The sequence below is a fragment of the Thamnophis elegans genome, chromosome 6, assembly GCF_009769535.1.
Source record: "Thamnophis elegans isolate rThaEle1 chromosome 6, rThaEle1.pri, whole genome shotgun sequence".
Taxonomy (NCBI): Eukaryota; Metazoa; Chordata; class Lepidosauria; order Squamata; family Colubridae; genus Thamnophis; species Thamnophis elegans.
In genome coordinates, this window is record NC_045546.1 from 56224904 (window position 1) to 56356885 (window position 131982).

Below are 131982 nucleotides of genomic sequence, written 5' to 3' on the forward strand. Positions count from 1 at the left end.
TCTTATACTACGATTTCACCAGTTTGTACCCTTTTGTGAATAAGACCAAGGAGTATCCAATTGGGCACCCTCAAATCATCTATCAAAACTTTGGGGACATAAAGCAATATTTTGGGCTAGTCAAAGTCAAAGTGTACCCGCCAAGGAATCTCTATTTCCCAGTCCTACCTCACAAATCAGGGGGCAAATTAATGTTTAGTTTGTGCGCACCCTGCACAGAAAAACTGCAAACCTCCCCCTGTAAACACAGTGATGAGGAAAGAGCTCTGACCGGTACATGGTGTACTGTTGAATTGAATGTAGCCTTAGAAAAAGGTTACAGAATTGTTGAAATCTATGAGATCTGGCATTTTGAAAAAACTTCAAATGAGCTATTTTCAGGATATATGAACCTGCATCTCAGACAGAAACAGGAGGCCAGTGGTTACCCTGAATGGTGCAAAACAGATCAGGATAAAGAGCAATATATTCAGGATTACGAAAAGATGGAAGGGGTCCATTTACGACGTGACCTCATTGAAGTAAATCCTGCCAAAAGACAGATTGCCAAACTCTTTTTAAATTCATTGTGGGGCAAGTTTGGGCAGAGCACCAATCACCTGACCACATCAGTGGTGACAAACCCTGAGGAATTATTCAAATATCTTTTTGTACCCTATTATGATGTTTCTTCATGTGAGTTTGTGGATACAGAGACAGCTGTCGTGACGTGGAAAACTGCCAAGAACCAACCCACCAAGTCCTCATGCACTAATGTATTCATTGCCAGCTTTACGACCGCTTATGCACGGCTAGAATTATACAGACTACTGGAGGGGCTGGGCGATAGGTGTCTGTACCATGACACCGATTCAGTCATCTTTGTAAGTAGAGAGGGGGCGTGGACACCCCCTTTGGGTGATTATTTAGGACAACTGACAAGCGAAATTCCACCAAACACTACGATAACAGAGTTTGTTGCGGCCGGCCCCAAAACGTATGCTTATGCTTTATCCAACGGTGAAGCAGTGGTAAAAGTGAAGGGTATCACGCTAAATTGTGGTAATAGCAGTAAAGTTAACTTTGACAGTTTGAAAGATTTGGTAGATGATTATTGTCTGCCTGATGCAAAGAGAAAAAAGGAGATCAGTGTAGAACAGTTGGGAATTGTCAGGGTTAAGAAACAGTGGACCTTAGAAACGAGGGTCCTCTGAAAAACTTTAAAAGTTGTGTATAATAAAAGGTTATTAAATAGTGAGGATTACTGTACACTGCCTTACGGTTATTAAGGGGAATGGAAAACATTGCACAATTTGTACACCCTTTTTCCTGTATTATAAGTGGTCCGTCCAATTCTGGTAAATCTTTTTTTATCAAACAAATGTTAGAACATGGTGATGGGGTATTGTCTCAAACTCCTCAAAATATTGTATGGTTTTATAGCTGTTGGCAACCTCTGTACAAAGAACTGCTTAATAAATTCCCTTATATTAAGTTTGTGGAAGGTCTTCCGTCTTCTTTTGAAGATGATGTTTTGTTTCCGCCAAATCAAGTAACTCTAGCTGTGATAGATGATCTCATGGCATCTGTCGGTGACAGCGACCAAATAGAGAAGGCTTTTACACAGTACGTTCATCACAGAAACCTGAGCATTATTCTCATACTACAAAACCTGTTTTTTCAAGGTAAGAAAATGAGGACAATAGCTCTGAATTCCAAATATTTGGTTTTATTCAGAAGCCCCCGTGATCAAATGCAAATTGTCACACTGGCCAGGCAGATGTATCCCACTAACACAAAGTATTTTTTAGAAGTATTCCAAGATGCCACTCACAAACCATACGGGTACCTGTTAGTAGATTTGTCAGCCAGCACTCCAGAATCCTATAGGCTAAGAACGGGGCTCTTCCCCCCTGATTGGCCTACTGTTTACACGATGAAAAAGAAGAGTAAAAAGTTGTAACCCAGTTATCTTAGCACTAGTTCATTTAAGATGTCAGAGAGGTTACGTAGAAATTGGGGGCTTTTAAAAATCTTAGTAAAGTCCGGACCAAGACAGAGAAAAGCCATTTTATGCAATGCTAATAATGACCTGGTGGGGTCAATAGCAGAAATAGCACTGAACACCCTAAAAGGAAATCTTCCTCTGAAACCTTCACAATTCCGGTCTCTAAAGAGTAAGAAGGGTATCATTAAAAAGCTGAGCGATAGAAAGGTTTCACTCAAAAAGAAGAAACAGATCATACTTCAGTCGGGCGGCTTTATAGGTCCCTTGCTAGGGGCTGCTATTCCTCTGTTGACTAGCCTGTTAGCAGGGTAAACCATGGACCATGCAGAGAAAATGTATCTGGTGTCGCGTCATCAGATGGAGCAGCTACAGGGCAGGATGCCTACTATGGGTACTACAGCCACTAACTGTTTGGATGATGAGATGCGCAACATACTTCAGAGGCATGATTTGAGTGAGGATGACAAGATTAAGCTCTACAATTCTGTACTGCAGAGGTATCTAAGACTGACCAGGCAAAATGAGTCTGAAAAGGACAAACTGAATCTCATTTATCCACCGGGGGAGCCTCAACCACCTCCAACATTACCAGAGCAGCCACCACAAACAACTCCACAGACCACCGGTATGGATGATATCCTAAGCGGTGTGAGCACTCGTTATAGGAAAAATGCAGAACTTTTGCTGAACAAAATGAAACAGCACCAGGACATCTCAACCTGGGATGAACGGGGTACCTTTTTATACAAAGGTGTACCTATTCCCGGTACTAATATTTTAGACTTGGTGAAAGGCGCCTCGCAACACCGAGCCCCTACGGAGAAGCGGAAACCTAAAGGATGGGATGATTTTATGAATGCTATGGCCGAAGTGAATGTTCCAACTTCTGTGTTGGGTTCTACTGCCGTTAAAGAGCAAATAGAAAAGTTGAAAGATACTCTGGCTGTTAAGGATGAAACTGCTGCTAGTCCCGACTCTGTTATGACAGCCCCTTTTGGGGCTCAGAAGACTATGTTTACAGGAACACCCTCTAGCCCTTGGACAATAAAACCTAGAAGCCAGCTCAGGTTTGGTGACTGGCTCAATTTTTAAAATGAATAAAAACACAGTGATCATTAAACATTTAAGTCTTTTTCTTTATTTTACAGTAAGGCATGCATGCCTGTATGCACTGGTGACGGTTACAGGGTCCAAGCCCCCTCCCCACCTTTATAGTTTTTACAAACAGCTTTACCATTTAATCATTTTTAGTATCTACATTGGAGTACATCTTTAAAATCTTTTCATAGGTTACTCCTTTAGTACGGTTCAGCAGAAAAAATGCACAGTGTTGTCCGCAGGTCACAGCACTGGGGTGTTGCAATTGGCGTTGGTGAAATGTGTACTTCTCAGCTTGCTGCTCCAAAAACATCACTATGGTATCAGGAAAGTCATGGCTATCCGGAGGTCTTCCATAAGAATCAAAAAATTCACCATATCCTGGAGATGGAAAGTAGAGGGCCAGCCAGTGCTCCCCAGGAAGAGTGTGAGGATGGGTATTTATGATTAATCCAAAAGGTCTTTTGGTGATCTGTCTCTGTGGTAACAGGTCACAAGGGTAGACCCCTAGAAAGGCCTTATTTCCGGAGAGCAAGTGGAGGAGCTGCTGTGTGTCCATACTCACATATAATCAAAAAGTACATTCCGTGTGTGACTTATTTCAATAAGGTTTTCAAAGATTGCATAGAGTATCATATTAACGGTGTTGGGGAGGGGCTGTGCAAATCTAATTTCGGCTCTGAGGTTGCCATTCCTGATCAATGAATAGTGCTCAGAGCAGCCCTGATCAGGACTCAAGTCAAAACAATACAAAGTATACCCTCGGTTAAACTCTTCCCGGCTGATTAACAACGGTCTGTCTTTCATGCCTTTGCCTGTTGCTTGCACCATCTGCATGTACTCTCTCACAAAAAGACCATGCTCATAATCGGGCTGAAGAGGCTTTGCGGGGATCTGTTCACCATCACAATGCAGGGCGCAGAAATTGACATTGCAGTGTTGAAAATTGAATGGATTTCTTTCATAATCCCCACTAAAAGCGGCATTGTCCACAAACCCAATCACTAATTGTTTAGGCAGTTGACCCAGAAATAGATTTTCCTGATTACACACAAGACTACCTGCGGGAATGCTGTAAACCTTCATCCCCACTCGATCAATGGGGTATTTGGCATTGGCGGTTAGCAAAGCTTCTGCATGGCCAAGGCGCACTCCCGGGGATATTTTCACACGTTTTACAAAGAGAGAAGCTGCCAGGAGTTGCACTTTGTAATTCTCATTGCCATCCTTCATCACACAAAATTCATTTCTGCTTCTTGTGAGTTTGACTTTCACATCTATGCCATTAATTAGCAGTCTGTCTTGAAAAAACAGATCGCTATGCAGAGGCCCAAGCAGGTCCCATTTTCGACTACCGCTCGTGTGTCTCGCTCTCGCTTTGAAACCGGAGTTCCCAGCCGCTGTCAGTAGAGTACTCTCCATGAGATCTGAGTCATCTTTGTAAAATCCACCAGAAGTAAATTGGGTGCCCAATGCATCACCACCAAAGTTGAGAATCAGTTCAGTTATGGCCCTATACGAATAGCAATGATGGCTCTGGGTAATGAGTCGATCTCCCAAGGTAACATCCAGCTGGTTAAACAGAGATGCTATGGGGTAGTTGACCAGGGCCACCCTTGCCCCGTCATCAATATCCGACCCGTCCGCTTTTACAATCTTGCAACTCACATACAGGAGGGTATTGTTTAAATCTGTGTAATGCTCACCATGCCCCGTGATGAAAAATTCCAGGGGTCCGTTGGGCGTTAGCGCTGATAAAGGGGGGATCTCGATATAGGTACTGTTTTCAATACTGGTCTGTGTAGGCGCCAGTTGAAAAAGATCCAGTTCGGATTTGACACATTCCTCTGAAGCAGAATGAATAAATGACATAATGTATTAGAATATGTCTTCCTTGTCACAGGGTTTCCTCTTCTGCACACGTCTCCTCTTGGTATGACGGGGCTTTTTCACAAGCCTTCTCTTTTTAAACGGAATAGGTGGGCCCAACGCGTAATTCTTCCTGGCTATGGCCAGACCTGATCCATCCTGCCCGTTCTCAACAACACGCGATACAAGATGTCCCGCAACATCTCTGGCGATGTTTTTGGCAGCAGATTTCACATGCGGTTTTATGATTTCTAATCCACGCCTCAAAAAAGGCATTGCTTTTCGAAAAAGTCCACGGAACAACCCTCCTAAACCGGTCCCGTACATAATGGGGGCTCCTCGGAAGCCCGGAAGGCCGCCCCCAGCTTGTGCCCTGTAGTAAGCCACATAGTCTTGAGGTCTCCCGTGCTCCTTGTTTACAACCATCCTTCACTTTTCCGAGGCCTAAAATGAAGCTTGACAATCACCTTCCCGTGATAAAAAGGCACGTTTTTGTCCTGGTCGGTTTTGATTTCTATAGTAACGGTATCGATGTGATGTTTGCTGACCGGCACATAATGTGGACGGTCATAGGTCACAGTTATGAAATCATTGTCTTGCCCCTGCACAGGTACACAGCGTAGTAACGGCACATAGAAGTCACCTACTATCTGGAGCTCTACAATGTCTGTGTAAACATATAAGGTATTGAATCCAGGGAACATACCTAACAGATGTCCAAGTTCACCGCTAACTAGAATGGTATGAGGTTCATCTCCTTTAAGATTAATTTTCCGACCCACTGAATCATAATGTAGGGTTGTCTTAGGTCCATCCTTGGCATTTGATATAAGTTTATTCATATTTTCTAACAGATGTCGGATGCTATTATAGTACCCGCTTCTCAAAGAAAAATGCTATTTCTTTCTCTCATTAGTAATTTCAAAATATCCAGGAGATGTTAATGTATGCCAGCTATGTGGATATTGTATCTCTGCTAGACCTACTTCCCATGGCCCTGAAAGATCCAAAGATCTCGCTAATTGAATAGTAAAATTAGAATTTTTGTTTTGGGGAAAAATTGCTGCTGATGCATTGCTGGGGAGGGTGATGTAAAAATCTGACATTTCAAAGATGTTGTACTTCAGTAGCCTTAACCCAACTGTTGAACTTCTCTGGCCATCCATTCCATTTGACTAGAAACTCTCTGTGTCTCCCCCGCCCTCTTTTTTGGATAATTTTCTCTATTCTGTATATACGCTGTTGGTCAGCTGGAACTTTTTGGAGCTCCTCAAAGTAAAAAGCCCCCTCTACCGGGTCCCCCGCGTAATCATTTAATCTATACACCACTCTTTCCCCGCTTGTCCCCAGTTCTTTGACAATGAATATCTCATCCGTATAGGTTTGCTGATACCCCTTTTCAAATTTACCCTTCAGTCTAGATACCCTGACATGATCCCCCACCTTAAGACATTTTTCCTTTCTTTTACTTTTTAAAGTTACCCCATAAAGTCTCAGCCACACATCCCTTTTGTTAGACAAATTTACGGTTTTAGGAGCAGTCCCAATGCTACGATGGTAAGTGCTATTGTACCCCTGAAGAATGTCTGCCAAAATGTCCACATACCGATGGGTGTTTCTAGCTGTGAAATATCTCCAGAGTTTGTTTTTTAGGGTTCTATTAAACCTCTCTATAACTGCTGCTTTAGTTTCACTATGTGTAACAAAATGATGAATGCCATAACGTGCTAAAAGTTGCTTCAGCACCGTATTCAAGAACTCTTTACCTGCATCTGTCTGTATTTTTCGGGGTGCACGTCCTGTTTTAAAGATATTCTGGAAGGCGGATGTAACTTCCCTCCCTGTTTTATCAGATAAAGGGGAGGCCCAGGCATATTTAGATAACACATCAATAACTGCTAAGATGTATTTTTTTCCATGGTTTTCTTTAGAAATTTTGGAGACATCTACGAGGTCGGCCTGCCATTGATGATCTAAGCCGGACACCACTGTTTTATTTCTAGGAAAATTAATTCTTGCAGGCTTATGGAGCGTGTAAGCATCTTGCCCTGACAGCCACGTCTTGACTTGCTTCATGGTCAGGTTTTTATCATGTTTTCTAGCTTCCTGGAAAAGGGTATTTACTCCTCCATAACTCCCTACACATCCTGGAGTATAATAAAATATGGCTTAGAACTTTTTCATGCTTCATTATATTGAAAGAACACTGACAAATGGGGCAAGCATTGACATTAACACAATCTTTTATTGGCTATACAGAGTTCAGAGGATTATGTCCCCTCCATCAGAAAAATATCCCTCATCATCACTATCAGAAGCAGAATATAGAGGTGCATAACATGCTATTTTACAATTCGTTGAGTCTGTATTCCACAATTCATGTCCGCAGTCACAAGCAAAACAGTCTTTACACAGATTGCAACTTTTTAACTCACTGTTTAGATAGCATGGTCTCTGGGATAGCTCAGAACCCCAGTTATAGTCTATATCATAAAAATCTGCAGAAGCTTTATGACCGCTGCAAATAGTACTGGAATATAAAATCGGTGTGTCTTGAAGAGTTTGCTGTCTAGGAGTTATTATTTTGGAGTCTGCAAAATATAAATCGCATCTTGTTAGTGAGTTATCCACTCCAGTGTCATTTACAACGTTATAAATAAAAAAACATTACTTACCATTGCAGGGCGATAATGAAGCATCATTCGCTGTTTCACATACTGTCCGGTAAGTACTCTGCACATCATCGTTAAAATTACAACACTCCATGCTGCAGCTGTGCAAAACAGGTCTGAATAAAAAACTTTCTTTATCATAATCCTTGCAACAGGGTTTGTTGCATTCTGGTGGCAGGGGTCTTGTGTCAGAGCATTCGATGCTGGCTTTTGCTGTTGTTTTAAAAACATCTTTGGAATCAGAGGTTGCCATCTTCAAGAGACTGCTGAAATTAAGTCAAACTAACCAGCTCTTCTAATGACAAGTGCGCCTCGCGCATGCGCGGAATAACAGGGGAGGGGCGGGGTGGGGCAGGTAAGACGTGTCTGGGCCTGTCCCACACATGTCTCTTACGCATGCCTGGAATCACAGAGGAGTGGGGTGGGTGGGCGAGTAAGGCCTGTCAGGGCTTATCCCTGGCATGAATGAACAGGCTTATCCACTGCATGCAACCTGGCGGGGTTGCCTATTGTGAACATTTTAATTCCTGTTAATATTCCTTGTCTTTTCCTGTTGGCGGGCTTCAACCTACCTAGAAGTAAATACCTTTTAGAGAAAAAAATGGTTAAATGCAGACCCATGTCCCAACAAAAATTAAAACCAACATTGCCTAGAAATAAATTCTTTCTAGGATAAAAAGTGGGCTTAAATGCAGCCCATACCTTTTAGAGAAAATGGTTAAATGCAGACCCCCATGTCTCAACAAAAATTAAAACCAACATTGCTTAGAAATAAATTCCTTCTAGGGAAAAAAGTGGGTTTAAATGCAGCCATTAGGAGATTGATTACAAATAAAAAACATTTTTTTTATTTCACAACCCCACTCCCCCCACCCTTGAATGTCCATAGAATTAATCTAGGGTTAAACTAATCATGTACACAGAGTCTTGGCATCTTTCTTGATGGGATAAGTTTCAACCCTATATGATGGGGTTAGGCCATTACACATATCCAGCTAGGGCTGCTTAGGCCTTTACAAATATTCAGCTAGGGCTGCTTAGGCCTTTACAAATATTCAGCTAGGGTTATGATCTTATGAAATCTTGCACCACGTGGGTCAATTATGCACACCCCAGCCGGGGAGGAGGGGTATCCACGTCACATCCGGAGGGTGGGGGCTGTGCACGTCACTTCCGCTTAGGGGGCATGATCTGGTGACGTAATCAGCACGTGGGTTTGTTTACTTTGATGACGTCACTGATCAAAAGTACTGATAATTTTCATTAAAAAAAGGTATGAACTATATCTACTTACAACCATAGGATGAAAAGTTGCTTGAGAGGAAAAATGTTAAGTCTGTAATACTGAAAAGGATAAATATTCTATTTCAGCAGCAGCTGTGTTTCTCCCTGCAGAAAAAAGAGCTTATTATGATTGGCTTAAAAGAATATCCTTTAGTTCATTTCCTGATATGCTTATCACAATGCAGCAAGGATTTTATTAGACATAGTGTTTATCTACAGCATCCGCACACCCTGGTTTTGTTAGTGAAGACCAACAAACCTTTATGAAACTGAATTACACATCAAGATATGTATGCCAATAAAGTAATATGGTTTAATAGGTTTCTTGGTTTTGTTTAATCTCCATTGTCTTTTGCTTAAAAAAGAGGAACCTATTTTATTATCTCTCCCATTTTGATCCTTAACTAACCATGCTAACTATCTGACTTCCATTTGTTCCAATTATATTGCCATATCTCATTTACTTTGCATTCATTCTGTTCAATGATAATTGATTTCAAGGCTCAGTGGCCCAGCCTATTTCAGAAGTTCATTCTAAGTTCATTAGACCACACTGATTGCATTCTGAAACATTAGCAGATGGTATTTTGCCAGACTAAGTCTTTTTTTTTCCCCTGACAGGGCTTCTTGCCAGTTTACTTTTTTTTCCCTGCCTGCGACTTCAGTAAGATCTGGGTCTGATTTATTCAAACAGCAATAACACTTTTGTTTTGTTTTACAACTGCAGTTCCACAGGAGCTACAAAACCTGTTGCTGTAATTACGAGAATATCAACCATTTTACCTCAATTAGTTTGTACAGGAAAAAAATATGATAGAAATAGCTATAGCCTCAGAAATTTGATTATCCCAAAAGGTGACAATAAATGGATCAAAAATAAAGTCATCTTGTCCAAAATGTTGTTGCTACATGGAGTATAAGTATAGATCTTTATTATGGTCGAAGACCAGCAATACACATTACTTTTTACAATACGTTAAAAAGTACTGACATTAAGATATAATTTAAAAGTATTGACGTTAAAAGTGGAAAATAACATACATGTTCTCAAATTGTTCAGGTCACTCCCTGGTTTACCTGGGTGCAAAGCCATTAAGTATGGGAGTAAATACAATGGTCCAGAAATTGTTAGCGATATGTCCAAATAATTGGTACAAGATGACAAATATACTTCTGTAACCAATTTTTTTCTTGTGGTCATTGCATCAGCACAGAACTTTGCCACTGCATACGTGGTAGACGGGTTTGTGTCCTGGAGGAGAAAGCCTAGATAAAAATTGTCTTCTCTCTCTGGCAATCTCTCTAATAAGGGTCTCCCCTTATATGTGCAGAGCTACAAGCTCTGTATAGCTCACAGTGTAATAGAACATGTGAGATATCTTCCACTTCTCCTTTACCACATATACAAACCCGTTCTGCTATAGGGGTTCTCTTATACCTGTCCTGGAGGAGTGCTGAATGAAGAATGTTAAATCTGGCTCTGAAGAAAGCTATTCTTTGTTTTGAGAAGATCAGGTCATTTAGATATCTTGCTGATTCCCACGTACCCTGTTTGATTCTGTCCCTATTGTGGAAAGGCAACCTATTTAGTTCTTCTTGGAACTCCATGTCCTTCATTCTACTGATTACTACTTGCTTTGCTTGATCAAAGCTTAGGGACATTAAGAATACCAGTGAGAACCCATAAGAGCCCAGCTTGTGATCAATTGCCTGTTTCCAGGGGGAGGGGAAGTTGTCAATCAACACTAGTGGGGACAGTCCCTCTGGAAAGAAATGCATTTTAATCTAATGAATGATCATCATCTTCCAGGCTCTTACCCGAATTTGAGGCATGCCTGTCTCGATTCTTAACACGGCATTTGGAGTTCCATTGAGTGCAGCTAAGATGGCTCGCAGGAATTTGGTTTGCATGGTTCCTAGCAAATATTTCTTTGCTACATATGAGCCGAGGTGGCACAGTGGTTAGGGTGCAGTACTGCAGGCCACTTCAGCTGTTATCTGCAGTTCAGCGGTTCTAATCTCACCGGCTCAAGGTTGACTCAGCCTTCCATCCTTCCGAGGTGGGTGAAATGAGGACCCAGACTGTGGGGGCGATATGCTGACTCTGTAAACTGCTTAGAGAGGGTTGAAAGCCCTATGAAACGATATATAAGTCTAACTGCTATTGCTATGTTCTAGAAAAGAATGTGAAATAAAGATATCTGTAGCACTGTTTCATGATTTTAGCCCTAGGGGGCACTAAATTGAAATGTATCTGTAACTTTCTATTCTTATTCAACTTTCCCAGTGAACATTATTTGGTAAGAGTGAACCTGCTGAAAATAGAACTTGGAAGTTGGTCGTATCCTATGATTCTAAATCACTCCCCCCCTTTCCTATAAACATTACATTTTTTAAACCTTTCTTAGAACCTATCATTTTGACTGCTTCTGTGGTCCTTGCTCATTTGTTATATCCAGTTTATAAACACGTGCATATAGAATGTCAAGATGCCAAATCCAGAGTTGCGGAATTGTCATATGATTAATCAATCAGCTTTATTTATCCTTGCTAATTTGTTACATCCAGTGTGTGTGTGTGTGTGTGTGTGTGTGTGCGCATACATACATACAGAGAGAATAAACACACACGAATTATGTTACTCAGAACATTCATATGAATAATGAATTCACTTTATTGTTTGGCTAAGTTCAGAAGTTACATCAAATAATTATTTCTTTTAACTGTATACACTGCAGATAAGAATTACTATGGCATGTGAATCTTTTTACTTTTTAACCTGCCTTTGACATCAAATAAAAGTTCTGGAAATGCTATCTATTGTATTCCTCTACACTGGAATACATTGTATTTGATGACCACTCATCACAATGAGAATTTTATAAACACTTTGGCTAGAAGCGTGTTTCTAAACAGAAAACACAATAAAGACTTCAGAAAAATAAATGGAAAAGAAACCAGATCATGCTTGGTTTGAAACAAAAATCAGACAATAGGCTAAAATTGCCATTACAAGCTCTTTCTTCTGGTTATGTCTTCACTAATTCTCTTTTCTTTGGCAGGTGACTTTCAGCAAGTATTGCAACTCTAAAGATCTTATGGAGCTCTTCTGCATTGCTACAGGATTACCAAGGTAAAAATATTTTCCGAGCATTCTTTACGTGAACTACTAAAATTAAAATTCTCCTATCCATGATTATAAAGAACATAGAAAAAATATTGTCTATCATTATGAAATATGGAAAATATCATGTAAGCATATTTATGTATTTTAAACAATGCAAATATTGCTTTTTCATTCTTTATTAAAATTTTGACTTTAACATACTGTAAAAATTACTTAAAGAAAATGAGAGGCCACCAGATTTCATCACTAATGTTGCTTTAAAAAATCCAGAATTCTAAGTTTCTATGGTATTGAACTAAAATCCTTACAACTCTGTAAAGTAAATCAACATTTACATCCTCCTTTTTTACATATGGGACTAAGTTTGAAAGAAATGAGAACTGAGTATTTATGGATTCATATTATTTAGCTTCTGTGGTGCATTAGCTCAAATAAACATGGAACCTCAGGTCAAACTCCTCCCAAAATTGGCAGGCAGATTCAGAGAGAAGCACTTATCTTAGCTCCAGGCTGTTTAGTGTTTTAAACATAACCAGCATTTGTAACATGAATGTTCTGCACTATGTAGTATACTGACAGAATTGGTTCTTTTTAAAAGCTGGTAGAAAACTAAACTGCCATTTCATCTTGTAGAATGAAATCTGAATATATTACAATATTTCTCCTACAGTGATATTAGAAGTACTGTAAGTGAAGATAGTTTATCACTTATATATCTTGCTTTACGGAGGTCCTTTAAGGAGGTCCTTAACATCATTATGTTAAAAATTGAAAGAAAGGTTATAAAACTTCTTTATTGATATTTGAATTCTCCCTTAGGCTTTATTCACATATGAAAGGCATAAAGAACTCATAAATATTCACTGTATTGAAAATTAATATAAAGCCAAATTGTGTAACCATCTTGCACTTTGCACATTGTCTATGTAGCTTCAGTCCCCTGATGATTGTTGCAGCTGTCAGCCAGGGCATTCACCTCTGCAGAGTTTTCCTGATGGCTGATTTTGAGGTTTGGTTACCTAGCTAAAATTGAATTATAATTTAGATTAAAGATTCACTTCAGATGTTTATTTTAATCTTTCGTTATTTTCATAAGTGGCATATAATATTGAAAAAGTTAGCTAGCGAAAGATTGTTTTTCTAATGGTGCTCTTAAGACCTATACTATTCACATTTGCAACAGGCACCTGTCTCATTTCATCTACATGTAATTCAGTGGTGGGTTTCCATTATTTTTACTACTGGTTAACTTGTGCTGCTGTCCCCCCCCCTTACCGGTTCGACCAATCCAGGCTGAACCAGGCACAACCTATCTCTGATGTAATTGCTATCCTATTGATACATGTACTTCATAAACTTCTGCAGTACCCTTAAGCTAACATTTTTTTCTTCTTGGTGCTCTCTATGACTGCTCGTTTTCCCTTAAAGTAGATCAAAGAACACCAACAGTCTGGACTACTGAAGCTTGCTGTTTTATAGCCACATAGGTTTGATTTAATCCAAACAATTAATACATGGCTGATAAATGCACCTTTCTCAACACCATTGCCCTCACCACCCCAAAAAATTAACTTGCTTAGTTTTCAGGTCAGAAATAAAGCTTTAAGCCTGCCCTGAAAAATAATATTTCTGGCATACATGTGCATTTGCAGAGAAATTACCAGAAATGCTTCAACAGAATAACAGAGTTGGAAGGGACTTTGAAGGTCTTCTAGTCTAACACCCTGCTCAGGCAGGAAACCCTATACCATTCCAGACAAGTGGCTGTTCAAGATGCACCTCTTCATTTAAAATAATGTAGGGAAATTATAATAAAAGCACACAAAAGCCATTATCTCAATATAATATACGGTAGGTACCCAAAACTAACTGAAAATATCTGGGAAAGAAAAGTCTTTTCTTCTAACTGAGAAAGATTCTTGATTTTTATGCTTCTTTTGCTGGTATTACATGTCAACTAAAAAGCAGGGCTTTTATAAGTGTCTAACAAAGACATGTAACCATCTTACAACATTGCAAACTTTAAAATATCATCATTAAATGTAATGCAAACCCATGCATTTCTTTAGATCTTAGAGGAAAAACCTTTCATATTTTACCATTTGGACTGCTTTCAAAGGAAAGTAAACAGATTCATGCAGAGGTATATCAACCATAGCAATTGCTTCAGAACATTAGCAGAATGGCACTCATTTCCTTCTTGAGAGAGCAGTAAGAATACAGATCTGTTTCATAATGTTATAATTGAACTATCTGAATATAAAGAAGTGAATTATCTGACTATTACTCACAGCTAAGAGATGAAAAAGCAAGTGCGTTGTTGTATAATATTTGAACCAAATCATCATTTTCATTTGTATGAATAGCAGGGTTCCACTTAACAGTGAGATAATGCATGCAATGAGTAGGTGATACAATACAAGGATTATGTCTGAAGTCATGTCAGGTGCAGAAAATGCAATTCAGTCTACATTTATTAGGAAATAGCTTGTCCATTTTAGATAGATACACACCCACGTGGCAGTAGCATATGTGTCCAAAAAATAAGATTGCAGCTGTACTTTCTTTTTATTCTCCCACAGATGGTCCTGCAAAAATCCTAGGCCATTTCTCTATTTGTGCAGCTGAAATCTATATGCATGCATCTGTATATTCACTTTCTACTGAATGGTCAGAGGATATACTAACAATAGTGGGGGGTACCCCAAAATTATGATCACACTTTCCACTTCAACATAAGGTATTTGTTTAAATATGCCAGCCTTTCCTAACCTGGAATTTAACAATCATATTCTGCTGTTTTTGTTTTGGCACTCTTCTTCCCTTAAATAATTGTAGTTCTTTGTCTCTTTAAGGTGGCATCAACTTTTTTAACTACCTGTCAAACTTCCCATTAAAAACATGAGATTGCAGTGCAAAGCCTGGGTTCTAACCTGATTAAATAAACCTAGGTTTAAACTTTGTCTTCCAGGAATACAACCATTTCACTCCTCACAGCTGATGACTGCATGGTATCCATTGATCCCACTATACTAGCCAACTCCGAAAGGCAGGTATATCTTGTTACGGTTGAAGGTAGCTTCGCAGAATTGAGTTTTTCACTCATCAGTTGTCCTTTTGTACTCCTGGTTAATGGAATTCAGCATAAATTACTATTACAACTCTAAAGACCCATTTACAACTAAAATGTATTTTAGTTTTAAGTATTAAAACTAATACTTTATTATTAAAGTATGTGGAGTTTTAGGGGGGGGTGAACCATGCCACAAAGAATTAGCTTATATAAAAACAAAACATCTGAGTTTCTCTGAGGCTTACATTGAGATTACAGGCATTGATGGTCCTTTACTAGAAGAAAAAAACAAAATCATTCTGAATGCAGGGAGTTTGGGACATGTGTATTAATTAGTGGTCAAAAAGCCTAAAGCTGTCCTATTCCTAAAGCTTCTCTTCTTTTCCCAGAACTTCTCTGTTTCTGCTATAATTTCCCATCACAGCTGTTTACACTGAAAGTCAATCTTATCCTTCACACTGTAATCCTCCCAACCTGAGGCAGACATACACTATTATGTTCCATTAAAGTTAGCAGAATTATATATGTGATTAGCATGGTCTAATCATAGTCAAGACCTCCTGACTTTATTGAAGGTGAGCAGGTAAAATGTTTTTTACTTAAATAATCTCTTCTAGCAATTCTTTGTTTTGTAACATATTATTTAAGTTGGCTACTAAATGTAGATCTGCCTTTTCTTCAGGAGACCAGGGGATGTGCATAACACTCCTTTTTCCTCACAATAGTGTTAATCGTTTGAAAAAAGAACATGCTGTGAGTTTTTCCCCCCCTTCTTGTAGGACTCCTTACAAAGTAATACCTATGACCACTGGACAGCAAACAGGTAAATTATATTTTGAACTGAAATAATTTTATAACTTTTTTCAAGGTTGAAAACCTGTATTGAAATATTTGAATTGCACTAATACAATACTTAAGTCAGAATTGAAAATAAATTTACTGGGCATCTATGGAGATTCTTAGTCATCCAGGTCATGGTTGTCCCAAAGGTGGTTTTTCAAAAGGCAACTGGACTTTCTGATTTTTCTTTTAAGACATTTCGCTTCTTGGATGCCTGGGCATTTTAAGCTCACTAATTTTTATAAGATAGACCCACTCTTAAAGTAGCGCAACTGTCCCATAGGAGATATCATTTTACAGTTTCAGTATTATTTTCATCTATTTGATATACTTGTTTGCCAACACTTAAATTCTAATGTACTTACATCTGGTATGATCATACATTAAAGCAAGCCCATTATTCTGTTAAAACCTGAAAAAGTACAAATTACTTGCAAAGTGAATCAATAATAAGTAACTTATTGTTTACATTCTTGTTCATTTTACAACTGCCTACAAGGTTCAGCTACTTATGACATATCTACCAGTAGAATAAATTCTCTCTATTCTCTGTAGCTTTCTGCGTCTCTCCAAAATTTATTGCAGTCTGTTACTGGAGTTTGAGATGAATCAGTGAGTCTTCCCATGGGAATGACAGAAAAAAGAGACATTATATGAACAGAAATTAGTTGTCACTCTATATTTTGAAACCAAGTATGAAATACTTGTTTGAAAATTCAAAGAAAGGAGAAATTCTCAAATAATTGCTCACAAAAACAGTCAGCCAGTAACGCTGCTGCTGCTGCTATAATTTCTTGGGAAGAGGAGTTCCTTCATTTTGCCTTTCCTTGGAATTTCTGGAAAACCAGAAAAATGTAGGCTGCTGAAGAGATTAATACAATTTATTACACAATAAGAGATTATTACAAGGAATACATAAAAATATGATTTTCTCACAACATTTGCATCTCTTCCAAAAGGTTTGTTGGAAAAAATATTTTTATATAAAACTGAAAGTGAACCGACTAAAAAAGGATTAAGAATTCTAACTGGAATAAAAGTGCCCATTCAATAGCAAAATACACTTGTAGATATCAGACTTACTGTCTCATTATTTGCTTTTTCTACATCTGATCAGCTCAAAAGTATAGACTGATTCTTTCTCCTTAGGCAAATGTTTAAACACTCATGATACAAGGTAGTTAGAGATGGATGTAAAGTTCTCAAGTTACTGTCAGAAACAAAACAAAAGACAAGTGATCTCCAGGGACATGACTAAGAATGTTCAATCAGCACAGATTATACAGCTGCCCTAGGATGAAGTTCATATAAGATATAAGCCAATTTATCCAGTTGGTAAATACCACTTCAGAAGAATCCCAAGGGGTTTGCTGAATATTAAGGCTATGTCCTATCACTTTTATGCCAAATTTATAATGTGCCACCAAGACTATGTTGTTTAATTATATAGTGACATAGTTCTTAGTTTTTTTTTTAAAAAGTGTTATTCTGGCAGCAAACCCTTTTTCCTAATGCTTTGGCCTAGAAAGGCCTGAGTGTAATCACAGCTGTGCTGCTGGGGGGGGGGGGGTATATCAAGAATTGTTTCCTGGCTTATTTCCTGATTGTTGCTGTAAAATTGACACTGATAGGAATCCTTTATTCTTAATTAAACTTTTGTTGATTGCTGTCTGGGCAAATCACCTTGCCATATTGCCTTTTGCTGGATGGCTAAGTCATCTAATTATGTGATTCTTCCCCATGACTTCTACTGATGGACCTTGGGGCCATTGCTTGCTTCCAGATTTAAATTACTCTTTTGTTCCCAGATGTTTTGGGGCCAAAAGAGGGCTTTTGAATTTTTAGATATCTAGTGCTGAGATATTATGCTTTCCTGGGACAATTTATTATAACAATATAGCTACCCACGGAGCACTACTTATATGACTATCAACACCCTTAGTGAAGAGAGAGCTCTTGAGAGAATAGATGAGGGTTTCCCCCCCTAGAATTCATGAAAAATAAGTACTTGAGCCAGTTCCAAGATTAGTTGAGATTAGTTCAGCCAGCACTTCAGGAAGGTTTCAAGCAAATATTGTTAATGTGCAGTTCTCTAACTGGAGGAAAAGATTCAAATGTTCCAGCATGTCCTTGGTTCAGTTTCCTTTGAAGGGACATCATGGGATACTAATTGTGTCTTATTTATAAACATTCATGCTGACAATAGCTGAAGTTGTATATCTAAATAACTTCTAAATGCCCTAAGCTTTTTGTGGCTCCACATTCAGTATCAGTGTTCTGAATCTGGCTCTGTCTTTCAAATGATAAGCATTTTACATGTGGGTGGGAACATCTGAATTATCTCACTTCCTTGGGAAGGGAGAAGGAGAAGTGGAAGAAGATAAAGTATTGCTGACTTCTAGTCCTGCTGCTACCCAATACTTACCACATGCCTGCTGCTAATTGTCAAAGATGAAACAATCGCTTTGGGCTAGACTTCAACAGGTCAGTGAAAATATCTACTTATCTGATTATCTTTACCTTTTCACCTTCTTTTCAAACAATTGCTTTGTTTGATTTGAGCTCTGACACAGATATCTAGAAATTAGTCCGAGGCCCTTATGAAATTAAACAGCCCTAAGACTGCAAATTTCTGCTTGAGAAATTGTTTTAAAAAGGGCATTTCAGCAGCAGTTGTCTTATTTTTGCAAAAGATAACACTTGGCAAGATTTCCTTTCCAAACACTATAAAAGAAAAACAAAAAATCCAAACCCCGACTGATCTTACTCTCTAGCCGATCACCCTTAGCACAGGAATCTACCACTACAGGGCATAAATATGGAAAATGAAATAGGGACATATATTTTTTTCTTTCTGATATTTATCCAGAACACTGTCCTATTGACTCATGTAAGACAATTCAAGAATACAATGATTTTTCATGATATATTTCCTTTGTTGTGACCTTTCCTGGCATTTTGGCATGACAAATTTGGGTGCAGAGGGAGGAGACCACGGCAAGTTATCTAACAAGATATTTTCTGCCTTAAGTGCTCCCCCCCCCCCCAAAAGTAATTTCACTTAACCTTTTAAAACAAATTAAATGCAGGGAATTAAAACGTGCTATAAGAGGCAGGAATAAATTCTCATGTTTTTATATAGCTCCTGTTCTGATTGTAACAGCCTGCATTCATGAACAGCACGATAGACTTTAGTTTGTTGCATTCGCATCCACTGGTTTCCTGGCCAAATCTGAGGGTTGAGATAATATGACTTAAGCAAAAGAGGTCAAATGAACTTCTTTGTTCCCACACTGCAGGTGTTGCATCCACAGCATGAGCCCCTGTGGAATATCATGTATTCATCCTGGAAAGGGCTCCCATTGTCGTCAGGCTAGGGACCTTGCAGAGTGCACAGCAAACAGATCAAGAGTGACTAAATCCAAGGCAGCCAGAAGGAAAACCTGGGTTTTACCCTGCAGCTGTTACCTATAAGTAATTTCTGTATTTTTCTCAAGGATATTGAAGGGTGAGGGGAAGAATCCGGTTTCCATCCCCAGGTTTGAAAACAACTACAACAAAAAACAATCCCTCAACCAACTCACATACCCACACAACAAGCACTTCACCTAATGATCCTCACCTGACATGATCTCCCAATCACAAGACCCTCGCCTGACGTGACCCTCGCCTGACATGACCCTACACCTGATGTGACTTCCCCATCACAAGACCTACTGACCTTATAAGCAGAAGAACACTAACATTGACATCCCCTAAATTCTGCTGAATATGTTACCTAGACCGGTAACAAAACATTCAGAAACCAACCCACAAGCTCAGAGAACAAATCTCCACACTCATCCCACACCTGAGCTATGGATATTTGCCACTATTACAAACAAAAGTACATTACTTTTGAATTACTTAAATCTTGATATTTTATGGGGAGAAAAAAACCTACAACTGTGGTCCCCCAACCATGGGGAAGTCATGGGTGCATGTTTGAGTGAGCAGAAATAGAGAAAAGGTTTGCATGGAAGCTATGTGTTGTTTGTCATCTCCTTCAGGACATAGTGAATGGGATAGTCCAAAGAATGGCCTAAAGTTATTTTGGCACAGTATGTTACTTTTGTACAAGGGACTGCCTAACAAGATCATTGCTTGTTCTCTCTAATAATGCTTTGAACACTATCATAGTTGGTCATAAATTCTCACTGAACCAAAAGGTCATAAAAACATCCACTTTCCCTAGTGGAAATTATACATGGAAAATTACTGTTTGCTGCCAGTGGATTGTTATTAGGAAAGTTAGTAAGTGCAACAAGATTACCAAAGATATTTTCACATCTACATATATAAGAATACCTTAATCACTCTAAGGAAGATTTGTAGTCAGGCACTCTATGGGTTGTCTTTGGAAAAGTCTAGTGAAAATTCAGAATATAGCAGGCAGTTTTATATCCTTTGCAGCAGATGCACTGACTTTCAGTACATTTTAAAGCTAATTTTTCCTACAAAGTTAACCGACACCTTTATCAGAGGTGGGTTCCTACCAGTTCGCACCGGTTTGGGCGAGTTGGTAGTGGAAATTGGCCCTGGGTCACCAAACCGGTAGGGACAGCAGACTGGCCATGACCCCAAACCCAGTTGCCACTCACTCACCCCGCCCACCCACCTTGCCCAGTCACTCCTCACCTCCTGGAGCTGCTTGCCTGCCTAAGCTGCCTTCCCAGTTCTCACATGGTGCTTGCCCTGTGCCCCAACTGAGCTGCCTAAGTTGCATGAGCCCCCCCCTCCCTGGAGCTTGCTGTGCCCCCCACCACCACCATGAGTCCCCACACATCCCGTTTTGGCTCCCGGGGGGCTTCAGGGAGGCCTGCTGGGCCCAAAACATGGGGAGTGCCTAGCTAGTCTCCCTGCAGCCCCCTGGGAGCAAAACCACGCTGCAGGGGGCCTTCAAGGGAGAGAAAGAAAGAAATCCTCACTGTTTGGGGATCCCCAAGTGCACTGAGCTTGAGTTGAGAGCTTATTGAAAGTGCTGCTAGCTATCCTTGCACAGGCTAACTTAATCAATAGTGGAGCTCTAAGAATGCCAGATGATCAACGGGCATGTTCTCCATTTCAAAAATCTGACTTTCTTCCTCCTACCAAAGACCTTCTGGGATTCGTCACAGGAAGGGAGGGAGGGAAGGGAGAAAATGAAAGAAAGAAAGAGAAAAAGAGAAAAAGAAAGAAAGGAGAGAAAGAAAGAAGGAGGAAGGGAAGGGAGAAAGATGGAAGGAAGGAAGAAAGAAAGAAAGCGAAGGAAGGGAGACAGAAAAAGAAAGAAAGAAAAAGAGGGATGGAAGGGAGAAAGAAAGGAAGGAGAGAGAGAAAGAAGGAAGGAAGGAAGAAAGAAAGAAAGAAAGAGTGAGAAAGAGGGAAGGGAAGGAAAAATGAATGAGATATGGAGGGAGGGAGGAAAGGAAAAAGGAGAAAAAGGACCACAAACCTGGCACTAGACACAGCTTCAGAGGATGCTTTGAAATAGCACAGCAATCCAGGGCTGGAAGGGACCTCAGTGGTCAACTGGTCCAACCCTGCTCCAGCAGGAAACCTTATATCATCTTGGCTATTTTGATGCCTCTAACACAGAGGACAAATTCCCAAAAATCCCCAGGCATTGCCAACCTCTCCCCACTAGTGAAAAAAAACCTAGAGCAAAAACTTCATCCAGTATTAAAAAGAATAGAAATGGGAGCTGCTGTGTATTGTTCAATGGACTGCTAAATTGGCTACGCCCACCCAGTCACTTGACAACCTGGCCATGCCCAACCAGTCATATGACAACCTGGCCATGCCCAACCAGTCACATGACTACATAGCCATGCTCCCCAAGCCACGCCCACAGAACCAGTAGTAAACAACCCACCACTGACCTTTATGAAAGGACAATTACTTTATGCTTATACCTAGAATCTTTTTATCTAGAGAAAATTATTTTTCGTGCTGATATATTTTCAGTAAAGACAGATCCATCCATCCTTCCTTCCTTCCTTCCTTCCTTTCTTCAAAAATGAATTCACTGTTCAATTTTTTTCCAGAGAATAGAATTCACATATTTGTTGGAAATTCCCAACACATCTAGAAGTCACCAACTGAGGGAGACTGACATTGTTTTTCTGAACCCGTCTCCAAAATTCCTAAGGATCACAATGACTTTTCTTAAAATAACATGAGGAAATGCCTCTGCTTGGAATTTTTGAAGTACTGTAATGCATCTCACCATCCCAATTTTATTCATACAGGATATGGTACATGTTCACCTACTTTCTGATCATGCTGTTATCTGGAAATATATTAGTTGATGGATTAATTATGTTCCATCAAGCTGACTCTAGAATAAAAGCATTATCTAGAAACACAATACAGTGAATATCCTCTATCCACTATCCTTGCGATATATGCTTTTCTAAATGTTCACAGTTACATAAGCCCTTCTGGAGAGAACTGCAACACTCTTCCTTATTAATGAGTCCCAGACATCAGTATCTCCCATTTGTAACCACCTCAATATTTCCCACCATTGCTTCTATACAGGTAGTTATATTCGGGTAGTCCTATATAGAACTCAACCACAATTGAGCCCAAAATTTATGTTGTTAAGTGAGACATTTGCTTTCCCCATTTTACAATCTTTCTTGCCCACAGTTATTAAGTGAATCACTGCAGTTGATAAATTAGTAACCCGGTTGTTAAGTGAATCTGGCTTCCCAAATGACTTTGCTTGTCAGAAGGTCACAAAAAGTGTTTACATGACCTTGGGACACAGCAGTGGTCATAAATATGAACCAGTTGCCAAACATCTGAATTTTGATCATATCATAGGGATGCTGCAAAGATCGTAACTGTGAAAAATGATCATAAATCAGTGCCATTGTAACTTTGAATGGTCACTAAACAAACTGTCAAGGACTACCTGTATTTTGTCTTTACAATTTAATAACACCACAGAGAAAAAGGTAGGGCCACTGTACAATATTTGTGATACAGGAGCTTGATAAAACATAGAAGCAACTTTTTTTCTTCCCTCCCTCCACTGCCACAACATTGATATACAGAAAATCAAGTCAAACAATGTTCAAGGGGGAGGGGGATTATGTACGTGGACTGGTGTGCTTATATGGAAACACATTAATACCAAGGTATTGCAAAAATCCGATCAGCCACTAGATGACTTGATCTCTGCTTCTCAAAAAAGTAATGAGCAAGAAAAGATTGAATTTTCCCCTTTTTAATTTTAACCTGCCCCCAATAGAGAGGAGCCTCTAAACATATATCAAATGGATGGAATCACTGTAGCAATTAAAATTCTGACATTCTTACAGATTGAAAAGCAGAGTAAATCAAAGCATCAAACAAACTGCACAGCCTACAGTTGTTTGGCTATTGGCTGGAAAGTATGGTAAAAAAGTAGAGGCCTTTCTTCCTCTCCTCAACTTCTTACGGCATCTTTTACAGCATGAAAAATAACATGAAGGTGGAGAGGTGGAATAGGAAAAATACAAGCATATTGACCTGAATTTCGACATTCTGGATTTCAATCATATGTCTCCTACTATGGGTTTTTTTTAATAAATCACAGCAAATTTTCCAGCTTTGAGTTGGGAGAAAAATGATACCTTCCTTTATTTAAGTTGCCAACTTTTTATGGCAAAGGTTCTGTAAGTTTAATAGGAGACTTACAATGGTGAAATCACAGCAGGCAGTAATGAGGAAATCTTCACCTACTGAATTCTTCTTGAAGGTTACATGGGAACTCCACATGGGAAAAAGAAGAGAAAAGCTTGGTAGTACCTAGAAGTCTTCAAACAGTTGTGGACAAGTTTGTAAAACACCTTGAAAATTTCAGTAGTTGAAATTGTTCCCTGTTTCATAGTTACTGATATAAGACCCTGGAATTACATAAATAGTTAATGTGGATTCAGGAAAAGAGACCTTTGTCTCTTTAAGGCAAGAGGAACTGCTAGCTGTATATCTTTACTATGCTGTTGGGTTATAAAAACATACGTCTTCACTGTTTTATTACATCTATAAACATCAGTCTGCAGTTGACTGTTCCCTGCATTAGAATGTCCTAGGACTAAGGCTACATATATTTACCTAGGAGTAACTCTCATTTAATTCAATGTATGTAGCCTGTGGATAAATAACTTTAAACTTTGCACGTAAATTTAGAAAATGAGGGATGGAAAGTACAATATCTAGGGCAAGGATTCCCCCTCCCTTTTTAAAAAAACTGGATTGTTTTTATAGGACTTTGTCATGCTCATGTAAGCATCAGCTAGTGCCAAATATTGGGAGGCAGAGAATGTGGGATACACAATTTATTCTTGGTCTGGTCTTTTATATTGTCTGGTGGACGGTAAGCAGAAAGAAATTTTTTATGCTACTTTTAATTGAAAACACTTCTTGTTCTGTTTTCGTTCTTGGATTTCTAACAAAAGACAGAACTGCTTTCTTTCTTTTTGAATAGATGAAAGCTATTTGCTTGGCTAATTGTGCTGCTTATAATTTTGTTTGCTTTATTGAAATGCAGTAAATAACAAATCTCTTCCACAGGATGAATCTGTTTTGAAGCTTTGCTTTAGCTTAAAACTTTGTATGATTATTCACATCCATCAACACAGATGAATCTTTTCAAAAATAGGATAATAATATACTATATTTTATATATGCAGTATATATATCAGAAAATCCGTTTGAATGAAACACATGTTTTAAAGCACATAATCTTGAATGTGTTTTCAATAAGTTTAACTCCTCATGGAAGCATTTCGTTATTTATTAATTTTAAAAAATTCTGCATAATAATATTTCTTGCTTCATGATAGTAAGTCTAAATATTATAGTCATTTAAAATAGTAACTTTTTAAAATACGTTACTAAAGATAATTTGTGTATATCAGTACTGATCCATAATTTGATTAATCTGAAGGTGTTATGTTTTAAGGGCTTTCAACTTGCAGAAATTCTAAAACACATATATTTATGAAATACACAAATGGATGGCTATTCATTTTGTCTTTATTTAAGGACCTTGTATTCAATTCTAGCATTTAAAAGCAATGCTCATATAATTTTGTCTTTACATTAAATTCATGCACTATGACTGTTAACATTACAGATTGAATTGTTTTATAGCATATGCCACATTTTCATTAAAAAGAAAAAGAAAAAACAATTAGAATTACAGAGCTGTAGGCTAGATTAGGAAACTGGAGAGAAGATTGTTTAAAATGGCAGTGATAAATCATGAATGTGTCTATTAAATCACCAGGAAGTGAGTTTAACTTGAGGGAGTGTTTATTCATCTGTGAACAATATGTAGAAACCAGATTTTATTTTTACCACTAAATAATTGACCAGCAATTTCTGTTAGTTTCCCAGATCATCTGGCAAGCCACTATTGAGAGACAGTTTATTAACACCTTTGGTCTATGACTTTTCTTGATTTCTCAAACCCTGATAAATGAGAGAATGTATAAAAGATTCTGAAATATCACTTCAACATGCAACAATTAAATAAAGTTCAGTTTGTATTATTGCAGGGTTCAGAAATACTCTGAACTTTTGTATACCGTAGTATATCAGAAACCAAGTATACTGCTTTTCTCCACTTTAGGAATAAACCTGGATTTTATGTAGTTTCAACTAATGCTGGGTAGATAAATAGAGCCAGATTGTCTTTTGGGCAGATTTCAATAAATTTATTTTGTGTATTTATTTAGGTATTTAAAATATTTGTATAGCCACCCATCTTAAACATAACTCCGAGCAGTTCACAACAATAAAATTAAGTATAAAATCATAATTCGTAAAACTATTTTTAAAAAAGCAGCACCTCAATTGGAGGTCCCATCACCATCTCCAGATACCCTCATTCTATCTAAATATATATATACTTCTTTTAAAGGATTTATATAGGTTAAAATGCTGCATCAAACTCTTTTAGCCATATAACTTTTTAAGGTAGTTACACAAAAGTAGCTGTATTGGAAATTTTTAACACTATCAGCCAGGGACGTGCAGTCAGGTGAGGCAGGGGAGGCAGGGCCTCACCATTGTCATCATGAAAAAGAAAAAGAAATTTAAAAGGAAAAAGGCTGAGGTAGTTGCTGCCAGAGTCACAGTGGATGACTCAGCTTAGTGCTTAACTGCAGGAGGAGGCAAGAGAACCATGTGTCTCCTTTACTCTATCTTTATGATCACTTGAGCAGAGTTAAGCAAGGGTTAAAAGGTGAAAAATTCCTTATGCAAAGGAGGCACGTGGTTCTCTCGCCTCCTCCTGCAGAGGGCACTTTTTTAGAGGCTTTTTTTTAAACAGTTAAGCAGAGTCATCCATTGGAGGCTCTGGCAGCAGCAGCTTTTGCCTTTTTCTTTTTACATTTTTACATTTTCGTCATGGCAGACAAGAGGAGAGTTGAAATCCTCTGTGACACAGCTGGAAAAGGTATGTGGGTCCTAGGTCGGAGGGAGGAATTCAAAATTATTGTAATTTGTAAGTAATTGTAATTTCTAATTTGCATTATTATAAGTAATTTGTGTGTATGTGTGTGTGTGTGTGTGTGTTTTACCCGCCTCTGCTGGCGCACGGGCTGGCACTTTATTTTTTATTTTTTAAAGCCATGCCGCCACACCGCGCCATAGAGCGGGACACACCGGCTCCCGGCCATACAGCTGGTCCGCCTGTATGGCCAGTGTGGCGGCATGCACTTTAAAGTGCTGCCACGCCTTCTGGCCATAAAGCAGGACATGTCAGGGCTTCAGGGGCGGACAGGCGCGCCGGCACTTTAAAGTGCCTGCCGCCGTACTGGCCATACAGCGGGACGTGTCGGGGCTTCGGGGGCGGCTGGTGCTGGTAGACATAGGGAGGCTTTTGCCCGCTTGCCTCACCGGCTGTGAACCTCACCGCACATCACTGCTACCAGCAAAATCTGTGTATTTGAACATTGTGGCAATAACTTCAAAAACCTAAACAGTGATAGTTGCATTGGGCTTCATTGTGTTCCTTGCAATTTCTATCACATAAAGATAAATAGATGAAATATCATTTTCAAGATTGTTTAAGGAATAAGAGGGCCCACACAACAACAGATATGGAATCATCCTTCCATATCAGTTCTAGAGTAATATTCCAATTAGATTCTACAAAATGAGATGTAAGAGGAAGAGTCAATCGTCTTTAGAAGAAATAACTTTTTCTACTGATGATCTACAGGAACAGAACAGACTCACTTACCATGTAGTAAATCGTGCATAGGAGAATAACTTTATTGGCTATACTGTCTTTGTAAAGAACAGAGTCAATCCCCTATCAAATAATGGGTTAAATCCTGCTGTCGGGGAGGGTGAATTGTCAGTGTCAGATTTGGAATGGTGGACAAGACAGAATGACTGCTAACTTCTAATGCAATTATATTTTGCAAACTTAAAATCAAGCGGAGGGAATGTATACAATAAATTGCCAGTGTGGGCATAATTATATTGGGCGAACTGGAGAATATCAGCATCCTGGCATATTAGAGCAGATTTTTCTCCAGAATTATCAGAGGGTCATGGTATAACCATCCAAAATAATTAATAGCAGAATAACAGAGTTGGAAGGGACCTTGGAGGTCTTCTACTCAAGCAGAAGACCTATACCATTCCAGACAAGTGGCTGTCCAGTCTCTTCTTAAAAGCTTCCAGTGATGGAGCAACCACAATTTCTGAAGGAATACATAGGATAACTATTATAAGCTATAATTTACAAGGTAGTTATGATTACTTGATAGTGTTTTGCTCCGTTGAATTCAGGCAATATATAAGGATATAACAACTTGTTCCAAGTTCAGTTTTATTTCTCCTATGGAAAAAAACAGTTAAATGACTAGTAAAAATCAGTTCTATCATTTCACTAATAAATAGCAGCCATGAAATAGCAACCTATACTCTATGAATAATATTATTTATTAAAAATGTCAAAATCCAAGTGGAATATAATTATTTTGCTAAAGGGAATACATGCAGGCTTACTGCAGAGAAAACAAGTGGAAAAGAGGTATCATGACAAATTGTTGGCTTTGAAAATAATCTGATGGTGAAGATATAGTCTTGAGAAAGCCGCTGTCATAAGAGAAGAAATAAGCAACAGAAGAGGTTTGGAATACAGTACTTTGAGTAAAAATATAGAATTAACATTGTAACCATAGTCTTGAACCTATTTAGCATTACATAGGAGGTGGGAGCATATATAGGCAGTCTTCAACTTACAACAGTTCATTTAGTGGAAAAAGTGACTTATAACTGTAAAAAGTGACTTATAACTGTTTTTCACACTTGACTTTTGGAGCATCCTCATGGTCACATGGTCAAAATTCAGATGCTTGGCAACTAGCTCATATTTATGACTGTTGCAGTGTCCCAGGGGTCATATGATCATCTTTCGCAACCTTCTGACAAGCAAAGTCAATGAGGAAGCCAGATTCGCTTAACTGTATTACTAACTTAAGAACTTCTGTGTATCAACTATGGCAAGAAAGGTCATAAAATGGGGCAAAACTTACTTAGCAAATGTATCACTTAACAACAGAAATTTTGGGCTCAATTGTAGTTGTAACTTAAAGACTACCTGTAAGGGATCTTGGCTGATTTTGAAAAAGTAAGCATGGTCAGACATGAGAAAACCACTAGGAAAATCTCAGAAACTAGGAGTTGGAGATGCATCCCAGAAGGTAATAAGAAAACAAAGTTTTTGCACTCTGCAGACCTCTCAAAAACGGCCCGTTCCCCCCCCCAAAAAAGGGCGTGAATAGCCTTTAGGAGGCTTCTAGAGTGCTGGGGGGGGGGCCAAAATGAGCAAAAAATGGCCCATTTTTGTCCAAAAAAGGGGCATGTATACCCTTTAGGAGGCTTAGAGAGTGTTCCAGGGGGCTGGGAGAGGCAAAATTGAGCAAAAAACAACCTTTTTTCGCTCAGTTCTGCCCTTCCCAGCCCCCAGGAGCACTCTGAAAGCCTCCTAAAGGCTATTCATGGCCATTTTGGTGAAGGGGCAGGGTTTCAGGAGCAAAAAAGTGCTTTATTCAGACGCACCCAGATTTTCAGCCTCTTTTTTGAGGGAAAAAGGTACATCTTATACTCTGAAAAATATGGTTACAGAACTAGAGTGCAATACTGTAAGGGTGACACAGTCTGCTTCAGGCAACATTGAAGGGGAAGAGCTGAGGTGGCGCAGTGGTTAGGTTGCAGTACTGAAGGCCACTACAGCTGACTGTTATCTGCAGTTCGGCGGTTCAAATCTCACCGGCTCAAGGTTGACTCAGCCTTCCATCCTTCTGAGGTGGGTGAAACGAGGACCCAGACTGTGGGGGTGATATGCTGACTCTGTAAACCGCTTAGAGAGGGCTGAAAGCCCTATGAAGTGGTATATAAGTCTAACTGCTATTGCTATTGCTATAGATAAATAAAAGCTATCTGAAAGTTACAATAAATCAATTTGGCTCTATTATGTAACTACTGTACCTCAGATGTGGGAATATAATTAAGGCATTTGATAATAAAATAGTATCAAAAACTAAGCGTCAAACGAGCCTTCTTATGCAGGCATCCTACACAAAGATGCCACCGCTATGAGAGGGTTTTCCATGCTACTAGCTATTTTGAAGGTCTTACTCTGTGAATAAACATACTTGAGGATAATATTTTTACCACCAGGAGAACAGTGAGGAAAATGCTAACTCTTGGCTTTGTATTTCCTTGTTTCTTTAGGCATTTTTGTTGCAGTGGGTTCTGGAAAAGTTGAGACAAAATGGATGTACTATAGTGCAAGAGTGTGCCTACTTAAGCATCAAGACTGTCCCAAAAGTATTTTTTCAAGAGGCAACTGGCCTTTCTGGTTTTTCTTTGAAGACATTTCGCTTCTCATCCAAGAAGCTTCATCAACTCAGAGTTGAAGAAGCTTCTTGGATGAGAAATGAAACGCCTTCAAAGAAAAACCAGAAAGACCAGTTGCCTCTTGAAAAAACACCTTTGGGACAACCATGACCTGGATGACTGAGAATCTCCATAGACATTATTCATCAAGGGAACTTCAGTTTCCATGGAATAGAAGTTCCCATGTTACAGCGATGCAAAATTCCTTTGTCACTATGGAGGAGAGAGGGAATCTGAAACTAAAATTGTGTCTCCCACATAACAAAGGAGTTGCCACTCTATTCAATGGCTTCTTGCGGCCTAGTGAGTTCCTGGTATAAACAGGACTGTAAAAAGGCCATTGTTATATTATAGTTCTCAGGACAAAAGGAACACTGGAATAATATATTTTTAATCCCTTTCATTTTACAAACAATTAGATGAGGATGGCAAAGCTTATATTCTTTTCAAAAGGCATTATTTGTCAGACTCTATTGTGGGATATAACTGGTTTCTTTTTTTCATGATATCAACTTTCTTATAATTTGCCATTTTATATTTTATTTTTAATAGAGAAAGAACAATTGTTTCAGAATTTGCTGGAGCAGGTGGTTGAGCAACTTTCAAGGTAACTCTTTTACTATACAATAATTTTAAAATTATAGAGCTCCCATAGAGTATTTTGGTTCTGCTTCCGCCCTGGCCATGAGGCTGATTTGCAATTTGCATCCTTAGAGCTCCATGGAACTAGGAGGCAAGGCCATTTCCAGAATTGCAAGAACTTTTACCTTACCTTGCCTGTCCTCACTTGAACTTGGGGCTTCTCTAGTTGATTTCATAGGCAACCAAATCAGCAAACCTGATCTTCTAATCAATTTCCAGATTCCTGCAAAAACTAAAAGTTTTATTTTCTCTGCTTGTATGGAGTGTATAGTGTTCCTGAATACTTGCCCCATTTCACTCACAATCCAACAATTAGAGTCTACCCTACCATGGCTGTAGCTGGTGGAAAAATCCCTGGCTGCTAGCTAGAACTTACGTCCGGCCATTATATTCGTTTTCAGTCATATGCAAAAAGAAAAAAAAATGATAGCCAGGAAACTTTTCCCTCAAACCAACAGCTCAGATTTTTTGAACTGATCAACAAAAGGGAGTGTGCTATAGTGATAAAGGTGCAGATCTAGAAATGGGGTGGTCCAGATTCTTATCCATCCACAGCCACATAAGCTTACTGGATGGCTCTGGGCAAGTCACCCTCAGCCTAACCAATCCCACAGGGTTGTTGTTGTAGGGAAAATAGAAGGAGAGAGTATGATCTATGCCACCTTGAGCTTGTCTATAACAAGTGGAATATAAATCGATATAGAAATGCCAACAACATGTATTAGAAATATGGAGGAGAGGATTAGAAGAGCTGAGGTGGCGCAGTGGTTAAATGCAGCACTGCAGGCTACTTCAGCTGACTGCAGTTCTGCAGTTCGGCTGTTCAAATCTCACCGGCTCAGGGTTGACTCAGCCTTCCATCCTTCTGAGGTGGGTAAAATGAGGACCCGGATTGTTGTTGGGGGCAATATGCTGACTCTGTAAACCGCTTAGAGAGGGCTGAAAGCCCTATGAAGCGGTATATAAGTCTAACTGCTATTGCTATTGCTATTAGCAGAGTGATATTTTACTTTTCGAGATGGGACAGAAGTGAGGGGAGTTTTCTTACTCTAGGAGCTACCATAGTTTGGAAGAGAGGGCATTGACTGAATGGCAATTTTTACATTGGCCTACTTGTTATCCGAAAGCTAGCAAGATTGAAAAGTACGGTTATTTCAAAATGCTTTGGTGGTTTAGGAATAGAAATGTATATTGTATATACTGTATATAACTGCAAGGAAAGAAGGAAGGATACTGTATATCCTTCATTCTTTCCTTGCAGTTATCAGACAGTCTAGTCTGAAGTCTAGTCTGAAGTGGGAAAATGGATAACAATGAATTAACATTGAAGGCTACAAAAATATGCACAGGGATTTGCTGCTAAGGAAACATTTGCCTGTTGCATTGTACAGGTAGTCCTTGACTTATAACAGTTTAGTGACCGTTAGAAGTTACAACAGCACTAAAAAATGACTTATGACAATTTTTTACACTTATGACCATTGCAGTATCCCCATGGTCCCATGGTTTACATTTGGATGTTTGACAATCAACTCACATTTATGACAGTTGTAGTGTCCCAGAATCATGTGACCCCTTTTTGCTACCTTCTGGCAAGCAAAGTCAATGGGGAAACCAGATTCACTTAACAATCATGTTACTAATTTAAGAACTGCACTGATTCACTTAACAAATGTGGCAAGAAGTCATAAAATGAGGCAAAATTCACTTAACAAATTTCTCACTTAACAGAATAAATTTTGTGCTCAATTGTGTTCCTAAATTGAGGACTAACAGTTTACACTGTCTTCATATTGAAAAAGAAAATTGTCTTCATTATAGATGAAGCTTTAGAAAAAATGTATATTTAACTTGAATCAATTTCATAAAATTATAATTAGCCAAAATCAAGGCCAGTTTATTATATTTGAATAAACATGGATGAGTAGTTTCCTATTATAGAAGCTGTATATTTCTGTAAGTTTATATTTATATCTAGCAAATAAAACACACCTAACATGTACCTTGATTCCTCCATTTATTTCAGAGAAAATTTGTTTTACATGTCACTCATGGAAGCAGCCTTATCTTTCCTTCTAATCTGAATTAAATGGGGAACCTTTATGGACAGTGGGGTATCCATAGGTTGTATGTAAGATCCTCATATCAAAAGCTGATCCTTAGCTGGGAAATAGATGGTAACTTGACACCTTTAGTTGTTTATTGTTGAAGTAACTTTCAGTGCATTTAATTAAGTGAATAAAGATATTAACTTTAATTAAGTGAATAAAGATATTAACTTTCAGCATTTATTTTCCCATCAACAAATATTATGTTTTTCATGCATATCGTCTTACTTAAGTTTGGGACTGTTATTATTTCCTCTCCAGGGTATTTAAAATTGATGAATTGAAAACTGAACTATTTAATCAACTGGCAATGCTGGAGAAAAGAGTGGAACGTGAGTTCTTTTTTTCTACTAGTAGAACAGAATAGAAATTTTATTGGTTTAATCATCTGACCATATTAGCTGAATACCCGTGCTCCGCTATGAAACCATGTGATCAGGCTTCATTAATCGACACTTACAGCTTGAAAATTAATGAGTAGTTACCATTGATCTCTCCTCTCCCCTTCTCTCCCTCAGTCTTGCTCCACAGAAGTCTCTCCTCTCCTTTCTCCTTCTCTCCCTCAGATTGGCCCCACAGAGGCCTCTCCTCTCCTTATCCCTTCTCTCCCAAAGGTTTGCCCCACAGAAGCCCCACCTATCTTATCACCTTCTCTCCCTCAGGCTCCTCTCCAAACTCCCAGCCAGCAGGCCAGATGAGTCATGTGCTGGCCACGCCCACATCCATGTTTTCAGGTTGGGAGGGGGAGTAGAACGTCTAACCCCTTAGCATCAGAGCATGTTAATAATAATATACGAAATACTAATGACTCCGATGGTCATTTTGAAAAATCCTTTGATACCGAGCACCTAAAAGGCAAGAGGAGCATATATGCCAAATTTCAAGTTTGTAGGCTTTACGGTTCTGGAGATTTCGTGATTCCTGCATGAGTGTTTTCATGTTTATATGTATAAATTAAAACTATAAAACCAATACAAGTATACCAATAAATATAAAATAAATAAAAAATAGTAAGACACATTCCTGATAAATTGTCACACTATAATTAACCCCAATCAGATCTAAATAATCTGTCCTCTCCAAAATGGCCTTTGATATAATGATTGTGATCTTATTAGTGATATGTAGGTTCATTCCCTGCAGAAAGTAACATAGTTGCTTCTGGGTGCCCCAATATTTTTTCTTGTTTTTAAATACTCCAAATTACCAGTCCTTTCTGCAGAATACAGTTTGCAATCAATGATGATATGTGCAATGTCTTTAACAGCAGGTGCACCACAAATACTCCATTTCTCTCCAGACAGCACTCCCTAATATCTCCCATATCTTATCATAAAATCAGGTTGTTCAAAACGAGCTTTTTAAAAAAGCTCTTTGTTTTTGAGGTATATAAATTGTTAAATATTTTTCTATCTGGAAGTCTGATTTGGGTTGAGCCAATCATCTCAAGGAATGTGACACAATATCAACTTGGGCAGTCACATCTATTGACAGTTTCTCTGAAACATTTCTTGGTCTTCAGATCTGATTGGACTGGGAATTGGATAGAGAATCGATATTGTGAGGTGGCATTTGAAAGGTGGGCAGTCACAAACATGAGGGTGCATGTTATGCAACTGTTCTTCAAAACCAAGTTTGAGATTTTCTCTAACAAGCTGAAGCGTAGAATAAATTTCTATTAGTGTGAGATTTTAATCTTTTTATGAACATACAATACCTACATGCATTCTTTTTGGCAGGGTAAAATATAGTATTGGAGAAAGAGAAGAAGGGAAAGCAACATTTCAAGTCTAAAATTCTTCTTTCTCATCGTAGATAATTTGCCGGAAATGTAGTATAAAATCTTTAATCCTGTACAGTAAGTCTATATTCTCCTAAATAACCTGAGAAGATTCTGAGCTGGATTGCACTTCTAGATAGGATCCTTCAGTTGTGATTCTTTCTCTGAAAAGCAAGATGAAGGCCATGTTCAAAGGTGTTCTGAGTACTGCCTAAATTCAGTGGCAGATTTGCTGAAAAGGAAATCAGCAATATTCTAAGGTTCTAAGAAAACCTTTTTATTGGATCCCCAAAATTAGGAATATTTAAAATGCAGTTCTTTGGGTGGGAGGTGGAAAGTATATTGTAGATGACTAGGCTGAGCCCCAGAGAAGGGTCAAACATGTCATCAAGCTTGAGTCCCTTTGCACCCACAAGAGATCTAAGTCCAGCCCATCTTGAATTACATTGATTTACCTACCGCCAATTTGCTTTGACTGTAGCTCAGATTCATGTAAAGAGCTTTAGTGTACAATAAACCTATAAATTAATTTGAACTGCCTGGACTCCTGATTTCCTGCACTTGACAAATATTTTTTAAAGCTAAGAAAGAAGTTTTACAACAAATTCACATGTATCGAATAGCCTTCTTTATTAAGACCCTTATGTAATCAACACTTTTTGATTATGTGCCACCAGAAAATCAATTATTATAATACTTTAAAAAATAATTTTGTGTAATGGAATTTTTTATCACTTTCACAATCTACATATAATAAAGGTTTGTGTCTGCAAATTACTGCCTTGTAAAAATAAAATTATCTGAATTTGGTGAAAAACAAGGTTCTGAAGGGAGGATTTGGGGAGACACTCAAATTCATTTGCAAATAATATAAAAGAAAAATACAATAATATGAAATGGAATTCAAGAATGTATGAACATTTCATTAAAATTATTATTGAAACAGACAAATGTATAGTGAGCCCAAAAGACTGGAACTTTCTGTCTTAAATAGCTTTAATGATTTCAATTAACTGTTTTTCTTTTTGAGTTTTCAGTATAAGTTTTGAACAAATGAAATTTAGAGCCACTAGTATTTCCATGTAGTGACAAGGAAACACAAATGTGTTCAAATTACTGCTGGGAAGCCTTAGTTCAATGTACATTCACATCCTGTTTATCCCCAAGTGGGAATCTGAAGTCTCTAGTTTATATATGTCTATGACACACATGAATAGCCATTGGTAAGTGAGAAGAGGCCATGCCTCTCTGCAGAGACTGCAGTATTTGAAAACTACTAAAAATAAAGATTGTTCCACTTGCTTGCAGAGGTTTGTTGTCAGTTATGCCCAGCAGGAAACATGCAATGCTGGTGTGATGAATGTCCTAGTTAGGCTGAGAATTTATTGCTGAGCAGTTCATAAACATTATTATGCCAGTGTAAAGGTAGTTCCAGCAAGTTTGTATGGGAGGAAAAGTGCCTCATAAAGTGATTCTATAACAAGAATATCTTGATTCACATTATTTCTTACTTTATGTGGTATTATGAGCAGCACATGCTATTTACTGCTGCTGCTTTTTGACCAGAAGTCTTCCATGCAATCATTTCATGTCTCTCCTCACATGTTGAAGGACATAATCAATTCCTCCTTCTCCTCTCCACTGCTTAAAAGAACCAGTTGTAGTTACTTTCTGTCTATGCTCCTAATATGCTAGTTAGAACACCAGGCTGAGAAAAAGTTGGCCCAGGGATTAGTGTCACAGCTGGTGCTTCTATATAAAGAGCTATCATGGAACCGGTTTTTTTTTCCATTTAATAAAATGCTAAATGGAAACCAACAAAGTATTGTCACCATATAGTGCTTTGTATTAATATAATATATTATAGTAGTGGCACAGCTTGCTGCTTTCATTTATTCCTATTCTAAGAAATAGTCTGGGGAAGCTGAAGAATGGCTGGATGTTGCTACTGTTGCTTACAATAGTGATGTAGCTGCTTTTCTGCTACTTCAAATGTTACTCTTAGTGTTGTATTATTTGAATGATTGATTCTATTAGCAGTATCTGCCTGTAGAGGAACAGGTTTCAGGTTGAGGGGCTGCTGAATCACCAGCCTGCTGTTTGGTGGCTTTTGAAATTCTACTCAATTACTGCAATGAGAACGAGATCCTTCAAGCTTCTCCATGGTAACCCTCCTGTTGTTTTACTTTGTTGACAGTGGAAGGATTGAAAATAGTGGAAATTGAAAAGTGTAAGAGTGACATTAAAAAGATGAGGGATGAAATGGCTGCAAGAAGTACCAGGTAAGCTTTGTGTTTTGTTGCTTCTGAAGAAAAGCATTTCTGAATAGCCATTTCTGCAATGGAAAAATTCTGAAGATTTATTTTGAAGCCAATTTATAGATACCCAGGATAGAGTGTGATGGTCAGTTTAGTTTTGGACATGGAGAGCCAGGGTCAAATCTCCATTTCTCCTTGGAAACCCCAAGGTGGCGTGGCCATTCATTACCTAATCTATTTCACAGATTATTGTGCTCTCAGAGAAAAGATGGAATATAAATACAGTAAATAAATCAATATTAAATGAATGTTCCCTAGAGCTCTGGGGAAATGGTGGGATATAAATCTAATGAATCAATAAAAGTGGGTAAAATCCAACATGTTTTTAAATTTTATTTAAGTAAAGTATATGACTACCCATCATTTAGTAGTGACTCTGGGCAGCATGAAAGATTAAAACCAAGAGTGAGGCTTGCTTCCAGGTCAATGTGCATAGGACTGCCATCTAATAAACCAAATAATGTCTCATTTTCAATGGTCATTATTCACAAATTATGACGTTTCTTGGTGTGTTTTTTTTTAAAATCAGCATGGATAAAAAAACAAGATTCATTAGTTTTGTTTAAGAACACATGGCCACTTAATAGTTAAAGAGTAACTGGAAAAATAACTCTTGGAAAGATTAACATCTTGGTTTCCCTCCATTAAGCCATCCGGTAATAAAGACTTGTGCCCTTGGTTTCATGCAGAGAACAAAAATTTCTTCTGCCAAGAAAAACATTAGTTTGGTAACAGACTCACTTACAAGAAGTAGACCTGCTCTGATACAAAATGTAATCTGACAAAACATCACAATATATACACAGCAACTCCTCTTGCACTATATGAGAATGTGCATGTTATATTTTAACCCCCCAAATGAGTTATTTCCTTTTTACGGAAGAAGCCAGTCAACTAATCTGATAAATTACCAGTTTTGGAATTGTAATTAAAAAACAGCAAAAGCAACCATTGCTTGGTATGACAGACTTCATGAATTTAAAAACATCAGGCTATTCTTTAGCCACCATTCCTCTTACATCAAGCACATGAGCAGCTGAATCGACATTTAAAACTGTTATGGAAGGAGATGAATAGCAATTTGTTCTGAATCTTAGTCAAGAAACTGTTGTGTACCTGCCTCACAAATGTAGACTGATTTATCTATCATGACCTGGGGTGTGGAGGGGCGGGGGAGGAGGTGAGGGAAATATTAAATTACACTATTATCAATTGTGGGAAATTATGTCAAGATGTGAGACTTTGTTCTACATTTAACTGTGTTTCAGTTGATATTTGTATTTCTTTGCACAGAATTTTTCAATTCACTAAAAGAACCATTTGTAGAATTCTTTTAAACAAAATACTTTATGGGTTTCCTCTTTGTAACCCTCATAACTTTTTTTTCTACTTGTACCACTTCACTGCCATTTGTCTTATTGGAAAATGCATATACTGTAAGAATGAAGTTGAACCTTAATATCTTTAACAAAAGTTAAACCACTCAGCTAGGTCACAGTTCTAAAATCTACTGGTTACTTCACAATAGTCTTTCTTTCTGTGCTCTTTCTTTTGATTGCATTTAATTTTTCAGCACATGTAGGAATATGTTTCTTAGGGCATGAAAAAATATCAAGTATTCAGTGACGTGCAGTGAGGTTGATACCTGGTGAGGCTCAGCAGGGCAGCGGTCGGCCTCGGCAGCGGGGGGGGAATTTGCATCGCGGGACAACCAAGCGCCCGGGTCTGCAGCAAAGGCGCTTGGTGGCTCCCGCGATGCAAAGTGCCCCGCTGCCCACGCCCTCTGTCCCGGCCTGCGTCCGTTGCTTCTCCAAGCTCCGCCACTGGAAGTCCCGGATCGCCTCTGGGGGAAGGCTGAGTGAAAAACGGAGCGAAGCTTCTCTGCGGCCTCCTGGCGCTGCCCAGAGGCTCTTACAGGAGCACGTGTCAGCGGCCGGCGGCCTGGAGCGGCCCCGGCTGTGAGACAAGGAGCACTTAAAGTAGCCGCTGCCGCTGCCGCCACCACCGCCCCGCCAGGCGAAGGAGGGGTGGTGGTGGTGGTGGCGGCGGCAGCTTTAAGTGCTCCCTTGTCTCACAACTGGGGCCGCTCCAGGCCACCGGCTGCTGACACGTGCTCCTGCAAGAGCCTCTGGGCAGCGCCGGGAGGCCGCAGAGAAGCTTCGCTCCGTTTTTCACTCAGCCTTCCCCCAGAGGCGATCCGGGACTTCCAGCGGCGGAGCCTGGAGAAGCAGGCCGGGGCAGCGGGCGGCAGCATCGGGGATGGTGGGGCACTCACTTTGCATCGCGGGAGCCGCCAAGCGCCCAGGTCTGCAGCAAAGAGGCAGCCTCCTCCTTCTCGCCCACTCCTCTCTCCTCTGAAGCACGCCCCACCCAACATAAGCGTGCTCAAGAAGACACGATTGGCTGCTTCCAAATCAGGAGGCGGGAGAATTAGTGCCTCTTTTCCATCTGAACTTCTTTGCCTTTTAACTCTTTATTAACTTTTAGAAGGTGAAAAATTCCTTATGGAAAAGAGGCCCCGAGTTCTCTCGCCTCCTGCTTTGGTTAATACTAAGCAGACACCAAGCCACTGTGACCTGGAATCTGGTAGCAACTATCTTGGCTTTAATTATTTAAAAAAAAAAATTAAATTTCTTTCTTTTTCCTGAGGAGACTGGTGAGGCTCCGCCTCCCTTGCCTCTAGTGACTGCACGTCCCTGCAAGTATTCAAACCCACAGAGCCCCTGTTTGTTAACTTTTGCAATACTCTGTCTTTGTTCTCTCCTTCTTTTTCCATGCTGGTATACGTGATAGCGTGCCTTTTCGGATTTTACATTGCCCATGAAACTCCAGTTTGATAGCACTCATAACTTCCAGCTTGCAAAAAAGACTTTTCTGAACACTGTTATGTTCGTTGTTGTTTCTTCCCTCCACCATAATACATCAGCTATATTTTCTCTCTCTCTTGCACAGACATGTTCATTCCTGCAAAGACTGAACTCTTGGTGCAATTTCAAAAGCTGTATTATATAGCAGTGGCCCCCAATCTTTTGGGCACCTGGGACCTGTTTTGTGGAGAAAGGTTTTTCCACAGACCAGAGGGGGTGTGGGTTTGCATGCTGCTTGCATCCTGTGGATGAGGCTTCGATTGTTTGCGTAGCCCGGTTGCTGGCATGCCATGGCCCAGTACTGGTCCACAGACTGGGGCTTGGGGACCTCTATTATATAGCATGCACAGCCATCTCAGTTTAAACAGGTAGCTTTTGTGTTAGCATCTGAATCTAGTTCTTCAGAACAAACTTAGATCTTTGCCATGAATCATTCATATTCATTTCATAAAAAGATCATTTCTGTATGCATATGCACATTCATATGCATGTTGTCCCAAAAAGACATACTTATTGAATAAATGACAGTGTTTCATGCTTCCATGGTAACATGGCTTGGTATTTTGCTGCAGTGGTATTTACCATTTGAGGTAACTGATACTATGCAATGTACAAAAGAGGAGTTAAAAAAATAGTAAGCAAAAGATTTTGAAGACACAAAAAAGGAAAAAGGAAAAGAAGCCTAAAGTAACTAAAAATAGCATATGCCATTATCATTCCCTATATGTCTCCATACCATTTGGTCTTTGCAAACCATCTTTGCTTCTCCCACATCACCACATCACAATTATACTTTGCGTTTTGTGCTTTTAGCTTTTTACAACTTTTTAAAGTTTTAATCAACTCAATCAAACCAACACTTCTTCCCCTACCACTTGGTGTATTCAGTCTTCATGCATATCTATTTGTTTTGCAACTCCATCCTCATTACTTCATACATAATATTGGACCATTTGCTAGTCTTTCTATTTATTCTTATGCACACTTTCCAACTCCATGTTTGCTTGTTTATTGAATTTATATACTGTATGCTGCCCCTCTCACTATCTCAAGTGATTCTGGGTGGCTTACAGTAGTATAAAAACATCGACCTAAAATATTAAAAGCATGGAAATTAATATTAACAACTAAACAAATAAAAAATTAAAACCAGGAGCACAGATGGTTACAGGTGTTCACATTTGATTCTTATTCTATCAATCACCTCCAATGCTTATGCAAAACATTCTATAACATAGTCCCGTTCACTATTGTATAATTTTTCAGAATCAATAAATATACAGTAAACTTATTTTCCCATGTTCATGCATTTCTCACTAATCTGATGAAAAGCAAATGAATCAGTAAGTGTACAACAGACCTACAGGACTTCCAACTATCAGAAATATGCTACTTCTACAGCTGGAGACATCGGGTCCCACTTCATTGGTTGTATTCCACTATAAAGTCCCCAAAATCCACCTCCCTCTACTTTGTCAGCCTTTTAAATAAAGTTCTCCCCTCCACCCACAGGGAGATTTCACTTCCAGTGTGTTTCCTTCCTGGATTTATGGGCAGTAGTCTTTGCTAATTAAACAAACTACTTCCCATGCCCTTGTCTCCCAATTCCCTTTGACCCAGAAAAGCCGACTAAACCATTAGGATTTACTGAGATAGTGCACTGCTGAAATCAATCAGGATTGTACCATATTGTACAAAAACAGGGAATAAACGGGCTCCCCCCCCTTTTTTCTTTTTATTTTGATGAAAGAGAAGGAGTTGTTTGTTATTAGACAATACAGAGGAAACTCCATGGCAAATGGGAAGCCAGTGAAAAGTAGATAAGAACAGGCACTTCTTGACAGTTTTCTCAATATTTAGCTATGGAAAGGGCAAAAGCAAGGACAGAATTGGTCCTTTCAACCGTGCCTCACTACCATATCCACTCATCTCTCTCTCCCTCTCTCTCTCCCTCCCTCTCCCCCTCCCTCCCTCACTCTCTCTCTCTCTCTCTCTCTCTCTCTCTCTCTCTCTCTCTCTCTCTCTCTGGAATCCCTGAAAACAGTGAGTCAGAATGCAAACTCCATTACAGTTTGGGACATGATTGAGATGCAAATGGCTGTGTGATCAGCTACCAAGAAATGCAAATTGACCTGAGGATTAAAGGAGGTTAGTTTGCAAATGAAATAGATTATCCTGTGGTAGAATCCTCCATATCAGCTACTGCACATTTAAATAGAGAAAAGAAGTTCCTATTTATCAAGCAAATTTAACAACCATCCAAAGATGTGCACTGCATTGTTTAATTTCTGTTGCTGTTTGTGGTGTACTTTTTTCCTCATAGCAATATGAGAGGCAGAGCACAAGGAAGAAATTGAATATGCCCTTTTCTTACTAGCTTTGCAAGTGTTTTTATTATATCATTTACCCTTCTTTATATTTCAGACATTTAGATACTGATTTTATTCACCTTTTGAATAACATCAGGATATCTGTCTGTCCTTCATCTGATTTCTCTCTGTTCTTTCATCCTGGAGTTCAATGTAGTATAAACCATATTCCCTCATCAGTTTTTCCACAATAATCCTGTGAGAGACATTGGCACCTGAGATTGGTCCAAAGTCACTTAGTGAGTTTCTGTAGCTAAGGATGGATTGAATTCAGGTATCTTGATCCTAGTTTAACAACTCAATCATTATGCTGTAATAGTGCTGTAATAATAAATAGAAGAATGGAACTAGGTTTTATTTTACACCATGGCTGAATGTGGTTCATGACATATATGTTACATCAAACTGAGGTATTTTGCCACTGGAAAAAAAATAAAGCAAGATGGTACCTGCCTAAAAAAAAACAATTTGAATATTACTTTTGTTTTACAATGGGACAGTGTTCTCATCCACATTTGAGAAGGGTAGCTTAAGAAAAATTGTGCAGAGAATAGTACACAACTTTATCTTCAAAGACCTCATTCGTACTTTCTATTTCTATTTTGGTAGATTTATTCTTGAAGCAAAAAAAAGGGTACACAGTTCTCAGCCATTAGTTTGTATAATTCCTTCAGTGGTATATTGCTGATACAGACATTGTATGAGAAAAGATTTCCATATCTTGAAAAATATGAATTGGATTTCAACTCATAGTTAATGTTTACACATGTTGGATAGTATAAAATGAGCCCCACATAAGAAAAAAAATGTTTTAGCAGAATAATTCTAAATATTTCTAAGTAGGGAATAAGGATTGTTGAATGTAACCTGCATGTTTAAAAGTTTTCTTCAAATAAATAAGTAAATAAAGGTTCCTGCACCTGTAACATATCTTAGCTTTGTTTGTTTTTTCCCCTAGAGACTTAAAATACACTTTCATGTTTGACAAACACACCTTCAAATGCTACATTTCTTTACAAATCTCTTAGGGTACTATGTTATTCAGAGGAAAGCAATTTGGTTTGTCTGCTGTGAAAAGGGGGAAATTAATTTTGCAGGAGTTATTCTTTAGAATCAACATTTTGATTGTGTCCATGAAATTATTTAAATAATTAGTTTAAATGAAATTATTTTTGTATTATTTATTTACAAGGTTATTTTAGATACTATATGTTGGATTTTGTTTTCTGCACAGGACCAACTGCCCTTATAAATACAGTTTCCTGGATGAAAACAAGAAGTTTATACCCCAAAGGGATGCCCCCTCTTATCCTAAGGTATAATGTCATGTAGATACATTCAGAGTATCTTTAGACAGAGCTGATCATCACAATAACTAAAATTATTCTTGGCATCTTTTGCTTTCCATCAAATAATGCCCAGGAGGTTATTATATGCAGGAAGGAAGATTCAGGATCATTATGTTTAAAATCACTCCCCCGAACCAGTCTTCTTACAAATCACTACAGTAAACAACATCTGGGAAAGAGCTGACAGATGTGAATTCAGATGTAATAGCTCATAGTATTCTTTGCCTTAAGATTTCTTTAAAAACAGTATTCAGGGTGGATGGGTGGTTGTGAATGTGGGGCTCCTGAACCCCATACTTTTGGGCCATCATGCTGCTAAAATTTGGTGTCAAACTGCTCATATTCATATTTCATTTTTCATGTTTCAGATACAAAATACATACCAATTTTGGACCCAAAACTTGTTCAAACTGAAAAAAAGGGGAGGGAAAGCAAACCTTTTCCACAGTACAGCATCACATTATTGTCCATGGTCCTTGCAGATCGCAACTATGTTTTTTAATAGCTAAAAATATGGTCATTGGCTGCAAAAGATTGCACATCCCCAAAAGATGTATGAATTTGCTACCATCCACATACCGTACTTCTGGAATATAATAAATATGTATAATGTATAATCAATATTTATTCATTTTCCTTGAAAATCTTACTTGTTATAATATCTGTAGAGCAGGGGCGTCAAACTCGCGACTTGCAGCCTGAATAAATCACATGTTGGGCTCCATCCCTGCCTGGTTTAGTGAAGGGGGGAAGTGCCGATATGTCACGTGATGCCACCATGATGACACAAGTTTGACACCCCCGCTGTAGAGTATCCCAGGATGCAATTTGTGAATTATTTTAATATTCCTTTAAATATTCCCACTAACTGTTAGTTCTAGGAAAGGATGCTCTGATAAGTGCTAACACTACCACACTTGCTTGTCTCCACTGTATGTCTGAGGACCTTTCACCAGTGCTGAGCCCACACATTCTTGGTGCAGCAGAAATCTTTACCAGCATGAAAAAACAATGTCCCATTGCTTATCTTTTCCTGCCACTGTTTCAAGCCACTGCAGTCATCTAACTCTCCTCTAGAGAAATTAATGATGAACCTAACAGGCTTTATGCACCTTGAAGCAGGATTTGATTATATCACAATTTGACGGAAACACTACTTTGACATATGTGTAGTTAAAGACAACTTAATGCTGTCTCACTTAAGGACTGAGGATCAGATAAAGATAACGTCTCAATAACACAGCAGAAAAAAATAGGCTGCCAGGACATGTTTCTGCTATAGTCAGTTGCAAATGGGGAAAGGCCTATACTCTTTGTGTTTTGGTGCATGGATGAATGGATATTTTAGGAAGATACCTGGTTTTGAAAACAAGCATTTTGCTTTGAGAAAAACTGAAGCTGAGTCATCCAATTTACTGATTGAAAGATAAACAACATATATTCATAATAAAAGTTTGTTTTTCTCTCCAGTACAAGCTGTCTCAGGAGACAATAGGAGCTCTTAGGAAACCAACTTTTGATGTCTGGCTGTGGGAACCCAATGAGGTAATGCAGCACTTTGGAAAGAAATCCCAGACCTCTCATCCTGTAAGGTTATTTTGTGGCTTTGTTCGTGAATGCTTGAGGACTGGAACCTTGAACTTAGTGTCATCCAGGAACTGCTCTGAAAATATACAAACAGAGTTCAGTGTCTAAAAAGACTGATTCTATATATAGAGGTAGAATGGAAAAGCAAAAGAAATTTCAGCAAAGCAGTTATAATTACAGGATTTCACAACAGTAGAAGGCAGCAATAGATCAAGGACAGAGCTAATCATAGTTTAGCTCTATCCTTGGTACAGGAAATGTAGAACTAGATCATTCTCACAAATGGCTGTTGATCTGCCCTTTAAGATTTTCAATGATGCAGAAATTATCTTGGTAACAGCTGCATTTGCAAGCTGTTCTTACTATTAAGAAACATCTCATCATGTTCAGCTGCAATCTGTCTTCCTGCAGACCCATTCAGTCTAGGCCTTCCCTTGAGGACAGCAGAGAACAAGACTTTGTCTACTTTGGTGAGAAAATTCTTCAGATCTTAAAGAAGGCACTTCTTTCTCATTCAATCTTGCTACCATTTAGATATGAGCTTTTTCCTTTAACAGCTCTCACAGTATCATCTTAAAACAATTCTGAAATATGTAGACCACCTTTATACATCTTTTATATTAAAATGCACCTAAAAGTGCTTTATAGGTAAAGGTAAATGTTCCCCTGCGCATGTGTGCTAGTCGTTTCCGGCTCTACGGATGGCGCTCACTAGATTATGCAGTGCTAGGGATTCGAACTGCTGAACTGCTGACCTTCTGATCAATAAACTCAGCATCTTAGCCATTGAGCCACCGTGTCCCTCAAAAGTGTTTTATACGAGAATATAATTAATAAATTACTGCATTATAAATTGAAAAGCATTAAAGCAAAGATTATTAACCAGATTAACATTTCACTATCCAAATAAACTATCCAAATAAACTATCCAAATAAACTACAGTAGAGATATAGGGTTCAGTTTAAATTTGATTTGCACCAGCCATTGATATATCATTTGTTTGATTACATTTTTTGTTTAATTGCTTTATTTTTTGCAATTTCCTCCAAAATATATGTTAATGCAAAAATTATTTTGTACCAAAAGTTACAAAAAAAAATCATGCTGAAGGACTAGATCATTCCAAAATGTGAACTGTTTTGCTTGCATTTTTGGCAGAGGAGGGATGATAGTGGAAAAATGCATTCTGTCATGACCTAGGTGATTATATAAATTTAATTTTAAGGAAATATGTAGCAGATTTCTATTTCGTTCTTTGGTTTAGCTAAAGTTAAATTCAAAATGCACCCTCAAAAGGAATATACTAATATGACTCTTTTAAAAATCACCTTTTGAATTTCCCTAGAAAAAGCATTTCAAAAGTAGGGTTTGGATGTCATACTACAGCATAATCAGGTTTATTTTTAGTTTCATCTAAATGTTATTTTAGAGCAGTAATCTTACTTTGAAACTATATTTCATTGGATTAATTGTCACAATACAGGGTTGAACAGTGATATGACAATATGGATAGATAATGTATTTATGGTTTCTTGGTTTATGTCCGGTTTATGCTCCAACCTACCCTTTAATCAATTTATTGAGACCGCAAAGAGAGTCAACAGAAAATTATGGGAAAACTAATCAAGAACGGGTTTAAAAGTCACCTGTAAGACTTATTCTACTTGTTTCTGGCTTCTTGACTATGGCTAAAGCAGATGATGGTTTAGCATGATACATAAACATATATGAAGTCAAGGCATCAACACAAAGTATCCTTCATGACTTTACCATGCACCTTTCTGCCCAAAGAAAAAATTCCCATCTATGATTGTAATGCACAGCCAAGTTGACGTGGGAGGAGATATTATGAAAGAATTTGAATCCTAGCTCACATAATCAAATATTGTAAATGCCAAAGTAATTGTATTACTAATACTTAGAGGGAAAAAATGTTCAGGTTTAGAATGTTGAATATTCAGCACTTGCCACTGAAAAATAGAAATTCACATCCCATGACTGTCATCTTAAAGCAACATTTTCCTTGAATGTGCTGTTACAACAGATGGTTCAGTTTCCTGCTCTAAAAATGAAAACTAAGTGCTATTTTCTTACAGATGTTGCTCTCTTCTGGGATTGTTCTCTGTACAAACTGTAAATCAGGGTGTCTAATCTTGGTAACTTTAAGACCTGTGGACTTCAACCCCCAGAATTCCTCAGCCATGTTGGATGAAAAATTTTGGGAATTAAAGTTCACAAATCTTGCCAAGACTCCCCTGCTCTAAAGCTTGATTTGAAGGGTTTGTAGAACTGGGATCGATTCATTACACAAGAAAAGGAGTTTTGTTGTTTTAAAAAGTATTAGATTGTTAATAAATTTAGATCTCTGAGAATTGGTCTCCTGCCATAAAAGAGGGATATTGATTCATGATATTGAATTAAGAAATAATGGATGGAAACTACTTAAGGAGAGAAACAACCTGGAGAAACTTCCTAACAGTGAGGATAATTAACCAGTGGAACAGCTTGCCTCCAGAATTCGTGGGTGCTCCATCACTGGAGGTTTTTAAGAAGAGACTGAACAATCACTTGTCTGGGATGGTATATAGGTTCTCCTGCTTGAGGAGGGGGCTGGATTAGAAGATTTCCAAGGTCCCTTCCAGCTCTATTCTATTTTAAATTCTAAATGTTGCTAATTTGAACACAGGTAAACATCATCTGTAATTCTGGGGATTTCTTCCTTATTTAAAATATTTTAGATAATATTTTTATTTTAAAAAATAAAAAAGCATTACATAAAACTTAGAACAATGTATTATATTGTAATAACATATCATCAGTTAACAATTGGACTCCCGTGACTTCTAAGTTTAATGACTTTTGGGAATTTAAAAAAATTAATTCATTATTTCTTAGCTGCATTTAATAGGCTATATGCAATTTATTTTTAATACACAAAGAAAATATAAAAATATGTGCTTTTTAAATTTTTCCTCCAGATGCTGAGTTGTTTAGAACATATGTATCATGATTTAGGATTGGTGAAAGACTTTAATATCAACCCTATCACATTGAAACGGTGGCTGGTAAGTTGCCAATGGATTTTAAACAAGAATTTAAAATATTTATAACTTTACAGATTTGTAAATCTGCAAAAATATATTCTCAACGTAGACTCTAGTACTTGAAATTAAGGCAAAAGTTAGCTGAATGCAAAATGACCACTGAAAAATTAAATGCCCAAAGTGGAATGCATATTTCATTCTTGGCAACTTGACAACATTGCCAGGTTGTCCATTACAAATACATGCCTGGTTTTTAGAAATCAGGAACAATTTGCCCCCAGTCCACCACATATGACTTCCGTCTGTATTGTTCTACTCCATATTAATGTTTTCTAGCTATTGTTGGCTTGAGTGTTGGTGTCTGGTTAGCTTTACTTTCTTCTAAGTAGCTCCCTGCACTATGCACAGAGGTAGAAATGCTCCCTCACCTGGCTCAATGATCACCGCCATGCAATTCTCAGATTCTGTTGCATTATTATTAGTAATGGTGTTCAAATAGCATAATGATTATCACATTTGCTTGATATGCATAAAGTCACTGGTTAAAACTCAAGTGAAACACTTTTAGATTAATGTTTTCCTTTTCATAAACCAGCTTGGAGAGGTCAGTGGGTATCTTGGCACAAGATAGCAACAGTTTAAGGCTGCAGTACTAAAATGCCCTTAGAACGTAAGAACTGCCATGGTTCATCCAATACTGAACTCAAAGTGTTTTGAGGACTCTTTTTTAAAATGAAAAAAATTAAATTATGTACCCAATAGAGTATTGAATAATAGTTTACAAGCTGCTGCCCTTCAACTGTTTTGAATTTTAGCCATCATTAACCCTAACTATGAAAGCTAATGGCAAGGGATTTTGAAAATATAATCCATAATATCTGGAAGGCACCAGCTTGCCTACATCTGATTACAATATGTAGCAGCCTGTTAGTTCTTTTATTTGAGTTGTCTTGCCTGTTCCATGTCCTGAATCAATTTTGTATTAATTATATTTTTAAATAGTTCCATTGTTTAATCATAGCATACACTCACAATACCATTTAAATGAGCTGCATCATTGATATGATATATGATATTAATTATACACATTTTTGTACATGTTTTGAGATAAGAATTATATTTCAAAATTCCATAAATAAATTCCCAAGTATAGTCTGTTCCAATTTACATAATATAATAGTTTGGAAGGTGTGAAATAGGCCATACTTAAAACTAAAATTCTTCAGCATTTTTCTTTCCAACATTTGCACATTTTAAGATGTGTCTATCTATTCCCCCAATGTACAATTACTTCAGGTAGAAAGATAGGAGGTATATGTGGATAGTATATGGTTGTGCTGTACAGAGTGAATGAAAAAAGCAAATATGGCTATCAAAAGAGTGTGCTTTTGTCTTTGTTTTATAGCAGTGAGAGTTAGATATAGCAGGAGAAATATAGAAATTAGCATACAGGTGGCATGGGTTATTTAAGAAATATGTATAATAAAAGAAGAGGTAGGACTAAAATGGACGAATGTGGATTAAATACAAAAGTAAAATGCAAACTAAATACAATAGTTTCTGGCAGAAACTATTTGAAGATATAGAAAAGTATGGTGTAGTAAATGATATTGGTGCAAATTTTTGTCTTGTTTTTATTTTCGGCTCTTAATGGTATTCTGGTATTCTATTTCTTACTCCTTTTCTATACTATATAATATTGCTTAACCCAAAATGGAGTACAGTAGTAGAATGGGATTATATCCACACTGTATATATCCAGGACAATTTTGGGGACTCAAAATGTTTATTAGAATCACATCATCAGTACTTGGTGATTGACCTTTTTCAGGATAATTCTGCATGTCAGCCACTCCCAGAAACAGGTGGTTTATATTTTTTCCTTTCCACATCACTGCATTTATTTTACAAACTATAGATATACATGCCAATATTTCCAGTGTTTCTATCTGGCCAATTCTCTGACCTTGTTAAGCAATTCTCTGACTTATACCAGAGATCAGCCGACTGTTATTAAGTAGAAATGGAATATGACCCAAATAATGAGTGGAAACAAGCCTGTATGTAGTAATAATGCAAACAAAACAGATTATTTTGTGTTTTATCTTTCTTCAAAGTACAAACATAGAAAAATTATAAAATTGTAATATTCTAGAATCTAAAAGGAGAGAATAATGGCACCAAAGGATTGGTTATTTAGTGCTACATGCTTGTTTTCTTTATCAGTTTTTCCTCTTTATTTTTATAGCTGTGTATTCATGACAATTACAGAAACAATCCATTCCATAATTTTCGACATTGCTTCTGTGTTACCCAGATGATGTACAGCATGATCTCACTCTGCAATCTCCAGGTGTGTCTTTTATTCTCCACTTTTATTCTCTCTTCAGCTCTCCTATCAGAAGACTGCATAAAACATCATTAAATCCATGGCTTTTTAAAATGCTTTTTTCCCTACAACAGTATTTTGTTAACCTAATATTGAAAGGCTTAATGCAGAGTATTTCTTTACACATCCCTGGGATTTTGCTGAGAATAACTGATCCCAAGGTCACTTCAGTGTGTAACGTTTTTTGTATTTAAGTGAAGAATTGAAAGCTCTAGTGAAAAGGAGATGGTTAATAGCCCTGGCAGTTTCTTAATCTCCAAGAGACATAGGAAACTGCCTTATATTGTGTCAGACTCAGATCAGTGGTCCTTCTAGCCAATATTGTCAACATTGATTGGCAGCAGGAGTTCAAACAGGAGGCCTATCTGGAGACTGGAGGTGCCAAGAATCCACCTTCAGATCTCCAGCCTCCAAAGCATGTTCCTTAATTCTGAGTCACAGCCACTCTGATGCATAAATCAGCAATGGCTCAAGAAGAACCACAGGTTAACACATTGATGATGCCTCCTACAAAATATAAACCAACTTAGATGAAACCTTTGTCCTGTTTTTTACATTAAAAAAACCAAGCCTGAAATTCAAACCTAAGAGAAGTTAAGCCTTGCCATACAAGTTTCCTAATGACCTCCCACCTTACCCCCACCCCACTTAAAAGTGGAAATGCTATAGCTTTAATGTTTCTTTGACTTACGGAAGAGAAAACCAAAGTATATTGGCTTCCTCTTTCATCTAAATTCAGAGTGGGCCAAACTGCTTGAACTACTTCTTGTGCCATTCTCTTGCACCATTTCCAACACAGTGCCCTCCAGTTGTGATAGGCAATAACATCCAGAATTCCTAATTTACTAACACCAAATTACTCAACATTCTCTGATTGTGTCTCAAAACTGTCAGGCTCAGAGCCAAAAGAGAATTACTTTTGCCTTAAGAAGCAGGTGGGAAGAAAGAGGTGCTGCCTGATTCAGTCCTGGCCATTCTAGTTGGGGATGGATTTTCTAGTTCATCTCACACTACACACTATCTTAAGGAGTTGCCCCTTTCTAGTCTAAATGGTACAGGTAGTGCTCAACGTATGACCACAATTGAGTCCAACATTTCTATTGATAAAGGAAACATTTGTTAAGTGAAATTTGCTCCATTTTATTACCTTTCTTGCCACATTTAAGTGAAGAGCTGTGGTGGCACAATGGTTAGAATACAGTACTGCAGGCTACTTCTGCTGACTACCAGCTGCCTGCAATTTGGCAGTTAGAATCTCACCACTCCCAGTCTTCCATCCTTCCAAGGTCGGTAAAATGAGGAGCCAGATTGTTGGGGGCAACATGCTGACTCTGTTAAACCGCTTATAGAGGGCAGTAAAGCACTATGAAGCAGTATATAAATTTAAGTGCTATTGCTATCACTGCAGTTGTTAAATTAGTAACACGATTGTTAATTAAATCTGGCTTCATTTACTTTGCTTGTCAAAAGGTCGAAAAGGTGATCGTATGACTCCGGGACACTGCAACAGTCATAAATATGAGCTATTTGCCAAGCATCTAAATTTTGATCACATGACCATGGGGCTGCCACAACAGTCATAAGTGTGAAAAATGGTTCTAAGTCATTTTTTTCCATTTTCACATCGAACAGTCACTAAATGAACTGTTGTAAGCTGAGGACTATCTAATCAAGAATGTTACCCCAAATATGTAGAACTCACATTTTCATACAGAAGTTAATCATGTCCATTATATTTGTGGGCATAGATCTGCAACTTGAGTGGCCAATACAAGAACAATTGTGTTATCAGATGAGACTTTTGTCACACAGTTGCCATGTTTATTCATGGAATTTAATAATTGGTTCATATGTTCTTATTTTCCCAGTTGCAACACTTCCATATTTTCCCATTACTTTTTTTCTCACCATCCTTCTCACCCCCGAAAAAAACCTTTAAAAAGAAAAGAAATAAAAGCTGATCAAGACTTTTGACTGGTAGGACAAGTATAATACAAGGCAAGCTAATTAATGATATTGTCTATTTGAAACAAGAGGAATTTCTTGTGTAATCCCAAATTATTTTCTCAAGCAAGTAGCAGAAATTTTTTTAAAGTCCCCCAGTGCTAAAGTACTAAAATAAATGTCTTTCTTAACTAATATCAATCCTGGCACAGCATATTGCAAGCTGAGAAACCTTTGCATTTAAATAAAATTTATCCACGGTTAAGCAGATCCAACGTTTCCTCTCCAACTTGTTGTTCATTACACATCACTGCCAGATTTGGATGATTTGCTAGACTGTCATGCCAGAAAAAGGATCTTTAAACTTGCTACAATAAATGTAGCCACTAAGTGTTGACTTAATCTTGTTTTATGTTATTTTTCTTATATTTAAGTGTACTTCTGTTGTTGAAAAAGCTGTATAAAATTATAAGACTGTATTTTCTCTCTTTTCTCTTTTAGGCAAAGATTTCCAGAATGGATATCTTAATGCTAATGACAGCATCAGTGTGTCATGATCTGGATCACCCAGGATATAATAACACGTATGTATTATTTTGGAAGAGAGTTAAAGGTGTATAGCATCTGCTTAGAGAAATGGAATATAATTGAAAGTAGCATATTAAACATGGGTCTATGACAATTCTTCACGTCCAACTCACGACAGCCAACTTGCCATGACCAACTCATCGTAGGACAACGCATTGCAGGACAAGAGTTATACTAACATCAAAGAAATGGTGGAATGAAATCATTAAAGAAAGGATGTAAAAGGAGGCACAGAATGAAATGTGAATGACAAAAATTAAAATAATTATTTATTTTAAATAGTTAAATTGAATTGTTAAATTGTCCTGAAGCAAATTGTCCCAAGGTGAGTTGGCTGTGGCGAGTTGCCCCTTACGCAACATCCTTTTGCAGGAATTTCACCATGAGATCTTCCACCCAATTCCTGAGAATGCTGGCCCAAGACATTAGTGGAATAGAAATTTGCACTGCCTAAAGTGAAATGTATAATACTAAAGGCTGTAGTTATTATTTTGGCACCAGGGGAAAGAAAAAAAATCAAAAATAAAAAACCTTTCACCTTGCTTTGCAAAAAATATAGTGATAATACACTAAATTGTGTTCTTTCATTGTCTTTCTGTAGTACATGGTGCCTAAGAATCTTACATCACTCAGCTGCCTGGTAAATATACACAGAATATTAATTTCAGGCTATTTACATTAGCAGGATATAATAATCTGCTGGAGTATAAGAATTAAGCAAATTAGAGTAGCCACTAGAACATCTTTTAAAAAAGGAAGTTAATCAAACCCCAAATGGGACCACATGGCCAAATCAGGATTTTTTTTTTCATAATGTGTGTACATCTTTATTAGATCTGGGAAAAATAAACGTGATCTATTTTGGCCCTTGGCTTCAAACATGTTTTTTAAAGCTGTGCGGTAATGTATTTATAGAAGTATGTGTCACTCTATATGTACGGGTAAGAAATGTATTTTAAGAAAAAATCTTGCAGAAGGAAGTAACATCTTACAATTGGTTTGCATTAAAAAAAAGCATCAGAACAGACAACACATGATGACTGTATCTTTGGGTCCGTATCTTTATAGAATTATAAAGATTAATAACAAAAATGTTAACATATTGCAATTTTGTAAATAAATGGCATTGAAATGGTTGATTGGATTGTAAAAAGATGAAGGAACATTGCAAAAATGAAACAGAACACATCCCACTGTAGCTTCTAAATTAGCTATATATTTAATGGATGAGGATATTGAATATGTACTGTAAACATTTTGCCTCCCGAGTACAACAGCAGCAGAATTAAATTGAAAGAAGTGAAGAGATGGCATTTGGACAAGAGGCAGCAACCTGAACTTAAAGGGAAATTGTATCAGAAGGTGAACATTAGTGAATGCCAGAACCACATTTCTATTTCCATGTGATTCCTTGAATCTTTCTGCAAAACATCCCTAGGACACTTCTTGGCACTATATATGATTTAATAGCTTATGATTACGTCCTGTATCTCTTTTTTCCCCTTCAAAAAGATTGTGGGTTTTTTCAAAAAACAATAATAATTCCTACTTCAAGAGAGATCTGAAACAGATATAATACTAAAACCCATTAGAACTGACTGCCCACTAGATCTTTTACTCTCTTCTCATATTGGTCCTTTCCTGTGTATATATTGTTTTAAAAGCTATCAGAAACTCAAAGGTAGAAAACTGAAAGCTTAAAATAAAATATGTATTGGAATAAATAGAGATATAACTAAATGCTATAGTTCAAGATCTAAGGGAACGCTAATTCCCAACATAAAAGAATAAAAGTATATGCCATCATGCACAGACACACATAGATAAAACTTGGTTATTTTTGCTACAGATTTTCCATTGCAGGATTTAGTTTATTAAGCAATTTCCTCTTTGCAGTCATAACTGCTGTAGCAGTAGAGTATGCAAAACTGCACTTTAAATACACATGTCTACCTTTTTGTTACATCCAGTTTCAAACTATGTGATTCTAATCCAAACCTGATGTGTACAGAAAGCCATTTGGACTTTATGGCTTTCCTGTTTCCCTTCTTTCACTGCATCCATCAGTATTACTTCCAAAGTTTTAAGAGCCACCATGAAGACCAAGGATGCTGTTGTGGTATGGAATGGAGAGCAGAAGAGAGGAAACCCACAAGAGCATATGCCATATGAGATGCATTAAGTTTTGAGCTTTTTTTTTCATATCTTTTCACATTCTGTTTTCTACATTTCAACTGGAATTTATTATTTCCCAGTTCCTTGTTTTTTATTTCATTGTAGAAATAAACTAATTTAGCACATTTCTGTTTATGCCTTTGGTTTATTTCAGGTACCAGATCAATGCACGAACAGAGCTAGCTGTGCGCTACAATGATATTTCCCCATTAGAGAATCATCACTGTGCAGTGGCTTTCCAGATCCTTGCACAGCCAGAATGCAACATTTTATCCAATCTTGATAATGAACAGTTCAAACGGATCAGACAGGTATGGGTTCAAAGGTATGGTTGGGGTTCACAGAGAATTGCAACTGAATTCAACTGGTATGTCTCAGGATTAAGAAGACTGTGCCACTCAAAATTATGTTTAACTACAATGCTCTAAATTCTTATTGACCAGGCTTGATGTTTATGAAGATTCTCAGTCATCCAGGTCAGTTGTCCCAGAGGTGCTTTTTCAAGAGGCAACTGGACTTTCTTGTTTTTCTTTGAAGATGTTTCACTTCTCATCCAAGAAGCTTCTTCAGCTCTTGGATGAGAAGCGAAACATCTTCAAAGAAAAACAAAGTCCAGTTGCCTCTTGAAAAAGCACCTTTGGGATGGCCAGGCATGATGTTAGACATACATTATATAGATGGCCAGGGATTCCCCCAAATGTTATCTCCATGGGTTGAAAATTTGAGAGTTTAACATCTAAGCCTATTTTACTGAAATGTCTCGAGTGCTCTCTGAAACATATGAAACAGAAAGAGGACTAGATCTTTGAGTATGCCAAGAGTAACATTAATTAAAAAGTTTTCAAAGTCTAGAGCTAGAAAGTAAAACATAGCAAGAAAGCCAGTTTGGTCTAATGGTTAAGGTATCTAGATAGTGGGAGACCATGAGTTATAGTCCTGTCTTAGCATGAAAGCCAGCTGGGTGATTTTGGACCCCCACTACCCCAGTCCCTCCAGGATTGCTGTTATGGGAAAAGTAGGAGGAGGATAGTGAAGGTTCATTCTCCAAGCTTGTGGGTAGGTTCCGAGAATGAATATTCACCCTCATCATACACCTGAGCTACAGATATTCGCCACTATTTCAAAGGAAGATAGCGTGATGAATATGTTCGCCACCCTGAGTTACTAGTAAAAATAATAATCAAGGGATGGTGCAGAGCCCATGATTAGGAGCAGGTGGGATAAAATAAAATGAAATAAAATAATATTCTCCTGGGAATCTTTGATAATCAGCATCTCTCATTTGAGAAATTCAATAGAAGCATCATCATGAAATAAGTACCTCATAGACAAGCTGGTGCCTTTCAATTAGATTAGATACAATACACATCATCCTTAGTTATCATAGTAGGAATAATTCTTAGTAATAGTTGTGTAGCTTAACACAACTAGAAAATGGCACCAATTTGGTGAAGGATATTGTAGCTATATTAGGAAAAATATTATAGTTTTTTATATTATAATATGTTAATATATTTAACTGATTTTATTGCAAGTTTTGTTTTTTGGTAAAAGTCCTAAGGAAAGAGAAGAGGTATAACATAGCACAGTGTAACATAACATAACACACATTAGTTTTTTAAAAAAATCACATTATGCTTTAAATCACAGAACAATGTAAAAAAAAACATGTTATGCTATGCAGATTCTTGATGTTTTGTTAAAGCAGTTCTCAGTTCATGCAGAAGCACTAAAGCTAGATCAACCCGCTCGCCATGAAGAAAAGGGGGAAACATACATGTACATGTTTCCCCTTGTGTGGCTAATAGAAATTGCAAGATACTTGTACTTAACATTGTGATTATAGAACTGATCCAGATTTGCCTTCCATAGCTCATTAAAAAAAAGATGAATAGCTCATTTAAATAAAGATAATGAGCTCATAGCTCCTTAAAAAAATTCCTAGCATAGAGTTTCAGCAAAATTCTGTCCTGTTTTTCCGCAAAATTGCTTCCTTCTTCAGAATATGTCATTGTCCAAAAAGGGGGGAAATACATGGAAAGGTAAAATAGGTCTACTTCAAGAAACATAAACTGTTTCTTCTTTTTTCTTAAACAATATAGGGAATAATTACATTAATCCTAGCAACAGACATGGCACAGCATGCTGAAATATTGGATTCTTTCAAAGAAATCTTAGATGAGTTTGCCTATTCAAATGAGGAACATGTAACTCAGGTAAGATGCTTTTCTTTCTTTATTTGCATTTAGCTTTTATTCAGATGGAAAGGATTCTCCAACCCGGCTTAAATATCAATAAAAAGATACCACCTTGCTTTCAGGATCGGGCAACCTGACATCCTTTTTTGGATTCCTGGAACCTCCATATGTACATCCAAAAACTTCAGTCTTCTGGTTTCTTATCATTTAGAGATGGAAAAATGCATGAAAAATGCTTAGCAGGCCTTAAAGCTGAACTTTTCCATTAATCATTTATAGCATCCTTGGGATAGCTTGGCAACCACAGTTCCCATGAAGCTGACCTTGTCTCATTCTGGGCCAGGAATAATAATATAACTATTTCAGAGCAATCCTACCTATGTATGGTGAATCTGTGACCCTTCAGATTATTGTGAGCCGCCAGCTTTCCACAGCCCTGCATTGGCTGTGCTTGTTTAAACTTCTGGGAGTTATAGTAGTAGAACCTCTTGTAGACCATACAATTTCCATTCATTGTCCATGTTCAAAATGCTGCACTCCAAATCATCATTTTGTGGAATATCGGTTTTTATCACTTTAATTTCTACAGTGAACAAGAAAGCAGGTGAGTTGAGGACAGGCTGCCTTGGTTTGGTGGATATGTAAGCATATGTTTTACTCTTTGCAGTTAAAAAGAGGGGCAGGCAACTAGAACAAAGGGCCCCCCTCCTGTTATACAGTACAGGGATCATTACAGAGAGTCCATTGTTTCAAACAAATCTTGTTGGTTCTAGTAATAATTTCTCTGCTGACTTTCCACAACAAAGTGTAAGAAACACTGGCAAATAAAATAAAGATCTCACATTGTAAACTGATTTGCTGTTTTCAGTTGAAGATGATATTGATCAAGTGCTGTGATATCTCCAACGAAGTTCGCCCAAAGGAAATAGCAGAACCATGGGTGGACTGCTTATTGGAAGAATATTTTATGCAGGTAAAAAGATACACAATTATCACCATAATAATTTATATTTTTAAATCCCATCTGAAGTCTATTCAATAACAATGCTGCCATGCTAGAATCACAGGACTGGTTCTGTTATAAAGCATAATTAGAAAGTGGTAGTGGATACCAGAAAAGTGGAAAACCGCATAGGCAATCCCCACACAAGCTCCCTTTCACATAAGAATCTGCAAGCTCAACTTGTCTTTCCCATCGTACCAAAACCTAGCTAGCTTCCCTCTAGGGTGGACAGTATATGTTGTGTTCTGGTTATTGCTACACAAAGATTCAGCAGCCAGGCTGATTGCCTTCTGCACATGGATGATGAAGTAGGAGGTTTGGGACATCATTTTGTCTTTTGTTTCTACAAAAAAAAAAAAATTGGACTGACTCTGTGGATCCACTATGTTGAAAAAATACTTTCAGTAAGATTTGTGTCTAACTGTAGATTGCTGCAGTTTGCAACTAGAAAGATGATAATAGCCAAATAGGGTAAATGTTAATAGAAAGTTGCTGCTTCTTTCTTGAGAATTGTTTCTGCCAAGTCAGCTCAGCATATATATATATATATATATATATATATATATATATATATATATATATATATATATATATATATATATATATATATATATATATATATATATATATTTAAAGAAACTCAAGCAGGTCAGATTTGAGGCAATAGAAAGCACAGCTAAGGAAGCCTAAGTGGGTCAAGTGGTAGATGCTGAATTACATGACTCAGTGAATCAGTGAAATAATGTTAAGAGAAAGAAAGGAAAGGCTAGTAGTTTTTAATAGAATAGTCAAATTATTTTGGAAAGATCACTTTAGTAGACCTCTCTTTTGGAGGCAATTGTAGGTAGCAATAGGTAAATATAAAGGAATGGCTTGTTTGCCAAAGATTAGGCTGTCACAGTGATGTACATCAAGTAAAGTTTGTTAGTGACTGAGAACAGAAAAGAGGAAGAAGAGTTGGAGGCTTTTTTTAAAATTTAAGATCTTTCCCTTATTGGAAAATAACTAACTTTGACCAACAATTTCATGTCAATGTTTAACTGTATGTCTGCCTGCTGTCTATAAACACAGAAACATTTATACATACTGTAATATAAATGTATACTATAAGATCAGAAAAGAATAGCAGCTCATGAGAGATTAGATCTTCTTTTAATTAATCTGCATCACCTGTATATTGATGCACAGTACTTTGGATGTGGAGTTAATTTTCCCCTTTTATTTTGAAGAAAAAAACTGATGCAGGGCCTAATTTAGTATCTCTCTCTCATTTGGAGGTAGGTATACATCAGTCTCCTATTTTAAAAAAATCGAGACATACATGAGTAACAGTCAGAGTTAATTCCAGGGGGCAAATTATTCATCCATAGGAAAGGGTTAGGTCACTCTTCTCTACATTACACGTTTCCAGTCCAGATACAGTGGGACCTCGGATCACAAATGGCTCAGACCATAACCAAATTGGGTTCCAACCAAAAAATTCACAATTTTTTTTATTCTGGTTGTGAACACATACTCGGGTGGCGATCAAATGCGGTGTAAGTGTTCCAAATACCATGTAAAATTAAATCAGAGTCGAAGCCAAAACTATGCTTAAAGTTCCAATTTAATAAAGCAGGCATGTTGGCATAGTGCTATGCGATTCCGACTCTGGAAGTTACATCAGAATCCCACCCAGTTAAAAGTTCATAATCATGTCCCCACACCCACAGTCCATCACATGGTCCAATCTTCTTCTTCCACGCTAGCACCTACGCCCAACTGCTTCCGATCAGGTGCAAAAGTTTGGGAGACAAAAGATGACCTTGAGCTTCTAGGAAGGAATTTTTTTATTTTGAAAACAACACATTCTACCCTTTGCTAAATCCCCCCCTTAATAAGAATGTGGCAGGCCAAATATTCTTAAAGGAACTGCTGCAGGCCTGACATGCGGCTTCAGCTGATTTCCCCTTCCCTGCCATTTTTCTTTAAGTGCTAAATTTCCTGTTGTGTGTTAGGGACCCACGTTAAATGCCACCCCACACACCCTTTTCATCCAGGAATTGGCTCTATCTCAAACTACCAGAGCAATCCACACACCTTTTGTACTGTTAATAGGGAACCGAATGGCCAATTAGGAAGACAAAAGGTGGGAAAAGATAACAAAAGATAAACACTGCCAGAAAGGAATCTGTCTGTTGTAGGAAGATGTAAATCTAAGTTAGGGTATATGACTGAGTTTTGCAATGTAGTTAGATTATATGACTAGAGTAATTAGAATACTAAGAACTAAGACTTTTGTGGGTATAAGAAAGGACACCGCATCGTCTCATGCTTTGTAGAACTTTCCTCCTATGTCTCTTGTGCATGTGCTTGGAATTTCTTACCCAGAACTTTAACTTTGATCAAAGAATAAAGTCTGTTTTCTTTGGTTTTCAAGCCTCCGTTTAAGTCTTTGTTTTAGTTCATTTTTGGCTTAAGCCAGGGACGTGCAGTCACTAGAGGCAGGGGAGGCGGGGCCTCACTAGTCTCCTGAGGAAAAGGAAAGAATTTTAAAGAATTTTTTAAAAATAATTAAAGCCAAGGTAGTTGCTGCCAGACTCCAAGTCACAGTGACTTGGAGTCTGCTTAGTGTTAACTGTAGGAGGAGGCGAGGGAACTATGGGCCTCCTTTGCATGAGGAATTTTTCGCCTTTTAAGAGTTAAGCAAGGGTTAAAAAGCGAAAAATTTCATATGCAAAGGAGGCACGTGATTCTCCCGCCTCCTGATCTGGGAGCAGCGAAACATGCCTTGCAGTTGAGCACGCTTACGTTGGGCGGGTTATTTCGGAGGGCGCGCTTCAGAGGAGAGAGGAGTGGGGGAGAAGGAGGAGGCTCGCTCTTGTCAGAAGAGACCGCACGAGAGCCGAGTCCGGGAGGAGTCAGTTCTTCAAACAAACTTCAGGCTCGAGGGACCGCCTTCCCTCCCGCCGCTCAGTTTTTTTGCAAAGGAGCCGGAGCTCCTGGAGGCTTCGGAGCAACAGCCGTGACTGCGGTGGGCTTTGACTCAGCTGGCTGGGTTTGGGATTCTACCACCCCGGATGGGGCGGAGGGGGAAAGAGACTCTCGGGGCTGAAAACGTGGCGTCCTCCCCACTGCCCAAGCGGAAGGTAAGCGGAGCATTGGCTGGAGGGAACGGCATGCTGCCTTTTTGCCCCTCAGGCGCATGTCAAGTCGTGGGTGGTCCTCTGTAGGCACTCAGACGGCGTGGCTGCCTACTGCGAGATGCAGGGAGGGAGGGAGGGGCTGCCTGCTTGCCTGTGTGGAGTGCAAAAGTGAGAAACTGGTATGACTGAGGGCGGCCAGAGGTGCACGCCTGGGTTTTTTGGGTGCGCTTGGGGTGTGTGTGTGTGAGGGAGTGAGTGTGTAAGTGAGTGAGTGCGGGTGGAGGAGAGCCCAGAGTGGCAGTCACCCACCTACCCTCCTCCCTGCCCCCGCCCCGCGCAGCTGGAGGGCCATGCTAGGGAAGAGGTCACGCTTCCCAAACTTCCTGCCCCTCTCGCTCGGCCAACGGGTGCCAAGAGCTGCCGCTGCGACCGCCACTGAGCGAGCACTTCCTCAGCCAGGGGACTGCAAGAGCCGCTGCAGTCACTCCCTGGGGAGGACCTGAGTGCTCGCCCTCTTCTCTCTCACGGAGCGTCCGCGCGCCGGCCGGCAAGATGAGCGGGCCTCCACTTCAGGGCCCCGGCAGCAGGACTTTAAAGTCCCAACCCGGTCCCGCTCTATGGCGGATGCCGCCAGGGCCCTGCGGCCACTTTAAAGCCCCGGCGCCAGGGCTTTAAAGTCCCGGTGCCGTGTCCGCCATAGAGCGGGTCCCGGTCCCGCTCTATGGCAGACACGGCACCAGGGCTTCGGCGGGGCTTTCGCGCTTGCCTCACCAGCCATGAAGCTCACCGCACGCCTCTGGCTTAAGCGTGTTGCCAGACTTTACATTTTTGTTATTAAAGAATTTTACTATTACACTATGAGTTCTATGGCATATTTAACTATTTTTGTGCTTTAAAATCTTTTTTAAAAAATGAATATATAGTTTGTAAGGATCTGGAACGGACTGATTGTAGTTACATAAAATCCAGTGGGAAAATTAGATTCAGGTCACGACCAAATCCGGTTGCAATCAAGGTTATGGAACTAATTGTGGTCGTGACCCGAGGTCCCATTGTATGAGGGATAGATATTTCGGAGATATTTATGAAACAGTTATCAGTTGGGACTCTTGTTCTGAAACTATACTTCTTCTCTGGTTGAGCAGCAATTAGGAATTCCTGCTTGGGCTAAAAGGCAGGTTACATAAGTGGCATTAAATATTGAACTAAAATATATAAATGATATGGTTTGTGTATTAACATTCCTATGACACATTGTTATATCTGTTGTAGAGTGACCGGGAAAAGTCTGAAGGCCTTCCAGTGGCATCTTTTATGGACCGAGACAAAGTGACAAAACCTACAGCACAGATTGGCTTCCTCAAATTTGTTCTTATTCCAATGTTTGAAACCGTAACAAGGGTAAGGGACTTGGAATATATAATCAAACCCCATTTGACCAACTAAAATGGTGTCCTCATTTAATAGAACAATTTATCTTTTTTTAATTAATATTTTTTTCCTCAGGCTTTTGTAAAATACAGGTGTCCATTTCCCACGATCCTAGTCCCAATCCTTCTTCATCGTATACATTATAATAGCAATAGCAATAGCAGTTAGACTTATATACCGCTTCATGGGGCTTTCAGCCCTCTCTAAGCGGTTTACAGAGTCAGCATATCGCCCCCACAGTCTGGGTCCTCATTTCACCCACCTCGGAAGGATGGTAGGCTGAGTCAACCTTGAGCCGATGAGATTAGAACCACTGAATTGCAGATAACAGTCAGCTGAAGTGGCCTGCAGTACTGCACCCTAAACACTGAGCCACCTCGGCTCCCGAGGCTATAATGTTAGCATATTTCTTAAATCAGTGATAATCAACACTGTTACCTTTTCTTTCTCCATTATATTAGCTTTTTCCAGAAGTTGAAGACGTAATGCTCCAGCCACTTTGGGAATCCAAAGATCGCTATGAGGAGCTGAAACAAATAGATGATGCTATGAAAGAGGTCAGGACAGCACCTTCTCAGGTATTTCTTTATCTTATTTGTATCCCACTTCTCTTCTAACCAGCTTTCTTTAGTCTGCCTGCACTTAAAACATTAGAAAAATATCTGAAGTGTTTCTTTCTCTGACTTATTCTTTTAAAAAGCAGGTTAGTTTGCTTTTCCAAACATTATTCAACCAATGTTTATGTGTGAATGGATATGTGTGATAGTCACTATTTTGCTCCTATGATGTCCTAGAAAAAGGTATATTTCAAGCATAGTGAAGAGTGCAAAATGGTGATTAGGGCTGCCAACATAGGTTATGCTGCTATAGCACACGGGGGGGGGGGGCGACAACACATCCCTGTATATTGTGCAGATTTCTTTTTAATGCTATTCTAGTATGTTTCATCTCTATGAAACATTTGGAGAGTTATTTTCTTCCCCAAAGACAAATAAGTAGAAATTTACCTGTCCACAAATATTCTGGAGGCTCTAAAGGCCCTTTTTTTCTCTAGTTTTGCTTACCGCACCAAGTATTGCTTCTGTTGGTTCTCAGTTATGGCTCCTCTGTTAATTGTCTTCAACACAGATTTTAGAAAGTGCTAAATTATATACTGTATACTTGGCTTTCAAACACCAATGCTTGGGGTTAGCAAATGGTTCCTAGATAGCTCTAAAGCAAGGGTGTCAAACTCAAGGGCCAAGTGCTGGATCCGGCCCACGGGCTGCTTAGGTCTGGCCCAGAAACAGCAAAGGACTTGCCCGTGGTGTCTCTTTCAGCAAAAACAGAGCTTGGGAGGACTGCAAATGCCCTCCCAAGCTCCTTTTTTGCTGGCAAAGGGTTGCAAGAAGCCGTTGCAGCTGAAAACGGAGCTTGGGAGCCCATTTTCGCCGACAGGGCTCTTGGGCCACCACAGGCGGCCCTGACACAAGTGATGTCAAGTAGGCAACGCCCCCAGCCCCCCCAGGTCAAACACAACCCTGATGAAATCGAGTTTGACACCCCTGCTCTAAAGTATACTCCCATTCTTCTCACCCAATTCAAATAATGTTAAAATTATGAAATCTTATTAGATCTTGCCAGCCTATTTCATCAGTTTCTGATGAGCTTTGGCCATGATTTTATTAGACATCTGGTTCTTCATGTGAGATCGCATGAAGCTGCTAATTATCTGTCTGCCGATTAACAATTTCAATATATTTGGTAGCTCAGTTCCCTAATGGCAATTATATAAATCCAAGGTACAGTAGGCAATATGTGTAATAACCAAGTATTATCTCCCTTGAGTCAAGCTCAAATCTAGCTGATTGAATGGGCATGTCCATTCTGTATTCTTGCCACTGCCCTCCCTTTATTTTTGACTTCCCAGTCCACTTTGCAGTCTTGGCCTTTATATTCAAATTTATTCCATCCCTACAATTCACATTTCTTCTTGGCTTTGAAGCAAACTTCTATTTTAAAAAGCCTTATTTTCTACTCTCTGGTTGCGAAGGAGGACATGAATGATATCAACTGTGTAACCTGTATGATTTATTTTTGTTTCTATGTGCTGATCTGTGTGGGAGACAGTGACTAATATCTAGAAGGTCTATGGTCTGTCCATTCTGGAGGTTGTTTGAAATGACAGCTATAGTTCCTGTGAACCATATTTTATGTTGTGCATCAGAAAGCTGAGCAGGCTATAGTCTTCCTCCCAATAAGATAAAGTTCATTTTAACTGGCTGTTCCTTCAAACTGAATAATGAAACAATGGGAACATTAACACAAAGTAGATTTCTGTGATGACCAGTGAAGCCAGCCTACTAATCAAATAGGCTTGCAGATGTTATATCCCACTTCTACCAGCATACTTAAAAGGCAGCATTTTGCTTAGGTGGCTAAAAATTCTTAGCAGGCAAATAAAATAAAGGCTAAAGATTTTTCTACAACATTGTACAGGGCAACATACATGGTCTTTCCAATTTGTTGTTCTAAGACTTTGGAACTCGTGCTAATAAAAATCAGGCTATTGTTCTTTCTGATTTTTGTTGCATTTTCTTGACTTTCAACTTTCCTAATTTTTTTCTTAATCCTCACTTATTATGTTTAAGACTGAATCTTTCTGGAGAAAATTCTCCATTTTTTTATTTCATAAGGAAACTCCTCTTGGTGAGAGTCACAAAACATAGGACAAAAGTTTAATAACGTTTGTAGTTCTAATTATTTAGTTACATGGCTTCTGTCCTGATTTCCTTATTTACCTAAGTAGTTACTGTAGATTTAGTTCAGTGCTATTCTCAAAGCAGTCCATTAAAAAAAAAAAACACCCACCACATGAAAATGTACTTTGTGTTTTGGGGGCACTTTAACCTCCAATTAATAAATCATCATGTTGACATCTTGCCAGAAAGACAACATTCCACGTCTATGGTTGCCCTTCTTTCTGAATTGCATTTGAGCAGACTTTGTGAAGTCACCTTGAAATTTGGTTTTAGGAAAGGATTCTGTACAGAAGTAGGAAACTTTGGGAAGCTGGTGGGAGAAAAAGGTTATAAGAATCCTGAAAAATGGAGTTGAAAGCTCCCTTTATCCTCTCTTCTCAAAACAATCTTTGCAGATTATTTGAAACAATGTCAAAATTGTGAATCCAGTGATTTCCACTTTTTTAAGCAGTGTGCAATTAATCCATACAATTCACTTCCACTAGATGTAATGATGGCCCTTACCTAGAATATTTTAAAAGGGAGCAGGTAAAGTTCCAAAATGCCAGGATGTTGGATTGCTGTTAGCCATGATAACACCACTGAATGCCAGTTGCATCCTTTCTGTGAGATCTTATAAAAACTTGGGTCCACTGTATAAAAGAAAAAGAATGCTGGGGCAGTTGTATAATTGATCTGATACAGTGGGCCTCTTGCAGTTTTTATGGGCATCTCTGATGCAAATATTATTCTCATTGTTGCATCTATTGGTCTACTTTAAACTCACTCAAAAAAATTTCAGACCAGGATAAAATGCAGGAGCATTGCAATCTTAATTAGAATGTCTGGCCCTACCCTGGATTTTGAGTTATCTTGATTATGAAACTCCCAGCAAGAAACAGTACATTTCTATGCAAAACCTACTGTATTTTTTTTCTTAGCTGGAACACCTAACAATTGGAAATAAATACAAAGCTTATAATGATTTTGAAATAGTCCTTTGCAGGGACTACTCCATATATCTTTTTGGTCCACACATAGTAATAATTTTATGTGTGATATTTAATAACACAGTGGTTGAATGGTTGATTTGTGAAATGGCATGCCTTTCAACAAACCAGTTACTTTATTTCAGTTTCAGAAGAAGAAGAATGAAAGTTTGACATGTGAAACCAGAAAGAAATGAAAAGCAAAGCACAAAGGTTACATATCAAAATAATTTCTACTTATTCTTCGAAAGCAAATATTTAATAGTCAAATCTTTGAAATATTTAAAATAGGAAAAAGTTGTACTAAAAGAATCCAGCCAATTTCATTGCACGCATACATACATATCTTCCTATCATGCTACAATATTAGATATATATACAATATAAGCATTTTAATAAATATATTATAAATATAATTTTTAAATAAATATTAAAAAATAAAATATATACTAAAGACATAAGATAAGAAAAAAAGAGAAACTTAGTTAAATCTAATATAAGCCAACACCAGCTAAGACATCTCTTTCTATCTTTCTATCCTTGCAAATCATTGTTTCTATCGCCCATATACTGCTTTATACTTTACCTTTTGTATATATATTCAATTTTCCTAATCAGAAGTGCCTTGGGGAAAATCTCAGATTACCTTTTGTTTGGGTCAAATAATAGAGAATCAGTAACAAAAATAGTAAGCCGAGTAGTTTCTATAATTGGCTTATCAAAAGGAAACTGTTGCAGCAAATATTATTGTAACAGTGCAGCTAAGAATGGAAGAAACCTAAAAGTCACAATCTAATGAAATACAAATAGGTACATTCAAGTCCCGCTGATGTCAGTGGAACCCAAATATCTTTAATTATTTGCTTTAGCTATATTAGTATCAAAGGGCTTTAAAGCAGATTAGATATGACTTGTCTCTAGATATGCCAGTCTTTATCTTCTAGAAAGATAGTCATGCTGGCAGTGTAGAAGAGAGTTGTAGTCCAATAGTACTCTATTTTGACAAGGTTATATTGAGTCTGTTGCTTGGTCTACTTTAATCCTACTATTTCCTTAGTTAGTTGTATTATAGAGTTTATCCTCACAGCCATGTTACAGGCAGTCCTTGATTTATGACCAAAATTGAGCCCAGATTTCTGTTGCTCAGCATGACAGTTGTTAAATGAGTTTTGCCCCAATTTGCCACCTTTCTTGCTACAGTTGTTAAGCGAATCCTTGACGTTTTAAGTTAGTAACACAGTTGTTAAGTGAATTTAGCTTCCCCATTGACTTTGCTTGTCAGGTCGTAAAAAATGATCATATGACTCCAGAACAATGCAACTATCATAAATACATGCCAGTTGCCAAGCATCTGAATGTTGATCACGTGACCATGGGGATGCTGCAACTTGTCGCAAGTGTGAAAAGTGGTCATAAGTCATTTTTTCAGTGCTATTGTAATTTTGAATGGTTGCTCCGGTGACTGTGGCAGCAGCACAGTCTACTTTGCACTGACGTTGTTGCAAGGCCCCATTTTTCCTCAATCAAAGTGGCATTGTCCTTACAATTGCAATGTGGAACGAAAAAAAATTAAAGGGATTGGTGGATTCCAATGGGTTTCATCTGCTCTTCCACTAAGCATTAGGTTGGGGGAGGGGGGGGGGCTCTTTAGTTGCCAGGTTTCTGATCCCACAGAGTAGTTCTATACAATGAGAGGCTTGGTGGGGAAAGAGTCAGCAGCCAATACCATCACTTCTCTTGCCAACTTTCTTTGTCCTAGGCTAGCAGACTGCCCCAGTAAATTATTTTCAAAGGCCAGGGGAGTGGGAGAAGTGCACCTACAGTAGCTTAAAATGGTCAAATGGGCTGGGAATGAGAAGCCAGCATTATGACAGCAGAGCAAACAGAGCCTTATTTTTTGAGCCTAATGATGTTTATATTTTTAATTTTAGCATTACAGTTGATAAAAAAAAGATCCTTTAGCGGTTTGGCAAGTTCATTGAAGCATTGTGGGATTATCCAGCATGGATCAAGAATGAAGCTGAATAATTAACACTACTCAAGCACTTTTCACATTCCTTTTCTAAAGACTAGTATTTTTCCTAATGAGTGCAAATGTTAAAGTGCCACCATTGTTGCATACATTTTTTTAATTTTTAAAGTGGTCTTTTAAATAATATATTCTTATACCAAAACAAACAAATGGTTGTTGTAATTATTCCCTTTGTATATTTTATATGTGATTATTTTTAATGCATTGGGTGACTTTCTGGAAACGTTGGGATGTGTGTGTGTAATGAATTTATATGAAGAGTCATTTCAGAAATAGTTACAGTATAAAATAGGAACCAGATTCTGCCCCACTTTCTGCTTTCTTTCTGTCACTTTTCTCACGTTTGACAAAACATCAATTTTAGCTAAGAAAACAGTTCTCTGCTTTACTGGTCAGCAGCTGTTTGCAACAGCTTGAGAGAATTGAAGCCCGGGGCTACCTCTCATTGCTTGTTCTTCATTCCATTTCCACAAATGCTGCTTTGTTACACTCATTTTTATAACTGAACTGTTCCCTCTAAAAACAGAGATTACGTCCGAGGAAATTAAGTGTGCAGTCTGCTATTTTCCCAGAAAGGCATGTGGCCTCCAGAAAGATTCCAAAACTTGTTGTCAAATGATCATTTTTAATGTGACTCCCAAAATATAAAATTATTAATTTTGTGGCTGTAATCCTATTAATAATTTATTTTAAATTCCATGGCATGTTAATTTCAACTACATTTTAAATCTAATCTAGTTTTTATTGTAGACTTGACCACTTTTTGGAATGCGATTCTTGGCAAACCATTGTAAGACCTGTCCTTAAATTCTGAAACAATCAAGATGCTGTTGATATCTGTGGCATTATTGACATGGGTTCAGCAACCCCATGAAGCCAAGGCATTGGGGCAGAGACCCAGAAGCCTAACCAGCAGATGAACAGAATCACCTTGTCATGCAACAGTTCTGGCATTCTTCTCTTTAAAGTAAACTATTACAAATTACCAGTGAAAGAAGGATTTATCAAAACACAATTCAGCTGTTATTTCAGCATTTCTTCTACAGCAGCAATTGGGCAAAACCTAATTGGCTTAGCTAGTGAAATTCTCCAAAATACTGTATCATGAGGATCGGTCCTAGATCAGACACAAATCTTGGATATGGAAGGAGTCTAAAAATTATCTACCTGTGTTACTCAAAAGCTCAATAAGCTATTTGGATAGAAAGAGAGATTGTATGGCAACCACCACTACACTGCTCTTTCAAGGACGAATGGTGCAGTAGTATAATCAACAACTAAAGCTGCACTTGGAGTAGGTATTTTTCTTCTACCTTTAGTTTTTATCACTATTCAATTCTTTTGCTATACAGACTCATTTGGTCTTATATAGTTGTCTGAAATAATCTACAAACATAACACTTCAGTAAGCTTATGTTCGTCTAGTGAACCATTGGCAAGATTTGGTTTAACCAAAATTGGTATGCCTGCAGTATTTTTTTCTTTGAAGAAAAATCTACCTCATGTGGTAGATATCCTGCAATAAGGAATATTGCAGTTTACTTGTTAAAATCTTCACAATTGGGTAAATCGCAAGATGGGATAGAGTGGATCTTCAAAAACAAGCCAACAAATCTCATTCAAAGTAAGGTGTCCGAGGTGGATAATCTTGACAGAAAGGATGTCTTCAGATGTCTGCCTACATTAACCAAGAGATTGGTAACCATTTTATAAAGATGAGAATGATTATGGTCCAGTTTGGAGTGGAACCTCTGCTCAGCTAATGGATCTTTTCAAATCATGTGTTGCATTGGGCCAAAGGATATTAACAACACAGTGCCTTATGCACACATAACACATACAAAAGCTAGAATAGGCAAAATGAACTGTTTTTTAAAAAAATGGGTCTAGTTCAAATATCATGTTAAGCTACAATGTGATTTAATTTTGACTTGGTGTACCATGTGGTCTTTATTATCATTTATTATCCACTATTGCTATTCCTATTGCTATCCACAGCTAATGACTTTTGATATACACAGGAAATTTGGCTTTACACAATGTGTGAAAAAACAATGAGAAAAGATATGTTATCTGACTGGGATAAAATGAGGTGCAAAGAGACCCTCAAAGACTCTTCTGTATGATGCACTGAGTTTTGACAGCCAAGTCAAGATTAACCAATAAATGAAAAATCTTGGGAAGAAATGTGATAGGCAGCATATAGACAAATAAAATGTTGGGCGTATTCCTGAGTTTAGTCCAAAGTTTTGCTTAATTGTATAACTGCCCTTATGTGGGAGTCGCAATGGACTGTTTTAATTGTGCAGGATCCAATCCAGGACCAGAGATTTTACCTTTGTTTTAATTATTGAAGTACTTTATATCGATTTACTCACATATACTGCCCAGTCAGCCAGATTGGGGCAGCTAACACATGTTCCTAAATAAATACAGATGAGCACCAGAAATATGTACAAAACAGGAAAGAGAAATACCTGTGATGTTTCCGTTCTTCAAAACAGATGCTTAGAAAATACATTGAAGATGAACACAATGATTAAAGAGAAATAAATACCAACTACCTATCTTCTTCTTCACCTACCATCAAGGTGTTACTAAAATGAGAATGTATGGAATTTCTACTCTGAACTTTCACAAGTTGTTCTACTTATAAATACAGAACCACACATAAGGAAGGTGCTGCATTCCAAGGACATGAATGTTTCTTATTGAAGAACACATCCATGCCAGTTAAATGCAGCTTGCTAAAACCCAATTCTTTTCACACAAAAAAGGAAATATGTAGGTGGGAGCTCCAACTTTTCTTCCACACAAGAGGAAATAAATGCCAGGCTTCCTTTGCCAGAAGACAAAGCTGGTTCACTTAACTGAATAATAATCTCCCCATGTTCATTATGGTAAGATGCTTTGGAGGACCATAACTTGTATTCATCTTTGGATTTTAATGTATTTCTCCATGTGTTTAGGATGAATGATTTGCTGTTTTTTAATCCATTACTGGTGATGAAGAATATTGTTTAATCCACCCACAACGTAGATTTTGCACAATTTTGTAGTCATCCAATTAGTAATTAGCCCACTTCTGAGGAAGAAGGTTGAAAATGTCCTTATTTATGAGTTGTTGTTTGGAGGCACTTATGCATCAAATGAATTAAATGCATTCTTCTAAACAGCTGTAACTTCTTAAAATGAAACCAAAATACACTGCTATCGTGTTCTGTTATTGTATTTCTGATATTTATCACAAATCTCTGGGCTGCTTCCCTCTCCAAATTAAAGATGATTATATGAGAAAAAATGGTTTGAGGCAAGAGAAAACTGTAAAGAGCTTGCACCTGCATTTTCTATTCATTGCCATTATATATGAGCATATTAACTTGTTATTACACTCTTAGCAGCTAAACACTAAGCCTACCAGTCTTTGAGAGCAAAATTCAAATTGCTGTTTATGACCTCCAACAGCTCCAATAGGTTAACAGAGTGTTTAAAAGCCTGCTTTTTTCCTGTCATAATTTTAATTTTTATTAAAATATATGGCCATAGACAAAAAAGTTGAAAATACAGAATATAAATCTGTGTATTTGTACCTATGACTAAGCTAGCTAGATTACTGACTTTCACTGTCATGACCTAAAATTTGGCCACGATTTTGGATGCTTCCTGATCCTGGTCATTTCGAAAGTATCACACAGTTGTCAATCCAGATTTATCTTGACCAGGGTTAGGAGATTAAATCAGTATAATTTTAAATATTGCATCATACATGCTAACAAGATACAAATATTTCAAATTCACACTAAACAACATGGTATTGTCTACATAAAAATTACATGTACATTCATGTCCCCAATACTTCTCTAAGGTCATCATATGCATTTCTTATACATTTTTACACAGATATTGAACAACCAAGGTGGTCTCATACATCCTAGTCTAATTCCTGCTCAATGTCAAGCCATTTCTTTATTCTCATGCATGCTTTATATTGCATTCTTACCACATTCGGTAATCAACTTACAGCTGTGCAGTGTTCTGTAATTCAAGCCTATTCACTTTATCATATCCTTTTTCAAAACCACAAAATGTGCAATAAAATTTATTTCTCAGTTACTTGCTAAAGATCAAAAATATGATCTGTATATTTCTTTTTTGGCATAAAGTCATATTAAATATCTCAGATTTAGGTCATTGTTGCCTCTTGTGTCCTTTCAATCAAAATTATAAATTTTTCCAGGCATACTTACCAAGCTGTTCTATTTGTTTGTTTGTTTATTTACTGTAGTTTGTTTATTTACTGTACATAAGAGTTACTTGGGCAGCTTACAGAAGCAGAATAATTAAAATTATATTACAATATAAAAACATTGTGTTGGAGCCCAACCTCTGGGAACCTCTCTCTATATGCTATACCCACAGAGAGAGGTTCCCTGCGGGTGGGCTCCAGCACAAGTCCAAAAGCTTGTAAGATTAAATCTGGTCACGGTGACCAACTCAGATTGGATCCTGCATGGATGACATGCTTAGTTTGACATGTATGTCTGTGTATTTATGTGTTTGAAAAATTAGATAATAATATTTCAAGCTCAGCTCCATTCATTTCACAAACATATGCAAGTAATACAATACAGGTACTTCCTTCAGATTAGTTTTGATGGGGTTTTTTTGTTCATTTTTTTCTTTCCCAAATCCTTAACTTTAGGGATTGGTAGTCTCCCATCAGTGGTGGGATTCATTTTTTTTTTACTACTGGTTCTGTGGGAGTGGCTTGGTGGGCGTGTCATGGCTTGGTGGGCATGGTAGGGGAAGGATACTGTAAAATCTCCATTCCCTCCCCACTACAGGGGAAGGATATTGTAAAATCTTCATTCCCTCCCCACTTTCAGGGAAGGTTACTGCAAAATCCCCATTTCCTCCTGATTAGCTGGGAGCTGGGAGGCAGAGAATAAATGGGGGCAGTGCCTGTCAGGTGGTATTTACCGGTTCTCTGAACTACTCAAAATTTCCGCTACCGGTTCTCCAGAATTGGCCAGAACCTGCTGAATACCACCTTTGATCTACATACTTCTCAGACGTACCCTTTACTTAAGTTATTTAATATAACCAAGAACAGCAAGGTGTTGCCACCTAGCTGGGCTTAATTTATGTACATCATAACCATTTTGTAACTATTAGCCTACCTTTTAAATTGCAGATATTGTAAATTGGTTTTAAGCTGGTATGTTTGTTAATAATTATTTTTAGCAGTAAAAAAAACAAAAACTATAGAATAATCTGCTATTACTGATTTCATAACACTAAGCAAAAGTGCTTTTCTTCCTCCTCCCCATCTTGTATACATAGGTCTCCTAACTAGGCCCACCTAGTTTTGGCTTTTATCAGCTTGCTAGGACAAACATCTCCATATTTGATTTTAGTTAAAGGGGATGGGAAAACAATAGGATAACATTCTATTTTGTTACTAGTAGTTCCAGTTTTTAATATTGTTTTAATGTTTTGATATTTTAAGGAAGTAACCTATACATCTACTAAGAGAAGTGATAATTGAAGGCTGGTTAAATGGTTAAATTGGGTTTCCCCCATTGAATAGCCTTAGGTCACAGCATCAAGTATTACGTAGCATGTCAAAAACAAAAGCATTACATTCCTTCAGAGCATCTCATACAGATTATTAACATTTCCTTCTTTTACATATTTCAGCTTTTACAGCCCACATGAGGTTGAGGGGTTTCTGACTTAAGGATAGAGTAAATGTCTATTTGTATGAGAACAAGCCACTGCAAATGATTAGCAATAAACTTTCAACAGCGAAACTTATAAAAATCTAAGAAGTTGACACTGTTTACTTGGTCCAAATGGTTGCGTGATTTAATTTAAATTACTTGGCTCAATCATTTGGATGGAATGTATGCTTCTCTTTACAATATTTAGAACCAAAAATTGTTATCTTTGTATACCATCATGCATGACTTAGGAGGCAATATTAAAATTACTCTCAAGGGTCATTTGATCTCTCTCAACCCCTGCTCATGGTATTTTTTCAATCTGGCCAAAGTGCTCTGATTCCTTTCATTCCTAGATCTAGACATAGCAAGGAAGGGAGGTTTTGATGGAAAAAAGGATACCACTTTGCTTAGTCTACTATGGCTTGCATAAGAAAGAAAATGGTACTTCAAAACTGGAACAACTCACAAACATACCAGGAGCTATCAGAGGTATGTTTTGAATATGAGATGAAGGCAATGTTATGACATGGCAGAAAAGTGGTTGCCAAGACATATGAGCCATGGTGGCCGAGTGGTTAGAGTGCAGTACTGCAGGCTACTTCTGCTGCCTGCCTGCAATTTAGCAGTTCAAATCTCACCATATCAAAGTTGACTCAGGCTTCCATCCTTCCGAGATGGGTAAAATGAGGACCCAAATTGCTTGGGGGCAATATGCTGACTCTGTAAACATCTTAAAGAGGGCTGTAAAGCACTGTGAAGTGGTATATAAGTCTAAGTGCTATTGCTGCATTCAGGCCATGGTTTGATGCCTGGAGAAATCAATTACTCCCCCCCCCCACTACTTCAGAAACAGAAAAGTAACTTTTAAGCAATGCTATGGGGCATAGTGAGTCATGGGATTTTTTTTCTTTTTTATATTGTGAGAACTATTCACTGTTTAAAATCATGTCATTATAATCTTTCACCATCCCACTCTTGACTATTTCAATGTGATTATTCTGTTAATTATAGGAACCAAACAGTGGTTTGATTTGGTAAGTATAGGATTGGACTGTCTGTGTGACTAGAGCAATACAAAATAAACTGAAGAGCACATTAGCCCTGCTATCTTTTCAACTTGAATTACTAATGCACTTTCTACACCTGGGAAGTGTGTCCTAGACTAGAAAGCAGATTGAAGAGTAGCTAAAATAAACTAGGTCTTTAAAAAAGGAGCTATTGTGATCAAAACTCTGCATTCTTGTTATCTCAAGCACTATTCTGCACCTGCAATTAATTGCCGGAATTTTTGCTTATAAGTACACACTAAATTGCAGCTGCCAAAATAGGACAAGATTCAAATGCTTTGTAGATAGTAAGAGTAATGCATGTTTTATGCATAAATACATCAAAGTTAATTCTATGCTTCTCAGGCTTTTGGAAAAGCTATTATAATGTAATCATTCTTAAATGTAGTTCAGCTATCTTTTTGATTCAGCATAACTCAGAGGTGCTCTTCATCATATGAATAATTGGCAATATCAGTATGAGATCTTAGAAAGCTTTTTAAAGCCAAATCGGTATGACCAAGAACAGGAATGATATACAGTATTTGTTATACTAAACGAAACATCTTGCTGCACTGCTCTAAGTTGTTTCTTCCTGGAAATTTACCAGGCAGGAGAAAAATGGCTTCAAGCCAAGAAGTGTAACAAAGTAAGGAAAAGTATGTTTTTACTTCTTCTGACCATATATTACTTCATTAAATGTGCAGATGTTCATTTCACTATAACATGGCCACACCTGGTTTAATTACAGGATTAATACAAAAGGAAGAGTAAAAAAAAGATTCATTAGTTCTATACAATGAACTATTATGCTATGAACAAATGCAAAGAAAAAACTTTGCACACCAAGGGTCTAGAGGAGGTGTCAAAACTTGTGGCCCGTTGGCCAGATGCATCATGTGCTGCCCCTGCCCCCACCCGGTTTAGCGATGGGGGGAATGTCCTGATACGCCACGTGATGACACAAGTTTGACACTCCTGGTCTAGAAATACCACACAATGTATGAGAAGATTAAGCAACCAAATCTTTACAGATGGGATACAGCCTGTTCATCACATAGTTTTTTAACAGCTATATTCTTATAATTTTCTGTGTAAAAGGTGATACATCAGCTGCTACTAATGCTTCTGTCTCAATCCAAAGGTTTATTATTCACTTTCCAATTCTAGGTCTGCACCCCATAAACAGTCTCTCCACTCTGCTATGAATCTCCCCTTTTCTCTTATTTTACCACCTTAGCTACTGAGCCATGATTCAGAATCTGACTCTTGATCTTGAATCTTGGGAAATCAGAATTCAAATGAGACTGCTAAACACAGGCATTTCCTGTTCAGCTGGACCCAATCAGATGATGAGGAACAACTTTCAGGCCTAGACATATACCAAGGCAAGCAGAGCAGCACTCCTCGGTGAAGACCCTTGCTGGGCAGGGGATGAGTAATTGCAGCCGGTTGTCTGCAGACATATTTAGGTAGCTGCTTTGCTTGCAGCCTTTGTTGGAAACAACTATTTAAAATCCTAGTTGCAGCTGTTGTTTCTGTTTGTCACTCTTTGATTCTTGGACTAGCTGACAACTTGATTTGACTATGTCAGTCTTAGAACATATTTGAATTAAACTATCGCTTCTTTGACTGTAATTAGCATTTTGCAAGCAAGCACTTTCTGCTAGGTATTTGAATTACATTGTCTGCTGTTAATCAGCTTCTGAGTACTGTGTTTGTGTGTGACCTGAAACAGAACAACTTCCCAATTCCATGTACTCCTGCCTCAAACCATTTACATCTAATGCTTTCCACAATGCTCTTCTCACTTTCTATTAACCACCCATAAATTCCAAAAACAAAATCCTGAAATAGCATCTATAAAACTAACCCTGACAAAACTAGCTATACTAAACTACCTACCTGAGCATCAAATTTTTAAAAATACATGGATTTTCTGGAATCTGTCTCATGTGGATAGAAATTATGTCCATTGGACAGGCATCAAAACATGTGGCTTTGTTCTCTGCATAGTCAAAATCTATACAAATATTTCAAATTGCTATTTTCTTTATGCAAAATAATTGGAAAGGAAATGGGGGCAGTATCCACAATCATCTGAATTTTACACTTAATTTTGCATGTAACTAATTGGGATTTAAATACACAAAACAAGAGGCTGATCAAGTGCATTCAAATTGCTATCACCTATATAGCAAAATCTGGTATTTTAATGATGATCAAATATTATTCAAATACTGCAATTAACATCAAATTGCAAGCTTTGGTCTAAAAAAATTGAAAACTTCACTTTGGTTGAATACAGTCTAAAATAGATGTTCCAAATGTTTATTACTCCTTTACTGTTAAAATGAATAATTGTGTGGCAAGATGACTATGGAAACATCTTTGACAGCACTAGCTCAATGGCCTTGAAATGGAGATAAGCAGAGCCCTCTGTAGGCCGCTACGACTAGCAGAGTAAAATCAATTCACAGGGACTCCTTTACCTTTTCATTGTTAAAAGAGGTCAACTTAACTACAGTGCCAATCATGACACAAATACTGGCACTTATGTTCTAGTGAGATGTTATTATGTCAGTACTTAATGGCAGATTTGTGACATGAAGTGATAGTGTATTTTTGCACCACTGAAGCTTGTTGCTGACACCATTTGTTGTGATAATATAGCTATCATAAACTATCTTAACACTTCATTTGTTTCTACTTATTAAAGTGCACTAAAGACAACTGGAATTAAGTCATTTTAAGGGCTTCCTTCTGATAGATTCTATGATTCAGTAGATCGTATCTACTAGTGAACTCAACAAAATCTTCAGATACCAAATTCCAAGGGTAATTGGGCTTGACCATGAACTATGGCAGTAAGCCAGCTTCTTTCTTATATAACTACTGGTAATCCTTGACCATGCTGTTACAACAGCACTGAAAAAAGTGACTTACAACCACCAATGGACCATTACGACCATTGCAGCATCCCCATGGCCATGCGATTGACATCTGGATGCTTGATAGCTGGTTCATATTTACAATGGTTGCAATGTCCTCAGATCATGTGATAATCTTGAGACTTTCTGACAAAGTCATTGGGGAAACCAGAGTCACAACTGGGTTTCTAATTTAACTGCAATGATTCACTTAACAAAATGTGACCAGAAAAGTTGTAAAATGGGAAAAAACTCACTTAGCAACATATATTCTGGCCTCAATCGTGGAGATAGGTTGAGGACTACCTGAATACAGTATATATTGCCTCAACTCCTGGAGAAGATGGGTGGGTAGAGGTTTGCCACTATGCAATGATTTGGGTCCATTTGACATTGTGAGAAAGCATATTTTTTAGGTTTTTAGGTTTTATTGAACACTTATAGGCCGCCCTTTTCCCTGAGGGGACTCAGGGCGGCTTACAATAATGAGGGAGGGGAGTGCAAGACAAGACATAAAAGAAAATGTGAATAAAAATAATTAACAATAAAAGCACAACATTCACTCGGCATTCGGGCGGGGAGAGAGTAAAGTCCTATTCCCAGGCCTGACGGGATAGCCAGATCTTAAGGGCCGTGCGGAAGGCCTGGACGGTGGTGAGGGTGCGGATCTCCACGGGGAGATTGTTCCATAGCGTTGGAGCTGCAACTGAGAAGGCTCTCCTCCGCGTAGTCGCCAGTCGGCACTGACTGGCGGATGGAATTCGGAGGCCTACCCTGTGCGATCTGATGGGACGCAGGGAGGTAATTGGCAGAAGGCGGTCTCTCAAATAGCCAGATCCACTACCATGGAGCGCTTTGTGGATGGTAAGTAGGACCTTGAAGTGCACCCGGAGATCAACAGGTAGCCAGCGCAGCTCACGGAGGATCGGTGTTATGTGGGCGAACCGCGGTGCGCCTATGATCACTCGCGCGGCCGCATTCTGGACTAGCTGAAGTCGCCGGATGCTCTTCAAGGGCAGCCCCATGTAGAGCACATTGCAGTATTCCAGCCTAGAGAGCACAAGGGCTCGAGTGACTGTTGTGAGGGCCTCCCGGTTCAGGTAGGGCCGCAACTGGCGCACCAGGCGAACCTGGGCAAATGCCCCCCTGGTCACAGCTGACAAGTGATGGTCGAAACTCAGCTGTGGGTCCAGGAGGACTCCCAAGTTGCGGACCCTGTCTGAGGGGTATAAATTTTGCCCCCCCAGCCTGATTGATGGAACATTAGCCAAATTGTTGGGAGGAAAACACAACAGCCACTCGGTCTTTTCCGGGTTGAGTACCAGTTTGTTAGCTCTCATCCAGTCTTTAACAGCCTCAAGGCCCCGGTTCATCACGTCCACCGCTTCATTGAGTTGGCACGGGGCGGACAGATACAACTGTGTATCGTCCGCGTATTGATGGTATTTTATCCCGTGCCTCCGAATGATCTCGCCCAGCGGTTTCATGTATATGTTGAATAGTAGGGGGGATAAGACCGAACCCTGCGGCACCCCATGTTAGGGGCCTCGGGGACGATCTCTGCCCCCCCACCAACACCGACTGTGACCTGTCCGAGAGGTAGGAGGAGAACCACTGCAAAACAGTGCCGCCCACCCCCACCTCCCGCAGTCGTCGCAGAAGGATACCATGGTCGATGGTATCAAAAGCCGCTGAGAGGTCAAGGAGAACCAGGATGGACGCATGGCCTCCATCTCTGGCTCTCCAGAGATCATCGGTCAATGCGACCAAAGCGGTTTCTGTGCTGTAACCGGGCCTGAAGCCGGACTGGAAGGGGTCAAGATAGTTAGCTTCCTCCAAGGTACGCTGAAGCTGGAAGGCCACCAGCTTTTCATCCTCAGCCATATTCTTGGCTGAGGATGAAAAGCTGAGCAACTGTATTTGGAGGAGAAAGTTCTTTGTTATGATTCTTTTCTAGGTATTACTTGCAACACTGTCATTCAAGCAACATTTTAAAGCCATACATTTAGAAACAAGTTACTTAAAGGTACTGGGATGTGACCTGTTAATCAGGTTAGTTCTTTTGCCATTTGTCAGGAGTGAGATATACTGACACTAACCACCAGGCAGATTTAATTTCAGTTATGCCTAAGGAAAAGTTTGTTTTCTATTGGGCTTCTTCCAAACTCAGAAATGTGATGAGCATTGAATATTATCAGGACAACTCTTCACTTTTGACTTTTTTGGTCTGTTCACTTGATTTATATTGTGGATCTTTCCTCTTATTTTTCTGCTGCTGAAGTCTCTCTTCTTTCTTTTTTAGATAAATGGACATATTATCAAAAGAAGCCTTGTAGAGATTTTGGAAGCAGCTCTCTTTGTCCATAGCACCTGCAGAATGTAGAGTAAGTTAGAATTTTAAGTAATAATTACTTTATAGTGCCTGGCAAATTAGTAAATATTTATAAGTAGGGATTTTGTTTATGCCTAAAATGAGAACAGATACTTAAGTCCTTATAAACCTACCTCCAACCATGGAGAGAGAAAAACTCTTCCAATTTCAGCTACGCAAAGTTTTTGCTTTTCCCACATTTGCTACTTGGCAGCAATCATTTTATCAAATTAGCCAAGTTGTTTCCATCCCATTGGTTTATGACAAGTAAAACTTTGGCCCATGCTGGTTAATGATAAGCATATCCAAACTATTAGCAAAAGAACAGATCAGCACATTTGGACTAGAAACTCTCCAAATTTCTTGCCCTTTTAGTTGGTGCAGCGCACTATTAAGATAGCTAATCCTCCCAGTCACTTGTCAAAGAAAAAGGAGGATAGATTCAATTAGTTAACTAAAGTACATATTAGGAAAGAGAGACAAAGTCTAATATACAAATAATGAGGAGAGGTGTCCAATAGAGGTCAATGTGACATCACATGCACTGTAATATTGTTGTGGAAAGGGCACAAATTATGTAATTTATAACAGTGACAAATAATATAATGTATGTCATTTGCATAAAGACATTTATTGGGTTATTTACTCTCTCCAAATGCCCATGAGGAAAATAGTAAATTCAGTTGTTATCAGTAGCTATTAACAATCTACTTTTTTTATAAAAAAAAAACCACATTTCTGATTCCTTTAGAGCAGGGCTAATGAGGAATGACTAGCCTGCAGCTTCTGGGTCATATGCAGCTTAAATATTCCCACTTTACTGAAAACAGTCAAAAATCTAAAAATTGAAAGAAAACTGTAATGCTAAAACTATAAACTCCCAAAATAAGCATTTTAAAAACCAAAAATATCTCCCAAACTACGTTTTACTCATAAATGTTGTGAATCTATCACATGGTTGCCCCAACCTCTCCTAAAACATTAAGGGTGCCAATAGGCATCAAAGAGCTTGTTTACCATTATTTGAGAGATTAATTGCTTAACTGTGAAGGATTAAAAACTGATCAATATACATGGTAATTCTATGACAATTTCTCTTTTCTCCGATGTTTTTTGTCAAAATAAGAATTTGCTTGATTCCTCACCAAACAATGTCATAGGAGTGTACTTCTCATTCTGGCAAAGATCAATTACCCATTAGAGGTTTATGGTAAGTATCACGTAGTTCAAATTTAACTGACAAGATGAATTTAAGGATGCTATTAACTGATACTTTACTCAATTACTGAGCAGATCTAAAAACAGCTACCATTAGGATTGCAATACTTATCTGCCTCAGCAAACAAAATAATCACCAGCTCTACATATCTATTAGTCTTTCTATCTGACTGCACAAAATTAACTCTGTGGTAGATTTTTTTATTTCAGCAACTGTTCTAAAAATGGTTGAAATATTCATTCCCATCCATCTTACTCATTTTCAATATGTTACATCAAAAGAGATTTGTTCCACTTTAGAAGGGGAAGAGGGGAAAAGGCTATTAAAATGCTGGTAACAAAAATATATAGGTGCCATCATTTTCATAGGAGCAGCAACACTAATTAGGTATTAAGAGCAGGACTTATTAACCAGATGTTAATTATCTTCAATAATCACTGTCATTTTAATAGTCCCCTTTCTTCATCTGCTGATACAGTTAAGTTCTGTGCGCAGCATTCTACTTCTTAGCAGGAGGGGGTAAATCTAATGACTCTGTTATGTTCTTATGGTATTATGTTATTCTTCTGTGGTATCGGTAAGTTGGGCATTTTAACACTTGATCTCTGTGGTTTAAAGCAGTGTTTCTTAATCTTGGCAACTTGAAGATGGGTGGACTTCAACTCCCAGAACTCCTCAGCCAGCTGCAGCCCACCCGTCTTCAGAGTCAGCAAGGTTGAGAAACACTAAGCAATGAGGTTTCCAGATAACTTCTCCCACCTCCAAGAACCAATGCTCATGCAGAAACCAAAGCTAAAACTAAAGCCAGCTTCAGCGATGGATTCTCCAAATCGTAGTCAGACCCTCCATGTAAAGTATTTGTTTGGTCTGTTAAACTCATATTTCCTACCTTCAAATATTCTCCAATAGTTACATATGTACTTGGACATTTTCACTAATTCTTTCTTGTCAATAACAGGCTGAAAACAAAACAAAACAAATTGAACAACAATAGCTATTGAAAATTTCATAGGAAGCAGGGGGCTTTTCATACAGGTTGGCTTGTACTGAGAACAGCTCCCGTAATCTTTTGTTTTGCCTGACCTATTTCCATGTTTTCATAAAGTTATACAACAACAACAAAGAAGATATACTACTTTCAAATGAAAAATAAGTAAATTAGGTCAGTGCTTCTTTTTCCTTAACAGCAGATCTAGTTTTTTAATTTAGACTGCTGTGTATTGACCCACAATTACACTAGGTTTATAACTATGCACACATACACATAGGGTTCCCAGCTTGAGCTGCTATACTCTTTGTTTTCTTTTTCCCAAGTTTAACTGAGAAATCATCAAACCAAGGTGCAATATTCTAACAAACCAAAAGCCCTGCTGCCAACAAAATGGCAGGACAGATGTTACAAAAAAGTAACATTTACATGCTTCTGATCTTCTTTTTCTTTTATATACCGCATACATAAATTTGTTATGATTTGAACCGAGCCGCTATCTCCCACTCAGCATGTTCAATTATAAATATATAATTGAAGATGCTGAGTGGGAGATAGCGGCTTAGTTCAATAGCCTAACAATACTCTAAATTTTAATCTGAGGGACCTATATTGAACTATATTTTCTTGTTTACAACTAGCAAAACAAACCACCATAGAAAAATCATTAAAGAGCTGAAGTATTACACTACGGAAATGCACAGTAAACCAACCATAGTAATTCAGCAATTGGCCAGAATCTTTTGCCCTAAACCACAGAATTAAAAATGCATGTAGCAGTCTATGATCATAAACATTCTCTCACCTGCCACTGTCCATCCTTGTGTTGGTAGAATAGAAGAGGTATTTGCTGATTTTCCTGCAGTACCCAGAGCCCACCTGTTTCCTCAAATGCAATGTCCCAACCTTTGTGGCTTAAGGTTATGTGCTGTTTAGAAATTAAGCTCTGAGCATCGGCGTCAAGCTGGAAGATGGATACTGCAGGAATACTTTTAGAAACAACCAACATTATGTTACTTTTATACATCAAGTTTCCTACATCAATTACATCAAATGAGTCCCACATGGTTAAGAAAATGATATGTGAAGTGTAGTAAAGGGGTCTCCAAACTCGACAACTTTAAGACTTGTAGACTCCAACTCCAAGAATTCCCCAATCAGCATGGGAAACTGAAGCTCACAACTCTTAAAAGTTGACAGGTTTGAAGACCCTGGTATAGATTAATTCTCATCTAATCAGAAGTAACTCTTGTTGAACTTATTAAAGCTTATTCTTAGGTAAATAAATATACAACTGAAACTTTAGAATTTCTGCAAAATTAGATAAGTTATCTCTATTGTCGGCTGGCACTTGCAATATGGCCACCTTAAGGAACTCCTACAGTAATATTTCAAGGAATAATCTCCAATATTTGTTATGAAGTAGAAGTAATTTCACAATGTCAACATTCATTAGAAATCTTCTATAAATTCTTATTATAATCCCTTAATTCAAATACGTTTCATATTATTCCTGTATTTCATCACCATATCTTAAGTCATTTGATCAACTGATTCCATAATACAGGTAGTCCTTGACTTATGACCAGAATTGAGCTCAACATTTCTATTGCTAAACAAGGAAAACAGCAGGGACTTAAAACGGGGAAAGTTAAATAGCAGTTGTTAACAATGGGAACTAAAAGTGAACATGGGTATTGTAACAAATCCCTGAATTTTGTAATGAGAAGATGTGGCTTAGAGACCTAACAATGAGGAAAGAAAAACAAAAAGTTAGGCTGTGAATGACTGTCACCGCGGGGGGGGGGGGTGTTGTATGTTTAAAATTGTATTTGTACTTGTATGTTTTACTCTTTAAAAAATGTATAACTAATAAAGATTACTTAAAAAAAAAGACCATTTATTAAGTGAGCTTTGCCTCATTTTACAACCATTAACCAGTTGTTAAGTGAATCATTGCAATTAAGTTAGTAACATAGTTGTCAAGTGAATCTGGCTTCTTCATAAACTTTGTCAGAAGGGCACAAAAAGTGATCACATGATCAAGGGATATGGCAACTTTCACATGACTGTAGGCATGCTGTAATGGTCATAAATATAAAAACTGTTCACTAAACAAATGGTTGTAAGTTGACGACTACCTATTAAATATAAACTTTACAGAAATCAGGCATAGCTTGTAATGAAATAATGTAACTGTCTGCTACCTCTACAGTAATTATATTTTTCCTCTTACCAGTCATATAAAATGGCAATGTAATTTCCTTCACAACAATAAACTATTCTTGACACAGCATATTTCTGAGGAGGAAAAGAAATATAAACGTAATTGGCAAGAGCTAATTTTTTAATGTGTGGGAAGAAATAGAAGAACAGTAGTAAAAGAAACCTTGGATCAAAAACATACACATCAAGGTTTTTTTTTAATAACAAAGACAAGCTGTCTCTTATTCAGTCTACCCTGATTTCTGTTCTGAGCAAAGACAGCAAGATGAAAAAAGCAAAACATCTAAGGGGGCAGAAGTTGGATAAATAGTTACTATGCAAAAAGAAAATGTTCTTGAATGATTGGTATAACCACTGCACAATTGTTTAGTTACCATTTTTAGAATATCAGTACATCTGTCTACACAATGGAGGTTAGTACAACAGAGAGACAGAGTATCTGCTTGTCCATGTTGGTCTGGAATAATTTAGCATTCCCCAGACAAAATACTCTCATACTATCCTGAGATCAACCCAATAGCATTTATTTAAAATGAGTGAAAAATTAAAGTAAGCCTCCAATAACACGAAAAAACATTTCTAAAGTTTTAAATATTAGTGTACTCATGTTGTGAAGTAATTGCATTCTACAATGGCTACTTCTCAAAATATTCTTTACCAAAAAACCTATATTTTATAGAATCAAATGTTGATTATCAGTAGCATAAACCTGCTCTCAAATTCATTCAAAAAAAGAAAACGTGTAAAAAAAGCAAAGAAAAATGGAAGCATGCATATTATAGAGAACATCCACCCAAAAGATAATTACCTTCTTATTCTTACCAGCTTCATTTATATTCAAATTATTCAATTGAAAGCAATGTAGTTCTTTCCCACTTTTATACTTCCAGAGCCTCAATGTATCATCCTAGGAAATTCAAGAGATAAGCTAATTATTATTTTTGCCAAAGGAAAGGCGCAGTGGTTAGAGTGCAGCACTGCAGGCTACTTCAGCTGACTGCAGTTCGGCTGTTCAAATCTCACCGGCTCAAGGTTGACTCAGCCTTCCATCCTTCCGAGGTGGGTAAAATGAGGACCTGGATTGTTGGGGGCAATATGCTGACTCTGTAAACCGCTTAGAGAGGGCTTAACCATATGAGTGGTTAAACAAGCTATAATGGCTGGGTCCACACCTAACCTTAAGCATAGGTCATGATGTGTAAATTACCACAATGTGCAAAATACAATTTGATGAGCAAAAAACCAAAAAAGCACATTGTGAGTTAGCATAATTATAAATTCAATCAATGGTTTAAAATCCCTCTTAGATGCATGCATATACAGTATATCTCATGGATATTGAGCAATGGGTATTCATAATTTCTAATGATTTCTAATCATTACTATATTTCATATTGAGTTTAAGTAGATATTAATAATGAATAATGCGGTGTAAAACACATGGGAGAATGAAAATTCCCTACAATGTTAATCATTCTTTATGTTTCAGCCAAAAACATGAGAGACAGCAAGAGAAATTGAATCTTTTACTTATTAGAGGAAAGAAAAAATGCATTTTTAAGCATTTATTAACATTCTAGATGTATAGAATCCCAGATAATCTACATACCCCGGAGGCAGATAAAAGAAGGTCAGGAAGGTTTGGCAGTACCAATATTGTGCTGACAAATCTAGAAAGAAAAAAATAAATTGAAACAAAAGCAATAGAGTAAAATTATATGTATATACAGCTGTGCAAGAAATTTTCTACCTAGACTGATATCTTTCCTTGTATTTATACAAAAATCTGCATATAAAAAGTTTGTCCCAATATTTTTTTTTCTTTTTATTAAATTAGTTTTTAAAATAGTCCAGCAATCTATTCAGGTTCTTGAAATACATTCTTCTCCAATTTTTACATAACAGTGACAAATAAAAGGTGGTGGTGGGGAACCTAGAATAAGGGTAATGTATAACTGTAAAGTGAATTGCAGACCTCCATTTTCATGATCATGATCAAGCTGACGTATTGGGACTTCAAGCTGATGTATTGGGACTTCAAGTATCATACTAATGTAGATTTCTATATTACAGCTATAAGTAGCAATCTCGTAGTGAAGTGTTTCTCGTGGCGCAGTGGTTAAATGCAGCACTGCAGGCTGCTTCAGCTGACTGCAGTTCTGCAGTTCGGCTGTTCAAATCTCACCGGCTCAGGGTTGACTCAGCCTTCCATCCTTCTGAGGTGGGTAAAATGAGGACCTGGATTGTTGTTGGGGGCAATATGCTGACTCTGTAAACCGCTTAGAGAGGGCTGAAAGCCCTATGAAGCGGTATATAAGTCTAACTGCTATTGCTATTCTTCGAACATTAAGACTACTAATTTATTACCACTAGAAACAAGGCATGACTATATATGCTGAGGGTGCACAAAATGCTGTTACCTTTTCACTGAAGTGGTACCTATTTATCTACTTGCATTTGCATGATTTCAAATTGCGAGGTTAGCAGAAATGAGAAGTCTCAATTCTTTTCCTTCATTGGGGACTAAGACTATCAGCATATATGCAGAAAGGATGTGCATGCACTCACATGCACAAAAAATAAAATAATAATTATTTTAAATACTCAAGATTTTTTTAACAAATGGTTTTTAGGCTAGGGAATGTTCTAATGGATGACATGTTAGCTACATTTTGACAATAACAACATAAGCTTTTCTGAAAATCTGAATTCCCTCAGCATCCAACTCATTTATTTCTTCCCAAATCAGAGCTAGAATGGATTCTTTAAAAATCATCCAAGGAAATGAACATTTATTATTATTCTTAAGTAGTCTAAAGCATTTCTGATCCCAAGAGATTGATTAGAATACTAGCTGTTATTAAACTTGAGCTTAAATATGGCTTCCTTCTTCTTGTTTCCTTATGTTAGCAAAGAGGAGGAGTTGCCTTTCAATCACATTGGAAACAGGGTTTTTTTTTTTGGTTACTCACTCTCTGTGACCCAGGCAAAAGGATACTATAACATGTGGTGCTTTAGTCAAACTAACTCGGATCTTCTCATCTCGATCAGCTGTTACAATATATTGGTCATCAGGACTCAATGTCTAACAATAATAGAGCAATAGAAATATGATGAATGGTATGTTCAGGCATAATCATCCACCCACCAATGGTATAATTTGTATGACTTCAAACTGATAATCTAAGGAAGACTGGGAGGAATAATTGAAAATTACCAGTCTACAACGTTTTACAAACCTGTTTACATATATTTGCATTTGTCTTAATAATTGTTAATATATAGAAAGTCATCTAATTTGTTAGTCTCATTTGACAGAGTTGAACACATTAAGTAACTATGCAGTACACACTACTTCTCAGCCCAAATTACCTCCTAGGAGTGATTCTGGGAGGAAAAAAAATAAGACTTATTCTTTTTTATCAAATTATTTATCAAATTTCAAAACTGCCTATTATCTCCCTCTGAGTGACTTTGGGCTGTGTAGAGATGAAATATCAAACCATAAAAAAAACAGTATATACATTTTTTTTAAAAAGCATGGATGAATTAAAAATCAATGTCAAAGTTAATTAAAAGGCAGGGAGAGAGCTTTTCGGGACACTAACCAGCCTCATGCCTGCATGCAGCTACGTGAGTCCCAAACAAGATTTCAGAAAAAGTTTTTACACCTTTCCGGAAGGTCAGGAGAATGTTTCAGAGGACAGGGGCAATGGCACAAAAGGCCCTCTTCTTGGATCATGCCAGGTAGAATTCTTTATCTGACAGATCTGTAACATACCTTCTCTGCCTAATGAAGACGGACTTAAATTTGATTAGCTTTTAATAAAATATATTATTGGAAATATCCATTAAAAACTCATGTGTACCAAATTCAACAAAAGAGACAAGTGTCCAAGCTCAATTGTTCCTGCATTTTTTGGTTCTATTATTGAATAAGAATATACATCGCCAGATTTGTCAGCAACCAAAATTTTATCTTCTGCAGATGTTATTATCAGGGAGGTACATCTTCTCATGACAGGTCTGAAAAAAAATAGACATAATTCAAAATTTTTGAATTTCAGAACCTAACATGGCCTACATGTGACCAATGAAAGCATAACAAATCTATAACATCCATAATCTCCTAGAATTCTACAAATGATTGGAAAAGATGCCCGAGACATCAGCTTGGAAGCAGCTGTATTAGATTCACGGCAAAAAACAAAAACAAAAAAAACCTTATGTCACAAGTATGTGAGGCTGGGCATAGTTTGGGAGATTTGCCAATGTCATGGAAAGTGATTATGAAGCCATTGGCTTATCCAAAGGAGCTTGCAGAGCAACCGAAAAATATTTCTAGGCTGTTCTTCAGCTGGAATGACAAAGGAAACATAAAACCCAACAATAAAGCTAAGAAATAAATCCAAGCAGAACAGTAAATTTAATATAACAAGGTAAGGAAAGTGTGTTTGCGTGTGTGTGTGTGTACGTATGTATATGTACACACACACAACACAGACTTGATTTTTGGCAATTGCCTGGACTAGTCCCTGCAGTTTTCTTGGACGTTTGCCCTTGCCTGCTTTCAAGGCTGAGAGAGTAAGTGACCCAAAGTCACTCAGGAGCGTTAATACTAAGAAATGTACAGTCTTTGGGTTTTAGCCTAGTGCCTTAACTGATACACCAAACTGGCTCCCTATGTAAAACATGCATAACAATTTCTGCTACTAATGCTTAGATTTATAAAGATATTTTAAAACATTTTCCTTCTCATACCTTATGCTCAGACATTTCCAGGAAGGCTTTGAGCAGAAAAGAATTAATTGTTTGTTGTCATCAGTCAGAACAAAATACTTCCCTGATGAAGAAAATGCACAGGCAAGGATATTATTTGTTTTGTCAAGTGGCTTTCCATCCTCACTAAAAAGACAAAAAACATGGAACAATTGATTCAAAAATAAACCATTTCTAGTACTTCAAATTATATTTTCTGAGATAATATTTTCAATTATTTTACAGAACATCCATTCTTTGATTGTGTAAAAACATTAAATGTCTATGGAGATTCTCAGTCAGCTAGGTCATGATTATCCCAAAGGTGCTTTTTCAAGAGGCAACTGGACTTTATGGTTTTTCTTTGAAGACGTTTTGCTTCTCATCCAAGAAGCAATTGTAGTATATTTTTCTGGTATAATACCTAACTGAAGCTTCTTGGATGAGAAGTAAAACAAAAGTCTTCAAAAAAAAAAAACCCCAGAAAGTCCAGTTGCCTCTTGAAAAAGCACCTTTGAGGTAAAAAAATAAAGAAACAAGGGAAGCTGTTTCTTAGCATTTATTTTAATTATTTAATTGTACTTTGCATTTTAACTGCTATCATGGTAAAAAAGCCACTGCAGATTCTTTCCTCTTTTAGGCAATACTTATCGTATTTTTCAGAGTATAAGACGCACCGCAATATAAGACGCACCAAGGTTTTGAAGAGGCGTTTTTTTTAAAAGTAGGTAGGTAGGTAGAGGGATAGACAGGGAGAGAGAGAGAGAAATACAGTAGATAGGTAGGGGGAGAGAGAGAGTAGTTAGTTAGTTAGTTAGTTAGTTAGTTAGTTAGTTAGTTAGGTAGAGAAAGGGATAGAGAGCAAGAGAGAGTGTAGGTAGGTAGGTAGGTAGGTAGGTAGGTAGGTAGAGGGGTAGAGAGAAATAGAAAGAGAGAGAGAAATACAGTAGATAGGTAGGGATAGAGAGAGTAGGTAGGTTGGTAGGTAGAGGGATAGAGAGAGAGAGAAATTGAGAGAAATACAGTAGGGAGGGAGGGAGAGAGAGTGTGTGTAGGTAGGTAGGTAGAGTGAGAAAGAGAGAGAGAGAAATACAGTAAGTAGGGAGGGAGGGAGAGAGTAGGTAGGTAGGTAGGTAGGTAGCTAGGTAGGTAGGTAGATAAAGGGATAGTGAGAGAGAGACATACAGTAGTTAGGGAGGGAGAGAGAGTAGTTAGGTAGCTAGGTAGGTAAAGGGATAGAGAGAGAGAGAAATAGAGAGATATACAGCAGGTAGGTAGGGAGAGTGTGTGTGTGTGTGTGTAGGTAGGTAGGTAGCGGGATAGAGAGAGAGAAAAATAGAGAAAGAGAGAAATGCAGTAGATAGGTACCGTATTTTTTGGAGTATAAGACGCACCAAGGTTTTAAAGAGGCAATTTTTAAAAAAAATTAGATAGGTAGATAGAGGGAGAGAAAGAGAGAGAAATACAGTAGGTAGGTGGGGGGGGGGGAAGAGAGTAATTATGTAGGTAGGTAGGTAAAGGGATGGAGAGAGAGAGATAGAGAGAGATAGAGAAATACAGTAGATAGGTAGGGAGAGAGAGTGAGTAGTTAGGTAGGTAGATAAAGGGATAAAGAGAGAGAAAGAGAAATACAGTAGGTAGGTAGGGAGAATGTAGGTAGGTAGGTAGAGGGATATATATATATATATATATATATATATAGATAGATAGATAGATAGATAGAGAGAGAGAGAGAGAGAGAGAGAGAGAGAGAGAGAGAGAGAGAGAGAGAGAGAAGTACAGTAGATAGGTAGGGAGAGAGAGAGTGTGTGTAAGTAGGTAGGTAGAGAGAGGGATAGAGAAATAGAAATAGAGAGAGAGAGAGAAATACAGAAATACAGTAGATAGGTAGCTGGCACAGCACTTGATCAATATAATTCTCATCAGTCAGTCAAAGAGCTTTCCAAAAGGAAAAAAAAGTTTTTCCACTCTGCAAACCTCCCAAAAATGGCACATTTTTTGCAAAAACAGGCCCGTTTTTTGTCAAAAAAATCACATGCATAGCCTTATGGAGGCTTATAGAGTTCTGCTGGGGGCTGTGAGCAAAAAATGGTCCATTCGTAGCTCATTTCTACCCTCCCAAGCTCCCAGGAGCTCTCTGAAAGCCTCCATAAGGGTATGCACAGCCATTTTGGTGAAGGAGTGGGGCTTTGGGAGGCAAAAAGTACTGTATTTGGTATATAAGACGCACCCAGATTTTCAGCCTCTTTTTTGAGGGAAAAAAGGTACGTCTTATACACTGAAAAATACGGTATCTAAGAGAGGTAAATGCCATGTTTTCCAGAAGGATCTCTAGAGATGCTTAATTATAGATTCAATTATTCCCGATGGTAATGTTCTATATACCTGGGAAATTAACCATCTCACCTTTTTTGTTTTTCTTGAAGTTTTTTGCTTGCAGCACTACAGTCATAAATGAAAAGATCATCATTGCTGTCAAGTAAATGAATATACATCACATACATATTTTCTATGGAAGCAATTTTGTGTTGAACTGTTAAAAAACAGAGCAATGTTTCCTATACCAATAGGTTAGCAACCTATACCTCTATTTTTTTCCAGACATAAACCTAATCTCACTTGTTGCCATTCTGAGCACCTACTCCAATTTCTCTGAATCTTTATTAAAATATAAAGCCTAGAACAGAAAATAGTACTTGTGGTAGAATATGATCAATGCAAATACAGTGGAGCAATATACCTACTGATACAGAGTAAAACTGAATTTGCCTTTCCAGCAACCTTATATTCAATGTGGACAGCTATATCAAAATACTTATTCAGAATATGAATATCAAGCCAAATATAGCCCTATCTTGTTTCTGTTCATTTGATTTCTTTTTTCATGTTTCTACTTTACTGTTATTTTACCTTTATTTTTCAGCTAGTACAGCTGTGTGAAAAAGTCCTGCATGCTTTACGGTTTACGACATTTTTTGATAGGCCATTGATTTTATGATATTTTATGCTAACTGCTATGCAGGTATTGTTATAGTTAAATACTGGTGGTTTTTAAGTGAAAAGCATAAGCTTTTTGCAATTTGATGCTGTTTGGATGAGGATTGTGAATTTTCTTGCATGCTTACAATGACTATGAAAACAGATTAACTGATGCATATCCAGTGGCATATGTGTTGCAATTACTAAAGCCGATGCTACTGTTTTGTTAACATTTTTATTGTTTGTGGCCCTGAAAAGGACCATTTAGTAATATGGTTACTAATATGAAATTAGCCAGCCCTTATTGCTTATCATCAGGCGGTATCGCTTTGGCATGTATAAGCCTTTGCACGCGATCTTTGGTGACAATGTGGTGCCAGGCTGCAATAATGGATTCAATCAGCTCCTGCTTGGTCTTCGGATGCTTCTTGCTTATTTCGTAAAGAATCTTGGCCCACAAGTTCTCAATTGGGTTCAAATCCGGGCTCTGAACTGGCCAATCCAGGAGTCAAACACCATGCTTCTTCATCCACTGCTGGATGGACTTGGCTCCTTCCCTACAAGTTGCTGAGCTGAAGGAAGCATGTTCTTTTCTAGGACTTCAACATACTGCTTGGAATTCATGATTCCCTGCATGATTTGTATCCGACCAATACCAGAAGCAGCGATACAGCCCCAGATCATCACGTGCAATGGATGCTTCAAGATAGACAGGCAGTATGGCCTACGTTCTTCAGCTGGAAATCTTCTGACATACTTATTGCACTGATTCCCAGACAGGTAGCATGTTGACGAGAACAGTGAGCGTCTGTAAGCAAAGGTTTACTTCGAGCCCTGCCTTTGAGTCCTCTGGCAAGCAGTCTGCGACGCACTGTGCTTGTGCACACTTTTACATCACGTTTCACCCCAAAATTCTTGTAATCTGAGGTGAGGTGAGCTTCCTGTCAGTCATCAAAATACATTGCAGAGCCCAATCTTGCCATTTTGTTGACTTTCTTGGTCTTCCAGAGCAGAGCCTATCATCAACTGAACCAGATATTTAGTATTTTTCAATCACTCTGCTCACTGTGGTGCAATGGCATTTCACTCTCTTGGCTATTTCTGTACTGGAGTAACCCTCTTCATGAAGCACAATGATGCGATGCCACTGCTCAGTACTGGTGAAAGCAAAGGCCTTCATCCTTGCCCACAGCCAGAGCTAAATTAAATTTCTCGAAGCCTATTTATAGTTAGAGAGTATGACAACATTGATTGGCTCATAGATTTAGGCTCTGTGCATTTTGATTGGTCAACCAAAGCTCACTGCTGATTGGCTACTTTTGATTCCAACTTTCTCAAAAATTCAAGTGGTGTTTGTTTTAGCACATAAACTTACTCAAAACCTTAAAAAGACTTTGGTTATATTAATAAAAATTATGCATCTCAATCAGACTACAGAAATTTTCATCAAAGTACTAATTTTCTGTGGTTTCTATGAGTGAAAAGTTGATTAAACATGTAAATGCAGCTTAAACCTGAAAGCATGCAGGACTTTTTCACACCGCTGTATGTTGCTTCAAGTACTCTTTCATCCCACTTCTTTTGTTTCTGTCTTCTACACTGTTATCTCAAACCGTTTTGTTTGACCTAAAATTTGCAAAGTATTTCCTCCAACTCTCAACCTTAACATTTGTCAGCTAATTAACAAACACCCAATAGCCTATGTTGACTTACAAATCAGATTACTATCATACCATTTGTCAAATTCTATGCCAAAATTAAGATATATTATATCCACAGGATCCCTAAAGTCTATTAAGAAAAATACATCTTATAACAAAGAAAATACCTTCATCAAAAAATCTATGTAGAAATCTAACAATAAATTAAAATGTCCACAAGTTCTCAATATTTCCATTTGGTCTCTTAAATGTTCTCCATTAATTAGATATTGGTTAGATTCTATTCAAATAGAGACAATATTTTGTGCCTTCCTCTATCCTGTGAATGAGAAAGTGTTAAAGAGAAGACTTTAAGAGGTGGTCAGAAATTTCCTATGTAGATCGTGCTTGATAAGTTTGTCCCCATACAGATACTTGGAATGAAGTTTTCCATCACACTCAATTCATACTTTTTTAAAAAGGCTTTTAGAGGGTTATTGAATCACTGTGAAAGATAATTATAGCTACTATTGGAAAGAAACAATGCTTTTTGAAAATTTCCAAATGTGGGTTTTGAATTTGTTTTGGTACCTTTTAGTTATTGATGATTCCTGGCAACCACCTGGACAAGTCCCTGCAGTTTTCCTCACAAGGTTTTTTGGTCATTATTTGCCATTGCCTCCTTCCTAAGGCTGAGGGAGAGTGCCTGTTCCAAAGTCAAGCTTTGTGCACCAAAACCAGCCTGGGCCACAACAAACTGGCTCTTTTTTCATGTTAATAGTCTCATAATTTAAGTGTGCACAGTTGATAGAAGCTTCACTCTCCCTTTTTCTCGTATTACTTTACCTTTGTCTCTTTGCCAGACTTCCACTGTCAGGCCTGTGCATGTATAATATCTAAACTAGCCCCCCACCCCACCCTATTTGATTTCTTCATAATATATTGGACTACAATTCCCATTATGCCAATCGGTATCCATCTGTTAACAGTAACGGAAGTATTAATCTAGAGCAGTGTTTCTCAACCTTTAAGTCCTGTGGACTTCAACTCCCAGAATTCCCCCGCGGGGATTCTGGGAGTTGAAGTCCACAGGACTTAAAGTTGCCACGGTTGAGAAACACTGATCTAGAGAGTTTCTTTTTAAATTCCAGTCTTTCAGACACTTGCAAACCCTTTCACTCACTTGGCCTCTTTATAATTAGCGGCGAAGAACTTCGTGCCGCCGCTAACCACCATCAGACCCTCGCAAATGAGGAGCTTCGGAGAAACACTCACGACTCCAACATCAGCCGCCTCCATCGTCCTGCCCAGATCCACGTTGGGGGCGCCCGGGAATCGTCACCACCTAATGATGTCATTCCACGGCCTACTAATGATGACCTCAGAAAAGGCCGGCTTGTCATAGATACGAGCGTATTGTTGTTTGAAACCTCAACTGCTAATGGGACTAGAATTACTCCTTATTCCTTTTGCGGTGATAATCAGAAGATGAAAAGTCTTGATATTTCCAACAGAAGGCGGCCATAGGTTTCTATAATCTCGTCTCGAGACAATGAATGCCCTGGGGGAGGCGCCATCATAAAGACAATGAAATAAAAGGGAAGGAAATGCACTCATTAAGGGCAATATTTGCAGCTCAGGGTTGAAATCAGGGGTCCTTGGTGCTGATGAGGTTACCTAGTTTGGGTAATGAAACGTCTGCAAGAAAACAAGCTCAGATAGCACCAAGGACACCACCCCCACCCCATATTGTACTGAAGACAATGATCCAAGGATATCCTTCCAACATTTTACGCTGAAGCTCTGTCCATGTCCGTCCGTTCATCTGGGTTTAGAAGTACACGGAACGGAGGATAGCCCATCCACTTCTCCTTAACTCTCAAACTAAAGGGAACTCTCCATTCCAGCTCCCGCCGCTACTAAGCAACACAATCACCTCCTACCCACGTGAGGGGCGTACAGTACGTGCCACCGGACGGCGGTTCCGGAAGGAAAATGGGATGGGAACCTTTTCTTTGCGGCCAAAGGAGGACACCGGACAGGTTTTGGGAGACGCCAAGATGGCGGCGTCCCTGGTGACTCGTTACGGTCGTGTGGCGGCGTTTAAGGTAATGGAGAATTCGATTCATTAAGGAGTTACTTGTGGATTCCGTTTTCCTATTAGGTGTCCACCTGTAGCCAGGAACAGTTGCTCTGTCATATGTCTGTGCCAGTAATTATTTATTGTCTGTCTGGATTTGACCTGAAGTTGAAGCTGATATAATTTGATTCAGGACATCTAATTTTACTCGGGGTATCTACTACTATCTTGATGTAGACTGTACGCGAGGATTATTTTCCAGTCTGCAAGGCGAAGAATAAACTGTTAGCGAGTAAAAACATAACCAAGAAGGGTTACAATTCTTATCTTATAAATTGTCGTGAATCTCAGCCCACTTTATCAAATGCATAGCTAATCGTTTTGAGAAAAAACTGAAATGAACATACCCTTGGGGCAGGGAAGAGAAAAAGAGCCATAGAGATCGAAAGATAGAGACTAGAAGCAGTGTTATAAAGAAAATGTTAAGATTTCATATGCAGCACCTTGAGCTCTTGGATTCAGTTGTGGCTAGAGTGAATTTTATTTTGAAAGTTGCCTGAAACGAGAGGTTTCAAGCAATACGGGTAATATGTATTTCTTTGCTTGAGAGAGTAGATAAAACTGACAAAAAAAATATTCTAATTGTTTTAGTATAATTAGGACAGAAATATTTGTGGTATCCAAATTTTCTCTCTGACAATATTTTACTTATTGAAGGGTGGACCAGTTGTAGTTTCTGATGAGTATGATGTTAGGATCTGATGTTGCTTGAGTTCTTGCAGAGTTCTGGCTGAATTGACTTGAATTTTACTTATCAACTCATTTCTTAATAGAATCGAATAGGAATAGAATATTTATTTGGCCAAGTGTGATTAGACACACAATGCAGAAGCTCTCAATGAACATAGTCATAATAATCATAGTAATGATACCAATAACAGGCCACTAAAGATAAGGATAATACTAATACCATAAATATGGGTAAATACATAGACATTTGACAGTACTGTGAGAGTTAGGTGTTCAGCAGTGATTGCACAAGGGAAAACAGTTACAGTACTATTTCCAGCTTGGGTCTAGTTGTTTTGGCATGCAATGCACTATAACGGACTCCTGAGGGGAGGAGTTGAACAGTTTGTGTCCAGAATGTGAGGAGTCTGTAGATATTTTCTCAGCCCTTCTTCTGACTCTGCAATATACACATCTTCTATGGTAGGCAGGCAGGTTGGTTGCAGTTGTTCTTTCTGCAGCCCTAAGTATCTGTTGGAGTCCTACCTATCCTATTTGATTGCTGTAGCAAACCAGACAGTTATAAAAGTACAAATAATTCCTCAGACTCAATTATTAGCTGCTAATTAATACTTATCTGTTGAATAAATATCAACAGCTCCTGGGTCAAAGAACATTCTTTGTTGTGCCTTTTTAATGGGAGGTTATGGAACCCCAAAATTTTAAGGACTTTACTGCCGATACTGTGCAGTCAAATATAGTAAGAGGTGGTAGAATAGAAGGGCTCCTCCTAAAACCCACTCTCAGTTTTAAGCATGTGTAGTTCCAGGTTGTTCCGCCTGCATCACCATTCAACCTCCCATTCATATGCAGACTCATCATCATCTTGAATGAGACCAATGACTCTTGTATCATTTGAAAACTTCAATACTTTAACAGAGGGATCCCTAAAGATGCAATAGTTGATACAGAGACAGAAGATACCCTGAGGGGCATCTGTGCTAATTACCTGGATATTAAATGTAATTTCATCTGTTGCTTCCTACCCATATGGCTGATGGTTTTTCACACAACCATTGCAGTATCCCCATGATCACATGATCAAAATTCAGATGCTTGGCAACTGACTCACATTTATGACAGTTGCATGCCTCGGGGTCATGCAACCTTCTGACTATTAAAATCAATGGGGAAGACAGATTCACTTAACCAGGTTACTAATTTATCAACTGCAGTGATTCACTTAACAACTGTGGCAAGAAATGTTGTAAAATGGGGCAAAATTCACTTAAAACTGTCTCACATAACATAAATGTTTTGCTCAATTATGGTCGTAAGTCAAGAATTACCTTTTGTATAGTAACAAGCCTTTCCTTTAACTGAAAATAAGATTTTAGAATGTTTCACAAGGAATTTTTAAGCTATTTTATTATCACTATTTCATGAGCTTGTTATTGTATGCCTTACATATTTTTGAAAAATACATGCTAATTAAAAAAATGTTCATCAAGTATTTTTCCTGATTCTTATAGGCTGTATCACAGCAAGCATGGGGTGTACGAAGTATGCCTTCTCTTTATCTCTGCACCAAACCAGGTAATTCTAAAAAAGGCATCCCAAAAGGTAAGACAATCTAAAATATTTATTGCCAAGAAAAATATTTATTATTGAAACAACATTAATTAAGCAATTGCTATTTTTCATGTTTTGTAGAATGTGAAGATTTAATATGAAAATACATTATGCTGATATGTTGGTTTTGTTATAAGATGAATGTTTTTACTCAAAAGAATTACATTTAAAACTAAAATAAAATATTATTGCACTGCCATTCCATGAACCATAATTCCCATGGGAAAATCCATTAAATGGAAAGGAAAAGAGTCACCCACGTTTATTCTTCTCCCCCTCCCTCCCCCCTCCTCTCTCTCACTCTCTCTCTCACACACACACACATACACCGAGTCTTCTTTCCTCATCCATGCAATTCTACATTATCCTTTTTTTCCCTTTCTGCCTGCCTCTTCCTGTTCTTAGAGCTGACTCTGTAGGAATTAATATTTAAGCAAACTTCTCAGTGGTATCAGTGAAAGCTGTTAAAAATCCTATTTGATAAGATATATGTAAATATTTTATTTTTAAACAATGGTATGGGTTCTCATAGGCAAAATAAAGAGACTAAATAAATTCTATCTGTTCAATAACTATCATATCATTCAAATCACATAACAAAAACGCAAGCTATGAATCTCTGATATCATACACAAGAGGCCTGACATCTAACCAAATATGAAGACTTTCACAAGCCTTTAAATTATCCTTTCCAATGTAATGACCTCAAGATATGATGGGATTGTAATTCCATGCTAATTTTGAATGTTAGGAGTTATAAACCCAAAATATATGGGAAAGTACTTATTTATTTTTAAATATGACTATATAGAAATTTAATATCTTTATACAATATTAAGCAATGAAATTGGATATTAATTAGCACACTTGAGTGTTGTCTTTTCCTGCTATTGGTAGAACTGTAATATAGGTCTGATTAAAATATCTTGCTTTCCTTTATGAAATATCTCATCAGAAAATTCTCAGGCTTTTGGCAGCAAAAAATCTTTAACTGTCTTATACCACTCAATGTGGATCCATCCATTCCAAGTGTTTTATCACTTTCCATTTAAAAAAAATATTTATTTTATATCCTACCTACCTGTACCTACAAAGAGAGGAGCAAATAAAAATTATTTTTTGTGTCATCTAACTTTAGCAAGTTAACTTTATTTTAAAAGGCCTTTATATCTTCATTTCATGCATTCTTTGATTTGCTGCATAATACTGGATAAAAATTTAAAAAATTGACTTGCTAAACATAAACTTGATAGTATAATGGTATTATATAACTCTATACAAATCCTGGTTTAAAGAGTAACGTGACTCAGAATATACATGAATGCCCACATAACATCTATTGGAAATACCTTATAGGAGCGGCATCTTTTTTTTTTTGATCCATGTGACTACCCTCTGCCACTGATGCTTTCTTTAAGGATCTCATAGGAAGAGCTAAGTGCATGCCCATACATGCTATTCTTAGGCATGTCAGTGAAGATAACCTGGAAATTACTAGAATACAGTGGCACACATAATGTTGGGTGGTTCTGGGTTTGCAGGTTTTATAACCCTGTTGCACAAGCTGCACTGGCTTTCAATTTCCTCCCTAGTGCAATTCAAATTGATAGTCATTAACTTTAAAGTTCTATGTGGTATAAAACAGGCCATTTGCGAAGCTGCCTCTCTTTGAAGGTATCAGTCATCAATGTGATTGGATAGAATGGGCACGCTTTAGGTCCCTTCTCTGAAATATTTTCATCTAGTGGGACCTAGGAAGTATGCCTTTTCCATAGCTGTCCCTAACTTATGGAACACACTTTCCTGGCAATGTGACAGACTCCCACTCTGTTAGCCTTCCAGAAAGCAAATAAAACTGCAGGCATTACAGTAAATAGGTGGAGCCTGCGGAGAGTTGTTCAAGTGCCCAGGAAGGTTGACGGAAGTGCGAGTTTCTAGTTTTTTATGTTTTTACTATTTTTATAATTTTATTGTTGTGAAAGTTGTTTTAAAATAAAGGGCCATACAAATCTTAAATTAATTAAGAAATATATAATATTTAATTTGATTCTATATGAGATCATAGAAAGTCTGAAAGAAATTTACTGTTCTGCATGATATAATGAATGAATGCTATCTGGAAAATAGTCTCTGGAAAATTCATAATCACACTGACTTTAAAATATTGCCTGCATGAATGCCAGCATTTTTCCTTAACAGTTTTAAAAGCTGCTTTTTTTCCTGCATCATGAACTATAACATTCTATATAGCAATTTCAGTTCAAGAAAAAACATTTATATCATTAGGGTTTCAATAAGTCAGAACTTGACAACTTAAGTAGCTATGATTTTTTTAATTAAAATTAACATGATTTAATATTCAGGTTTCAAAAAATGCAGCATAATTGGTTTTTGTGTATCATGCTTTAAAATATTTATTCTCTATTTATTACAGTTGGATGATTAATGCAGCATAATGTCTATGATGTTAAGTTCTGTAACTCTATTTTATCTAACAGTTCTAAAATAATTATTAAAAGCTCATATTGTCTTTATCAAAAAGTTTGTCAGTTATTTGAGTAGCTTGAAAAAAATGAAGACAGAGAACGACTTAAAAAGCATTAGAACTTAATCTTCTCATGGTTTTCCAGTGCTATAATGTGGAACTAAAGAAGCAAAATTGTTTTGTGCTAATAAACCTTGTAAGCATCACTAATATGCATAAATACCTCTTTCCGAAAACATTAAAAAGGATTTAGTAATTTGTCATCAATTACTGTTTATGTAAAAAACAAAGCCTCATATCTTTATTTCATTGTTATGCTTTGCATGGTTAAACAGCCTTGAAAACAATTTCTCTGCATACCTGCCATCCAGAGCCGAGGTGGCGCAGTGGTTAAATGCAGCACTGCAGGCTACTTCAGCTGACTGCAGTTCTGCAGTTTGGCTGTTCAAATCTCACCGGCTCAAGGTTGACTCAGCCTTCCATCCTTCCGAGGTGGGTAAAATGAGGACCCGGATTGTTGGGGGCAATATGCTGACTCTGTAAACCGCTTAGAGAGGGCTGAAAGCCCTATGAAGCGGTATATAAGTCTAACTGCTATTGCTATTGCTATCCACGATGATAAACATTGTTTAATTAGAATGACTTTAATTGCATTTGAGTATGATGAAAAGATTTCAGTAGATAAAATTGTAGTGCTTTCTGCTGAGAAGTAACCATTGTTTCTTAATAACTAATTGTTTTAACAGTTCAGTCGTGTCCGACTCTTGGTGATTTTATGGGCAAGTGCTCTCTGTGGTACTCTGTCAAGCACAGCTTCTTTCATTTGTTAGATGTTTATTTTTGTATCAGTTTTGATGATATCAAGCCACCAAGTTCTTTGCTTGCACCTTCTTCATCCACTAACCATTCCTAGATTATTGACTTTTCCAGTGAATTTGCACATGTGATATGACCGAAGTAAATCAGACATGATCTTGTGATTTTGTTGATTTATATACATAAATGCATTGATACGTTGAAAAACTAGTTTTATAATTACATAAATTTCATATTATATATCAATAGGTTTATATATATATATGTGTGTGTGTGTGTATGTGGGTATATATGTGTGTGTGTGTGTGTATATTGTGTATAATATTTAGTCTTGTGTATGTGTATATTATGCATGCACATATATATTGATATCAATATTAGATAACATATAATATCAAACATTAATCACACATCTTCCTCATAGAGGGGCTTTTATTTTATTAATGATATATTTATATATCATATGTTTCAAGTCTATTATATATTCTGAATTATAGATAGATTGATTGATTGATTTGAAACATATGATGTTGGTTATCACCGTTGAAATAGTTGAATATTGCAACATGAAATGCAATATGCAGTTGTGGCAATAGGAAAGTGTTCTATTCTACAGATTGGATCAGTGTATGTCTGACAAAGTTTATAAACAGCCAGGTGTCCAAGTGTATCATGCTGATAATATGCTAATAATATTATTCATAGAAGAAACATTTGTTAATGTTTTATATTTATGTTTTTATGGTATTGTAAGATGCCCAGAGTTGCTTTGGATGGTAAGATAGGCCGCATATAAATTTAATTAAAATATTTTAAACTAAAGGACATATTTTAAAGTGTTTTATATTGATATGAAATCTAGTAGATATTTTTCTGAAGCAATGAACTTTGTATCAGTTAATTCCACAGATCAGTTATACCAGAATTACATATCATAGTGATAGCCTTGAAAATATTTATCTAGAAATTATAATATCTTCTGTGCCAACAGAAATTGAAATTAGCCAGCTGGAATTAGTACTGAAAGAGCAAACCCAACTATTAACCTGTCCAAAGTGGAGGTTGGTTTTCTTTTAAAAGCTGTCTCCTAATTTTTTCCCACAATTTACAGATAAGGGGAAGGTCATAACTAACTGTAAACCTGATGCAGCTGTAAAATTAACAGATGAAGATCTGAGAAAATTCTTGGCAATGAAAACTTTGGTAATGTTTCCTCAGAAGGCAGAGATTCCTTTGAGAGAACACCAGTTTTCTCTTCCACAGAAGGCTTAGGGAAGAGGTTAACAGACGAAGAGCTACTTTCTTCATCAAGTTCTGAATCAGACTCTAGTTCTGATTCTGAAGATGATGACTTCAAAGAGAAGCCACACAGACATAAAGAACTCTGCTGGACAACTGATAACAAGCAGTTAGAATCAGATATGATAAAAGCTGCTTCACAACAAAGGTCTAAAGAAATACATTTAAAGAGTAAGAACTTAGGAATAGTGAATGCAGAGAATCAAAAGCCAATAGAAGTTTCGTCTGGAAGCCAGGAAGTATCTCTCTCTGAAACTGATCCACGGAGAACTCAGCTGGTACCTCCACAAAATATATCACAAAATCTGGAACAGGATGAAAAAATTACAAAGAAAATGCAAAAAACTGAGATGCAAGAGAGAATTTTTGAAGAACCACGGCCTGAAGTTTCAAGGAAAAGAAGTGCCAGTGATAAAAACCACCCTGAAGGAGGAGACCATCCCAGAAGAAGCTCAAATTGAAAAACAAAGCACTCCACAGGGTATCACTTTATCTTCTTCTGCATTAGTTCTGTTGTTGAAAGGATTTATATAGGCAAATGTTCTATATTCTGACTTTCCCATTATTTGAAGTAAAGTCTTGAAATGTTTCTTCCTGCTTTCCTAATGTACTTTCCAAAGAAGGCCTTTTCACATTGCTGATGAACTGTTATACTACTTTACAGTTACGTTCTCTGGTTCTCCTATTAAGCTTTAAAGGTGCTAATGGAAGATTTGGGGAGGGGGAGGAAACAACATTCTATTTTTGCTACTGTTTCTTGTTTGAAATGTTAAGGGAACTTAGAACATTCAAAACTGTGATGACCACGTGAAAATGTCTTCATAAAAGAAATAACCCTTTATTTGTCCCTACTTGCTAAAGCACACGCTATAGACTTTTGAGTTTTCAAACTTTTCTTCTATCTGCACTTGCTCATAGCTTAATGTTGCTTTTTGTTTGGAACTTGCTGTTTATGTGATACTTTTTACTTTTTTTCACTCCTTCTTGAACCCTTTGATAGATACATAAATCAGTTCTGTAAGGAAACAAGTTTACTTCGACCTTCTTGGAATGTGAAGAAAATTAGTGCCTATAGGTTAGCAAAGATGTCACTGTTAGTGATTTAAGCATTATGATGCATGTTTACATCAGATAGTTTTCTTTCAGCTCTCTTGTTATCTGAATTTTCATTCTCTTTCATTTCTTTAATATTCTTAAAATATTCTGTTAATCTCAAAATACCCCAAATAAATTCCTAAAGTAAACATAGTTGTAATATGAATTAACAAATAAAAAACTTAAAATTCAACATGCAAGTCAAGTGATAATATCCTCAAAGATTTTGTAGTTTAATACCTAACACACACACCCACACCCAAATCCTCAATTATTTTAAGTTCCAGAAGGGGGCAGCAGTGCCTGGAAAAATAATGGCAGAAAAGAATGTCCTGGCTCTCTTTCAGTTTAGCTTGGCTAGTCTACAAAATTGGAACAGGCAATAAGAGAAAGTGAAATTTGAAACTTCTAAATCTGGCTATAAATAATAGTCTATTAAAATGCAATTGTATATAGGTAGAGTATTTATAATATAACTAAAAGCCATAGATAAATATTAATAGACATCCAGCTGGAAATAGTACTGTAACTTTCAATTATTTCAGTGGAAGAGGCTTCAACAATTATTAAATATTGCTGTAGAAATACAGAATATTGAACACTGAGAGGTACAGATCCAATATTCCCTGTATATTTACATTAATCTAAATGTTTTAAACACTGTTAAGGACATAAATTATTGAAAAATAATTCAATTCTGTTGTAAAAGTATGCAGTTATAAAAGAAGCTAACATTCATTCCCAAACATTAAAATCCCCTGTCCTGTCAGTATTAAAAATCAATCTGAGTACTTAAGTCTATAAAGAAAGTATCACTAGGAAGAATTGTTAAGTGTCTATCCAGAACATTTGAAGCTCAAAATTTTGGATTATTATCTAGGTCTTTATGATGATATGTTATGTGTTATACTTTAAAATTATTTATTTAAAGCATCACTCCTTTTATAATTTATGATGAGGCGGGGCAGAGGGCTAATATGTTGAGTGCAAAACTGAGCCATATAAATTAAGGGTAAATGTGTTCTACTATTGAGAACTGGAGATGATTAGTTTCATGTTACAACCAGATTCCAATCAGTGACAGGATTCATATCATACAAAGTAAATGCATGGTTTGTTTGGTTTTAGCTTTGTACAGTGTGTGAATATATCACTATAGTTTTCAAGCAGTGGTTTATGCTTAAGTCATGCCCTGCCTTCATATTCCAGCAAGTATTCAAAGTGGCAAACAAAACAAAACAAAACACAATTAACGATATAGATAATAATGTTCATTTAGAATGATACATAAACCAGGCTTTTCTGGCTCATTCAGCAAACAGTAACTAAACAAATTATGGCTTCATGTCAAACCCAGGGTTTTTTTGAAATAAAATTTCATTGAAGGTTGAACGTATTTGTAGCTTTTGTGAAGTAAAAGAACAATTAGCATGTTTAACACTGTTTATCTGTCTGATGTAAAAACTCCTTTGAAAAGATATGGTTCTGGATTTATAACAGAATATGCATGTTTTGGTTTATATTCTATTGCTAGAAAAACAAACCACTGGTTTGCCTATTTGGTGCTGGAAGCTAATGGAGTTTCAGTTACATGTTTGGAAATGATCATTCCATGTATTTTGGTTTATTCCTGATTTTTAAAAGAACTAACATATTGATAATCAGTTGCAATTTAATACTAGATATTCAAATTCTCTTTAACATTGTTATATTCTTGACTCTGAAATGTGGATATGTTTTTCACACATGTAAATCATGTACTTTCACAATCATAATAACTTTTATGTCCAGAACCTGTTCTATGTTACTGTGTTTTTCCAGTTACATACTTTCTGAACAACTTCTATTGCTAAAACTATTTGGTATTACTCTGTCTTTCTTTTAAGCTGTCCTTCCTTATCACTAACTTTTATTCTAGCAGCTCAATTCCCAGCATTGCCATCCTATGTCATGTTCCATCTCTATTGTGGGTGTCCTTTTCTTACTATCTTTTTCTTCAAAATTAAAGTAAAATCCAATTAATTTCTGGGAGGTGTTTTTTTTAAAGGATCTACTTTTCTTGTAGCAATCACCAACCCCCTTCGTTGTTTATATTTTTCTTTAGTTTCTGAGCTAATATAACTAAGAGGAAAATAGCATACACTTAAGACTTTACAGTTACTTCTTTATGTTTAAAAAAGAATTATTTTATTAACTAGTTGAAAATGGGCTATACAAATGTTGATTTATATTTCAGCATATCTGTAGTCTATAAATATTTACCTTCCCCAGCATTAATCTATTCATAATTCTATCTGTATGACACAGAAGCTTTTCTAGGCAAGGATTCTGAGTCCCCTTCACACCTATCCTTCCACTTACAGCTTCCAAATCCCTCTCTCCTCAGTTCCTCCTCCTTCCAAATTGGGAGAAGGTACTTTGCAATACTTTGCTTTGATTGATAGTTCCAGTCCTCACATATTTACCCTACTTACCCAAACTTAGCATCATTCACAACTGAATGGTATGTGTAAGTCTTGAAAGTATTTTTTTTACAACTTATCAAGGTCCGCACAGTGATCATAATTGATAGTAATAACTTTCAGTGGTAGTAATACATCTGCATTTGTATCAAAACCTGATTTCACTAGGAACTTTGCTTCTGTTCTCTGGGTTTACAATATTTTTTTTCTCCTTTTAGTGGCCAGACCATCACCTGAAACTGCTCAAGAAACACATGACATTTCTACCTACAAGAACCTACAGCATCATGAATATCAACCATTCACTTTTGTGGATTTTGATGTTTTGTTGTCAAAATTCAGGCTGCCTCAGCCATCTTCTGGGAGGCTTTCTCCAAGACACTGAATTAATTGTGGGAAATAAATAAATTCTCACAAAATATTATGTTTGTGGGTGTTATAAATTAATATTAGCATTAATTCCTCAGTTATTGCTGATTGTATGACAGATTAGTTCTAATTAAATGATAACTTGATAATTCCCTTAGTTCATGCTACTGTGCAGTATCATAGCACATATGATAAATATATAATCCTGGTTCATAAAATTCATGCATAGCACAAATTAATTGGTATTGAATACTGATGAAGTATTTTTAATTAAATTATGGTGAGTATATTTGTTTTGCTAAAGATGCAGTTTTAGAAGCCTAGTACCACTGCTGAATGATGTTATTTATCTTAAAGTAATATATAATGAATAATGTTATTGTAAAAGATATAAAAGTAATTGGCTTGATGTTTGTAAAAGCCTGATTCTGAGTATGGATGAATGAGGATGGGTTGCCTGCGCTAAAGTAAAGGGAATTGGCATGTAAACACTGTTCCCTTCATTTCTATATGAGATTTAACTTGATATAGAAAATTGTTTTGGAGATGAATATCAAATTAAAGGCTTGAATAGGGGATTGTTCTTTCCAAAATTTGCAACAAAAGCTTGAAAAATTTGCAAAAGCTTGCAAACAGCTGAAGAGGCATTTCTAGGTTTTCACTTTGCCAGAGCAGGTAGAAATGAATAAAACAAGAAGAAATCAGTTCTGCAATTATTTGATATGTTAAAAAAGAATATATCTACATTTGTCTCTGGCAGTGCTGATATACCTCCTTAATACAACATCATGCTCTAATTTTTCAACCCCTCATTTCTAGTAAACATAAATTCTGGGGCTCTTGAGATTAATTTTCAAACATGCTTCATTACCAGTTTTTTTAAAAAAATATTCTCTACAGCAAAAAAATGTGCTTTGCTTTATGTGAGATAAGCATGATTTTAGAGCTGTGTTTATGCTGAAATCTTAGTTCTGAGAGGTATTTTTTGCTTCATGTTTGAAATAACTGCAATAGTAATAATTGTAATTAGTACAAATTTAGGAGCCTTTTTATAATTGAGTTACTATTGCTCACTTTGAAAAATGCTAATTAGTTTCAACTTTAATACATATTAAATTAAACATCTGAACATCTGGGTCAAATCGGAGCTTTAAGATAAACATAGTTAATTGCTTCTGTTAAGATCTAAAATCTGAATTATCTAGCAGTTAAACCTAAGTGATTTAAGAAAAACATTGCAAAGAAGTGTAGAGCATAGAAATATTTTCCCCAGAAATTCTTAAGAACAAGACCTGGAAAAATGATCAGGACCCCACATTCTTCAACACAGGCAGTCCTCGACTCATAGCCATTTGTTTAGTGACTGAAGTTACAACAGCACTGAAAAAAAATGATGATTGTTTTTCACTCAACTGTTGCAGCATCCCCATGGTCATGTGGTCACAATTCAGACAATTAGTAACTGGTATGTTTTTATGATAACTGCACTTTCCCAGTGTTATGTGATCATCTTTTGCAACCTTCTGATGAACAAGTCATAGGGAAATCAGATTCACTTTTCAATCATGTTACTAAGTTAACAATTGCAGTGATTCACTTAACAACTGTGGCAAGAATAGTCATAAAATGGGGCAAACCTCACTTAACAGCTGACTTGCTTAGCAGCAGAAATTTTGGGCTCAATTATGTCAAGGACTACCTATAGTCAAAGAATAGGTCAGTCCTTATGAGAACCTAAGGAAGACTTTTGGAAGGTATGTCTGTTTTGTTTAATTCTATCCCATTTCTTTGAATTAAAACCAGCAAATGCAAAGCATTACCAATCCATACCCTCCATTATTAATTGTGTATGGACAAGAGTGCACTTAGTATTGAATATTTTAATTTCTGGTTAGTTCCATCTGGGGAAAAACAAATACACTAATATGCAAAAGCTAATACCAGGTTTCCAAGTGTGTTTCACATGTATATTTTTGGGAGAGATTGAATATTCACATCATCTAATTTTTATTTCAGAGCTACTTCATTAATGTACTACATCTAATTATACTAAGTATAGCATATTTAGACTTCAGCAAGGCATTTGACAAGGTGGACCACAATCTACTTGGTAAGCTAGAAAAAAGTGAGATAGATAGTATTACCAACAGATGGATTTGTAACTGGCTGACAAACCGTACTCAACAGGTAGTCCTTAAGGGTACTACGTCTACATGGAGGGAAGTAAGTAGTGGGGTACCACAAGTTCCATCTTAGGCCCAGAACTCTTCAATATCTTTATAAACGACTTAGATGAGGGAATAGAAGGGGTGTATTTTTGCAGGTTTATGCAACTGCTCCAGAATCTGCTCCAATCTGTATGTGCAAAGTCTGGAAAAAACGTCTTTAATAATATGAAAAGATATGGTTTGTACATATTCATACATGTTCTGAAGCATCCCTGAAGGGCCCTTAAATGTGTCTTCTCAACCATCGAAGAGTTACTGTTGAAATCCAGAAATAACTAGATTATATAAATTACTAATTATGAATTATAATCAAAACTGTATGCATGTCATTCCCACCACAGTGTTTTATCTCCCATTTCAGGTAGCATACAGCACATTCATTATAGCAACCTACAAAAATCTTTGTATTTCTGTTCTGATTTATGATATAGGTAGTTAGGTCTACTTAAATTTAAAGAAGAAAGGGGGAAAGTTTCTTTTAAATTCACTATAATCTAAAGTCAAGGGTTGTTAAAGCGGGAAGAAAACTTAGCTAACAAGTTTTATAATAAACATTTCTGCTATAGGCAATGAGGAATTGTTCCTTCATTTGCAACTGCTACAAGATAGCATGAGCCACTCCTTTACAATAATACAATAGCAGAGTTGGAAGGGACCTTGGAGGTCTAGTCCAATCCCCTGCCTAAGCAGAAAATCCTATACCGTTTCAGACAAATGGCTATCCAACATCTTAAAGACTTCCAGTGTTGGGGCATTCACAACTTCTGGAGGCAAGCTGTTCCACTGATTAATTGTTCTAACTGTCAGGAAATTTCTCCTTAATTCTAAGTTGCTTCTCTCCTTGATTAGTTTCCACCCATTGCTACCCTCAAGTGCCTTGGAGAATAGTTTGACTCCCTCTTCTTTGTGGCAACCCCTGAGATATTGGAACACTGCTATAATGTCTCCCCTAGTCCTTCTTTCTATTAAACTAGACACACCCAGTTCCTGCAACCGTTCTTCATATGTTTTAGCCTCCAGTCCCCTAATCATCTTTGTTGCTCTTTTCTGCACTCTTTCTAGAGTCTCCACACCTTTTCTACATCATGGTGACCAAAACTGAATGCAGTATTCCAAGTGTGGCCTTACCAAGCATTATAAAGTGGTATTAACACTTCACGTGATCTTGATTCCATCCCTCTGTTTATGCAGCCTAGAACTGTGTTGGCTTTTTTGGCAGCTGCTGCAACCCTTTATGGCTACAAATATCATTGGATCTGGTAGAATTCCAACAAGGAGAATAAAATTTGATATCTAAACTAGAAATAGATGAAAGAATGCTATGTAACAGTAAGTTAAGGTTCAAAAACAACAGGATTTTCGGGGGGGGGGGGATTATATATGTAAATAACTAGATTTTAAAAGGAATGATATTTCCTTAAAGCACAAAATTTCTGTTGCTAAGTAAGACAGTTGTTAAATGAGTTTCTCCCAATTTTATGATCTTTCTTGCCACCATTGTTAAGTGAATCACTGTAATTGTTAAATTAGTAATATGTCTGTTAAGTGAATCTGGCTTCCCCATTGATTTTAATTGTCAGAAGGTTACATGGCCCCAAGGCATGCAACTATCATAAATGTGAGTCAGTTGCCAAGCGTCTAAATTTTGATCATGTGACCATGGGGATGTGGCAATAGTTGCGTGAAAAACCATCAGCCACTTCTTCAGTGCTGTTGTGACTTCAAACAGTCACTAAACTAATGCTTGTAAGTCGAGGATTACTTGTACTTCAAGGTATATTCAGGAGAAGTATAACATTTTGGGCAAATGTTTTTCAAGAAAGCTACTGCATTTCATTTAGGTCATGGGTCCTCAAATTACAGCCTGGGAGACGAATGCGGCCCACCAAAGCCATTAATCCAACCCGCACAGGACCATGAGGCTGCCCTGCCCACATCACCTCGCCCACCCTTTGGCCGAGCACTAGACTTACCTTCGCGAGCCCCACAGGCTGGAACTGAAAGGTAAGACCAATTTTGGTCTGCAGAGACATTCTGGAGGTGGGGGAGGTGAAAAATGAGGCACACAGATGTCCCAGGAGGCCAAAATACAAGCCATTTTCACCCATTTTTGGCCTGCAGAGACATTCTGGAGATGGTGGACGTGAAAAATGGGGTGCACAGATGCCCCAGGAGGCCACAAACCGGGCTGTTTTCATCTGTTTTGGGCCAAAAACTGAGCTGTTTTTGCCCATTTTTTGTCTGTAGAGATGTTCTGGAGGCAGGGGAGGTAAAAAATGATTTCATGAATTAAATTAAAATATTTTCAACTATTGGCCCATCTGAAACTGAAAAATAAAGGTAAAAATTGGGGGGGGGGGGGAAATCGTATATTATTGTATATCTTCAGAGAACCTGTTGGGATGTCAACATTTTAGTCAAAAATTTCTGGCCTCAGACAGATTGGAAATAAATTAACTGTATATGAAAAATTTATGGAATTTGGAATGAATTCAATATGAAGAAGGAAGATGAAGAAGGGAGTTTTCAGACTGAATTTTGCAATATTTGCTCCCATTCATGACCCAAATGACATCAAAGTTCTCCATTTTTATTTTTGTTCTCCATCACTTCCTGAATTGAAGCTCAACAATTTATAATTGAATGAAAACAATTCTAAAAGTTGAATTTCTTTTTCAATCTGTTTTTACTAAATATTACTAAGCCTTACATTCATACAAAGTATACAAAAGTAGCTCATATTTGGCAACAGCTATAAGGATATTCTGTGCTTTCTATTGGGAAATATGTACAGTTCCTTCTGCAGAGGAATAGCTAATTAAATTTGGGAATATACCTTCTCAAAATAAATATGTATTGAAAAAATACAAATATCTCTCAAAACGTTTAACTTAGAAACCTTACTTGGGTTATAATTCAGTATATAAACTCATAACTGAAACTTGGAGTTCTTTGAACAAAGTTGTTCTAACTTTCCATAAATGTTAAATAAGAGTAGATCTTCAACATCTTGGATAGAAATTACTGTAATTCCTAATCTAGTTATTTATACTGTGCTGATTATTGCTGTTGGGAGGGGGAAAGGAAGGAAGGAAGGACATGGATGTTTACAAAAACTCTAGTTTTGAAATGTTATACTCATTTACAACTGATTAAAGAAATATTGGAAAAAATTAGTATGCATTTTAAGTTCTTTGTTTATGGGCAGGATGTATCTTTTCAAAACTTTTTCTTTTTTCTCAAAAAAAAAAAACCTTAGTAACTTAATACAAATATTAAAATAATTAAGAAAGAAACTAATTGTAGTAGTAGATCTATTGTAGCCAACCTGAGGAAGTCAGTTCCATGAAATCTGGCCATCATAAGAATTATACTGTTAAAAATGAATGCCAGAATTTTCTTGTTCTTTTTTTCTTCTCATAATCTTTTCCTTTCTTTCTAGATTGTATGTCAGTCTATTTTTATTCAATAACTGTTCTGGGTGCCTTTAATAAGAATGAAGGCCATGAGAAGGTCGCACTAGGTGATCACATGACTTTGGGACACAGCAACAGTCATAAATACGAAGCAGTTGCCAAGCATCTGGATTTTGATCACGTGACAATGGGGTTGCTGCAGAAGTTGTAACTGTGAAAAACTGTCATTAGTCACATTTTTCAGTGCTGTTACAACTTTGAACAGCCATTGAACAAACTGTTGTAAATCAAGGACTACCCATAGATGTTGGAATTGTATACAGTATGTTGAATATATATGTTGAGGGAGATTTTGAGAAAGGGAGGAGAGGAGCGAGTCTAGAAAAAGATAAAACTAAGTGAAGAATAATAAACTTCACCTGAACTATCTGGTGACTCTATTTTTTCTAAAAATGCAAACAATGTGCAAGATCTGGTTATGAAAATCAAGGCACACAGTGAAAAAAAATGGGACTAAGATGAAATATAAGAATGACCATACTAATAACAATGAGTACAACCACCAGCACTGTTCCCTCTAAGGTGCGCGGCTGCGCACGTGGCAAGAAAACACTGCGCAGCCGTTTCTAACCGCGCGCAGTGATTTCTGTCACAGGCAGAAGGGGAATATCTGCTGCCGCCTCCTCCTCCTCCAACAGCACTTCCGGATTTGCCGCCCGACACAGCTGAGGTGAAGCCACCAAAGCTCTGGTCAGCACCCCCGCCCGTGGCAGTGGTGCCTCTCCCTCCACGCAGAGCACCTGAGCTGGCCCCTGCGTTATCCCTCCCCCTTCCACCTCTGCCGTGCTTTTGAGGAGCCATGAGGCTGCGGGAGCTAGTAGGAAGGCGGCGGAGGGGGCGGGAGCAGGAAAAAAAGACCTCATGGCTTCTCAAAAGCACAGTGGAGGCGGCGGCAGGGGTAACCCAGAGCCCAGCTGAGGTGCTCCGAGGGGAGGGAGAGGCACCGCCACCGCTGCCATGGGTGGGGGCTCCTGCGGGAGCTTTGGCTGCTTCACCTCGGCTGCAGCGCTGGGCAGAAAATGTGTTGGTAATGTTGGAGGAGGAGGAGGCGGCGGTGGCAGCAGTTATTCTAGTGGCGGCGGGGGCTCATTGGCATCTTCCGCGGCAGCCCTGCCCCCTGTGAAAAAAACCAAAAATGGATCCACGCAGATGACGTCGCCGCAACATGACTGGAGGAGGAATTCTGGGAGTTGAAGTCCACAAATCTTAAAGCTGTCAGGTTTGAAGACCCCTGGGATTTTTTTTCTAAAGGGTTAGGGGTGCAAGGATCTTGTAACAACACTTTAAGACTTGCGTGCTTCAAATGCCAGACTTTCTGAGCCAACATTTTGGTTGCTAAGCAGGACCGTTGTTAAGTGATACTGATATTATATAATACTTTTAATTAAGCAGGTACCTTGAATAAACATAACTTTGAGTTTCAAATAATACTGATTTCGTTGTTGTCTTAGGTGACATCTGTGAAAAAAATTCAGGTGCTCAGGCATGAAAATATGCCGCTCAAACACTATACTTTTCTGCCCACACTGAAAAAAAATTAGAGGGAACATTGACCACCAGCCTTAGGACTGAAAATGAAGTTACTGAAATGAAGAATAACTGCTTCTTTTTTAGGGTCAACTTGCAGCACCAGTTTGGTATAGTGGTTAGGACATCAGACTAGAAATCAGTAATGTAGAACATTGCCTTACAATGGCTAGCATATGGTTTATCTAGTTCAGAGTAGCTTACATTATTGGCAGCAACTTAATAGGGTTCTAGACGGGAGTAGAGCCTTGACTGGGAATAAGAATTGAATCTGGACTCCAGGGTATTCAAAATGCTTGCTCTATTACTAGAATATAGTTTTTCTGCAGGCCAAGGTACATTAATGAAAAACTTCCCTAAGTCACATAGATCTATTAAGTATTTGTTACTGTTTCAGAGAGCTGCATATCTTGACATAATGCAAACCAAATAATGTCTGAAATCCAGTGAAGGTTGTGGAGTTCACAGTTGTATACCCGCTGCCTTTTCAAACAGGACTGGAGGATTACATGACTTGTAATATGATTTCTTTAAATTGGATGCCAAATTAGATAGCAAGTTGATGCACAGCATTCCAGTTTGGATCATGAAGAACTTTTCCTCTCCCTGTGCTTTTGACCCTTAAACTATTCATCACCAACCTTTTGTCCAGCAAGAGTTGCTCTCTGTGTTGGAACCCTTTTGACAGAAGGAACAGCTGCAAAGCAACTCCAGGATGAAAAGCACCGATGCACAACCTCATTCTTTTCACCATCATATTTCACTTAATCTCCATACACTCTACATAAGAAATGGCAAGGGCTACACTGAAACTCAAGATCCAATTTCAGTTGTCAATAAATTTGATTATGCAAAAAGTGTGTTTGTGCAAGCATAGCATGTTTGTGAATCTGCAAATCCGGAAGCACCAGATTTGTTATAGTAAATTGATTGTCCAAAATGATAATTCAACTAGAAAGGGTAATCAGTTGAATAGTCCTCATAACTAATCTTTAAATATTGGCACAATTCTAATATTCACATATAAATCTTACATATTATTCATATTAGAGAAGATAAACTATCCCAAAAAATATGTTCCCCAAAATGAAGAGCACATGAACTTATGATATTGCACAGAAATCATATTAATTGCTAAATTGTGAGCGATACAAAAGTACCCTTATTGCTAGACTGTGAACACAGGAACTAATATTTTTGTATTTTATAAAACAAAACTGATTTAACTCTGCATATTCTTGATTGTCTTGTAGAAAAGTTGAATATGATACCAAAAGGAAAAGTGGCAATTTAATATCCCTGACTGAAGAGTAGGCTTGGGCAGGGACTGGTGTAGGAAAGCATTGTGTATGAGTTCTTTCACAGAAACCTTAACGTTCATTTGAATATGAACAAAACCTCAGCATTCCATGAGCAGATTTCTGCTCCTTGTGGCAGTCCATAGTTTTGCCCCAAAGACTTGGGAAGACCCTACGGAACCTAATTTAACTATTGTAGAGGGCATTCCCAGAATAATAAACACATTCCACTAGTTTCAACTTCACAAACAGCAAAGACACCAAACTAATTTCACCTAGTGATCCCAAATGTGTGGCCAATATCTAAATTATAGCAATGTTTAATAATATATTAGATGTTTAAGATATTTAATAATATATTAAAAAGAGGGTGTTAGATATTTCAACTAATTAAAGAGGAAGGGCAGAAGAATCTATTTGCATGGTTACTGGAATACTGCTAATGGTTGTGCACTTATACAATTCTTTGCAATGGATAGTTTCTGTCCTACTTTCAAATGACTTGCAGATGTATTACTGTTGCAGCTGTTGCTGGTCTTGTAATAGCATTAGGCTTTGAGTCAAGACAGTTAGTGCCAATGAATTCTGGCAGTATAATTTGTTTTGATGTTCCTAAGGAGGAAATCTCAGCCCTCTAAGAGAAGCAGATAAGGAGAACTAAAACAAGAATGATAAACACAAAAGTATGAATCCAGTCATGAAACAACCTTATAAAATGTAAACAGTTCTTGTATGTATGTATGTATGTATGTATGTATGTATGTATGTATAGCAATCAATACAGTTAGTTTACCTTTAGCAGTCTTAGAAGTAAACATTGACCTGTAGAGTATTTTTAGTTCGTATTTCTAAACCTGTCTCCCAACTGATCAACAGCTTGATGCATTTGCCACATTGTACTATACAGAATTTGCTGCCAGGGCCACATTAGGTTGGTTTCATATAAGACAGATATGTCAGCTTCTCCTTCCTCATTAATGTATGATTAGGAAGATAATCAGCAGCTGAGGAAAATGTTTATTGTTATTTTAAAATCAATTCACTTGATACTTGACATTCAAAAAAACATAACAGCCAAACCAGTAATGGCATTTTGAACCAATAGTTCTAAAATTAATGGCATTCATTACTTCTAAAATAGCATTGGGTAAAAAAAAGAGAAGAAAACTTGCCTAAACAAAAAGACATGGAAACTATTTGTAAGAATGGTTTCACATTAAATTACATTGCATTAAACACAAAGTGGAGTTATTCAAGTCTTCCCATATATAAAATACCCCATGAAGCAAAAATGCACTGATTTTTATTAATGGAGACATTCTAGGTGCAAGCAACCCTATCCCCCCACAAAAAAACCAAGACGGTTTCTATTTACATGGCTCATAAAGCAGAATTATGTCAAACCCAAGAGACAGCAGTAGTATAAGAAAATTTTGATTTATCTACTGTGTACAGCATTTGAAAGCAAACAAGACATACTGTATTTTTTGGAGTATAAGACACCCTAAGATTTTGAAGAGGCAAATTAAAAAAAAAGTTTTTGCACTCTGCAGACCTCCCCAAAACGGCCCATTTTTCACAAAATTGGGCCGTTTTTTTGTCAAAAAAAGGGCATGCATAGCCTTTAGAAGATTTGTAGAGTGCTCCTGGGGACTTGGGGGAGGCAAAAATGAGCAAAAAACGGCCCATTTTTTGCGAAAACTGGTCCATTTTATGTAAAAAAAAGGGGGGCATGCATACCTTTAGGAGGCTTATAGAGTGCTCCTGGGTGCTAGGGGGTGCAAAAATTGGCCTGTTTTTCACTCATTTTTGCCCTCCCCCGTCCCAAGGAGCACTCTATAAGCCTCCTAAAGACTATGCACAACCATTTTGGTGAAGGGGACGGGGTTTCAGGAGGCAAAAAATGCTGTATTCAGTGCATAAGACGCACCCAGATTTTCAGCCTCTTTTCTGAGGGAAAAAGGTGCGTCTTATACTCCAAAAATACGGTATTTATTTTATTACACCAAGTGAAGATTCTTTGGCACCTTCATACTATCTGTCTGTCTGTCTGTCTGTCTGTCTGTCTGTCTGTCTATCTATCTATCTATCTATCTATCTATCTATCTATCATCTATCTATCTATCTATCTAATCCATCCACACACCCATGATGAAGATCCGGCTGACATTTGGCCCTCCTGCAGTAGAAGTGTTAGCCCTAAGGAAAAAACATAAGACAAAATAGGCAAGATAGAAGCAATCTACATACAGGTGAGTAAAATAATATTAAGGCTTATTGGGGTATTCAGTGTGAAACAGTGTATTCAGTGTGAAACAGTTGTAGGAGTTTAGGAGCCTGGACATCCCGAGCCCCGAACCCATTCAGACTGTAAGGGAGGGAAATGTTTCCAAGCGACCAAATACTGTACTTTCTTCCTATGCTTTCTGGAATCCAGGATATCTTTGACCTCAAAGTGTCAAAGAGTGCCAGTGGTGGGGGCTTTTTCAGGAGCCCAGACTAGAGCAATGTTGAAGCCCGATCCAGAGAGGGAGGAAAAAGGCAGTCCCTAGCAGAAGCTCAGCCTTCTCTTCTCCTCTAATGCATGGATTTCCCCCCCCACATTGGAAATCAGGTGGCTGTCAAAGAAAAGGGAGCGTGCACCAATCCTCCCCTCCTGCTCCTTCAGCTGTTGAAAGAAGCCCATGTGGCGTGTGCTTCCTTCTCTTTGATAGCTGCCTGGTTTCCAATGGGGGGGGGGGGAGAAATCCATGCGTTAGACAGGGAAGAAAAAGGCAGTCTTTAGTCTTCAGTCTTCTCTAACGCATGGATTTCTCTCTCCCCCCCCCCCCATTGGTTCCTCTGGAGGCTTGGGATGACCTTCTTCAGGGTAGCCCAGGATACAATGTTTGGGATGACCCGGTGCTGATTTCCATACGGCATGGAGCTCCTTCGATCCTGATGGTTACACGCAGTTTCTTGTTTCTTGGCGTGCTGGCTTGCCAAATCTTGGTCTGGAATGCATCTGTTGCTTCTGCCCTTTCATGCTTCCACTGTGGTTTCCAGGTCTCACATATGAGTGGCCTTGGTTGTCCCGGCTGATTTGTCACTGGTCTGGGTTGTTGCACGGTTGGTAGGTTTGCACAGCAGACTCGGGCCAGGTGCCCCTTCTGGTTGCACCTCTGGCAGATAGTGTCTCTAAAATGGCAGGTTTCCCTCGGATGGTTTTCTCCACAACCTGCACATGAAGGGAAACATCCTTTGATCTCGTACGGTGGCTTTTTTCCTTTCCAAACAAAGGCAGCAACTTTGTCCTCACTGTCAGATGAGAAATTGTGTTTGGTAGTCTTGTGATGCACCATGACAGCTCGGCGTGTGTTTTTTGGGCTGCCATGATTTTGGAGCATTTCCATAGACTTGGTTGATGATTCTGTCACTCTGGACTCATCCAATTCGATCTATAGTATGAGGTTCATCTTTGGCAGCAGCAAAGTTACTGTCCCTCATTCCACAGATTATTTGATCAAGCAGCAACTCGTCCAAGTCTCTGAACTTGCAGTACGCTGCGGCCTTACAAAGCACAGCAATGTACTGGTTGATGGTCTCCCCTTCTTTTTGGTTGCGCAGATTAAATTTGTGCCACTGCACAAATCTGGATAGTTTTGGCGAGTAGTGTGTCTCAGTGACGGGCGGTGAGGATTACGGTTGGTGAGGCAAGAGCGCGGCAGCGGTGAGAAGCAACGTCCCTGCCGCTGTGTCCAACAGACATCTCATGTTTATGTCCACCATAAACGCGAGACGCCTGTCGGACACAGTGGCGGGGATGGAGGAGGCGGGGGCTGAGGCGGCGGGTGGTGGCTATGATCGCGCCCGGCGGAGAGACGTGCACCGACTTGGAGCAGGAGTTCGGGCAGGCAGGGCCGGTGCGACGGGTGGTGGCCATGACGGTGCCCTGCAGAGAGACGTGCACTAGGCTGGGCTTCATCAGCTTCTCCCTGCCGGAGGATGTGCAGCGGGCCCTGAGCAAAATCCGCATCTTCGGTGGCTGCCGGGTCAGCCTGGCACTGGCGTGGCCCAAGAAGAAGCAGAGGGCAGCAGGAGAAGGCAGCGGTGGCGAAGAGGCCCCCTGGGAAGCACCGGAGTCTCCCAAGGCCACGCCCCCCCCCCCCAAGAAGGCCCGGCTGATCGTCTGCAACCTCAGCTTCAAGTGCACAGAAGAGGAGCTGAAGAGCGCCTTCACTGCCTTTGGGACAGTCCTGGAAGCCTCCCTGCCCAGGAAGCCCGATGGGAAGCTCTGGGGCTTTGCCTTCGTGCAGTTCAGGAATGTCCTGGAGGCGGGAAAAGCCCTGAAGGGGATGAACATGAAGGAGCTCTGCTGCCTTGCCCCCCCACATCCAAAAATTCCTTATGCAAAGGAGGCCCGTAGTTCTCTCGCCTCCCCCTGCAGTTAGCACTAAGCAGAGTCATCCACTGTGACTGGCAGCAACTACCTTAGCCTTTTTCCTTTTAATTTTTCTTTTCTTTTCCTAATGACACTGGTGAGGCCCCTCCTCCCCTGACTGCACATCCCTGGTGTGTCTTGAGAGTGTTCTATAGTACGGACTAGCTGATTGTCTGGACCAGGGTTGGCTTGGACAGTGCCCTTGCAGTGTTGAAAACTTCAGGCCCACAGTAACTCAGGAAGAGAGCCCTCTTCCTGTTGTCCGATAGACTAAGAAGGTCATTGGCCTTGAGGAGGAGCCAACGTCGCAACGTTACATCGTGCGGACTTGACAGTCCGAATCTGCCGATGACACTTTTGCCCCTGGATGGTCCGGCAGGACCTAAACCGTCCCGAAGAGACGGTGACTGGGAAGACAAGACCTTGCTGGTCGCAGGGACATCACAAAGTCCCTGATCGACCCAAGGGAAGTGCTTCCAACCGGCGGAAAACAGGCAGCCTCCAGGCTGACATAGTTGGAGACGGCTCTGGAAAGAAAGAGAAGTGAAAGTGTTGCATCTGGTGAGGTTTTTTTCCTTTTCTTTTAGAAGATTGCCCTAAGAAACTTTTTTCTTAAGCTAAATTAGTCCCTTAAGTAAGAACAAAGTGGCATATTTAATCCCTATTGGACTGCCTTAGAAAGTTTTTTACTCTTGCCTGTAACAATGTTTTGTGGATTGAAGTGATTGCAACGTTTCCTGTTTCTCTGCTTGAGGTGAAGGGACTGATCTTTTTTCCTCTATTTCTTTTTACTACTTTAACTTTTTTCGCTTAAATTAAAACTTTTTTTTACTTTAATAAACTTCTCCTTCTACTTGTTATATTGAAGATACTTAAGGAAATTTTTTTAAAAAAATAGTTGAATCTGCCACTTGGAAGCCCAAGTCTGAAGGTTTTTTTTTCTTTTGCTGTTGTAACAATGTATCCTTTGTTCACTCCTATTTGACTACACTGACTTTGCAACAGAAGGGTTTGGAACTTGTTTTTAAAACCTGATAAAGACTCAAGGTCACAAATAGTGTACTGCTGGTGCATGTGGAAAATATTTTGGCAAGAATTGGAAAAGGAAAGAAAAAGATTAGAACCCTTTTTTTTGAAAACCATAAAAGAACATCTGCTTAAGATTTAAAATAAAAATAGATATATTCTTCAAAAACTTGTGACAGGCTAGTGTGGCAGAGAGTACCAAATTCCTTTCTTTGCTTTTTCTTTATTATTTTTTTTACTCTAAAAATGGATCAATATTCAGATGAAGAAAGCTTGATAATTCAAAACATTTTGGCTGGACTTCAAAACATCTCAGAAGGACTTGAGAGATTTGACAAGAAATGGGACAGACTATGGGGTATCACAAAAAAAGATGATGGGGTTGCAGCCCCAGAAATTAAAGAAACGAATGAAAATATAGAAAACAAAGATAAGAAGTTAGATGAACTTATTAATGGAGTAAACGTGAGTGAAGGTGGAAAGAGGGGAAGCTGGAAAAGTGACTTTGATAATTTGTTGCTTCACTCCAAACTCCAAGATGCAGGAGAAAAAGAAAGAGCGAAAAAGATGGAGTTAATAAGACAAATCTATCCGGAAATAAACCTGACAACCAAAGTTAAGCTTACATTAATAACTCCTCAAGGGCAACAAAACTACATGAGAGATCTTTTAAGCTACAAAGTGCGGAGAGAAGTCTTAAACCCTGGAAAGATCCTGGAAAGAGAATTGACAGAACAGCTGGCGAGAGACAAAAGACCATTTTGTTACTAGAAAGACACTGGTTAATAATGCTAGTTGATGAAAAAAAGCTAGTTAATTATTGATGATTAATAAGTAGAGATTTTAGTACTTTATAGACTGTTCTAGATTACCATTGAATGTTTATTCGTTAACATATAATTTACTATGATACCAATAGTGAAATGTTAACCTTAGTTAGGATAAATAACCGGGCCATAGAAATGCTAATGTATACTTTTGGTGATTGTTACGTAGAAATGTTAACATCTCTTAGATTGTCTTAGATGTTTAATGTTTATTTTCTTAGCATGTAATTAACTAATTTGGGATTGAGGGAAAAGACCTATAAATCGTATTAATAAATCATTGTTTAAAGATGGCTATAAAGGTATAATATTGTGTGGGCCTGTGGAGAGGAGAGGTGAGATAAACAGTAAATAATTTTTAGTCAACTACAATAATAACAAAGAAGTGTTAATGGATAATATTTAATGATACATACAGGTGTGTTGGGGGGGTGGTGGAAATGCTTAGATATCTTACTTAACTGAATTTGTTTTAGAATATGTCATAAAGGTGTAATGTTATTGGAGATCTATTGAAACTGCAAATGAATGCCAGTAGGTGGTTGTGTCTTTAGTAAGGTGACCAGATTTTCAGATTGGTAAAGAGGGACACCTTTGACCGGGGGGGGGGGGGGGCTTAATTAAAAAATTTATACAGAGCAACAAAATTTTATACAGAGCAACAAAAATAGTATTGTAATTTTTTTTATTTCAACATAACTACAATTTACAAATATAAATTGTAACTTGCCAAACATCAAAATTTTGATCGCGTGACCATGAGGATGCTGCAACGGTCGCTAAGTGTGAAAATGGTCGCTAAGTGTGAAAAATGGTCATCAGTCACTTTTTTCAATGCCATTGTAACTTTGGTCACTAAGCCCATTATACCACCTTTCTTGCTACAGTTCTTAAGTGACTAACTGCAGCTGATAAGTTAGTAGCATAAGTGAATCTGGTTTCCCCATTTGACTTTGTCAAAAGGTGATTATATGACCCCAGGACACTGAAACCATCATAAATACGAATCTGTTGCCAAACATCAAAATTTTGATCACATGACCTCTGGTCATGAACGCTTCTGACCAAAATATTCACATCCCCCCCCCCGCTGCTGATTTCCCCTTCTGCACCATTTTTTTTGTAAGCGCCAAATTTCCAAAATTAGGTTTGATTCATGACCAAATCAGTTTGCGACCAAAGTTATGGAACGAATTATGGTTGTGACTAGAGGTTCTACTGTATTCATGCCTTTACATACTGTATATCACCTCAAAATGTTGCACAGCCTTCATAAGTTTCTAATACAAATAAAATTAAATACAACATCAAAACCATATAAAAGTAAAATTAACCTGGCTGGAAAATCCTATGCCTGTCTTGCTATTATTACTGACACACTAGCTGCAGTATTTGATGGCTAAAAGAAAAAAAATATTGTTAAAATGTGTATTATGTTCACTCCCATGTCTTGTCTGCTGTGTTGATTTTGAATTCATTAAAAGAGCTTATTTTACATCAAATCCCTCTCATATTATTCTCCTATGTTCAATAAACCCTAAGAGACAGCATACTATACATGAAATTCCTGTAACTGTATATTTAGTAAATTGTGGAGCTGAATTTATCCAATTAACTCAGTTTTTGGACTTGAGTAATCACATACAATAAAGGAAATAAAACTATTTAGAATGAAGTGTAGTTGGCTATTTGTGATTAAGGGTGTCATGCAGAAACAATTATAGTTTTGATCAGGAAAATACCCTAAAAAAACCCTTTTGTTCTTTCAGGGTTTTTTTTAATGATTTTTCCATGGCACATCATAGTATTACACATATTGTTTTGAATAAAAAAAACAGCAGCTGCACATTTTTAAAAACCTACATTATTTTAAAATGCATTAAAAAATAAAAGAAAAAAACCCAGCACACTTACCAGCAGGCAGAAACTCCAAGTCAATCCAAAATGATATAGATGTTAATACAAAGAACTGAGCAAATTAAAATGGTGATATAGTCCCAGGGAAATATTTTTCAAAGAAAAATTAGAGCCACCATTTTTTCCCACACGAGCCTACCTCCAACCTCTGTGCCCCTCCCATCAGGGAAATCCAGGAAGTAACAGTTGCTAGCTAACTACTCTAGGCAAAGTGTTTCCTGCAGCTCTATGGTACTTGGTCATTTTTTCTTATAAAAGTGAGTAAAAGGGGCGCGGGGGGGGTCCGTTTTGTTGCTTTAACGTTTTTAATATCTTCAATGAAAGTACTGAGACAGAGAGAGAGGTTAGACAGGGTGTCTTTTGTCTTGTCCCGGTTAGGATTTCTTAAGCAAATCCACTGGGCTTTCAACATGAAGCCAGAAAATCGGGACTTTTTAAAAACACCCCAGGACACGGGATAAATTGTTATAAAGCATGACCGTCCCACTGAAATCAGGACATCTGGTCACCTTAGTCTTTAACTATAAATGATTCTAGATAAAAACATGTTTAATAATGGTAATTAAATAAGAATTGTGGTTCAGGGATAGTAAAATAAATAATCTTTACTTTCTTGACTTAAAATGTACAACTCGATTTGAATGAAGTATATGTAAGGATTGTGGAAGAAACACACGGAATATATTTGTAACCAACTGATACGCTTTCTACAAGATGTAACGAAAGATGATTCTTTTGTGTGTGTGTGTTTTTTAACTAAAACAATTTAAAAATTTTTCAAAAAAAAAAGGTCATTGGCCTCCATGAAACACTCGAACCTGGTCATGTAGGAGTCCCAGTGCTCTGTGACTGGATCTTAGGAAGCTGGTGAGGCATGCATAGTCATTTTGATAAGCTGATGCCACTTTGAATTTGCCACTCAAAATGGCCATTTGGCACCCAACGTTAATCGCTTTGACTGGGATTTTGCTGGATTGTGTTGTCAGCTCTTTTTGCCTAGTTGTCTTCCGATCCCATCCTGGTCGCCAGTGTTAGATAGGGTAAACGGAGGAGACAGGACTCAGACTTCAGTGACAACAACAGCTCTTTATTCAGCAACTATGTACAGATCCAGAACTAGCCTGTCTGACAGCTAGCCCTTTTATAGGGAGCTGTCAGACAGCTCTGCCAGTCAGCTTCCAGTATTTTCCTGCCGGAATGGAGGACCTTGGAGGAACCTATTGCTCCATTCTTAATATCTAACACACATTGTTTTAAAATTGTTTTATGTGCATGAAATGTTAATCTTTCCTAAAATCAGAGTACATTATATCAGTTATATATGAAGTCTTTTTAAAATATGTATTTACTTGACTAAAAATACAATATATTCCGCCCATGTCTGACAACTGTATCTAGAATAGTATGGACAATGCAACATAAGATTTCTATGTATTTTAATATATATTTGTCCAAACACTGACATTCTGTATTATATATTTTGCAAGTAATTTTCCCTAATATAATATATTTTTATTATGGTAATCAATATATTCATTTATATGCAGACCTCTCTCTAATATGTTGATGAACTTTCTTTGAAAAACTGCAATTTTTTAGTGATTTAAAAAATGTGACATTATGTAAATTCCCACTCAAATACAAACGAAAAGAATATATCCTGCATCCATAGCTAAAAATTATTTTAAAAGTAGTGAACTTTTCTTTCCAAAATGGCAGACAAGCTTCTCTAAATATAAACAAAGAGCACCATTCATCTGGAAGCCCTCAGCTTTGGAAAAGATAAAAAGAGGGGACATTCACTTAGAATGGGAGAAAGTGCCTTTGTAAGTCTGCAAACAGATTGCCAAATTATCCTTAATTTGGACAATATAGGAGTTACATTAAGTGTTTGTGTAATGTACCAGAGCAACTATGCAGAGAGCACTTTTTTCTGGGTTATTATAGCCTCCTACAATAGTTGCTAACTGTTCTTTTATCTTTTAAAAAATCTGGATATGCTGCAAAAAGAAATAGAACAGCCTTTGTAGGTGAAAGAGGATTAACTGTAGCATGGTTCATTTTAATAAAGCGTTTTTTCAAAGAAGCCATGTTGGTAAGCTTCAAAAGCATAAAACTACAAATCAACAGCTATAAAAGAAATTAGCAAATACTATAAAGCCAAGAGGAATCAGGGTACTTTTATCTAAATACAGTAGGTTTTTATATATAAATATCTGCCACAATAAAGGAACAGAATGGTATGGCAAGAGGACTTGCTTTTCATTCTTATCTTTGGATTCCAGTCTAGCTTAATTTTAAGAAATCTATATTATGGTATTTTATACCTCATTGACTGAATTGAAGTATGGAGATTGATGTTTTGGCTGATGATGCTACCAAAAGATAAACATTAGCCACATGAATTAAAATTGATAGGGTTTATACAACAAAGCTAAACTGAAGTAAAAGTTTACCTCATGTTTTTTTAAACATGTTTTATTTACATTTTACTTTTCACACCATACATATTTTGTGGACAGTGTATTGACTGAATCAAATCTTTTTTAAACAATACTAACAATAATAATGCAAATAAGTATGTATAATCCTAATCTTCCAACTTCAACAATACTATTCTCTCTTTATACATTTTAATCATTTTCCCCATTAATTCATTTAGATAACATTTCTTTGCACCATGTATTTGTTATCCATACTAAATTACTAATATTTAATACTTTAAGAATTACTCATTATTCTATCAATAACTTCAATATTCCAAATGTGTAGGATTATTAATAAAGCCATTGCTCTCCCTGATTAGGGCTACGTGTAGAGGCACTCTCCCTGTGAATCGGGGAACAGCCTCGAGCTGCTTTTCTGGCGTTCCAACATTTTGAGCCGCAGATTGGCAGCACAATCGAGCCGTGGATCGGCGGCACCATTGGGGTCATGTGCACAGAGGCACAGGGCTCATCAGGTTCGCTGAGCAGCAAGCTCAAGTTCCCTTCTTCGCAAAGCCAAGGCCATTGCGGACCTAGAGGTGACTCCCACAGCTGTGGCTACCCCTGCCCCAAGTGCAAAAAAGGGGGCGTTCCACAAGCCTCCTGTGGAGAAGGAGGAAATCCCTACTCCCCCTATGTTCATGGAGGTTCTCAAGTCCCAGTGGGCAAGTCCGCAGCCTTTCCCACCCCAGGTGGCAATGATCACCGTTTGTATAACCTTGATCCTAGTTTATCCCAGGCTTTGCAGATCCCGATGGTGGATGCACCTGTGGCGGCTTTGGCGGCTTCTTCGTCTCTGGTGATGGGTGACATCACCAACAATCTTAAGGTGGAGGATAGGAGAGCTGAGCTGACTTTGCGCAAGAACTTCCAGGTGGCCACATGGATGATCAAGACTGCGACTGCGGCCTCCTTCTTTAATAGGTCCACCCTTCTCTGGCTGACCCAGATGCAGTTGAGGGTTCCAGCTACAGAAGTACACCTTTTGCAGGACATTGCTAAGCTTACAGCGGCTGCTCAGTTCTCGGCGGATGCCACACTTGATGCGGTCAAGTACGCCTCCAGAGCGCTCGCTACGTCGGTGGCGTCCAGGAGACTTCTCTGGTTATGTGGTTGCAGGTGGATATTCAGTCCAAGTGGAACCTGGCTGCAGCAGAGTATTCAGGCAACAAGCTGTTTGGAGCCTCCCTTGATCAGCTCCTGTTGGAAGACAAGAACAAGCATAAGATCCTGCCTTCTACTTCCAAAAGGGCAGAGCAAAGGTTGACGCCCTGTCAGAGGAGGCCTGCATATCGGCCTCCAAAGCAGGACTACTAGCAGCAACAGAGGTACCCCCTCCTAGGTACTCTCGACAGGGGGATAGACATTACAGGGACAAGAATCGGTACCAACAGCCCAAGAAGTGGCCTTTTCGAGGGAGGGGCAGCCGTTCCTACTGCAGGAACAAATGATCCAGATTTGGTGATCACGGGTCACCTTAGAGCCGTTCCGATCTGAATTCAATGTTACCTAGATGATGTCCTAGTACAGGCTAGCAAGCCCTAGGGCTGCAAAGAGGGACCTTCAGGTCACTATCAGAACCTTGCAGTCCTTGGGATTCTCGGTAAACTTTGAGAAGAGCCAGTTAGGGCCCTCTTCCCAGTTGGGGCTAGGGTGTCCTCTGCTACCATAAGTAGATGGATTAGGCTGGCTGTCACCAGAGCCTACGAAGCTCACAGCCTTACAGTGCCAGCTGGCATTACGGCCCACTCCACAAGGAGTGCGGCCACGTCAGTGGTGTGGTCTACTCAGGCACGCATAGAGGATATTTGTAGGCGGCAGCCTGGGTTTCCCCTACGGCTTTCATCAGGCATTATCGAGTGGACGCTTATGCTTCGGTGGAGGCTTCTTTTGGTAGGCGTGTTCTGCAGAGAGTATTGGAACCTCGGGAGGCTCAGGGTTCCGATTCCCTCCCTGGTACATCGAGCTTTGGTATGTCCCATCAATGACTCCTCCCACAGGGTCACTTAGGAGATTGTCAGTTGGTCTTACCTGAACTGCATGTCTCTAAGTCCCTGTGGGAGGAGTCACTTCCCACCCTAATCGGGCGCTGACGTGGGGAGGGCCTGAGCATTATTTTTTGAGTTTGGTCAGTTCGGTTTTGGGCTTGTTGTAGTTGTTGTTCTTGTGTTCCAGTTGTTGTTCCTTACCATTCCTTACCAGATTCCTCCTACAACACCAACCTTCGATTAAAAGTGGAGCCAGGAAGTGAGGCAGAGAGGAGTGGCCTCGATTTTAACCTCAGTCTCTAGGCAGATGGGGTCTGAGAATAACCCATCAATGACTCCTCCCACAGGGACTTAGAGACATGCAGTTCAGCTAAGACCAACTGACATTCTCCTGAAAATCACCTTTCAAAATGTTTAAGCTTTTTTCAGGCTTTCTGTATTTTAAAGCTTCCCTTGGGTTTCTTTCAACTCTTGGTTTTCAGCCCCCGTGTATTTAATTGCCGCTTTCTTAGAAGTTCTTTTTTAAAATTCTTGTACGTAAATCAGATCTTTAGAGCAAAAGTTGGTAATTATCTCACCAGTTTCAATGCTCTATCCACAAACCGATCCAGCACAAATCTTACAGTCCCAGTTGTCCCAGCTTGTGACTGCCAAAAATGGTCATCATCCCTGCTGCTGTTTGAGAGAACTTGCTTCAGACGCAACAAGGAAATTGTGAGTTCTTCGTGGTCAGTGAAGCACCTCTCCTTCCTTCACCACCCCTACAGCTGGTTTTCGCAAGGCTTGGCAGAGCCTGCTATTTTCTAGCCGTTCTCATTGCGATGTCAACCGGAAGCCTCAAAGTTTACCTCATGTTAATCACGCATATTATGATCTAAATGACATTAGTAAACAATGATTTCCTATGCATAATTACATTAGTAGTAACAGTAAATAAAGATATGTTTATTGGGTTTATAATTTTCATACATTTCTTAATCCTGGATACAGGATTAGGAAATGTCCTGGAAATGCTAATTTATTATTACCTATTTATCTCACCTTCCCATTTCAAACATTCTCACAAGTTTATAATAATGTCATTTAGAATTAGTATTTTATTCTGACCATGTAAAATTATGCAAATGTAATGAAAATCTGAAAATGCCTTAGCATTTAGTATTGATTATCTCTTCATCTCAATTTGCTTATCAGGATTTACTAAAACTGTTATTGCAGTATTAGCAGTATAATACATGAGGGTCAAGGGCACTTGGGGAGGCAATCACAGCAACTGCATCTGATCTTCTGAGAAATGCATCAAAGGCCAAGCATTTTCCAACATCAATACCAGCCCATTTTCATTTTGGACAAACACTTGGTAAAAGGGAATTAAGCCAATAATGATTACATTGGGTGTGTTTTTACTTTATCCTGTTATTTTTGTCTTTTGCCTAAGCGTGTATATATACTTAGAATTAATATTCCAATCAACCACAGAACCTCTTATTGGAAAGAGATCTTAATTCTGTTCATTAATTTGAACTATCATGATATCCCTTTCTCAATGCAAAGAACCTTCTAGTAAGGCCAGCTACTTGCTTTGGTCCCAAAAATAGCCTGAACCTTTCGTTATTTTATTTGTTCCTACAAGAATCTGTTAGGAGTCTAATGCCTGTATTTTTATTACCATAATTGTAACTATTTATGATTTACAATATATATGAACATAGTAAGATGGAGCCTTGCTGAAAAAAATCATAACAGTATGACAAGATACTCTCAAAGTTGCTTACTCCATACTTCTAAGTGTTTGATTTCTTTAAGCCTATTAATGTGATGGTGGTTAATTTCTTCACATGCCCTATTTATATCAAAAGTCTCAAGATGAGCAAGAGTTTGCTTATTCAAAGGAAAGAATTTCCCCATAAACAGAACACTTGAACACTGCAGGAATTAATAAATCTAACACTTGGTTATTGAATAATCTCTTATTTCAGATTGTTAGAATTGATACACTTTTCTGACAAACATAAGCAATGATGGGATATTTTGAACATGAACTATTTTTTTGTAATTGAGTCTTTTACCTATGGGATATATGCATGAAGTTACAAGGAGTCAAATTCAACTTGAAAGATTGCTTTTTTCATAGAGAACAGAAGATAATAAGATTTATGCTTCATTCACACTGATTTCTGTATGGTAAACAACTAAGTCAGGCAGGAAAGAATGTATATCAGTACAGGTAGTCCTCAGGTTATGATAACAATTGGGATTGTGACTTCTGTTACTAAGCGATGCAGTCATAAAGTGTGACATCATATAATCACATTGCTTAGAAATGGCAATTCTGGCAGTCCCGGGTGCCATTCAACTCTCAGGATTATATGGGTTGATAAGCAGGAAGAGGTAGGGATCCCAGGCAAGGAGCACAGGGTGAAGCGCAGATGCCATAGGAGGTGGGAGGGGTGTCCATGGGCAATTACTATGCAGGTAGATTTGGGGTCCTCCAGGTGGATCAGGCATGAAATGCTCTAATCTTCGCTACTGGTTTGGAACCTGTTCACACATGCGCGCTTGCTTTGCTCGTGCAAGGCGCTTCTGCGCAGAGTATCTGATGATGTCTGGGGAGGTGGGCGGGGTGAACCAGCAGAATACCACCTCTGAGGTGGACGCTACAGAGGGCAGGTGGGACAGTGGGGCTCACAGGCTAGTAGGGGATCTGATGCTGTGGGTGATCTCCTACTCTAGAGAGGAGCTTCTTGGGAGGAAAAGCAGGAGCAGCTTACCATTTGTGGCCTTATTTACTGGTTTATCACAAGCAAAATCAATGAGGAAGCCAGCAGGAAAGGTGGCAAATGGTGATCACATAATTATGGGATGTTGCAATAGTAATGCGATCCAGATGCCAAGCACCCAAACTGCAATCATTTGGCTGTGAACATACTACAACGTCTGGAACTTTGAGGACTAGTCGTAAGTATCACTCATTCAGCACCATAACTTTGAATTATTGGTGAATGAATGGTCATAATCCAAGGACTACCTGTTTCAATTGTAGGAAGTTAAAACCCACCCCTCTCCTAGAAAAATGAAATATCTCGGGAAATATTGAAAAGGCAGAATATTATATTTCCCTGGATAAGAAATGGAGAAACATGTTTTTAGGCAGGAAACAGACTCACTCTTAATAGTCCCCGCCTTTGTCATTGGGACATTAAAGGCCTGGGTCAGTCTATTCTACATAACGAAGGCAGTATTAACCTTCTACCCATCTCATCACATGGCACTTGGGAGGATTGAATCAGCCAGCAGGAGCACAGCCTAGAGTTGCCCCTGCAGTATCCTCTGGGAGTCTCACCACCAATCAGAATGCATTTCTTACACAGAACGGGAAGCTGTGGGGTGGGGCC

The 131982-nt window shown here is 38.0% G+C and overlaps 3 protein-coding genes and 1 long non-coding RNA gene across 8 annotated transcripts; 3 read left to right on the forward strand and 1 right to left on the reverse strand.

The window, feature by feature from the left end:
* The first annotated feature begins 18364 nt into the window (after positions 1-18364).
* PDE9A (phosphodiesterase 9A) lies at positions 18365-73324 on the forward strand. Of its 2 annotated transcripts, none has more exons than XM_032220344.1 (16): positions 18365-18434; positions 30438-30492; positions 32897-32967; positions 36613-36697; positions 43204-43285; positions 44789-44863; positions 47885-47971; positions 50199-50303; positions 52785-52867; positions 53473-53511; positions 55201-55357; positions 57149-57262; positions 58113-58217; positions 62645-62773; positions 63265-63381; positions 68444-73324. In XM_032220344.1, exons 3-16 carry the CDS (start codon positions 32946-32948, stop codon positions 68453-68455), a joined length of 1212 nt encoding a protein of 403 aa, XP_032076235.1. In that variant the 5' UTR covers positions 18365-18434; positions 30438-30492; positions 32897-32945; the 3' UTR covers positions 68456-73324. The 2 variants fall into 2 exon arrangements, with proteins under 2 accessions (XP_032076235.1, XP_032076233.1); XM_032220342.1 differs by lacking the exon at positions 53473-53511 and adding an exon at positions 66659-66725.
* A 6711-nt stretch (positions 73325-80035) lies between these two features.
* On the reverse strand, positions 80036-96369 carry WDR4 (WD repeat domain 4). 3 transcript variants are annotated; one of them, XM_032219411.1, is made up of 11 exons: positions 95611-96368; positions 92215-92280; positions 89812-89955; positions 88920-89076; positions 88023-88135; positions 86660-86720; positions 85859-85957; positions 85061-85125; positions 83630-83813; positions 82726-82795; positions 80036-80616 (listed from the first exon to the last, which is right to left on the reverse strand). In XM_032219411.1, the coding sequence occupies exons 1-11, from the start codon at positions 95724-95726 to the stop codon at positions 80441-80443; spliced, it is 1251 nt and encodes a 416-aa protein (XP_032075302.1). In that variant the 5' UTR covers positions 95727-96368; the 3' UTR covers positions 80036-80440. The 3 variants fall into 3 exon arrangements, with proteins under 3 accessions (XP_032075302.1, XP_032075304.1, XP_032075303.1); XM_032219413.1 differs by having other exon boundaries at positions 89812-89893; positions 95611-95699; XM_032219412.1 differs by lacking the exon at positions 92215-92280 and having other exon boundaries at positions 95611-96369.
* A 51-nt stretch (positions 96370-96420) lies between these two features.
* Positions 96421-108640, forward strand: NDUFV3 (NADH:ubiquinone oxidoreductase subunit V3). 2 transcript variants are annotated; one of them, XM_032219415.1, is made up of 3 exons: positions 96421-96535; positions 98769-98859; positions 103281-103629. In XM_032219415.1, the coding sequence occupies exons 1-3, from the start codon at positions 96428-96430 to the stop codon at positions 103439-103441; spliced, it is 360 nt and encodes a 119-aa protein (XP_032075306.1). In that variant the 5' UTR covers positions 96421-96427; the 3' UTR covers positions 103442-103629. The 2 variants fall into 2 exon arrangements, with proteins under 2 accessions (XP_032075306.1, XP_032075305.1); XM_032219414.1 differs by lacking the exon at positions 103281-103629 and adding an exon at positions 107244-108640 and having other exon boundaries at positions 96429-96535.
* A 2485-nt stretch (positions 108641-111125) lies between these two features.
* LOC116510829 lies at positions 111126-113174 on the forward strand. The gene is made up of 2 exons (XR_004255672.1): positions 111126-111626; positions 113065-113174. It is a non-coding gene; the product is annotated as an uncharacterized LOC116510829 (long non-coding RNA).
* Positions 113175-131982: the final 18808 nt, after the last annotated feature.

Excerpts from the sequence above, each read along its gene's own strand:
- PDE9A (XM_032220344.1), top strand. The coding sequence starts at position 32,946 with ATGCTGGAGAAAAGAGTGGAAC. Across the intron at positions 52,868-53,472 it reads CACCCAGGATATAATAACAC|TACATGGTGCCTAAGAATCT; the intron begins GTATGTATTATT and ends GTCTTTCTGTAG. Across the intron at positions 62,774-63,264 it reads TGTTTGAAACCGTAACAAGG|CTTTTTCCAGAAGTTGAAGA; the intron begins GTAAGGGACTTG and ends CCATTATATTAG.
- WDR4 (XM_032219411.1), bottom strand. The coding sequence starts at position 95,726 with ATGGAGGCGGCTGATGTTGGAGTCGTGAGTGTTTCTCCGAAGCTCCTC. Across the intron at positions 92,281-95,610 it reads GCTAATTATAAAGAGGCCAA|CAATGATGATCTTTTCATTT; the intron begins GTGAGTGAAAGG and ends TTTACTTGACAG. Across the intron at positions 89,077-89,811 it reads TGGAAATGTCTGAGCATAAG|ACCTGTCATGAGAAGATGTA; the intron begins GTATGAGAAGGA and ends ATTTTTTTTCAG.
- NDUFV3 (XM_032219415.1), top strand. The coding sequence starts at position 96,428 with ATGGGAACCTTTTCTTTGCGGCCAAAGGAGGACACCGGACAGGTTTTG. Across the intron at positions 96,536-98,768 it reads GTCGTGTGGCGGCGTTTAAG|GCTGTATCACAGCAAGCATG; the intron begins GTAATGGAGAAT and ends TGATTCTTATAG. Across the intron at positions 98,860-103,280 it reads TAAAAAAGGCATCCCAAAAG|ATAAGGGGAAGGTCATAACT; the intron begins GTAAGACAATCT and ends CACAATTTACAG.